The sequence below is a fragment of the Gymnoscopelus microlampas genome, assembly GCF_963454915.1.
Source record: "Gymnoscopelus microlampas genome assembly, chromosome: 23".
Lineage (NCBI taxonomy): Eukaryota > Metazoa > Chordata > Actinopteri > Myctophiformes > Myctophidae > Gymnoscopelus > Gymnoscopelus microlampas.
Window position 1 is genome coordinate 20,410,135 of NC_139960.1, and position 140,433 is coordinate 20,550,567.

At 41.8% G+C, this 140,433-nt stretch overlaps 8 protein-coding genes across 13 annotated transcripts in view; 4 read left to right on the forward strand and 4 right to left on the reverse strand.

The window, feature by feature from the left end:
* Positions 1–25,703: 25,703 nt before the first annotated feature.
* On the forward strand, positions 25,704–33,512 carry irf5 (interferon regulatory factor 5). The gene is made up of 9 exons (XM_084049943.1): positions 25,704–26,038; positions 27,076–27,403; positions 28,115–28,301; positions 28,471–28,496; positions 28,587–28,614; positions 29,524–29,946; positions 30,409–30,798; positions 31,661–31,779; positions 32,761–33,512. The coding sequence occupies exons 2-9, from the start codon at positions 27,230–27,232 to the stop codon at positions 32,947–32,949; spliced, it is 1,536 nt and encodes a 511-aa protein (XP_083906069.1). The 5' UTR covers positions 25,704–26,038; positions 27,076–27,229; the 3' UTR covers positions 32,950–33,512.
* Positions 33,513–34,962: 1,450 nt separating this feature from the next.
* On the reverse strand, positions 34,963–50,906 carry tnpo3 (transportin 3). Of its 2 annotated transcripts, none has more exons than XM_084050215.1 (23): positions 50,614–50,906; positions 49,011–49,211; positions 48,350–48,423; positions 47,589–47,745; positions 45,713–45,856; positions 45,132–45,304; positions 44,480–44,618; positions 44,087–44,233; positions 42,704–42,811; positions 42,511–42,602; positions 42,271–42,410; positions 41,946–42,137; positions 41,702–41,793; positions 41,058–41,134; positions 40,850–40,910; positions 40,618–40,758; positions 40,129–40,245; positions 39,919–40,013; positions 37,441–37,597; positions 36,884–37,051; positions 36,644–36,756; positions 35,970–36,065; positions 34,963–35,831 (listed from the first exon to the last, which is right to left on the reverse strand). In XM_084050215.1, the coding sequence occupies exons 1-22, from the start codon at positions 50,731–50,733 to the stop codon at positions 36,005–36,007; spliced, it is 2,769 nt and encodes a 922-aa protein (XP_083906341.1). In that variant the 5' UTR covers positions 50,734–50,906; the 3' UTR covers positions 34,963–35,831; positions 35,970–36,004. The 2 variants fall into 2 exon arrangements, with proteins under 2 accessions (XP_083906341.1, XP_083906340.1); XM_084050214.1 differs by having other exon boundaries at positions 45,132–45,307.
* A 7,703-nt stretch (positions 50,907–58,609) lies between these two features.
* Positions 58,610–61,212, forward strand: opn1sw1 (opsin 1 (cone pigments), short-wave-sensitive 1; the record flags this gene model as incomplete). Its single annotated transcript, XM_084049787.1, has 5 exons — positions 58,610–58,949; positions 59,101–59,269; positions 59,362–59,527; positions 59,626–59,865; positions 61,108–61,212. The coding sequence occupies 5 exons, from the start codon at positions 58,610–58,612 to the stop codon at positions 61,210–61,212; spliced, it is 1,020 nt and encodes a 339-aa protein (XP_083905913.1).
* A 788-nt stretch (positions 61,213–62,000) lies between these two features.
* Positions 62,001–66,997, reverse strand: LOC311040325 (calumenin-A-like). The gene is made up of 7 exons (XM_084050535.1): positions 66,852–66,997; positions 65,092–65,313; positions 64,539–64,732; positions 64,158–64,324; positions 63,988–64,048; positions 63,359–63,561; positions 62,001–63,260 (listed from the first exon to the last, which is right to left on the reverse strand). Exons 2-7 carry the CDS (start codon positions 65,310–65,312, stop codon positions 63,156–63,158), a joined length of 951 nt encoding a protein of 316 aa, XP_083906661.1. The 5' UTR covers position 65,313; positions 66,852–66,997; the 3' UTR covers positions 62,001–63,155.
* Positions 66,998–71,540: 4,543 nt separating this feature from the next.
* Positions 71,541–97,983, forward strand: upf2 (UPF2 regulator of nonsense mediated mRNA decay). Of its 4 annotated transcripts, none has more exons than XM_084050530.1 (22): positions 71,541–71,604; positions 74,657–75,030; positions 76,017–76,796; positions 77,321–77,481; positions 77,604–77,795; positions 77,889–78,047; positions 78,449–78,552; positions 79,043–79,128; positions 79,248–79,356; positions 80,016–80,129; positions 80,246–80,362; positions 80,573–80,758; positions 81,140–81,343; positions 82,559–82,834; positions 83,777–83,960; positions 89,117–89,268; positions 89,902–90,006; positions 90,548–90,646; positions 91,853–92,029; positions 94,022–94,163; positions 94,841–94,961; positions 96,623–97,983. In XM_084050530.1, the coding sequence occupies exons 2-22, from the start codon at positions 74,657–74,659 to the stop codon at positions 96,630–96,632; spliced, it is 3,852 nt and encodes a 1,283-aa protein (XP_083906656.1). In that variant the 5' UTR covers positions 71,541–71,604; the 3' UTR covers positions 96,633–97,983. The 4 variants fall into 4 exon arrangements, with proteins under 4 accessions (XP_083906656.1, XP_083906657.1, XP_083906655.1 ...); XM_084050531.1 differs by having other exon boundaries at positions 96,626–97,983; XM_084050529.1 differs by lacking the exon at positions 96,623–97,983 and adding an exon at positions 95,094–96,573.
* A 1,395-nt stretch (positions 97,984–99,378) lies between these two features.
* On the reverse strand, positions 99,379–109,229 carry proser2 (proline and serine rich 2). The gene is made up of 4 exons (XM_084050316.1): positions 109,054–109,229; positions 107,611–107,818; positions 103,247–103,589; positions 99,379–103,104 (listed from the first exon to the last, which is right to left on the reverse strand). The coding sequence occupies exons 2-4, from the start codon at positions 107,680–107,682 to the stop codon at positions 101,642–101,644; spliced, it is 1,878 nt and encodes a 625-aa protein (XP_083906442.1). The 5' UTR covers positions 107,683–107,818; positions 109,054–109,229; the 3' UTR covers positions 99,379–101,641.
* Positions 109,230–111,546: 2,317 nt separating this feature from the next.
* Positions 111,547–117,178, forward strand: echdc3 (enoyl CoA hydratase domain containing 3). The gene is made up of 6 exons (XM_084050537.1): positions 111,547–111,741; positions 112,260–112,381; positions 114,636–114,733; positions 115,127–115,327; positions 115,783–115,961; positions 116,220–117,178. Exons 1-6 carry the CDS (start codon positions 111,602–111,604, stop codon positions 116,371–116,373), a joined length of 894 nt encoding a protein of 297 aa, XP_083906663.1. The 5' UTR covers positions 111,547–111,601; the 3' UTR covers positions 116,374–117,178.
* Positions 117,179–120,340: 3,162 nt separating this feature from the next.
* The window catches only part of usp6nl (USP6 N-terminal like), a 65,165-nt gene continuing 45,072 nt past the window's right edge, over positions 120,341–140,433 (reverse strand). For both annotated transcript variants that reach the window (XM_084050534.1, XM_084050533.1), the window contains 11 exons: positions 137,008–137,050; positions 136,487–136,567; positions 131,934–132,041; positions 130,837–130,946; positions 129,749–129,797; positions 128,573–128,693; positions 127,774–127,868; positions 126,947–127,012; positions 126,370–126,469; positions 125,669–125,821; positions 120,341–123,275 (listed from right to left, as the gene is read on the reverse strand). In XM_084050534.1, the coding sequence (XP_083906660.1) occupies positions 121,678–123,275; positions 125,669–125,821; positions 126,370–126,469; positions 126,947–127,012; positions 127,774–127,868; positions 128,573–128,693; positions 129,749–129,797; positions 130,837–130,946; positions 131,934–132,041; positions 136,487–136,567; positions 137,008–137,050 (2,524 nt within the window). In that variant the 3' untranslated portion in view covers positions 120,341–121,677. The remainder of the gene's footprint in view (positions 123,276–125,668; positions 125,822–126,369; positions 126,470–126,946; positions 127,013–127,773; positions 127,869–128,572; positions 128,694–129,748; positions 129,798–130,836; positions 130,947–131,933; positions 132,042–136,486; positions 136,568–137,007; positions 137,051–140,433) is intronic.

The window sequence follows — 140,433 nt, forward strand, 5'->3', positions numbered from 1 at the left end:
AGCGAGTGCACTGTATGCGTTTTGCTGAAAGACAGGCAGAAGGGAGTAAGTGAAATCAACTTCGAAGCAATTTTCAAGTGTTCAAGTGTTTAAATTTTCAAAACTTCAGTGTGCGAAAGCACTGCATAATGAATAAACAAATGAATTCACAGTCAGTGACACACACACACACACACACACACACACACACACACACACACACACACACACACACACACACACACACACACACTAGGGCTTTCACGACTAGAGATTTTTACAGGTCGACTAATTTGACCCAGTGGTAGTCGACTAGTCGACTAGTCGAAATTTAAATTACAAAAAAAAAATTACAAAAAAAAAAAAAAAAAAAAAAAAATTTTTTTTTTTTTTTTTTTTTTTTGGGTGGCACTGTTTTAATACCATCCTACTACTATATTACTATTATTATTATCCTCCTGCCCTTATTTTTATGGCGTTTTAAGGCGTTGGTGCAGCACAGCACCACAGCAGCGTCTCCAAGGATCCCCATTGCCCAATAATAGGCTTTTATTGGGCATGCTTTTGACCCCCTTTTGATAAAAAATAAAGTCAGGAGGATAATAATAATAGTAAGATGGGCCATTACTATAGCATTAAAAATTAAATTGAAAAAAAAAAAAAAAAAAAAAAAAAATTTTTTTTTTTTTTTTTTTTCAACTATCAACTAAGTACCAACAAGGTCGACTAGTGGTTATACTAGTCGACTAGTCGACTAGTTGGTGAAAGCCCTAACACACACACACACACACACACACACACACACACACACACACACACACACAACACACACACACACACACACACACACACACACACACACACACACACACACACACACACACACACACACACACACACACACACACACACACACACACGTTCCTAAAAGTTAATCAAAGAAAGAAAAAGAATCAAAGAAACATTTGTAGTGCTTCTCAGTGAGCACACAGGGTTCAGTGTCTGGTTCAGGGACACCTCAACTCAAAGCCTGGAGGAGCTGGGGTGCGCGCCGAACCACTGCTGAGTGCCGACCCTAGGATAGTAATTAAGTAAAACTGTATTTATTTATTTATATAGCACATTTGAACTCCGCCAGAGGCAGGCCTCTAAGTTGGTCGGTCCATCCCCAACAAGACATCTCGAAAACTACTGGATTGCCAAGAATTTGCACAATTAACAGAGACTAGCCAACTCCACCTCTTATGGTAATGTACAGTACAATATTGTGTCCCTCACATACAGTACATATAGCCTGCATGTTGATGAGGTAATTCACACCCTCTGGACAGTGGCTGACAAGGCAGGAATGAGCGCGGGAATGCTGGATGAAACATCGACAGGGGGCAGTGACTCCATCCACACTGTGTAATGGGCTCTGGTGATATATATGTTCAGTGCTGGCGGAGTAAGGGGATTCATTATAAACAAAAAATACCCCAGTCTCCTGCCCCACAAACCCTGTTTAATTGTGCTGCCGTGAGAAAGGCTGTGAAAAAGGTCAGTGGATGAGAACAATGGCAGAATGGTTACCAGCAACAGGTGAAGAGGAGAAATTGCCCTTTAAAGAAAGGTGAGCGCACAGGGAAGAAAAAAAGAAAAGGAAAACAGATAATGTGTGTAAAAGTGGCACGTGGACAACTTGAGAAGCATATCTTGATATGCCAGACACGGAGAATAGTTACAAAGGGCGCTAAGCGAGAGACAGACAAGTGACATCTAGCAACACAATTCCAAGAGAGACAGGAGTGTTAGCTATAGACAGAATCACAGGACAGGACGCAGACAGATGGTAGGAATCGATCGCTAGAGACAGACAGGCGTATATAGAGAGAGTGTGAGAGACACAGAAAGAAAGACAGACAGAGAATAAAATAAAGACAGAATGTGTCATGATGAAGCGGGAACGAGAGAGAGCAGGATTCACACCTGAGTGGTGTCCAGGAGGTCAGGTTACCACCCTGCTGCTGGTTTGTTCCAGCTGAGTGACTCTTTTACAACCAGGAGAATTGCAGGATACACATACTGTGGACAAAAACGGGCACAAGTAAAAAGGCATAAAAAAGCGGCGGTGGTGAAGATTAGAAATGTACCAATAGTCTACATTCATCTGATGTAGCCAGTGTGGCTACCATGCTGTCACCATTAGCTCTCCTGTTGTATCAGTCCCTTTCACTCTCTAGTCTTTTCTGCTCCTTTAATGTACTTAAAATTGACCTATTTTGAGTATTTTCATATCTGCTCTGACACATTTGTACAGAGGATATACAGTATATAATGGGACATTGTGCGGTGTCAGTGGAAGAGCAAACCTGGTCAGATAGAACAGTGGTTCTCAACCTGAGGGCCGGGACCCCCAGGGGGCATAATAAAAAATATGAATAGTGATTCATATTTTTTAGGATAATTGGCTCAATTTACCCCAAAGCATTTGGTTCATCTTGCCCCACGGCAAGATGAACCAAGATTATTTGGGGGGGTCGCAGCCTGAAGAGGTTGAGACAGAATTCCATTTACCCTCACTCTTTGTGTCATATTTGTTAATAAAAAAGAATCCAGCCCCAGGTCAAATTGTTCTAAAAGCCTACAAGTAAAAACTTGGAATATTTTGTATTCAAGCAAAAATGTTCCTCTTGTATTATTATAATACCCAACTCGTGTTATTCTTGGCCTTTTTGAGGCCAGAAAAAAATAAAGACATTTCATGGACTGTGGCAATGAAAATTCAATGCACCCTTATCCTAAATGTCAGTGCAAGACAAAGACAACTCTTCACTTTGAATGGAAGACTTAAGCTCCCACTTAATCCACTTTATCAGCACTACTGGTGTTCGCATATTGCTGAATTGAGCCACTCAATGGAAATGGAATAAGGATGATGGAAAAAGGAGTGTAGCACTGTCTGTTAGCTTTCTGACAGGGTACAGTAGACCAGTGGTTCTCAACCAGTGGTCCGGGGACCACCAGTGGTCCTTGAGGGGGCTCCAGGGGGTCCCCACACAAATTAATAGTTAGGAACCAAATTGAACCTTGTGTGTCTGTAACTCTGAGTGTACAAATGGAACCAAATGGACCCTAACGGGTCCATTTGGTTCCATTTGTACACCCTCAGAGTTAAATGAACACTGATGATGATACTACTGTGTAGATTGGGACCCCCAAGGAATCAAAATGGTTGAGTCCCTGCCTCCTGGCATATCTTTTCAAATGGGGGTCCCTGGGCTAATATGTGTCAATTTAGGGGTCCATGACGCAAAAAAAGGTTGAAAACCACTGCAGTAGATGTTTATTGCAGTGTGACCCGCCTGCGTGCGTGCGTGCGTGCGTGCGTGCGTGCGTGCGATAATAATTAGGTCCCAACTCCTTTGCTTTGGGGAATATTTGTCACATATTTGCACATATTTGAAATGTGTCCTCTGTCTGCGTTTAACCCCATCCTAAGTGACAGGAGCAGTGGGTGCTACGGGGGCAGCGCCCGGGGAGCAGTTAGGTGTCTTGCTCACTGAGCTCAGGGACACTTCGACACAGACCAAGGAAGGGGGAAAACCGGAGACCTTCTGTTTCCCAGGTGGCCTCTCTACCCATTCAGCTATACTATGCGTGCGTGCGTGCATGCCTGCCTGTGTCTGTGTCTCTGTGTGGGTGGGTTAGTTTTATTCTATTACTATGCCTACCTACAATCAGTACTAAGACATGCTGCATATGTTGTTCTAAAAGCAACCACTGCAACAGTTTTTTTTTAGCTCATGGCACTGAATGAATTTGAAACCAAAGACGATAATGAGGTGAGAATAACAGCACAACAGAACAGAGCACAGAGGAGACGTAGCGTTACCACCACCATATCGCTGAGCTGCTTGAAGCTGTTGGCAGTTGGCACAGCTCAACAGTTAAGAGGGAAGGTATAGATTCAGCGCAGTCACAAGGATGACAGCATCATTCAGTTCCCACAGTGGCAGGCTGGGGACAATTACAGCCTCACCCACACTGCCCCCCACTGGTACAACACAGAGAGTAGTTTTATATCAAAGCCCCTTCCCAACACACAGCAAATGTGACAATGTCCCCAACACATTTTCTCATGACTGAAAATATTCAGGGATTGGGGTCCTTGGCCTGCTGGCAACATGCACAAGGAATATAGCGCTGATCAGCCCAGTAGTACCGCATATGAGATTAGCTGCAGACTGACACAGACAAACACATGTAGGCCCATGATGTAGTCATATTGAAAGAATCTCCTGGCAAGATTAAAGTTACAAGCCTAGATTTTGACAACCAACTACAGTAGGCAGTCAAAGTATGACCGTCTGGACAATGGAATCAGGATAATCATACTGTACATGACTTTTAGCAAATTACGGGTTCAAGAGGATATTTTGAACGTCACTCTCATAATTCACATCATTTGTCAAGAATGGCCTCTAAAATAAGTGGTGCCTCTGTAATCCATACCGGTTGAAAAATGGTTTAAGGTTAGCGGGAGTCCAAAAGACAGAAGTTTCAGAAACAAATGTCCATTGACAAAACGTATGTGACTGCAAGGAGTGAACAGTGGATGTATTAACATTTTCTTTCCATTTTTAGGATGTCAAGTCAGGTGTTATGACAAGATGGTATTTTTATTCACATACATTTAGGAGCGTTGAGTACCATTAATACTGCTCAAGTGTCTTGCTCAGGGAGTCAGGGACACTTCGACACATAGTTCAGAACAGTGGGTTGTGCACATCCAGTTCGTGGTGCTGGACACAGAGTGACAGTTCAAAAGAATAAAACTACACACAACACTTCGACACATAGACAGGAACCGGGCCAGGGGCGAACGAGGACCTTCTGATTCCCAAGCTCTACCCATGCCAAACCAATGATGACAGGTAAGGAAAGGTCAAAATGACTGCAAAGGTTGAGCTGTCATGTTTCCACAAAAAAATAACAAGGTGTCCTTTTTTTTTTCTTTCAAAACAGTTGACAGTGGATGCAACTTAAATAGAATAGGGTGTGAGAGGACGTATGGGCAAAGGGTATAGGCATGAATAACTGAGTGTTGTGAATATTATACAATGCTCTTTCCTCTACCTAACTTTTCTTTACCTAACTCCTCGTATGCAGTTTCACATCACTGACATAATGAAAAAGTAATTGGCTTTCTTTATGTTAGGGGTGCAACCTGTCCTGGATGGAAGTGCTGAGGTGCAGTGCTTCTTAAACTTATTTCCTGTCCCCTTTGTCACCGTAACGTTTCTTGGTAAAACGCTAGCCTAGAACTGTTTACATGTTTGCAGAAATGACAGTTATCTACAGAATACATCTACCAGCCTTCCTGTAAATCGGGGAGGCTATAGCGCCCTGTGCGGGAGGCCATTTGCACCCGTGGTGAAAACCTGACGACGTTGCTCAACTCTGGAAAGCCACAGCACATCCGCCCATCAGCACATCTGTCTGACAATCCAGGATATGGCAAAGGGGCCCTGCCGATGTCTTCGCTTATCTCCCCTGATGAACTTTTGCACTTCACTCACTTACACATATAGGCATAATTTATTTGTGTAATAGCTACGCCCATACGAGACCGTCTCGGTGGGCTGTCCAACACTAATTCTGTTAATGTATATATGTGACTGCTTGTCTTTCAATAAATTAGAACATGTTAACTTGGACGCTTGTTTGAGACTTAATGTGTTGATGCATCGCTCTTCTTCTATGCTGCTATAACTGAGACATCACCTCATGAACTTCTCCCTATGAACTTCTCTCATCCACATCATCTGACCAGACTTTGATTGACCTAGAGAATAAAATCATTACACTGAGTTATGCCTAATTTATACTTCACCGTACGACAGTTTTTCTTGCCAAATATATAGGTGATCTACAAGCTAACAATGTGTCGCAAAGCATTAGAGGGGTGTAGTAGACATGGTGGACGATATTTTTTTTGTTTTTGGCAAGGACAGTTTTAAAATGAAAAGCAATCTGTAGTCATTGCAGTCAGTACACAATAGAATACCATGTTCTATCCAACTGTATTAAGTGATTGTACTATTATCACGGATTGTACTATTATTGCGGAGGAGAGCAGAGTAGAATTGACTTGACTTCTTGCAAAGCTTCTACAATCTACATGATGCTCAAATATGGACATGGCGATAATCTCAAGTTTGGGAAAGATGATGTTCATGCAGGACTCTTTCTATTAAATTGGGATCATGGACCTCAATTAATTTAATCTGCACAAAAACAAAGCTGTCTTTCATTCTGAGTAAGGCATCTTTACCACTTGACAAAAGCTAGTAAAAAAGACAAAACTAGAGTGATCACAGCATTCCACAAAGTCAGTTTATGAGTTGCTTGGCAACTGGTGTGAAATACTTAGTTGGCTAGAGTAAAACGAATAATGTTGTAATAATGACTGACAACACCACTGTTTGGATCATGAACTGGAAATATTTCATAAGGTGTGTGTGTGTGCGTGCGTGCGTGCGCGTGCGTGTTTGAAAGAGAGTAAAAGTATTGCTCCTCTGCTGTGGAATGCCCTCCCTGACCATCTGAGAGCACCACAGTCCGTTGACACTTTAAAAGGGGACTAAAACCCTTTCTTTTTAACAAGGCATTTGTCTAGATGGACTTATTGATGCCTTTGTGTGTTTTTAAACTTGAACTTTTTATTAGCTGTGTATAGTTGGGTAGGGTGTATATTACCACTGATCTGAATTCTGTTCATGCCATTGTTTTAATTATCTTATTTATTTTTATTAATTTTTTTTCTTTCTACTTTTATTAGAGTAAGGCTGCTTAATGCAACACACACACTGTGTGGGCATTCTGAGGCCACCTGCTGTGACCTGCACATAGTAACAAGATAATGATCACCATGGGGGATCTAAGAGAAAAGGCGACATGGGCAAAGAAAATATGCAAGGACAGGAGAGAGGATTTTAGATCCATTTTATTACCGGAAGTGCTGATTTAGTGACCGCGAGTGCAAAGCTTCCACAAAGAACCAAGCAAGCAGGCATGCACACACAAAATATGGTAATTTCACAGTCTACTAGTCCTCACAAAAGACAATGCAAATTGCATTGACAGGCCAACTCTGATAAACTTTGATCGACCGTAATTAACCACTTTCAACCTGGCTGCCCTATTTTAGACATGTTATTATAGGCATGCAATCAAGTTAATTGATCATTAAAAACAATCGATTTTAATATAATAATAATTTCTGTTTTAAATACGCCAGCTTTGGCCGTCCAGCCTGGTAGAGACAAAAACAACAGAAAATCTACAAGATCACATCGGAACGCATTGTAGTTCAGCTATTTTGTGAGAAAATAATCATTGCAGCCCTACATGCCACACATGTAGACACGTGCTCACAGGATATTTGAGGTTTTTGCTCTTTGTCGTATGACGAAGGATATAAGGCTGCTCGCCTTGTCATCAAAAAATCATTTAAAATCGGTTTCATCACGTGTACACGCCTCACTTCATTTGACTGATTTCCTGCTAATTCAAATTAAGCCTTTGCAGCATTGTTGAATGTGAGCGGGTGTGCTGACGTCAAAGATCGTGACTCCATACAGCATTGCACCCCAGGGTGCCATGATACAAGTCCAGGGGTGCCGCAGAATACTTTGATAATATTTGGAATTTATCAATATCACTTCAGTTTAAAATAGACCCTCTATACTTATTACTTGCACTGTACTTAGTGTGTTCTTTTTCAATCTACATCCAATAAATCTATAAGCCAAAAATAGCAGCTCTACAAGCTCACAACGTGTCAACGCGACACGTTGTGAGCTTGTTGATCTGCTATTTTTTGGCAAATGTTCCCCCAGAATAGGAATGGGGTTCAAGAGGTTAAACGTCAAGTATAACGTTATTTTCATATTTACGTATTGTAATATGACATAAATGTAAGGTGCTGTAAAGAATGTAATTCAGGGGTGCCATGGATGAAAACGTTATTTACCAAAAATGTGTGCCAAAAATGTTTGAGAACCACTGATGTAGTGCACATGTTACAAGACAAGGGGTGCAATAATGTGCGTTCTTTCCCGTTAGGCTTGTGAAAGGCAAGGTCTCTTATCCATAACACTCTTAATCCCAAGCACCAGACCCTGAGCCAATTACCTGCTGCAACCTGGTAGCGCAGTTGAACTTCAATAAGAAACAGTGGAGGAAATGAGCAGTACATCTAAATCTTGGACTATGAATACTGTCTCCGACTCCGTTATGGACAGAAGGTGACTGTCAAGGCAATCTAAGGGTGAGCGATACGTAGAGTAGTATGCGGTGAAGGATTGTGAGATTGACAGGTAGGTTAATCCCTTGTAATTACGGATCTGTAAGTAACAGAGAGTTAGAGTTAGCCTCTGGGCTAATTTATACTTTGTCACACCATCATATTGCATGCTTAAAGGTAGGGTAAGTGATATTTTTTTGTAATTTTTTTGTTTTGTTAAAAAGGCTAAAGTAGCCTACTATATTCTGATAGTAATCATTGCTACATAGCGTTTGTTCGATCATAGAGGTCTCTCCAGTTTTTTAGTAAACAGAATATAGAACATTTTCAGGTAGGTGACAACATTTGAGCCAATCAGGAGAGAGCACTGAAAATGCATTTTCTGTTTAATAAAGAGATGGAGAGACATGGGAGACTCCTTATATGGACAGGACACTCTATGTAACGAGTACTATCAGAACATAGCCCCATTTTGCAGTTATTTCAATAACTGCAAATCACTTACCCTACCTTTAACATAAAAGTAAATCATTTTCGGTTGCTCTCCTTAACTTTGTTGAGCGAAGGGGTGCCGACAGCTGAATGGTTAAAGCAGGACAGGGGATTTGAGGGGCTTTAAACCCCTGAAATTAAAGAGAGAGGGAGATAAAGAAAGATGAGGACAAAGGGAAAGCCTCAGAGAAGATGTGATGAGGAATCATCAGGGTGGATTTCTTGTAGCCTTTTATGAGGTTTCATTAGTAAGTAAGTAGGTTGAAGTGGCGTATTGTTGGGATCAGCCACACAATGAGGGCATCTATCCATCTTAAAAGGCACTAGACCAGGGAGATGGATTGCTGAGGTGGAGCTCCACACCTACCGTAACCACACGTCTTAGTTACCCCAAGCTGTGCTACTCATACGTTGAGTGGGTGGTGCCCAATATCGAACCCAGAACTTTTTGATTAAATGGCAAGCCCTCTACTAAATGAGCTGAGCTGCCCAGGTTTTGTTACAGTGCTAAATTAAGCCATGGAATTCCGTTTCAGGTAAGGAGTTCTGAGTCATTCTGGCAGCATATCACAAACCAACAGTGATATCTTTTATCAGTTTTCAAATGAGCAGATCTAACAGTGTGCCCTGCAGCCATTAGCCCCCGACAGTGCCTCAGATGCTGGCACGAAACCCAGAGTATTACCCCCTCTGCATGGAAGCTTGACATTCTGGGCTTGAACTAATGATCCATCAAAGAGACCTGCCTGCCTGTTCAAAGAGTCAGCGCTATGGGGGGTCTCGCTGTGGGCTCCATGCGGGTCGAGCACTCGGCTCTAGTCAGCGTTCTAGGTTTAACCTCCCTCTCGGCTGCTGGCCTGGTTATCTTGTTCTTTTAAATGCCCTCTAAGCCCTTCGTGGACAACGTGTGCGAGAGCTCTTAATGCTCTCAGCAACCCAACAACACATGCACATGCGTGCGTGAGCGCACACACACACACACACACACACACACACACACACACACACACACACACACACACACACACACACACACACACACACACACACACACACACACACACACACACACACACACACACACACACACACAGGTCTCTGCCATTCTCCCTTGCTGAGAGGGGAATCAGAGCAATAAATGCCATCTCTGCCAGTGTGACAGGAGCTCCGGGTAGAGAAATGTGTGGTGGAAACTGAAGGGCCTGACGATAGAGGGCATGGGGTGGAGCCCATGAGACAACAATTCAACTGTAGTGCAACGGCCGGCAAGCAAGGGGTGAGTGTCCCGTTGTGTGTCTTCATGAGTTTGTTAGACCAATCACAAACTACACACCCACAAAGCTAATGCTAAAAGAGAATGTTCTCTTTGTGTAATGTATTTTGACAGGTGAGTTGATATGAGTAGCGACCTCCATTATCACCCAGTGTCAACACAGTTGATAGGCCAGACCTCTCTGACAGAACACAGTAAAGTCCTCAAGTGTTAATTTAACTCTGAGAGTGTACAAATGTAAAGAAATGGACTTGTAAGCGTCCATTTGGTTACATGTGTACACCCTCAAATGGATAAATGGATAAATTAACACTAAGGGTTTTACTGTGTAAGATTAGCATACTAAGTGTTTTCATATTGAGTAATTTAAGATGAAAAAGGTCATGCATACTTTCCATTATTCTAAGATAATGTAGGTTTAATTAAAAACACAATTATTATTGCATTATTTGTAATTGCTTTTCCCATGTCCCCATTTATATGATTCTGTAGAATCATTGTTTAAAATGTCTGGGGCCTCATTGCCCCGGTAATTGCTTTGTGTGTTTACCAAATGTACGCTAATGAGTCCATTTAACTGGAAAGAATGTCAGCCTGAAGGTATACAGTGATCATATTTAGTCCTACGCACTGATCGTTAAAAGGCTTTGAGATGCATCTGAGGGAGACTAAAGGTCAGCAAACAATATTCCTCGTGAAAACAGGAGCTGTCCAGAGTATCTGATCAAGTAGTTAACCAAGAAACCAAGATAACAGGTGCAAACTGATAAAGGTTATGTTGGTGGTGCAACATACACACACACACACACACATATTGTGGCCACAAGCCAGTTGAAGCCACAAATGACACAACACAATAGAAAACACACGTGCACGCACACGCACACACACAACCCAGACATCTGTTGGTAGCAGGTGTGTCAGTGTGCTGCCATACTGAACAATATTCATTTATATGCCAAATCCCTTTATAAGCTGCCTGTCTGTGTGACAAAGACCTAGTTCTAATTGAGTATTAGTATTTCATACTAATTAAAAATGTAATCCAGAGACTTCCTGGGAGAGCAAGGAACTGCCAACCAAGCATCACAATGTGATTCACACGGCTTCATGGCAGTGGGCAGTAAAATAAAACCGTGTTAATTTAACTCCTAAGACTGTACCAATGGAACCTTTTGGTTCCATCTGTACACTCTTGGGAGTTAAATTAACGGCAAGCATTTTACTGTGTAGGCCAATATTCTGGCAAACACTTTCTGGTGGTTATGGACTGTCTTCTGACCCCCCCCCCCCCTTTATAGTTAAAGCGCTCAGTGTGAATGGCCCTTAACTCTGTCCTCTTAAAGTCATTAGTAGATTATAGTGCAGCAATACTGAATGGTCATGCATTTTCTTGAACATGACCATAAATACTTGCATACAGTACATCCCTAATATTACAACAAAACACATAAGAACACTAATTAATGGATTATACTTGCACCACTTGTCAAAGACTAACGGTACCATGGCTTTAATGAATAAGCAAACCTAACTTTTCTTTGCACAGTTTGTACTTCATCTCACACTCTGGCTCTTGGCTGACAGTCATTAATACCAAATGTGTAGTTGCAGCTTCGAGCCTGGGGCAAGGGAACATAGACTGCTTTGAGATGCTTTATACAAGTCAGGATGTATTCTCCCTGTTCTCATTCTTTTTTTTTTCTTTCAATAAATAATTCTTATTTATTTGGACTGGAATGGCAATGAAATTTCAGAAGGTCAGAGAAGCAGACAGTGAGTAGTAAGACCCTACACTTCAAGGTGAACTACAGCATGCAGTGGTTGTCAAAGAGGGACACTTTATTTTATGCGTCATCTATTGAAATAGCCGAGCCACAGGCTCACAACACGTTAAATATGACGTGTTGTGAGCATGTAGATCTGCTGTTGTTGACAGTTTTTGAAAAAGTTTGAAAAATTCTTCTGTTATGGGGGTCCCTGGCACACAATATTTTCAGATGGGGGTACAGTTTGGGTCTGGGCCAAATACATATCAATTTAGGGGTACTTGACAAGAAAACGTTTGAGAACCACTGTGGCCTACAGTACATTAGTGTTCATTCCATTGTGGCCACAGTCATTACTTGAACAGAATGTAAAACAAAACGTATATGGATCAATGTATAACAGGGCAATGGCATAATGATGCACCGAATCATCTTTTTGTTTTGTGGAGAGTTGGGTCGTGGCAGGAGGATATTAAAAAAAAGCTCTTGTGCTCTGACAGGGCGTTCATCCAGGTCAGGGTTAAAGGCTATGTAATCATCACAGATACAGTAAGACTTTTCCAGAAAAAAAGGCATTAGTGAGTGATGAAAGAATCAACATGGATTAGTCAAAGTTTGGTACTATTTTATTCATGTAAATTCTATGAAGTTATTTATTTTGTCTATGTTTGGCTACAACAAACTGACAGCTGTAGTTGCTGAAATGTTGAAATCTGATGGAAAAAAGGACAAAATGCTATGTTGTAGCAACAAAAAAAAGTAGCAATACTTTTCCATAGTAGAAGTATTGAGTTAAACTACAGGCTAACTTTATGGCTTCCAGGTGGGGCTGTGAAACTGGCGGTGGCAGAGGACAGTGGAAGATGCTGAGCCCATCCAGGCTGCTAATCTGGCAGTTGGCAGTCAAACTATGTTATAATGCTGTTACAGGTAGGTCAAAACTGCAACTATATAACTCAATGTACTGTAGGCATCGTTCTGGCTCCCCAGTAGACTAAAGTATATGCACTTGTATAGCAAATTATAGCCATTCATTTGGCTGTCTCCCTCTTTACTGCCACTCATGAATGTATGCTAATGAGGCAGAAATACAGTATATACTTTACTGTATTGTCAAACAAATATAGACCCAGGTGGGGGGAGACAGTTTTGGTATATCCTGATGGTATGCATGGTACTATTGAATGATTGAGAACTGCACATACAGGTATGTGTAATGTCTGTTAATATTCTTGACCAGCCAGCAGGTGCCTGGGTGGGTCAGATATCTTTGCAACAGTCAGAGAGAACAGCCCATTTGGTCAGTTCATTGCAAACCTCAGTGTCAATGGAGACCCAGGGGCTAATGCCATTCGCCTGTGCCTCACCGGAGAGAACGCCAACTGGTTCTACTTAGAGGGCCAAACTATACGGCTAAACACATCTTCAAGACCTTTGGATCGAGAGGTACTGTCCCCTCCAGCGACTCAAAAGCGGTTACCGAAAAATGCTCACTGCCGTTTTTGTTGGTGAAGCTTAACGTTAATTCTCCCAATTGTGTTTTTCCCTGAAAGGTTCAGGGGTCTGTCCTTATGGCAGAGTTGACTTGCTATGAAGATGACATATTACAGGTATGCCACGTAAGCAAACGAGCATGTGTCCAAGCAGTACATTAACCCATTAAGACCGGGAACGCATCTGTGTGTCATTTTTAGATTTCTTTGGGCTTTTTTGGAAAAATCGTGAAAATGTGTGCAAATCTTTGAATATATATTTTTAAAGCGAACATTTGTAACTCAAATCTTTGCTTCTGGGGATTCTACAAAGGTCTTCTAAATCCTAACAGTTTTTTGAAAAAAAAAAAAAAAATCAGTGGTTATAGCTATAGCTATAATCAGTGGTTCTTTTTTTTCCATGTCAAGGACCCCCAAAATTATATGTATTTGGCCGTGGACCCAAATCCAGGAACCCCCCCCCCCCCCCCCCCCCCCAGAAGCAAAGATTTGAGTTGAAAATGTTCGCTTTAAAAAATATATATACACTCAATGATTTGTACACATTTTCACGCTTTGTCAATTTTTTTTGTCAAAAAAATAAATAGCAGATCTACAAGCTCATAGCGCGGCACCAAGTGCCACGCTATGAGCTTGTATATCTGCTATTTTTGAATAGCCAAAGAAATCTAAAAATGACACAGATGCGTTCCCGGCCTTAATGGGTTAATAATAACAGTGCTACTGAGAATAAAGGAGTTACTGTTGACTTTTACACCAAATGAAGGTTGTTTCTGTCCCCCAGAGTCGATACAGGGTCATGGTCGAGATCCTAAATGAAAATGACAACAAACCAAGATTCCTGGAGGAGACAATACAACCATTTCACATCAGTGAGGTATAACACGTGGGCATACTGAAGGACACACTTTTTCAGATGCTCGCCTATATCTGACTGGTGTAGCACAATGCTACAGTATATTGACTCTGTCAGCCGGTAACCTTGTATGTACTAAATTAAAAAGAACCTGTGTTCCAATGGATCCAAAGTAGTTATTGTTTAGTCACAAGCTCTTGTTAAAACTTTGTTAAATATTCATAAAACCCACCAACTTATCCACTTTCAACCTTGCATCCCTATTGCATGTCATTATACAGTAGGCAAAATAGGCAGTAGGCAAATTCTTTCAAAATGGTTCAGAAATAGTGAAAATGGCAGATCTACAAACTCATAGCTCAAGTATAAAATAGGGCATTCATTTATTAAAAGATATTAAAAGATAAAAAGATGAAATATGGTGATACAAGGTTTCTGCCCGACGGCGACAATATACTGTAAGGGCTGCCATGACTATATCCAGAAATAGCAGCACAAATTAATGTTTTATCTCTCTGCAGCTCACAGCAGTGAACTCTGTCGTCTTCAGAGTCAAGGCAATTGATGCGGACGGAGACACTATTACCTACATCATCGACAAGTCGTTGGTATGACGTAACATTTACTGAAAATCAACCACTTGATTCAACAGCTATTAGCACGATTTTATTTTATCTACCACAGGGGTCTTCAACGTTTTTCAGCCCAAGGACCCCCTGGCTGAGAGACAGATGAAGCAGGGACCCCCCCCCCCCCCCCCCACTACATATTGTATACAATTGTGTCGCAGATTAAACTTTTTCATAGATTTCATAAATAGTTGGATTCATGCTAATGCGTATTTTCAGATAATTAACCCTTTAAACCCTCAATATTTAGTGAACTTGACTTGACCATTGGCTCTTTTTTTCCTCTACACCAACTCTCAGAAAATAGCTGATCTACAAGCTCACAGCGCCTCGCAGCGCGAGGCGTTGTGAGCTTGTACATCAGTTATTTTCGTATAGCGTTCCCCATCACACAAATATTTGGCGGAGCCCCTGTACTAACTCTGAGGACCCCCTAGGGGTCCCGGACCCCCTGTTGAAGACCCCTGCTCTACACTGCCAAAAGTCGGACTAATAAGCTTGATGGCTTGATACAAAGCCCCCGCTAGCCTACAATATATTGTGACCAATACTTGGGCAGCCATCTGTATATAAAGTCTTGTGTGCCTTTCTTTATCCTATAAATCATGCTAGTGGTGTACCAACTCTTCCTCTCAATCCTGATGGGCATTACTGACTAAACATGTCATCTCCAATTTAGCCTGATGCCAGCTACTTCAGGATAGATTTGCCCAACAGCGGGAATGTTGTCCTGGACAAGCCTCTGGACTATGAGACCAAAACACAGCTGCAGTTGGTCATCTACGCCATGGTAATATTGTTAATATCTTTTTAATGAATCAATAGGAAAGCTTTGAATCTAGAGCACAACCATTAAGGCCACAGGGTGTTACTGTGCAACTGATAGTAACATCTAATATCATGAAATCCATCAGTGTATTCACAAGATGGGTTCTGAATACACTGATAAGTAAGCCTAAGTAAGTAATAAGTAAGCCTTGCCGAGCCATGTGGCCCATAGGGCAGGAACCCGTTTCTCCTGTTTCTGTTCCGTTGAGGCGGCTTGATGTACACGCACATCCCCCAGCCATGATGTACAAGTACACCCCCTGTATGTCACAGGGACTTACCCCCAATCAACCCTTGATGTTGAGTGCCATTGGGTCCCATAGTGTTTGGTATAAAGCCCGGGAATCAAACCCTTACCTCCCAATCTCTGGGGCGGACCCTCTAATCACAAGGCCACTGAGCTGGTATAGATGGCTAAATAGGCTCAAAACAACAGTATGTATGTATTTTTGCTAGTGACACTGCTGGAGGGAGCTACTGACAGTTATCAAAGCACATTATTTGCTGATCTCCACTGTTTGATATCATATCAACGGCTGTTGCAGGAAACCAACACCAGGGAGAAGTACAATGTGACCGCCACAGTCACTGTGAACATCCTGGATGGTGACGACCAGTACCCACAGTTTGTCCCCTGCACGCCGGCCTCTACAAATGTGAACCTCCCTGTCTGCACCAACCCCGTCTACACAGCCAACATCACAGAGAATCAACAGGTGATATTGTCTTTTCGGACCCATGGTGAACCATGGTGTAATAAATGTTTGGTGTAAATTTAGATGCAGCAAACTCTTCCATTACAGCATACATGGGCAACTGGCGGCCCGGGGGCCACATGCGGCCCCCACCTTCACTTAATGCGGCCCGCAGGTTAATATCGGAATACTGATGATATATTATTGATTTCAGCTGCAAAAAAAATGATTCCAATTAGAAAATAGCAAAAATAGCAGATCTATAAGCTCAAAACGCGTCACGTTTTGAGCTTGTAGATCGGCTATTTTTGCTACTTTTGTATGACATAGAGCGGCGAAGTACGGCATTCATTTCTGAAAAAAGTTAAAATACGGAGATATGAGGTGTCTGCCTGACAGTATATGCAATGTGGCCCCCTGGAGTGAATGTGGAAATATAGTGGCCCTCTCCATCATCAAAGTTGCCCACCTCTGCATTACAGGATGTGGTTCTAGAATTTTCTCCAGGACCGATACATGCAGAGGACGGCGACAGAAGCCTGGACACTCCTCTGACCTACACAATTCTTTCAGGTGAAGGCCCAACTCTTAATTCTTCTGTGCACAGTGGACATCATACAAAATGTACAGACTTATGCCACACTATGCACACATGTTAGAATAGTCCTTGAATGCAAATAAGCTATTTGAGGGTCTCTCTGTGTGCTGGACCCATCAGGTGCTGACAGTGGCAGATTCATGATCAACAATGACACTGGAGAAATCACGTTAACTAAACGGGTGGAAAACAGACAACTGACATCAACATTCAGACTGCGTATCATGGTAGTAATGTCTTACAAATCCGTCTTTTCTGTTTCAAATGTATAAGTGAAAAAACTGGTAATTCTGTGTGTACCACAATGTCCTCCACCTACAGGCTTCTCAGCTGAATGACCCAAAGAAGTACAGCGTGACGACGGCATTGGTAAATGTCGTAGCGGAGAACAGCTTTCCACCGGCCTTCAATCAAACAACTTACAAGGGCTTTGTGATCCAGAACTTCATCCCTGCCACTATCGTGTCCACTTATAGAAACCAAGTGCTCCTCGTCCAAACTGTAGACAAGGACTTCAGAGATGTAAGGGGGAGAGTGAGATGGAGCGCCCGCGTTCTCTCTGTGCTGAATAAAAAATAGATGAAACATAGTGTACACAATCAGTGTAACCATTCAATACTGTATATGGGGTGTCATCCTATGTACATGCCCCACGTTTCGGAAGATTGAAAAAGTGACTGGGGAAATGTTATATTGTTTCTAGGGGGTTAATCCCAAGATGCACTACTCCATCCAGCCCCTGCAGGCCAGCGAGGGATTATATCATATTACCCAGGAGGGTGTTCTGATCGTTAGGACTGACCGGTTGCAAGCTTCTGACAGGCGCCACATTCTTCAGGTATTGATGATACTGCAAACATTTTGCTACTGATCAATCGATCTTAAGGTTAGTGTAATCGATTTGCAATGTTAGAATCATAACAATAATGATTGTAATGAAATATGGCACTTCTTGGAAATTAATGTGGTTATACGTTTGTGAATCGTTTTTATTGTCTATATTCCACTACTAATCACCAATACCGAGTAAATCAGTTCCTCCTGTCAGATTTTTTAAATACTAATTACAATTTTATCAGGACTAGCGGTACGCATCAACAATTAACTGCAATGCTCATCAAAAATGTGACGCTAGTGTCCCTTTAATTCCAATACCGTTATGTGATCATGATTCTACAGGTGGTCGCTAAGGACGAGGACTCAGGGGAAGTGGCGACAGCTTTAGTGGAGATTGAGGTTCTACAGGAAAGCCAAACGGGTGAGCGCAGTACTTTACAGACACAGCATGGTGTCATGTGTTGAACAGTTCAAGTTCAAACCTGCTGCCAAGCCAATCATTTATAATTTGCTAATTTGTCCAACTGAAGGGGCATTACTCCTCCCTTCTCTGCAAGATAAAACTCTATTATCTCCCAGTCCATCCTCTGCCTCAGTGCTGGTCACACCAGCCAATGACATATGTCAATGGTATCACTGAGCCATTTGAACCCGAATGGCCAACACTCCTCTCATCTCATAAGCGCTGATAGGTAACAGTTGGTGATTAGATAAATAACAGTGCAGCTGGAAAGCCACGACGGGTGTCTGAGGTTAAACTAATGGGGGCAATGCTGTTGGAGAAATGTGTAGCATACTTCTGTCTTTGACCCCCTACCCCTCTGGCCCCAACAATCTCCTTGCAGTACCCTGGAGTCCATTCTCGGAGGAGCAGCAGCTGTTTGGTGATATGGATAAGAGGCTGGTCGGGGGGGTCGCAGGTGTGATCTTGTTGCTGCTTGTGTCTGCGTTGCTTCTGCTGCTTCGAGCAGTCAGGAGAAGGAGAGATAGGCAAGACCCAGCAGACAGAGGGGCCGTCGCCCTGGGAAAGCACCCGAACGTGGTAAGGGTTGTCTCGAGCAATGTACCACTTTGGCACATGCAAACCTGACCCTTACTCAGAGCAAGAAGAGACAATATTTCAAACTAATGATTAATTATGTGATTGTTGGGAAGAAGGAAGAATAATGTAGGTATTGTTACGTGGTATTCTAACAAAACACAAAGATGTTGCCAAATGTACACTTTGTAGTAGTAGTAGTATACAGTAAGTGTTAATATACAGTATTATTAGATTTGATATGATTTGATTTGAATACAAACTCTGCACCTAGGAAAGTCAAGTAAATGAGATCTTCGTTAATTTGCCCTTGAAAGTGCGAGACACATGGTTGAACTCATCTCAGTAAAAAGCACTTAGCGGCATCAGGCATACGCACCTAGAATTTACAATTTAGGCAGTTAGCAGGTCGATGCTCTTATCCAGAGCTACCTATAAGTGCGAGAAGCAGGGTAAACATGAACTCTATAGTCAATTAACAAGTTAATACAAAATAGTCATAAATATATAGTGCAGAGAGAACAGTGTAGTGCCTCAAAGAAACTATGATGTCAGGTAAACAATGAAACTAGCATCTGTCTAAATAACATGCCATCTAACATCTGTCAAAATCACATTTTTAACATTTGTGGTCGAGAAAAACAAATCTTCCCTCCCTGCCTCATCTTGACTCTCTCCGTCCTTGCACGTTTCTTTGATTGTCGCTGCTCATGTAGACCTTAAAGAGGTATAAGATGGTGAGTTTCTACTCCATGTGGTAATGTAATTGTAATGGTTACAACAGTGTGTGCTTTGTGCGTACATGTGCAGCATTTCCATTGTCCCTGTGGTGCTTGATGTTATTGTGGATCAGTGGTAGTTTTGTATTGTCAGTTAATGGTGACGGTCATATCTAGTTGTGGAGGTGTGAACATTTATACTTTTAATGGTGAAGGTCATATCTAGTTGTGGATATGTTTATACTTTTAAACATTTATACTTTTAAACGATGTGTGCACAGTGCACACACATACACAGGTAGCTACCTGGTAGATCAAAGCAAAGCCACCCAAAAAAAACATAGTAATTCCACATGGACCCTAAATGCTCCCTCTTTCCATAATCGACAGGTGGATTCAAGTCGACCGGTCTACTTCATGGAGGAGCTGTCCACCAGAAATGAAGCGCTCACCGGTGAATACCAGCCCTCGCGTTATGAAAGTCTGCATGGCAGACAGGGTGTCTACACAAGGAAGCAGTCAATGCCTCTTCCTCCACCAAGCTTTGTGAACAGTGACCAGCAGAGCGACTCAAAGCCCTCGACGCATAGCGTGACCAGTGTCAACGACAGAATGCTGGAGAAAGTAAAAGAGAAAACGGCCATGGAGACTGAACACGTCCCCACTGTCAAGGAACTAACATGTTCAGAAAAGAGACAGACGGGAGGTACATTAACAGGTATTGGTGCAGGAGACCATGGTGATAGCAGTGGGAGAACAAGTATAGAGGAGCTGAATGAAAGCACACCAAAGCAACAACCAGAAGTCAACGTTAAAACGCAGGATGAGGAGAACCCTTACAGGAACATGCACGCTGTAATCTGTGATGAGGACAGCACGAGCAGCGAGGATGAACATGTACTGTAAGTACTCATGGTAACAAGCCAACTGCTGAACAGAAGACATCAGAGAGAGAAGATGCGGTGAATCCATACTGTACATCCTAAACAAACACTCATTGATCTTAACAAACAAATACCTCACAAAGTATTCACTTTGAACAAGACTCCAGTTTCACACCTTGACATACTTAAGCCAACAACATTTTTCTTTTGTTTCTCTTCTACATACATGATTCTTTCTCTCAGCAAATGCAATGGGTCAAAACTTAGTCATCATATTTAGTGCAATTCAACATGATATCTACGTCTTGGAATGGAAGCTTCTATGGCAGCCTAAGTGTTTGGCCTTACCCTACTAATTCATCCAGTGCTATGACGCATAACAGACATACTGAACACAACATGACAAACTGCCAACTCTCCTGTTTTCAAATGCGTTTTGGGGGATTCCACCCTTTTTGTGTGGCAACCCACACCTCTCTTTCTGAGAGAATGGGAATGTTACTCTTTTAATGTCGCTTTATGTATATCATGTCTGGATAAACTCCAGTCCCACATACGGTGTACGAATACACTCCATGTATCTAAGTGACACATTGTAATTGAATGCAATTTTAAAGAGATCACTTTTAAGTAATTACCGTAGTGGTTATTATTAAATATGGCTCTTTTATTGCTACTTTTAACTTTTCAATGGATTATATGTATGTAAAGTCTGATAAAAGCGTCAAACTCCAAAAATCCACCAGACTACTGGAAATTACATCTACTCTGGCAGGTATGCAAATATGGATCATGTGACATCTGCATTGTTGCAGATACATGACATGTCATTGTCTATTCACAGCTCTGGCCATATAATCATAGATAAACAGACAATTATTTTGTTAATGTCTTTACTACGTTAAAGATTTTCTGAATGAATGGAATCCAATGGCTTCCTCAAAATTCGAAGTATGCTTTGGAAAGTGGTTAGCAGAAATGTATAATATGAGTTGAGTCAATGGGCTAAACGTGCCAGACTGCCAGTATGGTCCTGTAAGGAATCCTTGCTTTACAGTTTGCAATCTTAAAGATATCCATTATCGTTACTGTACATATGTAAATAAATAAATGTTGTCAATGAAGAAACATGGTTGTCAATATTGTCTCATCAATTACTCAAAAAGGGTCATTTGTGGGTGATAACATCTTGCTTGTGGCATGGAAGACATAGGTTCCCATTTGTGCTGTTGGTAATTGGGCAACTACAGTTTCTTCTTGTTCCTTGTGTTAAATAAAAGCCTAAATGTATGTGTACACTGTCTTCACTTGACTTAAATAATGCCATTACGGTGTACAAATGTATTTGTACACTGCTTTTTTTAATTATTAACACTCAATAATTTACAGTGAATGTGTCTCTTAACATATATTGTTTTGCTTGATTTGTGTTTTTGCATTTTGTTTGTTTGATCGTTACAGCAAGTGCTTTGCTGCTCTCCCCCTGTCCCCTGAAACAAAAGTACCATGACCCTTAGCCCTGGTCCAGAGCATTAGTGAGTTCTCTCTAACGCCCTGACAGGCGCTCGGATCTGCTTATAGACAAAGAATTCCACTGCCCTGCGAGGGCTCCAACTGTAGAAAAAATAAACAAAACTACTTCGCTCCTCACCGAAACAAAAGGCTGTTTTGTATTGTTGAAAGTCTATTCCCCAGGGTGGGATGCCTCTCAGCACCACCTTCTCTAATAGAAAATAAAATATATCCGCCAGATGGAATTTATTTTATTTACTCCACTCACTGCGCCCTCTGCAGATATGGTCAATGGTCATTTATATTGATCAGATCTGTGGAGGGTGCATTGGAGTAGATAAAATAATTTCCGACTCGCGGACATATTTTATTTTCTGCTGAGAGGCTTCCCCCCCCTGGAGAATAGACCTTCAACAACACAAAACAGCTTTTGTTTTGGTGATGGAAAAGTAGTTTTGTTTATTTTTACTGCAGTGGAATTCTTTGACTATAAGCAGAGCCGAACGTCTGGCAGGGCGTTAGAGAGAACTCACTAACGCTCTGGACCAGGGCTACATGACCCTCAGCACAATGGGAAACTTCATGATGCATCATATCTAATTTGCGTATGAACTAGGACAATATCGTGGGCAAAGGAGATTTATAGCCTACTCTGTATGTGATGAAAATTGCAGATCAACTTATAAATCATAAACTTTCAGCACAAACCATCGTATTGCGATGCGGTAATAAGTCAGGCAACACTAACAACTTTGTATTGTTGCAATAGTGTCTAGCCATAAAGATTTAAAATGACACACAATCTTACTTACACATCAGAAGGACGATATAAGGTCACCAGCAGTGGTTGTAGTAAATCATCACATTTTCATGGAGGTGTCCTTCTTGGCCTGACAGGCCTCTGTTGCACAGACACATCTTCCTCCATATACACCACTGTTTCTCAAACACTGGGTCGGGACACAGATTTTTATGGGTTGTGGGTAAATATCCCTTTTTTGTTTTCTACAAGAATTTCATGAATTCAAAAACTTTTTTTTTTAAATAAATAGTGGAATTTGCAGATGTACAAGTCACAACGGGAGCCAGGTGCATGTGAATTTACTGTGTGTATGAATATATACAGTATATGATCAGTAAGTTCATAGGGGCTGGGCAGCAAAACAATGTATGGAACGTATAATCTAAATAAATAAATACTTCAGTGAATATTGTACACAGGTTTCAATAAAAGAAGATAATAGCTGAGTGACTATGATTATGATAATGATGCTATTAGTGATTATGAAGATGAGATACCTTTGAGTGCCAAGACTCCTGCCATGGCTGGTGTGTATGGCCTGGATTGGAGAGAAACAGACACTCCCCTGTTTGTATGGGAGACAGAGCAATCAAACACGTAGTGAGGAGAGAGGACCAGGTATGCCATCTTATATATATATATAATATGGGTGTATGTAAATTGTCTTGGCTCATATTCCTCTCTCAGAGGCCCCACTGTCAGCTCTGTCTCGCCAAAAGGTACTCTTAGCTTTAAAAAAAAAAAAAAAAGCATACACTGCAACAGAAATTCACATTTGTGCCTCTTAACAAAAGGAAGATATGGCGAGAGGAATTAATTGAAATCCTGGACAGAAAGCATGTTGACACCAATGACCATCTTGTCTTACCAAATGATGAATGATATCTACCATAGTTGTACTCTACTCTAGTTTCTGTAATGTATCTGTACTGTACTACTCTAGTTTGTGTAATGTATCTGTACTGTACTACTCTAGTTACTGTAATGTATCTGTACTGTACTTTACTTTCTGTAATGTTATCTGTAATGTAGGCTACTATACTTTTAAAATGTAGCTGTATTGTAACTCTATTTCTGTGATATCTGTAGGCCTGTAGCTCATAGCGCGGCACAAAGTGACACGCTATGAGCTTGTAGATCTGCTATTTTTGAATAGCCAAAGTATAAAATATGGTTAAAGTGGTTGTGACGACGCTGTATTAACTCATTTTGCTGGGGACCCCTTGGTACCCCCCCCCCCCCCCCAAGGACCCCTGGTGGTCCCCAGAACCCACTTATAGAACCAATGATTTAGAAGACACCTACCACTGGTAGGTGTGGACGGATGCCCTAGCTGCAGCTGCCTGTCCACAATCCATTCAAAAGGATATTGCGCCCTCCAGAGGACAAATTGTCAGATATAACTTGGTGGACCTGCTCTGCTCTGCTCTACTTGTGTTGTGTGAGCTCTCTCCTGTGGTGGAAAAAGTACTAAAATGTTTTACTCAGGATCTAGAAATTGCCATACTTATAGGAAGTGTCAGACACTGTTGCAGAAAATCAATCGATGAAAACAAAGAAATCCTCTAAACACTCACCGCTAACTTATACGCCATCCTCACTGATCACCAGGCAGGTAGCCTCGGAAACCCATGCCTTTTTTTTTACCAGGCAGGTATCCCAGCTGGTCAGGGATTCTCTCCAGCCCCTGTGTCAGTGCAGCTGTCGTCTGGAAAACACATAGAAAACACATTGTAACACTTTAACACATTGTAACACTTTTGCGTGACTCATAGCAAATGTGGTGGGAAAAGTACTACCCCCCCCTTTTTTTTTTTCTTCTAAGTATCAAAACTGCAATGTAGAAATACTCTGTTGTTGTTACATGCAAAAGTCCTGAATTCAAAATTTACTTCAGTAAAAGTACAAAGGTGTTCAAAATGTATATATGTAAAGTATCAAAATGAACTTTAAAGTACCAACATTAGAAAGTACTGGTAGATCTGCTATTTTCAAAAGATTATACAATTTATACATTTGAAAACTTGTGAAATGGGCCATTCTGCATAATGAATACTTTCTACTTTTGGTACTTTAAGTACATTTTGATGCCAATACTTTTGTACTTTTACTAAAGTAAAAAGAATGGAGTACTTTTTCCACCACTGGCTGTCAACACACAGTTGCACTCAGATTGCACTGCTAGGTATTAGTGACTTCTGCTCATGGACTGAACATTCCACTGCCGTGCGAGGTCCAGCTTTAGTTAAAATAAACAAACCTATTTCGCTACTCACCGAAACAAAGGCATTTTGTGTTGTTGAAAGTCTATTCTCCAGGGTGGGAAGCCTCTCAGCACCCCACCTTCTCTGTATAATACACCATTTGGTCATAAAATAAAATATGTCTAGACCCCTGAATAGACGACGTCACACTGGTTGCAAGCGTCATACTGGTTGCAAATGAAACCCATTCTATCAGGTCTCGCTAGGACGCGCCTCACTAGCCAACACACAAGAGGGGATTGGGGTGTGCTGAAACCAGCGAAACCCCAAAACAACAGGTTGAGAATTGATTGCATGAAACAATCACCTGTGCGTCCAGTCCAGTCCAGTCTCAATGTTGGTAAACAAATAATTCGTCTATTCTTTTATTTACTCCACTGCGCCCTCTACAGATCTGGTAGTATAAATTATCATTGACCAGATCTGTAGAAGGCGCAGTGGAGTACATACAATCATTTCCATCTGGCAGACATATTTTATTTTCTACCCAAAAAGTGAATTATAAAGAGAGTGGGGGGTCCTGAGAGGCTTCCCACCCTTGAGAATGGACGTTCAACACCTCAAAACAGCCTTTGTTTCGGTGAATAGCGAAATAGTTTTGTTTATTCTTTACTAAAGTTGGAGACCTCGCACGGTAGTGGAATTGTTGGTCTACGAGAATAGCAGCGCGGCTGGCAGAGCGTTAGAGAGAACTCACTAATGCTCTGAACCAGGGCTATTGCACTGCTTGCTTGCTTCCGTCCTAAGTGCCAACACCCGGAAGGGTGTTACTTATACTAGTTCTGCAAACAAACACATTCGTTGCCGTCCTCTGTAAAGCATACATCTGCTGCTTGTTTGACGATGCTTTGCGTATTGTTGTTTGAGACATTTTTAATGTCTCGATATTGATCTTGAACACGTGCGAATGCAGCTGCTGTGTGCTGTAACGTTTCAGTTGGATACAGTGTAACTTCTTTACCTGTAAGGTTTCAGTTGGATACAGTGTAACTAACTTCTTACCTGCACAGAAACACAGACCAGCTGTCTGTCACCTGCTGCTGCTGCTGCTCAAGTATTTCTTGGATTTACAAGATCAGGCAAGTGGGACCATAATTACATTTATTCAATTTATAAAATAATTTAGATAAGCTGACCTACCTGAAAAACTGTTCATGGTGAAAGTCTCTCTCCGATGAAACCAGCAGTCTGATTGTAAAAAGACAACGGCATTTTCAAAATTAAGGTTTAAAACAACAATAAAATGAGGCTAAAATATAGTGTTTTCTTTTGTACAGTTGCTCTGACAAAACAAACAAACACAAACAAACCTGGCATAGCCTGCCACTAGCCTTATTTTACTTACTGCATTACTGGTAGTGGTTGGTAGGACATGTACGAATGAATGTACCATATTAGTCCTGTGTAGAATTGGCTTCTTAATGAAACAGGAGGTGAAAAACTATGATTGGTTCTAACTAGAAGCATTATGCCTGCTATTGAGTGGATAGTATAAGTTTAACACTTGTAGTTGCTCACTTCAAAATAGAAATGTTAACCTTGGGAGGGTGAGGTGCTCATTGCACCTGGTAAATTTAAAACTGTCAAAATGTGTGTTTTATTTATTCCTGTGTGTACACACAGGTGCCTCAGTGCAGGATCTGACTGACAGTCAGTATCACCACCACCATTTGCCTTTACAAGTCTGTGATTTGTCATTGGGAAAACAGTTTCCCATTGGCTCTGAATGAATTGCATTCCTTCTTGTGTTTACTGAAATATAATATGATGACACACATTGCTTTCACCTGATTCAGTGTTTAGGGCTTTCATTTGGTAATAAAAAAAAGTCAGCTCAACAAAAAATTAAGTTGGCTAAAAAGTATAAACTAGTCCCAACATTTTTCTTTTATTGATCTGTTTAAAATAGATCAAGTTTCTATTTCTGTGGATTGCTGCTGCTTTTGTTCAGTGCAACGATCCTTGCTCTTGTATTACATGGCGCATTGTGCCAATTCCAGCCCCTGCTTCTAAAGGGATCATTTCCTAAACAGAAGGATGTTGCCATCACAAATACTGGCATTCTGTGTTGTTTACCTTTTTATCTCATTGATTCATCCACTTTATTGCCTTCCAGGTGTGACGTCGTTGGAGGTTTCTTGGAAGAACGCTCTCTACGGGACCACAATAACCCACGATAATAAGCCTACAACCCTCAACACTACATTCCCATCTCCCCTCACCCAGTCCTACTGCTTGTGTTCCCTGTGTCCAGCCAGAGCCATTCAGCCATGAGCACTCAACCACGGAGGATCCGCTTAAAGCCCTGGCTTCTAGCCCAGGTGAACAGCGGACAGTACCCAGGCCTACAGTGGCTAACTCCAGATCATAGGCTCTTCCAGATCCCCTGGAGGCATGCCACACGTCACCTGCCCATGTCGGAGGAGGAGAACACAATCTTTAAGGTCTCACCTGAAGGGAATTCTTTAACAGTCTCGTGTGTCTCATTTCATTTCATAGCTTAAGAATGTTCAACTGTTGAACTTAAGCGAAGCAGATAAAGCGATACAAGCACTAGGAAGAAGGGATTAAAAGTGGATCAGTTTTGTCTTATCTCTAATGTGGGCCACTAGTCATTTGTTTGACACATGTTGACAATACGTTATCTTGCCAGTTATATTTCCCCTTACTGTGGTTATTTATAGCTTATTGCTCAGCGGAGTCCATAGCATGCTAGAGAAATTGCGGAACACCAGACAGACATAATGGGGGAGTCAGGGGACACAAGTTCTATAGGAAGTATCACCGGATTGACATTTGCAGAACACAGAGAAAAGTGAGAAGCACATAAGAAAAGACCCTAAGGGAGAACTTCCTTATCCTTAATGGTGATATGACTGCCGTACTTTTTTTTGTTTCAGTTTCTTACCCTTTTTTTAGTTTCATTTCACTTTCTCAGGGAGCTTTTCTGTTTCAGTAATTTTCTGAAAAAAGGTAATTTGCAGGTAATCATTTCCTGTGTAGTTCATCATTTCACTAGATATTAAAATCCTCAGTTTCAATTTATCCACTTGTAATTCTTAGAGTGTACAAATGTAACCAAATGGACCCATGGTGCCTTCGGTTACAATTGTACGCTCATGATTAAACCAGCTTGTCCCCTGTTTACCACTCAGGCCTGGGCCCTGGAGACGGGGAAATACCAAGAGGGAGTTGATGAACCCGACCCAGCAAAGTGGAAGGCCAACTTGCGTTGTGCCTTGAACAAAAGCCGTGAGTTCAGACTCAAATATGATGGTACCAAGGAGACCCCTGTTCAGCCGTACAAAATCTACGAGGTTTGCGACCAGCCTGTTAATGGAGGTAAGCACAACAGATGTTTACTGCTTAATCTCAGCGGCTGATGTTATGATGTGTACTGAGCTGAAAGTGCGGAACTGTACTGTTACATGAAATCATTGGATATACAAAGTTGATTTTGAGAATTTCAAATTCACTGAAATGTGACATTTTTTTTTTTTTTGGTTTTCAGATACTGTTGATGAAGATGAGGAAGAGGTATGGAATTAAAAATGAGAGATACAACAGAAGCTGTACTTCCTATGGATGGTTTACGATTTAATCTTTATCTAACTTTCATGCTTTCAGATGCCGAATCTTGTTGGTCTCACAATTAGTAAGTAAAAGGTCCTTAAATATTATTGTAGGAGTTGCCTATATGGTCACTGACGTAACATAATGGATAGCTATCACATTGATCTGAATTATGAGTATTGACATTAGTCATTGATCATATGACTAAATTTGGAGAACGGAAAAAAATCATCGCTCATCAATACATCCTAGTAGCCCATATATAACTTGTGTGCCAGTCAAAGCCGCGGTCAGTAGTGATAAGACCAGACAGTACCACCAGAGTCAAAGCAGGAGTCAGTAGTAATAAAAAAAGAACAGACAGTACCATCAGAGTCAAAGCAGGAGTCCGTAATCCCAAATAATAGAACAGACATTGCAGGTGACAGTGCAAGCTCTCATGGGGGTCGAGCTTGGTTGTGAATCCTGATGGCTACTGGCACAAAAGAGAGTTGCTTTGTGGGGGAATGAGTCTCTGGCATCCCTGCTAGCTTGGCATAGAGGGGATGGGAAGGGTTCTCCAGGATGGCGTGCCGGTTCCTCCTTATCATCCAGCTCAACTCTTAACTATGGAGCTAGCCTTCCTCACCAGATTGTTCAGTTTGTTGGCATCCCTTGTGTTGATGCCACAGCAAAGTGGGTCTGGAATTCCAATTCAATATTCTACTCAAGTTTTGCTGTGTGTTTAACCACTTTAACGCTAAAATATAGGATATACTCATTTACTGTGTGTGTGTGTTAAGTGTTCTATCTCTGAGAGAGACCCTATATATATACTTTGTTGACCGGAGTCCCTCAGGGGTCTATACCAGGCCCCTCCTTTCTTTTTAGCTGTACACCAAATATCTTTGCATTGTGAGCTTGTAAATCTGCTATTTTGACCGAATGTTCACTAGAATAGGGAAGTTAGGGTTCATGTGGTTAAGATATGTTTCTTGACAATCTCTTCCAGATTCAGGACTTGGTGACCCACCACCATTCCCCACCTTCCCTGCACACAGAGAAGTTGCGCACTACAGCACCCAGATGAACGGCACGTTTCGTCCAGCCCACCTCATCCCGATGTCCCATCTTCCTGACAGCATGCAAACCAATCCCAGCAGAGGCCTTCCTGTGACAGCTGACCTTCCTCGGTCAGACTTCCCAGCCCAGGTTCAGCTGGTGGGTGGCATGGAACAGGGTGACTTTGTGCATCGTGGACGACTCTCAGACGGGCTGGGTATAGCACCCACGGCCCTCTCAGAGATGCCTCCCCCTGTTGCCTCTGCACCCCCTGAGCCAGCCCCTATGGATGATAGCCCCATGCCAGGGGTCCAAACCCAGGGAGAGGCACAGGCTCAGCCCTTCAAGTATGACTTGCTGAGCAGCCTTCCATGTGAGTAGAACATTTGCCCTGGCAGTGGGAACCATAGTCGCATGCGTAAGACACAACCACATGCAGCAGCATATATTAGCGTTTCTTTATCCCTCAGATTATACAGTACATAGCGAGGTTAAACTTGGTGTTATATGAGATGTATATCATCACAATAGCAGTGGCCTGATTTGCCATTATGTGGATTATGTGGGTCTTAGTGAAGCGGTCGGTAACACTGGCGCACATGCATACCAGTCTGTCACACCCAGCAGTTGACACACACTGGCATAAAGACTGAAGGCGTGGCAGGTTCTGTGGTTACCATCAGGCAAACATATTTGTCGTTTCATTTGTTATTCTTTGCATGAGAATAGTTAACAGTGTGCATCTAATTAAATATAATTAGCATTGTGAAAAAAAAAATCTAGTGTTAACACACAGGCTCACTCCATGTCTTTCACCCTTTCTATCTGTGGCCAGTGACTGATCTGGACATGAAATTCCAATATCGCGGTCGCACGGCAGATTCTCTGACTGTCAGCAACCCCCAAGGCTGTCGACTGTACTATGGCCACCTGGAGCCCACTCCGGAACAGGTGGACCTCTTTGGGCCTGTCAGCCTCCAGCAGGTCCGGTTCCCTGACTCAACCGGCATCCAGAACCAGAAACAGAAGTTCTACACTGAGGCTTTGCTGGATGTGATGGATCGCGGTATGATACTGGAGATCTGGGAGCAGGACATCTACGCCATCCGCTTGTGTCAATGCAAAGTGTACTGGTCCGGACCCGGCATGCCCGAGCAGGGCCCGCCAAACCCTATGGAGCGGGAAAAGAAGATCAAGGTGTTCAGCCTTAATGACTTCCTGCAAGGTGAGATGCACAAATTCGACCAAATGGTCGGTCATACTGAACATTCACTAGCGACTCCTACTGCAGCCTGTTTAGTGGGGACAGACCTGGGGGAGATACCATGAACCTCAATGTGTGTTATGGTCTCCCGGTGAAACTTCTCAGATGAAAAGCGGCAGCTGGCAACTCTGTGTACTGGAGAAAGCGCATGGATGTCTATACTCTCCCTAGGCCAATAATGGGGGAATTGGAAGTGACAGGGACCACAGTAGTTGAGAATGCATGGAGAATTGACGATGAAAAAAGTTCGAAGGGGGAAACCTTTTATGTCCAGACAGTTACTTTTCAGGAAATGAAAAAAAAAAACTGGTGTTAGTTCCAATGGATCCAGTGTAGCTATTTAGTCACAAGCTCTTGTTAGTACTTTTCATCGGAGGCACTTGGGCTCTAAAGTAGCCTGACCGTGCATCGCAGGAGTCCCGTTCCCGACGATCTTTACTGCATGTCTCTCCCTCTTTCCTGTCCATCTCCACTGTAAACAATCAATTAAAGGCAGAAAAGCCCCCAAAAATATATTTAAAAAATATATCTTATATATATATTTTCATCGGCTAAGTATTTATAGAACCCACAGACAGACATCACTTTCAACAGGGCATCCCTATTTGGGCATGTCATTATAGGCAAAATCTCACAAATTGTCAAAATGATTCGCTGCTTTTGTGCGACACAATGTGTCATATGGCAAAAGTATACAATAAGGCATTGATTTATGAAAATACGATTTTATGTTTTTTTTACAAGATTTTAGCTCAACAGCGATATCATGTTCATCTTGACTGAAATCTTTATTTTTTCCTCTGTCCCCGCATACGGAAAACAGGACTCATTTTGTTCCAGAGAGGTGAAGCCCACCGCCCTCCTCCCTTTGAGATCTACTTCTGCTTTGGGGAGGACTGGCCAGACAAGAAACCCAAAGAAAAGAAGCTTATTATTGTCCAGGTCAGTGCTCTGATTGTATAGCATGCCTCTACTGACCTTAGAACACTGACGATTCTCAACATTATCTCTATATTAGTTGTAGGGCTAATGTTCCATTACCAGACATGAAACTGAGCACTACAGAACTGTATCTGTGAATACTAAAACCCTTACTTCCAGGTGTTAAGCTGCTACCTCTGACATTGTCCTTCTGAAAATCAAGACCCTGAGAGCGATCTTCAGAAGATGAAGATGATTAAATCAGTCAGTAATAATTTATGTAATGGCGGTCATACAGACCTATGGGTGTGTCAGGCCCTAAACAAACAATAGAAAAGCAACACACGCCATCTCCGCTTTACTTCCCGTATCAGTGTGACGTAGTGTCTGCCTATTTAGGAGACCAGAAGTAGGTGGCGAGTATTCATTCCAAAAGGTAGAAGTGAACATAAACAAAGCTTCTGTTCGGACGGATTGTTTAGCCCCCTTGTCATTGAACTAAATATTGTATCCATTCTTCACAAGCCACACATCTTCCTAACACTCACTTTTTCAGAAAGACAACTTCGTTATCGACCTTTTTCTGTTCCAGCAACGCACTCTCCAGATATCTAGCAACAGTAATCATAGGACGTTTGCGAGATCTGATGTCAGACGGCGCCCACCTAAGAGACCATTTGTGTACCATTTCGCACCTACTGGCAAAGCGTGGGATGGCGTATCTTCCTAAATTAAGAATCTTTGGTCAGGCCCATTTTCACCTGCAAAATGTGTCACAGGAACTGGAAGATCAAGGCCGAAACAGACATGGGAATTTCCTGTCATTATGGATTCTATCATAAATATTGCCATTTGTATAATATTAATCTCAAATGTATGTGCTTTGTTTTGTGTGCTTTTCTAAGTACTCAAAGTCGCTTTACATGGGGGAGAGAGTATGATATAGAGTATGATAAACTTACTAAATTCTTCTCTAGTAGTAATAAACATTGTTCTCCATAGGTGGTCCCAGTCGCGGCAAGGATCCTGACAGAGATGTTCTCTGGAGAGCTCAATTGGTCCTTAGACAGCATCCGACTACAAATCTCGCACCCTGACGTGAAGGACCACACAGTGGAGCAGTTTAAGGAGCTACAGAGACTCCTTCAGAACCAACACATCCAGGGTCCCTGGGCCAGTAATGGACCTTGAACCAGAGGGTCACATATTGGGGATAAAAAATAAGATTCTGGGAAACACCCAAAGCCTGAGGCCATTAAAGTGTGCCCACCCACTGGGGTCCCTAGGCCCTTCAAGAGCTTGTGCTTTTGAGACTCAAGCCAACATGGGAGGTTATAGCAGTAACTTCATGTTGAGTTAACCTGAAGGGATCTAAAGCCATCATTCTAACCACTGTATTTTATTTTTTAAAGATATTTTTTTGGCTTCGGCATTTTCATGCTCTATTTCAGATAGGTCCATGTAGAGACAGGAAGATGAGGGCAGAGAGAGATTTGAACCACGGTCCTCACACTCAAAAGCGTATGGTCTGCACTAAAGTTCTGTCCAAGTCACTACTCATCAGGCATCCCTAACAGCTGTGTTTAATGTTGCTTGGCCAATTTAATTAGAAACGGAGTATCCTTAGAATTTAACAATTTCAATAAACACCACTGCAGTATTCCTCAAGTGTCAAGTTGTGTTGTCAATGTTAAACATATTTGAATGTTTTGAATAAATCCTACATGGTTATGGTCTCCCTTACCAAAACAATAGTTTAATATTCTAATTTGTCAGAGAGCAGAATTTCTAAGCAGCATTTCTGGGAGGCAAAACAGAATTGGTATCCATAAAATAAAAGATTTGCATTATTTCCTTAGAAGGGACGCTATCACAATTTAACATCTTAGTATATACAGTATTTGTTGTAAGGCTAATGTTCTTATTCACAGCTGTAAAAACAGCAGCTTTGTTTCTTTGAAAAGTGTTACCACAATGACATCACTGGGGTAAAAAGTAAAAACCATGAACGTGATGACCCCTAAAGAACCACTTCAACCCGTCTTCATATAAGGTCCTCACTGTCTCAGGAGGGCTGTGGACAGTTTAGAAACCCACCTACCAGTGACATCAGCAGTAGGCAGATTTAAGTTTTATTAATGTGAAAACAATGTTTATATTATAGCATGCTAACTTTCCAGGAATAGAAAGCCTGGAGTTTTAAATAGCTTGAATTTGGCGTCCGAACTGTCCATCCATGGCCCTCTGAGACAGTGAGTAAACAAATGAGCATGGACCATTTTTATGAAGATCGGTTGAAAATAACTGAAGTGGACCTTTTAAGCTGGACTAATATTTGTTATGCAGCTACCCCCAGTGACAGATGTCCTCGTTCACTGTATTTACAGCAAAAATGGCAATCTTAACTTCAGCAAATATGAATCAGGTTGAGTAAATGGCGGATATATACCATATGGGCATGCCAGGCTGATGCTTGCCCACAAAATGCATCATGGAATTTGTAGGAACAGAAGGGCCAAAACAAACAGCGGAATTTTCTCTGCAATTTTATAGTAAATGTTATTTCTATAGATTATGATAATCAACAATGAACTGAAATGCACATACAGTGTGTCCCCTAAAGCACAATGTAATTTAAATTCAAGAAAATGTATGGCCATCTTCAAAACCATCCCACCCCCTGAGAGAGCCCAACTTTGCATATCAGATGACATTGGCAATTCTTTCGGGGATTCCAGAACAGTAAGGAAAACCATTCTTCCCAAGTAGGTGCTAAACAAACATGAACCTGTTTGACTTGAACATGCTGTGAATGGGGTCTGAACATGACAAAATGTAATACAAAAGAGAAGTGTGATTATGACATCAGCTTACCCTGGAGGAGGGCTAGAAAGTGGCTAGATCTAGGCTAGATCCCCATTAAATGGAGGGATTCGGATTACTGAGTGAGGGTACTTGTGCAGTTAGGGATCGGTCAGGATGCATACATACAGCCACCTGCCAGGATGAGTCTTGTGTGAATGTTCACATGCATTTATTGCTACAGAGTGATAAAGTGTTGTTTGACTTGCTACTGTAGCAATCACAACAATGGACACCTAGTCGAACTGGTTTCACTGAATAGATACGAGGAAAAGTGAGTCTGGGTCCCGAACCGACAGATAGATACCGGTGAGACTCAAGGCAAAATATAACAAGAGCATATTTGTTCCTCTCAGTTGTTGTTTTTTATTGTTCAATACAAGGCTACATCGTCAGTGATGTTGTGTCTCTCCCAAATATGGGTGATATTAACTGGAAGAGCAAAAAAAAAAAAAAAAAAAAAATGTTTCTTTTACCAGTTAGTCGAGTGATTCTTGCTTTCTGGCAAAAGATAACTAAAATTCCAGCCAACATGTTAAAAAGGTCAAAGGTGACGCCAAATCTTCAAGCATTACCCTTCCACCAACTACATGCCTCCACAGGCACTGGTGGCCATGCTGTGAAGAGCATCCTGGGTTTGCTATTCATTTTCATATGGCACGGACAGCAAGACCATGATAAAGTCCTAAAGAAACGTCCACGAAAATAAATTGATTTCTCTCCTTTATCTTAAAACGTACAAGTCTTTTTTGATGCATTATGATTTGCAACCAGGCACATCTTTTGTTTGTTGTTGTTTTTTTTCCTTGTTCTTTTTTTAAAGATGGAACTTCAAGACATCCGGCTGACACAGAGCTGAATCCATCGGTGCTCTCCAGGTCGGTGAACATCCCTCCATCCCTGGGGCACGCCCTCGTCCCACCCCATTACCCCGGATGCCACCTGTTGCTGGGGGGACAGTGAGGGAGAGGGGGGCTTAAGAGGGAGCTGAAAGAGGAGTTTTGGGGGGGCTCCTATTATCAGACCTCTCAGAGTCTTTTTATGTCTCTTTACCACCCTGTCACTCCAATTTCAGAGTGGTGCGTCCTTTTGGCTTTCCATGTTGCCAAGTCCCGCCATCTTCCAGTAAAGAGTTCCCTTTAGATTCACATCTGCAGTCCTCAGCGTATTTTTGCCGTCACCTCTGAATGTTAGCCAACAAAAGATTTAACCTGAGGAGGGGGAAATGTGCAAGTCAACAACTTTGCAGTGCCAGTTGTTACCCATCGTTATTTATTTATGGTGATTTTAAGAAAATCTCATCCCACTGTCCCTCTTGTGGGCTGAGTTTTTGTGGAAAAGCTTTTTACCTGGTATTCTGGCAGAGCTCTAAGGAGTGGCGTGGCTATCGGAACAATCTGGTGAACTCTCTGATGGCCCAGCACACCTGTTTGCACTCCTCCGCACTGGGGAAACAGTGGGTGAATAGGAGGACAGAAAAAAGTTAGATTGGAAGCAACGTTGGAAAATGTATTGATGCATGCGAGAAATACCGCTTTTACAAATGACTTCTTAAAAAGAGATTAGAGGTATTTGCTGTCAATGATCTTCTGTGGCTCATAAGTTCTACACTGTCTTGGGAAAAGAGTCAAGTCTGGTTCTTATGAAACGCATAACGCTCAGGTTCATCCCATCATGCTGCTGAGAGGGCGGCTACAACAGAAAAGGTCCCGGGCGAGCCTGAACAAGACACAGGGAATCTGCATGGTTTTCCTGTGCCAGTTTTTCAACGTTCCATTGCGTGAATTTGCGTCTCCACAGCAGCCTGTCTGGGCATGGTCCTGTCAGGTATTAACCCTCCACAGCTACAATCTAACACAGAACTGCATATATATCCAGGGTAGAGGTTGCCCTTGGGAATGCTGTCCTAATCTTAACTAAGCAGGACATGCAGAATCTGCATCATCGGCAAGTGTTACCGTTTCTACGGTACAGCAGAGGAAGAGGGAACAGTTTTGACTGATGTGATAACGTTATTGCTCACCTAGTGACTTGCTTGTGGAAGTCTGTGAGCTGTTTGTGCGTGACGGTCACTGCGCCACCCGAGATCTCCTTAGGAAGCCCCTTCAACGCGTTCTCCAGCCAGCGGCAGAACGTCTAAAACGACACAAAGCACGGTGGATATTCACCACTGTCAACTTTTGCATAGCAGGTCAACAGCCATCCCCACTGAAGCTGAGAAACTGCCATCTAGTGGTAAGACGTTGCACGTGCATTTACTCACCGGCCTGTCAAACACCATGATCTCCCACAGTACCTCAGCCACATCTGGAAGTGTGTATGGTGGCAGGCAGAAACAACATGTGTGCATGAGCTGGGTCACCAGCTGCTGTCCATGTTGCTCCATGGCCTGGCCAATCAACTGCTTCCGCACCTCAAAGTCATCCTCATGCTGCAGCAGAAGAAAAACAATACACACATGTATATACATATTATACTGGATACGTACAGATTATGGTAAATCTGTATGTTAGAGCACAGAAATGCAAATTCACTGGATTGAACCTTGTACGCTGAGTACGATCTACAAGCTCACAACACATCGCAATGCGCCGCTTTGCGAGCAGCTTGTAGATTGGCTTTTTTCAACATTCCTGAAAAGTTTTGCCTATAATATGACATACTAAAAATAAGGAGGCCAGGTTTAAAGTGGTTAAGCAGGTCTGCATTTACTAATCAAATAATAATTGTGACCGATCGCCTCAAACCACTGTTCTTACCGTCAACATTAGACATTGCATGCCTGACAGAGCTTTTGCCACTTGTCACAAGGTCACTCACATCATTGCTGACTCCTGTGTGGATGAGGTCTCGGACGAACTTCATGACACTACAGTTGGCGTCCCGGTGATCCAGTGTGGTGGCGGCGATGGCACACTGGATGATGTGAACAATGATGCTACTACTGAGCAGGGTGACCGGACTACGCTGGACAAACCTGGACAGATAAGAGGGAGACATTAGATGTTGCGGATCCATATAGAACAACTAAATATGCAACACTATAATGATTCTGATAAAAGTTGATTCTGGTTCATTACATTTTATGAGTCATTCTTTCAGTGAGTGTGTCCATTAGTGGCCACACCCATACCCTGGCAGAAATCTACTTTTCAACCACCCACATGATGTGGTCAAGGCATTAAACTTATTATCCCATTAGGGAAATTCAGGTGGTCATGGCACCACAAGTACACAAGACAGAACAAACACAGAGCACTTCCCAACACCCTTACGTCTAGTAAACCCAATGTAAAAACAGGTCAACACTGCAGTGACATAGCCCTTGAGAAACATATTATAAGCATATCTACTAGTGTGTGTGTGTGTGTGTGTGTGTGTGTGTGTGTGTGTGTGTGTGTGTGTGTGTGTGTGTGTGGAGAGAGAGTATAAGACACACATACATGGCCTGATCGCAATACCATCAAATCCTGCGTTTAGTGCTGTCCCTCTCATTTAACAGTCCACTTGCTGAAGGAACAAAAGACTTCATACTTTCTTTTGCAGAATTGTTCCGGTGCCCTGATGGCTATGAGTTGCAGCCCATTGTGTACTAGAGGGCGAGTAGGGTCACATGCACTCAGCCTTAATACAGAATAAGGTCTTTGCACAGCTGTGTGGCTGACATCTGGTCACACTCAATGACCCTACTAGCTATCCTGATAATGCGCTGCAACCTGTCTGCATACCGCATACTGCCAAAACACACAAATCAGGCCAACAGACAGGATGCGTGTAGCATAGCCTTGTTTAACAGTTGCAAGACATATTGATCAACATTTAAAAAAAAGAACATTTGCTGCTTCAGTTTCTTTTTCCCTTCACAGGGACACATTCATTGAACTCCAGCTTGTTCCAACCTCTATCCATAAGTTCCTCTAAGTTTTAAAAATTTCAATGGGTTTGTCATGGGTTTGGAACTTGTTCTCTACCAAGTCTAAAATGACCATTTCCTTTGTTTTGTTTTTTTCACGTTACCCTCAAGATAATTGTCAGAGCACCACTTAAAAACCACCTAAGGATGAGTTGTCAGGCTTAAGAAACCCCACCAAGGCTGTGTCATTCCCAAGGAGGTTCACCACTTCTATACTGGTACAGTATAGGAGACAAAACACTGCCCTGGGGGGCCCCTGAGAAAACTATAAACACATGTATGAAACAGATAAAAGAGATCCACATAATTTACTAGTTTATGGCAGAATCCATTGTTTAGCACATGTGCTAAAAATGTGGTTTTGAGAGTGTTTTTTCTTCATGCAATGAGTGAATGGAATTGCTACTTCTGGTTTCTCGCTCACTGAAGCAACATAAAATCGATGAAGACGATCGACAATGTCTACAGTGCAAAATCTACAAATACAACTCCAGGTTCTACCAACATCTCATTCATTGTCAGTGAGTGTTACCCATTCACAGGGAACAATTGAACCCATCAGTCGTGATGCCACATGCAGTGCCAGTGACCAGGGGTGCACTGGTTACTTCACACAACATCACGCCGTTCAGCCAGTTCTTTTTTGCAGGACCACGCACAATAGCACATGCACCAGTGTGCACTTGCGTGGCTGCGAGCATGCGTACCCATACTGTCACACACCGCTACTACTGTAGTACCCAATACCGCTGTTGTAGCCTAGCACGCAGATTAGTTGTTGGTAGGGTAGGAAAACAGTAGCCCGCAGTAGGCACTTTACACCCCATTAGACGCGCAACCCAACCTCTGGTCACACGTCTGGTCTCTCCATTCAGTTGAGCGTTGGTACCAGTGTGTCTTAGTTGTCTGTGTGTTCATTGGAATAATTACAACTGAACATAGACAGGTAGCTTCAACGACAAAATACTGCTGAAAAGTGAGTTTAAGACTTTTTTGTGAAAGCTCAAACGCGTTTCAGAAGCCATAGTTAGGATAGCCTAATCTGATCAGCGTCGTACTGACACACATTCAAAATAACAATGCAAAACTAAATAGAATTGCATATGAAATCATCTTCGTTTCTCCACCATCACCTCTATTGATAGCCTATGCATTATACTATCCTACCTTTCTTTCTCTATAAATCAAAAAACAAAAGCTAAACAAAAAAAAAGGTTTCTAACTAAAACTACTTATGGACACGTAAACCTCACTAAAATGTATCAAACTGAAAATGAATATGTCATAATGCTGGTCAGAGCGTGTCGCGTGCACATGACGTCATAAAAAAGGTAGCGCCCCAGTTAAATAATTCCCATTACACTACTGGCAGTGACAGGTCATACCGGGTGGCAAGTCTGAACAGATCGTCCACTGTGTCAGGGTGGTTGCGCAGACCATTGGGCTGCTCCAACAGCAGGAAGGTGGGCATACAGAGAGCCTATTGGAGGAGAGAAGGAACACATTCCTTATTAAAAGACGAGCAGGACACACAACCACCAATTAAGCTTTGTAGAAATGACACCGCACTGGTAATATACATGTGCATGTGTTACCTGTAACATGTCGAGTAGTCCTTGTCTGCAGCCATCCTCCATACCATACTCATCTACGAGGATGCTTCCCAAGTACAAGAAGCAGGAGTGGGGATACACTTGGTACACGCTGACCATCTGGGGAAACAAACATGACTTATGATCAGCACAAATATTATTTATGATCAACAGACTAACCATGCAAGGGGCGGCAGTGGCTCAGGGGTAGAGTGGCCGGGTAGAGTGAACTGATAACCGCAAGGTTCCCAGTTCGCTCACTAGAGACACTAACACCTAGAGTTAGTGTCGACTTGTCCTTGAGTAAGACATTGAACCCCTAATTGCTGCCTAATTGTTGGTGCCTTGCATGGTTTCCATCGGTGTGTGAACGTGTGTGAATGGGTGAATGTAATGCACAGTCTATGTAAAGCGCTTTGGATGAGAGCGCTATATAAATGCACCATTTACCATGCAACTTCTCTCAAATACACAAAGAAGTGTTCAACGCACCTGTGTGACGAGTGGCTGTAGTAGTGAAGCAGATCCCTTGCCAACGCAGCGTACAGCGAATCTGAGACAGCGACAACAGCGCTCCACGATGCGGTTGTCAGCCTGGTGTGTGTTCAGGGTCTCCGACAGGACAGGCCAGATCTACAGGACCATGACATTGTTCACAAGAGATTAGGAGATTGACAGCCGTTGGATTCTTTCGCTGTAAAGGTTGAAATCACAGAAAACCAACCTCTTGGATGACTTTCTGACAGGGGTGTGACTGTCCGTTCTCTACAATCGGGTTTGTGTGTCTAGAAGGGAGAAAACGTTGTGTCAGTGAATAAAAACTAAAGCATAACGCGGGTCACGAAATGTTCCATCATCAACTGCTCCATGCAAATACAAAACGACTTATGTTTACATGCGTTCATGCCCGAATCCACCGGTGCAGCCCTTACCGAAAGATGACTGCTAGTCTGTCTAGCCACACTGTGGGGTCACCGGTTTTTCCATTACAAGAGTCCTGAGTGAGAAGCTGTGGGGGTGACACAGTAAATCACAACACATCAGTTTCTCACATCCCATAATTTCATTATTTTTGCTTTAACAATAACAATTATTAAATAAGACAAATAAAATCAACATTACATTTGGATTATAAGTAGTGTTATTAAATAAAAAACATAGTACTTTGCAGATATAATTGAATTCAGTGGGACCAGAAGCTCTAAAGGCTCCAGTTCCATTCAACCAGCCAAATGTTCTAATCTACTTTACCAATAGTATGCTCTCTGGGGTCATCCCTATGTTCCCCGGGTCCTATGTTCCCCATTTACCTTAGGGTTAGGGTTAGGTAAGCAGGGAACATAGAACCCAGGGAACATAGATACACTCCCGACTGGTTTAGGGCCAGACCTCTAAATCTACCTATCATTATTGTAGGCTGCACTACTCCCTCTTTTGTTGAGAAACTGATCCCATGAACATACTGAAACAGTGAGATTTTGAAATCGAGCATATCATCCGCTTCCACTTGACTTTTAGTTGCATGGTAAAGTATAGACTCAAGAACACACCTATGTTCTAGTTAATCTTCACTTACCTTTTTGAGGGCCAAGACCTGCACCGCACACAGGTCACTCAGACACTCCGAAATCTTCTCCAGGGGTAGACGGGCTAGGACAAGTGCTGTACCTGCGGAAGATCGGACAAGAACTCATTACAGTAAAGCAGTGTTACAATAAATGCCTAAAGCTAACCTTAGACTAAAGAGTAACCACTGACTAACAAATAATCAGTCTACAGAAGTACATTAAACACTAGACGGTGATAGAGAGCCTAGTCACCTTTGAGCAGACCAACAGCGGCTTCTGTGGAGAGGGCGAAGGTGTCGAGGGCACGGGCAATGTCCAGCAGGCCTTGGAAATGCTGGGCCATGTGGTCTCTGCACACCGAGCAGATGTTGTGGATGGCCTTGGCTGCCACCGATGCCAGAGGCTTCTCTCTCAGCCCCTTCATCAGGTAGTTCAACACAGGGTCTGCGGTAGGATGGTAGGATGGAGAGGCACGGTGTACAGTCACTTTGTGCGAAAAATGCAGGCGCAACATACAAATCAATTTAAGCATCGCATTGATGATCCATGGCGCAATAGAGGTGAATCTAGACCGTACCTAGGAAGCGGGGGTTTCTATCCACAACCTCACTCATCTCCCCCACAAGTTCGATGCTGGTGTAACGCACGGCGATGTGGACCGTCTCTGGAAGTAGCACAACCTGCTGCAAAACCTCCGTCAGGGTAGGGTTGTTCTCACTGCCAGGAAGGGAATGGGGTTTAGATGTTACATGCAAAGATAAAACAAGGAGGACATTGTTGATATATTTATGTACACCGAAAGGAATGAAGCTCTCACGGGTCAACGCTTTTAGCAATGGCGGCCATGATGAAGAGAACGGCTTCGGTCACTTCCCAAGGCGGATTACCGTCTTTTAAAGTAGAATAAAGCTGAGGAGAGTGAAGATGAGGCACGTGTGAGAATACAGGCTGTAAGACATCATGTATGAAATGCAACAAAATTACAATTACGAAACATTTCAGAACGCTACCTGGGAAAAACATTCCATGGAACCCACGAGGAAAATTACATCCTTGACGAGATCAGACACCCTCATCCGAAACTCCCCAAAGTCATCCGTGTCTTCGGGGATGCCCTCCTGTCGGTAGAACAAGACAACAAATGACAAATGCGCCTTTATAAAGAATACTGGGGAGTATACCTACTATCACTGCAGATAACGTTTTTAAATCTGGGAAAAAACCTCACAGATCGGAGCCAAATCGTTTCTTGAGTCCGACACTGATGCTCATTAAGTCTGAGTGGTTCAGAAAAGCGTTCCGACCCAGTCTGTGAGTAGTCCCAGACACCAACATTTTCAAGCACAATTTTACAAGGATTATCGCAGGGCTTCCCCCTGATGGTTGATGTTTTTGGCAAATGCAATTTTTACAATATAAGAAAACCATGCGGTTGGGATGTACACAATATACATGGTGGAAATGCATTCTCTTTCAACCTCCGTAGCGGTGAGTTATTTGATCTCCTGTCGACTCCAGCTACAGTAGCGTAGCAGGAAATAACTACGTACTCATAAATAAATCTGCACATAGTCAAATGGATTGTCGCCAATTTAATGCATTAGAGCTGGGTGATATGGCAAAATATATGAACACAATATTATTTTCCACATTGATCATATTGATATTTATCACAATATGATAATTGGACAATTCTGCCAGTTTTAAGAAAATGAAGAAACCAGAGGGTTCATTAAACCAGGGAGGTCCACAGCCAAATGATTGATAGTTAGGAACCAAGTGTGTGCTCAACCTTAACGGGTTCATAACCAAACACAGTATACAAATGAAACCAAATGTACCCGTACAACAAATTAACTCTTACGGGTCACATTTGAGTATTTTACAGTGTAGATAAAATAAAAAAAACATATTCAGAGGATAATACAAGTTCACTTCCACACTTGTTTTGAGTCCCTCTGTTACACTTTTCTCAATCACTGTTGCATCCACTTTCCTCTCTGCTGGTAATGTAAACAGTGCATCGCAGACACTGTTCGTTTTATTTCTGCTGTTAGATCTATACATATCAAGTATTAATGTCCACAGTCTTTAATTTTTCACTATCGAGATTGTTTTGTCACCCAGCCCTATGTCACATGCAGAGGTCTAAACAGATTTATTAATTTTAAATACTCAAAAATATTAATATGACTCAGTCTCACTTGACCATGTTACTGTGGTCCACATCAGCACTGAAATAAAACATCAACATACTATTTTGCCAGAAAGTCAGACAGACCTTTTATATATAATAACGAAATTGTGGAACTGAACTGCCAAAGCCGATTCGACCACCAACATTCTGAGTTGGGGACAGGCCTAGATTATAGAGAAGCAGAGGTGGTCCTTACATGGTCGGGGTCCAGTTGACAATGTCGGGCCAAGCCGTGCAACAGTCTCTGTATGTACGGTCTGAAGATACTGTGGAGAGCTGGATCATTGGTTTTGTACAAGTGCTCTCCCAGACGATACCAGAAGTTAAACGAGATCTCGACAACCTGGAACAAGATGAGAACAAAGTTATAGTACTGAACCTGGTGTGTGGAGAACTAAACGCAACACATGCAAAGCCTCTCCAGCAACTGTATGCATGTATGTAGATTAATAGTTTCATGGCAAGCAAAAACTCCTTTCCATCCCCAGTAAAAGTGTGAGTGTGAGTGTGTGTGTGTGTGTGTGTGTGTGTGTGTGTGTGTGTGTGTGTGTGTGTGTGTGTGTGTGTGTGTTGAGTGTGATGCACGTACCTCATACTGGGGGTGACCTGCGCAGATGAGCAACAACTCTAACGTCCGCAGGTCTCCCATGCCCTGGCCTGGACTCCTCACTGTGATCTCTAGAAACGTCTCACACAGCTCTGTGAAAATCCTGCAGTAATTCAGCACTCTGAAAGTCAAGAAGAAAGAGTAAACATTGAGAATCCCCATGAGGATCAGCATCAGGTGACAGTACGCCGTTCAGAGTGTCCTGCATTTGTCCCAACAGACAACTATAGATGAAAAAGTGCACAGAAATGGCTTCATGTGTTCATGTGTTTGGAAGTTGTGTTATAGTGTCTCGGAGGGGTCACTTGAAACCCTATGAGATACTGGCTGCTTTTCTGGTGGAACTGAGTGCTTTTTAAAGTAGAAAATTGTTATTTTCTGAAATGCGCTTATGATGTGGACCGCTTTTTATCATCAATCACAACTATAAACAAATGCAGAGCTGCTCCTCATCCTGGTTGATGGTCTCGCTCACACTGTATAAACATGTATTCAGCTTGAAATGGGACATCTGGGTGGAGCGGGGGCAAAGTTCGTGCCCCTTTAGCTAAAATGGGACATGTGTGGCACCTGGACATGGGTGCTTCTCAGTGAAAATCCAGTGTGTGTTCATGTGTGTAATGTACGTTCTTACTTGTCAAGGTCCTCCCGTGCAACAGCCATGTGGTAGGCCGTCTCCAGTGTGAGGACACCCTGGAAGAGCTGCAGGGCCAGAGCCATGTTAGTATCCACGTTCTCAATGGCATAGAGGGCCGAGCACACGCAGTCTGATGCTGCCTCGTGAAGGTTGGTGGAGGTCTCATCCCTCTGCTGACAAAGAACATGGAAGCAAGGAAGAACGCAACATCAAAACACCGGGGCCTCGCTAATGACTTGGACAGAAGACTCTGAGATATGCAGGATCAACGGGCAAAAACGTACACTGACTTTATGACACTGCACATAATCACTGATCACATAACTTACTATTTCACATTGCAAAACCAAGGACTCTGCTTTTATACACCCAAATCTATTTATATGTACATTTACATATACTGGAACGAATTCTTTCTACTTTTGTTGTATTATATTGTATTGACAATACTAGACCAATTTTACTACAGATGAAAATTTGCGCATCAGCTAACTCCAGCTAAAAAGATTTTCACCTATATGATATGCGCAAAATATAGACGCCATGTTGAAAGCGGTTAAGAAAAGTATGAGACTGACCAGCACTTGGAAGAGGACCATAAGGATCTGATTGCTGGCCATGAAGTTGCTGTCCAGAACCCCCAGGTTGAACCAGCTGCCCAGGCAGCGGAATACCTTGATCAGCATCTTCTCATCGTTTCCTGCCTTCTCTACACACGACGTCTGGAGGAACACATACACAAACACACACAGACATTCAAAGTATCATCAGTACCACGATTAAGCAAGAACACGGGAGTGGGGTTCCTGGTGGCTCAGCCAGTTAGTGCACAGACCAGAAATATAGTGCTCCTTGTGAGTGTAAGGACCCGAGTTCAATTCCGAACCCTGTATCATCTCGTATATTACCTCCTCTGTCTCTGCCTTTGGTTTTCTGTCTCTCTACACTGGACTAGATTTTTGAAATAAGGATTTTTGATCCTTCAATGTCGGCTCTTCCCATCATTGTGAAGCAGAATTCACCAAGCGTTGGATTGTTCACCCACTAATAGTGAACGTGAGCTGGGTTTAGACCGTCGTGAGACAGGTTAGTTTTACCCTACTGATGATGTGTTGTTGCAATAGTAATCCCGCTCAGTACGAGAGGAACCGCAGGTTCAGACATTGGGTTATTTGGTTTTGACTTAAATAAAGCATGATTTTCATACCATAAAAATTAGGTTTATCCAAAATCTTGCATTTTAATCCAGCTCTTCGTGTTTTGTTTATTTCCCACTGAACTTCATGTTCCTCTTTACTGTCATTTAATGAATTCATTGTTAAACAGTCCCAATAGGAAAGCACTATAGTACAAAGCGATACATTTTATCCCTGGCTTGTGATAATGAAGCAGGCCAAAGCCCGAGGGGAATTACAGTGACTAATGAGAGACACAGGGACAGATGTGAAAGCTCTTACTTCAGGACGGAAGTGAAAAAAGGCAAAGGTAGGAAACAAGATGGGGTCTAATAAATGCATCGCGTCTTCCTTGGGGATGGTCTTGATGTCAGTCGTAGACAATGACAATGTGAAAATAACACGTGGAGGTACGTCCTCGGCCTAATGGCAGCATGCACAAGAAATCTGGCACTGATTGGTCCAGCAGTTCGTGAAATTAGCCTCGGACAAACAAACGGAAAGACTAACAGACAGACCAATTACTACGCCACACCATAATTTATGAAGCATGAATTCTCCACTTTAATAGGATCTGGGTATTCTAGTATGGCACCGGTTCTCGGTACCCAATACTAGCCATAGACATTTATTCCATCCTGTTGGGGTTCCCCATCCATCAGTGTTGATTTCGTCGACTAAAACTATGACGAAAAACGTTCGTCGACTACCTTTTTTCACCGACGAAAACTAAATAAAAACAAAATAATAACTAAGCTACGATGACTAAAACTAAGACTAAATAGACAATTTCGTCAACAAATAAAAACTAGACTAAAATGTTAGTGAGGGACTAGAGGAGAAGAGATCCAGTAGAACTAAAAGACAAGTAATTTTATGCTTGGTTGCGCTCTGGTGTTGCACTCTGAAAACAGCCGATCTACAAGCTCACAGCGCGTCACGTTGTGAGCTTGTAGATCGGCTATTTTCAGCATGCAGCCAAGTGTAAAATCAGCCATTTACGACGCCATCAAGGCCCGCCAAAAAACATTTTATGTTTTATAATCTTATGATATTTAGTCGACTAAAACTAGACTAACAGTAAAACATTTCAGGTGACTAGGAATTTGATTCAAAGGACTATGACTAAAACTGAATCAAAACTTTGCTGTCAAAATCGAAACTAGTTCCCCATCCATTTGAGTATGATGATGTAACAACAAAATGGCTGTGTGGACTGTGACTATGGTCAATAGGATGAAACCAATGATAAGAAAAAGGAGGGTTGGTGAGCTCTCACCAGTAGAGTGACTACAGTTGCAGAATAGAAGGCCAGGTCCTCTATGATCTCCGTCCTGCGATTGGCTCCGATGCGTAACGAGCGGCTGTGGACCTCCTCGGGCAGCACTGTCAAAATCTCTATCAGAAACGTCATGGAGCTGATGTCGTTGTTGTACCTGGTGGGGGGGTGACGTGGGCAGAAAAATGATTGTTGTGGTACATGACTAGAAAATGCTGAAAAGTTTGTGAAATAACAACCACAAATAAAAGCGTTCAACTAGAACCCTGTCGTTTTCTTTTTCAATCCTGCACTCCTGGAAAGATCCTGATCACCCCTGCCCACGACAACACTTATTTCTATAGAAATCTGCTCCCATCCTGCAAACATGTTTAACGATCATAGAATATAGATGTATAAAATAGACATTTCAATTCCTAGAAAAACTGCTTCGGAGACATGAACTTCATGAGATGAGAGTCTGTCTGGCTACCCAGCTGTGAGTTAAACGACTAAGGTTAGTTTGTCTTGTGTAACGATCGGAAATTAGACAATAAGTTGATCCTTTGGATTCAGTCGGTTCCAATAAAAATATTTTAAGTTATTGACTGTAGTTTTTGATCCAAACTCATCCTTCGATGATAGTGACCGTCCGCACTAGATTAAAAACATTGTGTGCCAACAATATTTGGGTTGGCACAAACCCATACTTTCAACTACAGTTGTTTATTATTCTGTCTGCTTGAGCTGTGATATGAAGGAACATGTAGAGGAGGTCTTACTTTTCAATGAGGGTGTGAACGCATCCTTTCCACGAAGCCATCTGAAGGGCGAGGTCTGCAATGGCAAGAGCCAGCTGAGAGAGAAACAGAGGGACAGATGGAGACAGACAGGTTACACATGACACATGTGAAACAGGAAATGGAAGAGATGTATGAAAATCTAAACTCAATTAGCGAATAAATGTGAAGCATAACAATTACACATTTCTATTTTATTCAAAACACAGATACAAGCTGTATATAATTTTATGTTCACTTATTTGTAAGTAATTCATTGGGTCTCTTTCTCACATTTGTAAACAAAACAAACTACTGATAGTTTCCGTTCTGTTGTGGTAAATTCTCTGACAAGAAACTAGGCCATTCAGATGGATGGTGCTACATTCCAGGATAAAAGAGACAGGGGCCCGGGGGATTTTCGCATAAGAGACAAAACAATGCTGCTTGACAGTTCTCTGTTTTATAAACGGGTATTAAGTATGACAAAAACACAAATTTATACACAAAACACGATTTGCAAGTGGGAGAGGCAGCGCCTCAGAGAAAAGTGATTGAGGGACAGCGCCTTCACGGAGAAGCGAAGGGACGATGTCTTCACTGCAGGATTGACGGCTACAAAAATAACTACGCAAAGTGAAGGGGAGGTGGCTGGCGGTGTTACCTGTGTGACAATGATGGGTGAGAGGTCTTTGAGGTTCTGTATATGGGATAGAAGGGAATCCCGCAGGGCGATGTGGGTCTCCGGTGGGAGTTCATAGAACGATGTCTGGATCTTGACCTTCATTGTCTGTGCGGCAAAATAGCAGGACTCCACATCCTGCTTCACCTGGAGGAGCTGGTCTGATATCTCCCATGCATACATCTGCAAAACGAACAACACAGCAGGCACACACACACACACAAAACAGGGTTGAGGCGGTGAACACAGACTTGTTACAGTTGTCCAAGTGAACGTAGCATGCAGTTATAAGTCCAAAACCTGTCCCCCGTGGCCACAAATTGTAATTCAAGTGACCAGGTGGTAAAACAAAACCCCTGGTTTTGGACACACCAGATCTTGTCTGTTGTGTGGATAATACCTATATTCCACACTGCATTCCTTTCAGAATATTCATATCATGTCTTGCACCTCAACCTTTTACAGTACATATTGTTACAGGGGTGAATGATGTGTCTGCGAATTCACTTTTTTTTCCTTTATAAGTAATATTCATATTCTGCCAGTATTCACATACCAAATACAATGCTCTCTTAAATTAGCCTGCTAAAGCCCCAAAACAAAAGCGAACACAAGGTATATATGCACTGTCTATGTCACTAAACAACTGAAGAATGTAAACTCACTATCATATTATGTCATGGCCAACTGAATTGAGCTGTGTAATTGTTCTCCACATGCTTTTGAACAGGCATGTTGGCAGTGCAACAGCTGCAGTGCAGCTTATCAATGATCCTACATTTAGAATGTGCTGAGCAAGTTGAACCTATCTGTTGTGGTGAAAAGAGGAAACCAACAACCATGGGGAGGGAGGGAGGGGGGGCCGGTTAGCACTCAAATAAACATGCCTTTCTTCCAAGTTAAATCGGTCAACAAGTCAAGAACCTGAACCTGTAACTTTGAACGGGAGAATCGCAGTTGACAGTAACATCCCCAGGGTTGGATTTAGCCATTTATAACTCTGAGATGGTACAAAAATGTAACCAAATGGACCCACATTTGTACCCCGAGTTAAATCAACCAAGCTAACCGGGCTACTAGCTGTACTTGTGAGGCCCCTGGCTGAAATCCCCCGAGCCCCCTGCCTGCAACACGCCAAATCCCCCTCATGTGTGCAGCAGCAGAGAGCATTTCAACATTGGCCTTGCTTACAAAAAAACCTCTGCATAAATAATGAATTGAACGCTTCCCTTCCGCGTGTATAGCTATCCCTGCTAATATAATAGCAAATGGCTATCATCAGCTGATGTAGCACGAAAAAAATGTAATGCTAACTGTGAAGTAACTGTAATCCTAGCTTCCTCTGTTTTGATTCATTCATTCGTCGCCCTCCTGGGCTACAACACGCACGGTAATATGTATGAACCCCCTTTCCCCCCCCCCCCAGTGTGGACGTCATTCCCGTCGTATTCAATGGTGCTCAAACGACATAATACACCCGGTTCGGCGTTTTTTAAACGTTATGTTTGGGATTCCCAAGGAGTATAAGCACTGACTGAGGGCCCAACATTCAACGCCCTCCCCGTCGTCTTCCCCGTTTTCTTACCGATCTCTGTAGTTCTCCGAGCCACACGGAGGCTCGCTCCTTACCGGCGGGGTCCGGGTCGTGATAAAGAGCCTGCACCGCCTGGTAAACGAGGGCCAGCGTGGGTTTACCTCCCTCCATGGCGCGACGGCTTGTGTTTTCGACGTTATGGGGGTCAATATTGAGGTGGTGGCAGCGAGCTAGAACGGCGGTAACGTTGGCGTGATGTTTGGTTGTTTTTAGCCGGAGATAGATCTATTCGGCCCTTATGTGTCGACCGCCATCTCGCTACAGCGCTTCCTTCCTTTCCTTCCCCACCGTGCAAGCTCCAATTCCGTCCGGGTGGAAACCGTGGCCGGCGTTGCCAGGTTTTTGCGAGAGAAACAGGAACTTAAAGGTAGAGTAAGTGATATTTTTTTGTTTTTTTTGTTAAAAAGGTAAGTACTATATTCTGATAGTATTCATTGCTACAGGGCGTTTGTTCGGTCACAGGGGTCTCTCCAGCTCTTTAGTAAACATAACATAGTACATTTAGGTAGGTAGGTGACAACATTTAAGCCAATCAGGAGAGAGCACTGAAAATGCATTTTCTGTTTAATAAAGAGCTGGAGAGTGATAATTTAGGAAAAACCAGGAAAGTACGCTTTCAAAAGGGATTACCGTAAAAAGAAGTAACACGGAGTCAGTCTTAAATAATAATCAGGTTTACTGGATTATTTGCACAGGAGAGACTAGGTACAGAATCAAAAATATTCTCTACTGGTAATACAAAATGTTAATCAATATAACAAACAGTTTATCTTTCATTAAGCCCACCCCACAATATATCAACATGAACAGGGGCGAAGGCTCATCTTGGTGGCAAGGTTGTCTGTGCTGAGGCGTCATGGATAAACTGTAGTCACAACTTTCATGGGTAAGAAAGAGTAGGTCAGGGAGCAAGGACATCTTATATCGGCAGTTACAGAACTGTCCCTTCTGAGCAAATACATTATACTTTATGCAATTATCCAAAGTGATACAATACAATAATCATAATCTAATACAATAAATTATCCATCAGAGAGACATGGCTCCTTTTACTGAACAAACACTCTATAGCAATGAGTACTATCAGAATATAGAGCTATTTAACACTTTAACCAAAGTAAATCACTTACCCTACCTTTAATTGAAGGATGTTCTGATTGACCAGGTCACGTACGTAATGTCACATCCCGGTTATCACACATTCCTTCATAAGTTTTGTTTGGTTTATTATTATTAAAAAAAACAATATTCTCTATTCCCTGTTTGCTTGGTTGCTCAATGGATTTGACATCCTGTCAAATCTGATATGTCAACTATGCTGGCTGATTATGAGTTTTCATGGATAATCAGTTATTTCAATCATGTTTTTTGTAAATTCTATATATTTATATTTTGTTGTTTACAAATCATGTTCTATTAATATTTGTATTGTGTTAGGTAGAGGCCTCATATAAGCCCTTTGGGCTTCTTGCCTCCTCCTGGCACTTTTCTTTTCATATTTTGTGTACAGTATTTTTAATTTATTGTTTTTACATTGTGCTTAATAAATCAAATGTACAAAACAAGCAACCAGTTATATGAAAACAAGCCCAAAATAAGTAAGCCCTTCGCCCTTTAAACATAATAGATTGGCTATTTGAAAATAGCCGATCTATGAGCTCGAGCTTGTAGATTTTTTTTTTTTTTTTTTAATCTTGAAGATTTTTTTTTTATTGAATATTTAAAAAACATAATAACAATACAAATATATATTATATCCCACTCCCTGGCATTAATTATTTTCAAATGGGGGGGTCGCAACCCGCAACTAGCAATATTTACAAGCAACTGTACAGAAAAACAAGCCTAAAGTCGCTTGTATTAAGCCGACATGGCGACATTGACTATGACGGGAAGAGGAACTGTAAGCATCAATGTCGTGTTTTCACGAGAGGAGGGGGAAGGCAAAATACAAAATATATGAAATCTTAAGATACATCATGATAATATAGTTATTTGTTTATAAAGACAGAGGATGCTGCTATATAACACGGGCAATAAAACAATTACAGTCCCATCAGTTTGCAATTAGTTCATTTTTGCCTATATGTAACTATGATTTTTGCTCTGCAAACTTACCACTAGATGTCAGCAAAGCGCATAGTATTATTATCACGAGCATTAATATGTTTTTCTTGGCTTTTCTTGAATGGACAATTATACTATACCTCTATGCAATTAGTACCTCCAATTATCACAGTACATTGTGCATTGTTGGTTTTATAAGGCTAGGCAGTGGTGGAAAAAGTACTAAAATATTTTTACTTAAGTAAATCAAAATGGACTTGAGTAAAAGTACAAAAGTATTGGTATCAAAATGTACCATTTGAATATAGTTGTGAGCTTGTAGATTGGCTATTTTCAAATAGCCAAAGTTTAGATAGGGCTGAAGCGGGTATGTTTTGTAATAATAATCCAAATCTACAAAGTAACTAGTAACTAAAGTTTTCAAATAATTATAGTGGAGTAAAAGTACAATATTTGTCTCTGAGATGTATGGAGTAGAAGTAAAAGTATAGAAAATTGGAAATACTCAAGTAAAGTACGAATACCTCAAAACTGTAAGTACGTACTTAAGTAAATGTACTTAGCTACTTTCCACCACTGAAAATGAGCGGACAAATTTGTAACTTGAACACTATAGCATTGAAGCTCATAAATGGGTTCTCTCTCCTATTGAATGAAATTGGCAGCCCACCTGAGTATGTATTTTCTGTTTATGAAAGAATTGGAGAGTTGGGGAGACCCCTGATATTTAACAAACACTAGGTTATATAGCAGTGATTACTAGAGCGTTACATTTGTAACATAAACATTTTGCTGTGACCAAGAAAGAACTTTAAAGGAGTAGTTCACCCAAAAAAAAGATTATTTTCTATCAATTACACACCCCATGAAGCATTGTCTAGTCTAAGTTTTTATCGCATTCCTAAGCCAATAATTTGATAACCGGAGGTCTCTCTGGTAGGAGACACAAAGATTTTCCTTTGTGTCTCCTACCGGATTGATTGATTGATTGATTGAATATTTTATTAGGCAAAAGAATGTAAAACAACACATTTACATTTAAAATACTTTGTCTAACAGGTCCGTTCATAAAAGTCCTTGCGGACTTGTTTCCAATGAGGGCCTTGGGATACATTAGCATCTTTATTATTATCATCAAATTATTGTCTCAGGAATGTGACAAGAACAAAAAAATCTCCATGAATTCAATGCTTCATGGGGTGTGTAATTGATAGAAAATAAGTAATTATTTGGGTGAACTACTCCTTTAAGATACAAAATGTATGCATTACCTAAATATACCTAGATGCTATGCAGGTCTATTTACAACTCACAGTAGTAGGCAAACCATGTTCTCACCTGTTGGTAGTCTGTCATAATAACTATTTGTAAAGCTAACATGGCCATGTAAAAAGAGCCATGTATGGCTCTGTCCACTAAACAAGCCACAACATTTAGAGCAAAGCAGTTGTTACGTTCAGAATGTGTACTTTTTACATTTTGGGCCATTATCACATTTTGGGCTCCCAGAAGCTAAGTATACTGGACAATGCTCTATAGTACAGTGAATGACACTTTAATAGAATTCTTTGCCAATGACAACTTCTACTTTGTTACATGCATACAGCAGGTCTACAGCAGGTTTGATCAACTCAAAATGTACACAGGTCATCCCTTTATTATGTCATTTGTCAATCGACCCAATTTCGACCAAACCAGTCTAATCCAGTTCAATAATATTCAGCCAAATTTCAGGATTACATTGTGGGCCTTGGACTGTTTCCTTGTGTTTACAAACAAATGTTCCAAATACCAGAGAAAACATGTGATGCCACACAAATCTAGTTCTCCATTCTCAATAAATTCATCAAAAGCATCCTTTGTGATTTTCTGAAGATAAGGTTTGAAAATAATTAAGCATTGGTTAATTTGGGTTTAGGCTAAAAGCTGAACAAATAAATAATTTGCTACACGTCCATGGCATGAAATAAAATGTCATTGACAGTTTTGAGCAGCTTTAACTCTTCAAAAACATGGTAAGAAGAAATGAAATGACATTTTTGTAAATGAGAACTGGCTACGCCAGCGATCCAGGCCAGCAGCAATGTTTTTTTCCCCCCATCCCCTTTCCTCTGTAACATAAAATGTGATTTTGCATCATTTTGTGACATGGCAGCAAAGTGTTGGCTTTGGAAAGTGTTCCTCTGGCAGGCTGTGAAAGGCCAGTGGTTCTCAACCTTTTCAGACCGTGACGCCGCAAAGTAATCATATTTGAACTGGGGACCCCCGACCCTGACAAGCACTTGGAATTGTAGGAGTTGAAGCATTACTTAGCAATTCGTTTAGTTTGTCTCAGTTCCACAGATAAATATTACAAATTATTACAAAAAATGTGAAATTGTAAAAGTCATAAAATTGTCACTTTACTGTCATCTGGGGACCCCCCCCCCCAAAATCACGTGGGGACCCCCCTGGGGTTTCCGACTCACAGGTTGAGAACCACTGTGATAGACCACCTCCAAACCCAGGTGGTATCATACCCATGCACCTTGCATTCACAGCTTGGTTATGATACCACCCCGGGTCTGGGAATGAATTCTTCCTTCTCTCTTTACCTTCTTCATTCCCCCCTTTTCCTGAATGCCACTCCTCCTCATCACTCGACAGTTCAGGACAAATAGAGCACTGTGCTGTGTAGAACCGGAAAAATGTTTAATGTAAAAGAAAAACAAAGACAGTCATTCCTCTAATACAAGAAAATAATTTTAATACTGAAAATGTCCTTTAGAGACATACAATATTGGGTGTTGAATGTTTTATTTTTTAAGTATTTGAAGTATGAAAAACAAAATAATAATAATTGTATTATCCTTACTATTCATTTTCAAGTCTTCAAGTTCTGCTATTCTTTTCATAAATCAGATCAATATAAATTGAGCAATGGGCACCGAAGGAGGTGTCAGCAGGTTATCTACCTGTATATTAACATGTAGCCTACACCAGTGGTTCTCAAACTTTTTCGTGCCAAGGACCCCCAAATAGACATTTATTAGCCCGCGGACCCCCATTTGAAAAGATAAGCCAGGGACCCCCATAATAGAAGATTTTTACGGCTCTCTAGCAGTGATTTTCAACCATTTTAAATTTCAAAGACCCCCAGTTTGACATGCATTAGGGCTACAGACCCCCATTTAATGGCATGTATGTCTCTGGGACCCCAATTCATATTGTAAAATCAATGTTAATTTAACTCTGAGAGTGTACAAATGGAACCAAATGGACCCGTTAGGGTCCATTTGGTTCCATTTGTACACTCTCAGAGTTACAGACCCATAAGGGTCCATTTGGTCCCTGTCCATCATTTAGCTGGGGACCCCCTGGAACCCCCTCAAGTACCCCTGGGGGTCCCCGGACCCCACTTTGAGAACCAATGGCCTACACTATGAAAAAAAAAGACAAGCCTACCTTTGCATCTTTTTGCAAGTGCTGCATTTCTAGGAGATCTACGTGTTGCTGAAATGCCTCTGATGCTTTACTCTAAACGTGTTCCTTTAAAGTAAAAGAGACAGTATTAAATGATAAGGTGAAGGAAGGAGCATGTAGAGATCATAAACCGGTTCTGATCAGAAGAGGAACTAACTGAGCAGCAGGGAAGGAACCCTTCCTTCCCTGCTGCTCAGTACTTATGTACTTATCCACCTTTATCCTTCCTTCTCCTTTATCCTTCCTCAAATGAGCTGTTATCCAAGTCTAAAGTAAGTTGCTGTGTCTTTATGGTTGTAATCCCATGTCGCAAACGCTGTTTCGGTCTGGATTTGGAGGATTGACCCATGCAGGTCCTTCTCAGGTAAATCGGACTTATCCGGATAAAGGCTCATCCCATGGGGCTTGGGGTAACTTACTTATAACTCCAGTTTACTCCAGAGCCAGGTCAACACAAGTTTGCAGGCTCTGGTTTTTCCACGTGTGTGGAAAGCTCAAAAGCAAGGTCAATGAGAGGGAAATCGCTATGACCTGCCGTCCTTGTCATGACATACAGTGCATGAATGCCACTGCTCCATGTAGCCTAGTTTAATTATAGTTCCATGTTGTGTATCAGACTTGCTGTACATCACACTTTTAGGTACTCAAAGACAAAACAAATAACTTCATTGGAGCAAAGAAAATACATTTAAAAAATAAATAAAAGAAAATAGAGGCTACAAATTATGACTAAAACAAATAAAACGGTAAAAAAAAGAAATCGGTGGTGCAGTGGAAAATAATCATATATTGTCCATGAAGAAGGTGAATGCATATCTTAGAAGTTTATTAAAGAAGAACATCAAGCAAGCAGACAGAATGTCAGTCTAAGCAGGCTTCCGCCTCTACCTGCCCTGTGTCCCTTCATGTCACCCTCTTTTAAGCAGGAAGCAACGATAGCAGGAATTCCCCCAAAGAGGTGTCAGACAATTCAATTCAAAGGAGCTTTATTGGCATGAGAAAACATACGTTTACATTGCCAAAGCAGGTGTCATACCCCCCTGGCCAGGGCAAACCAGGCTTTGTTTATACAGGTGGGGTGTGGCCCTCTACACTGGCGCCCCAGTGACACTGCTCCACAACTGTGGGTGTGGAGGAGCAAATGGAATCTAAATATGCATACGATCATGAAAATGATAAAGCAATATTTGACAGACCAATATCGCCATAACAGTGGCGAAGCAAGTCTGAAGAGGAGAGTGCTCGTTGAGGGCTGTTTTAAAAGAAGAGATAGTGGGGAATCCTCCCTTGGATGAGCGGTAGATGTTAGTATTCCAGTGCAGAAGACTGAGCTTTGAACCCTGGATGATACACAAACATATTTGATTAACTGGCTATGTGCCAGCTTGATCCAATTATTAGCACCAACACATTCTAACAGACTAAATGGATTAAAACTGGGATGCTTACTCTTGGCTTTTTAATTACTTATAAAGTTACATGGTCAGAGTATGTGCCATATACCCAACAGTAAGTGGTCTAGGAATTAGAGTGATAAGAAAACAAGTACATTACATTACATTACATTACAGTCATTTAGCAGACGCTTTTATCCAAAGCGACTTACAATAAGTGCATTCAACATAGGTAGGGAACGAAAACTACTAATCACCAGAAGTCTTAAGTGCATTTTCTGCCAAAACAAGCAACCAAGAGTATACCTAGCGCTAAGGTAAGAGTGCAATATATCAGCTACCTATTTCCTTAAACAGATGAGACAATATAGCAAAATCAAATGAGCAGGAGCTAAAACAAATAAGTGTATCGACTAAACAAGATCCAATAAACAATACAACAATAAAACAAGCGTTCGTACAACTAGTTAACAACAAGTATGTGTTACAAAGTAACTGGGATAACAAGTATGCTATGTCATTCTGAGACCAGTGTGTAAGGTGGTTCAGAAAATAAACCTTATAACAAAAACTTTGTTACCAATCACAATGTGTTCTATAAAACAGTTATGCCATACCGACGACATGCTGCGTACTGAACAACCGTAATAATAATAACAATATGTGCAGCACTTTTGAGTTACTAAATCAACTGTATATTTTGCTACCCTGTGCATCATTTTGTCCTGTATATCTCATCAACATATCATATATGTGTTGTTTGCTATTAATGTGTCCACACATTATTCTGCATCCTACATCTATTTAATTCCATTCACTCAAACTCCCTGATTCTCATTCCGTGCTCCCTAATTGGGATTATGCTACTTGGTGAAAAGCGTCTGTAGACAGGAGGTGAATGTGACAAGGACAACTTAATCCCAAAATGTCTCCCAACAATAAGATCAGGAACTCTTCAGGGGAAGCTTGCTCCTCCCGTAATCTTCCTTAAGTGGTTTATGACAGTATAAAAAGAAGCACTTTAGCAGAAACGCCCAAGTTCTGTGCAAAACTGAGGAGCCACAATGGGGAAGCACTTTCATCTGTACGAGAACGTATCCAAAGTGAGTCCCTTTGAGGGACCACAGTATTACCTGGCTCCACATTGGGCCTTCTACCTGCAGGCTGCCTTCATGGGGTTTGTCTTCTTCGCTGGAACGCCCTTGAATTTCATTGTCCTTTTTGTGACAGCGAAATACAAGAAGCTGAGGGTGCCACTGAACTACATCCTGGTTAACATTTCATTTGCAGGCTTCATCTTTGTGACTTTTTCTGTGAGCCAAGTGTTCCTCGCTTCTACCAGAGGATATTTCTTCATGGGCCACACATTGTGTGCTCTTGAATCTTGCATGGGTTCTATAGCAGGTAAACTGCAATAATGACATGAACTACGAGAACATGTTCACTTTGTTTTGTTTTTTTAATTGAAAATCAGTTATTTTTGCCAAGTGATGCAGTTGTAAGATGAAGTAGCTATAAATTAGGCTTAACACATCATCATTGCTCTCCTCTTCAGGTTTGGTGACAGCATGGTCCCTGGCAGTCCTCTCATTTGAGAGGTACCTTGTCATCTGCAAACCCTTCGGTGCATTCAAATTTACAAGCAATCATGCCCTGGCTGCCGTCGCCTTTACCTGGTTTATGGGGATTGGCTGTGCCACCCCTCCATTCTTTGGCTGGAGCAGGTAACAAACAACCTTTCTCATGTGGGTATGGATAGAAATTGTTATTATATGGGTAACAACATGTTGTATACTTTTTTGCGCTTGCCCTAAAGGTATATACCAGAGGGTCTCGGTTGCTCCTGTGGACCTGACTGGTACACCCACAATGAGGAGTATCATTGTACCAGTTACGTCTACTTCCTCATGATTACCTGTTTCATCGCACCGATCACCATCATCGTCTTCTCCTACGCCCAGTTGTTGGGGGCACTGCGTGCCGTGAGTCTGAACATTCTGCTACCATGACAACAGAAAACGTTAACAATACCGAACATAGCATGGGAATGTGTCCTTAACTTGGTGGTCAAACGTTTTAGGTGGCAGCCCAGCAGGCTGAGTCAGCCTCCACACAAAAGGCAGAAAAAGAGGTGTCAAGGATGATCATCGTGATGGTGGGCTCCTTTATCACATGCTATGGCCCCTACGCCCTTGCAGCCCTGTACTTTGGCTGGTCAACAGATGAGAACAAAGACTTTCGCCTGGTCACCATTCCAGCATTCTTCTCCAAGAGTTCTTGTGTCTACAACCCTCTTATTTATGCATTTTTGAACAAGCAGGTAAGTACTGTAGAGATGAAAGAAATCACATAAATCTATTCCTGTCTGTAAATGTACATTATGACTGTGTCTGTTTCAAGAACATAGGCTATAGCCCGCACACTGTTTAGCTCCCAATAGCAATGTGTTTTAGCTCACCAAAGCGTGTATAACCACCACCAGTGGTGTACATTTACTCAAGTTCTGTACTTTTAAGTACAATTTTGAGGTACCTTTTACCTTACTGGAGTATTTCCTAATTGTCAATACTTTTACTTCTACTCCACTACATCTCAGAGGCAAATATTGTACTTTTTACTCCACTACAATTATTTGAAAACTTTAGTTACCAGTTACTTTACAGATATAAATCATTACATTATAAAACACACATTAACCACTTTAGCCCTATTTTATACCTATTTGAAAATAGCCGATCTACAAGCTCACAACGCGAGCTTGTAGGTCTGCTATTTTCAAACATTTTGGTACTTTTACTTTTGCCACTTTAAGTACCAAGTAAAATTGAATTGAATTCCAGACTTTTACTTGTAACAGGGTACTTCTTACATTGCAGTATTGATACCTTTACTTAAGTAAAACATTTGAGTCCACCACTGATAACCACCTGGCCTCCCACATAGGAAAAAGGATAAATAAGGATAATTATTTTTAACAGGTCGTTCATGAAAGTCCTTGCGGTCTTGTTTCCAATGAGAACCTGTGAGCAATTAGGGGTTAAGAGTCTTGCTCAGGGACAAATTTCATTTCATCGACACATATGCTGGTCTGGCCTGGAATCGAACCTGGACCAACCAGGGCTTCTGGCTCTCTAGGCGGGCTCACTAACCACTCAGCTATGGTCGCCCCAAAAACCAAACATCTATCCAAAGTTGAATCCTCCCAGGCCAAGGGAGATATTTGGTTCCTGGGCACAGCCAGGGCTACTCTGCTGCATTCACACCCCTTTGACCTCCCCCATCTGGGTCACACCACCAATGTAGCAACCTGGATTCAAACCTGGGTCCCAAAGTCCCAAAGTCGCTTATAATAAGCAGACCTGTCAACACTGGCAGGCTCAACGCATGTGCACAACAATGTGCGCATCGGCTCATCGACTTAAGTGGATCCCCTAGCCAAGGGAGATGTAGGCTTCTGCTATGTTCTTGATTTATGTAAAGGATATCATCTGTCCGACACCAGCTTTTTTTAGTTTTGGATGTTTGTACGCGTTGTGACACTCAATATGGTTGTCTTCCCCAGTTCAATGCATGCATCATGGAGACAGTCTTCGGTAAGACGCAGGAGGAAGGTTCTGAGGTTTCCTCTTCCAAGACTGAGGTATCATCAGTCTCTACAGCTTCCTAAAGCCCTGCTTCCTACAGTGAGATTTTCGGAACGCAGGAGTATAAAGAAGAACACCTAATGTATATTTTGTATACAGTGTTGCTTGCTGAAAATCTGTTATTATCTGGTTAACTATAATGAAAGCGGACTTAGCTAAACTCGACCTAGAATGGTTGGTGAATTTGTGCTTTTGAACACAAAATACTTGCTTATAACACTGGAAGCCAAAAAGGAAATATATTATACTGTAGTACATCTTTGTTATATATGTTGTTGCAAATACAATATAAAGAAAATCAAACATAAAATAATTTGTATTAAATAAATCTGTATTATTTTGAATATATTTTTGTCTCTTTTTTGCTCTTGATGTAAATCAGGTTTTGATTTAATCTTGGTATACCAAAGTATTCTTTAAAGTAAGGAGACATACATATTTGATTAACTGGCTATGTGCCAGCTTGATCCAATTATTAGCACCAACACATTCAACAGACTAAATGGATTAAAACTGGGATGCTTACTCTTGGCTTTTTAATTACTTATAAAGATACATGGTCAGAGTATGTGCCATGAACCCAACAGTAAGTGGTCAAGGAATTAGAGTGATAAGAAAACAAGTATGTGTTACAAAGTAACTGGGATAACAAGTATGCTATGTCAATCTGAGACCAGTGTGTAGGTGGTTCAGAAAATAGGCTACACTGCATAATGCATGGGGACTTAATTTGAGGCTAAAATTAAGCAAAAATATCTTGAACTGTGTACACGTTGAATGTCATAATTGATTTAAAATAGACAGTCCTGTATAGATTTATTCCAATTTGTATTTTTATTTAGAAACAGTATGTAGATTTCACATCTCAAGTACAGCATTTAACAGCTAAGTACAGTTGATTAAAATCCCTATACATTCTATCTCTATGCATATTAAAAATCCAAAGATTTTCATAGCTTTTTTTAAATAAAACATCATTCAGAAAATAAAATCTCATAAAAAATATAACCCGACAGTTTTTTGTATATTCAAAGCATCAATCCCTTCATCCTGGTTATCCAGCAGTTTTGAATTCTCAACATGGATTGAGGCATTACCATATTATTAAGTGTTCAATATTAGTTTATTTTCTCAAATGAAAACATTACAGTAGTACAAATTGACCTTATGGCCAGATTAACAGAAATCAAGAATCACTTGGAATAGCCTTCAAACTATTTGAAAGTAAGATTTAAATTATTTTGATGCTTTTAATGTTGTTTCTTTATTGTTTATTGTTTTGTACATTTTTATGCTGTTATTTTGGCTAGGTCTCCCTTGTAAAAGAGATCATTGATCTCAATGGTACTAACCTGGTAAAAGAAGGGTTAGATAAAAAAAACAAGGACATGAGGAGGACAGTGCTGTCAGTGATGCCTCTGGTGGGACATTGACATAGGCTAAGAAAAAGAGGTAGGAAAGTTGCTTAATATGATCCTGACCGTCCTTGTTCCTTCAAAAAGAGGATGGGACGCTGCAACTTGTAAGGATGAGGACAAATGGAGTGCTTAAGGGTAGAAAGGTTAAAAAAAAATCTATGTGAAGCCACCCTAATTACAAAGGCACACGGAAGGATAAAGGAAAAGCAAAATAGACAACAAAGTATTGTCTACCTACAATACCAGGGGCAGTAAATACACTAAATACCTTACCTTATTAGGATGGTGTATAAAAAGTATGACAAATTTGTATGTAATCTTCAGTGCTTGTGAGAGCAACTCAAATATCAAGAAGAGAAAAACCATGACAAATTGGCAACAACGAATGTAACAGAAACCCAAAGGCTTGAATGTAAACACAGAAAACAATCCAATTCAAATGCAAAGATCGACAACCTAATCCCGACACGCTCGTCATGACTGCGTAGTCTTCGTACAAAATAAATTAAATCGTGTATCAAATTGAGTCTAAAATGGTTAAAAGTCCCCTAGAACTCTTCGTGCTTATTTAGCGCTTCCCCGAAGTCAGTTGCTTGGCTTCCGACGAACAGGTCAAACTTGTTCAGGATTTCCTCTTTGGTAAGCTTCCCATCCTAAGAAAACAAGGATATGCAAAGTAGGTGGTTTTACAAAAAAAAGTCACAGTTTGCTCACAAAGTGCCCGCGGTAACATGGAAGTGAGATAACATACCTTGTCTGAGTCAGACTCCTGGACCAGGTGTTTGGCCTCTGACAGCGAGTGGTTATAGTCAGAAGGCAGTATCCAATCCTTTGTCTCAGCCATGTCCATCTTACCATCTTTATTCGTATCCCTGAACTCATTGAACTGCTCACGCTCCGCCTTCACCCATTCTGGCTCCTCTTCTCCCTCCTCATGAGCCTTGTACATGTCGCCTACAGAGGCAGCAAAGAAAAGCGGCAGGAGAATTGGTATTTCAACAGGAGCGAAAGCTTGTAAAACCAGAAAGGTACGGTAAGGTAATGCACACCAATGCTTGTCTCAAAACATGCACATTCTGGAGGGACAACTATTAATTAAAGGATATACAAAAACATGTAAAAGAACGCACATCAAAACAGTAAACACTAGGTGCTGGACCGAAAAACAGTACAAGTTCAACAGCTATGTTGAACATCTAGCTTCTGCAGAATGTGAAGAAATTGCACACTCAAGCTCTACTGTAAGATGGAAGCAGAACTTGAGTGTGCAATTACTTTGACCAATCATTACTCTGATGATTGCTGATGATCATTAGACAAAGGGTGGGAAAACAAAGCCATTATGTGGAATTATGCTGCATGAAATCTTCATTTACTTACCAACGTACTCTTGCAGGTCAATGAAACCGTCCTGATTTTTGTCAATGTCTTCCATTGTTTCCTATTTGAATAAACACAGCAGTATGGGGTATAATAGATGACAATACTTCATGATCCTGGGCAAGTTTCTTTAAATCTTTGTGAAGTGTTCATTGTGATGTATTGCCTACCAGCACCACAGTATCCTTCATGTGGTCAAAGTCTTCAGGGTGGAGGAAGGCGGTGAATTCTTCCCTGTCTGCATTGTTGTCACCGTTCTTGTCTGCTACTTTGAATCGCTTTTCATCCCGTGCCATCATTTGCTTATAGTTGTAGCCTTCTTCTGTTGTTGGGTTCTCTAGTAAAGGGGAAAATATTAGATTTGTTTAGGTCTTTTCTAGGGGTACAACAATAAATCAAACTAATCAACTTAATCATTTACCAAAAGTAATTGATTATAATCAAACAATCAATTTGAGGAGAGGAATCTATGTGTGCGTGCGTGCGTGCGTGCGTGCGTGCGTGCGTGCATGCGTGCGTGCGTGTGTGACGCGTTCTCCCCCCATCCTTACCTAAATAAGTACCATAGGTGACATTCTTGTACTCTTCCCACGAGATGATATTGTCACTGTTCGTATCGAAGTCCGACCACTGGCGGTCTACGTTGTCATAGATGTACTTCATCTGGGCTTTGTGGATCCATTCGTTCAGCTCTGCCTCCGTGATGAAGCCATCCTTGTCTTCATCTATATGATCTACAATAATGCTAAGTGAAGGGCATGATGAAGATATGAGCACGTTTCCAAGGTGTACAATGCAGCATCACTAGTACCAACACAAGTCTATGTACATACAGTAGTAGTAGGAAGTAAAAGTAAATGCCTAGCATAGCCTAACCTAACCTTGCATAGCCTAATCTTGCAAAACCTGTTTTTGATCATTGTGATGATGGAAAAAAGGTTAAAACTTCCTTCTTCCTCCTCTTTCTTATAAAGAACCCAGACAAACTGGAACCAGACAAATCATTACAGAAACTTGATTTATAGGGGCGAAACCTAGTGCTTGCTTCCTCGCTTCCTTCCATCAGCCAATGACAGTACAAAAACAAAAAGGACTTGAACTTACCCCAGTCTGCGCTGGCTCTCATCTGGCGGGAGCTCATCAAAGGTCTTGGCCTCCTCCTCGCCCAGGAAGGCATCGTGGTCGTACTCATGGTCCTCGTCATCATTGTGCTCATGGCTGCTGAGAGGCTTTTCAGTGTGAATGCGATTCTTCTTTGTGGGTTTGCTGGTGGCGTACACCACACAGAGGGCAAAGCACATCAGCAATGGTCTGACCAACTTCATTCTGAGAAGAAGGAAAGGTGAGAGTAAATGATGAATTCACAACAACTTCCTGTCATAGATGTTTACTTAATAGGCTACCTGCATCTTGTATAATGTATTTAGACTGCCCATTCACCCCTTAAGACCTTACGTGCATGGATATGTGAGGTCACATGCACATGCACATGCGCTCACACACACGCATTTATTGAGCTTGTCGATTTACTGTTTAAAATGATTTTTTTTGGCATCATGATGTTGGAGGACTATGTGGAGATTGTCTTATACTATATACTGTGAGGTAGACCTGAGGCCTTACTGTCTTTACAATTATGTGTTCTAATCTAGACTGACAGAGTATGACATCTATTGGCAGGTACAGCTTGGTACACAGATAGTTGGAGTTGTATACACTATGCTATGGTCCGTAACAGGATAGGTGGGCACTTGGGACATCTGGGCACCTCGATGTAAAATTGAATATTCTGTCCAAAATGTTAAAATATTCAACATTTGAAAAACTATCTTAAGTAAAGTAAAGTATACATAACGTGAACATGCTTAAACATTCTGCAATTAAGGTATAGTATTTCTACAATTGCTACAAATTGCTACAAAACCTGTATATCCAGTCATTTTGGGGCATAAACAAGAGGGATAAAATCAAGTCTGATAATGATGTACCGTGCATGTTCACATCACGTACAATACTTTTTCTAACATTTCTAACATTTTGAACAAAATAGCCAATTTTACATCGAGGTGCCCAGATGTCCCTAGTGCCCACCTATCCTGTATTCATATGGTCAAGTCTCTGTTTTCTGCTGGACCACTAATTAATTTGAATTTTGCAATAAACACTCAATACTTAAGTGTATCCTACTCCATTTGCTTCAACATTCTGATTTATTTAGAATTCCTGGACAACTATATGCCAGAAAAAAATGTGAATGTAAACATGGGACTAAAAAGTATGTATTACTATAATCAAAATTAAACTAAAAAACTATAGCCTACTATATTACAGTCTAATTACAGAAATAAGACTGGTCTGATTAATTATAACTATTATAAAACATTGTCCAGTCCACACTTGCAGCAATGCATGTTTGGGTTTTTAGTAATATCATGCTAAATGATCACACGCAATACTGAAATGATAACAACATGGGTGTCTGCAGTGTGATATGTCAACAGTTAAACAGCAGTTAAATTATAACAACCATTTATATATGTAATAATAATAATAATAATAATAATAATAATAACAATAATAATAAATAATAAACTTTAATTGTATAGCACTTTTCATGACATCAAATGCAGCCCAAAGTGCTTTACATTAAAAAAAAAGAAATATCTATTACAAAACATCACTTTAGAAGGATTACAGGTTATTTATGGTAACATTGGTGTATTAGCTGGGGCTATTGTCTATGACTGACCAGTATGCAACATGCAACTTAAGCCAGTGATGGCAGAGAGCAATATCTATTAATAATTCAACTTAATGTCAGAAGCTTACATGCTAGACGTGTTCATTATCATGAGTGAACCTACCTGTTTGATGCCTGTAAAACACACACACGCTCTCACCCAGAGATATACAATCTATGATGATACAAACACACAGATACACAGTCTATGATGATAATACTGATACACACACGCACAGCTTCTTTTATCTCAGATCACATCCCACCCATTTCCTCCCACAGAAAACCAATGAAATTCCACGGAAAAAACGTCTCCACGTTCGATTGGTCCACTTCAGCAGAAGGATCGCTTCGGATGATGACATCGTGCATCCCATGTAGCGCTCACTCAGCGCACTTGCTTCTCATTGGTCCCCGTCATTGGAACACAGTGAATTGGCCAATCAGTAGTCACAACTGAAATAGCCGATCCGCGCTGAGAAAAGTATCACCACGTCCTTTGCCACGTCCACAAATTAGCACTTAAATTAGGTAAACTTGCATCATGTTTGATTTTCCGTGTAAGCAATATGATATAGGCTACCTGACTGACTGACATAGTCTGAATAATTAATCTCTCCTTCCATCCACACACGGAATTCCATGCAGCAATGTAGCCATGGATCACACGACGGTCGTCTGTCACGACCGTCATGGATGAACTTCAACCTGGTGTTTGCACTTTCTCCCTTTTTAGGCCGTACATCTACATAAACGTTCACATTTCAAATATAAAGTGCTTACTTTATGGCCACAGATGTTGCAATTATGTAAGGGTTATCAGAAGTACCTGTATCTTCCGTATTGTTCAATAAAAAGCATTTTAATCCGATTGGTGTTTATTTTCTCATAGACTTATAATGTATCAGAGAGTGCAATACACCTCCCAACCGATAGGGTTGGGGTGAAAGCATATGGAGAAAATGCGGAGAAAATTGCCACCAATCGGATTAAAATGCCTTTTATTGAACAATATGGAAGATACGGGTACTTCTGAGGGCCCATACATAATTCTAACATCTATGGCCATGGGGTAAGCACTTTATATTTGAAATCTGAACGTTTATGTAGTCAGATGTATGGGCTGTACGGGCTGTCGATGTAAATGGAGACAGTGCAAACACCAGGTTGAAGTTCATCCATGACTGTCATGATATGACAGTCATGTATCAGGACTATGCAGAAATGTAGCTTACCTACCTTCCTATCAGGTTAAGAACAATCTTCCTAAAAATCATTGTGTTACTGAAATGGGGAGTCGGTCTTTTATTTTCAGGACTGTGAAATTATGGAATTCATTACAATAATTCACTCAACAGTAGGCCTTGTATTGTATGACTTTTTTGGGTGCACATTATTGTTCACTATTGTGCTGTCAGCTGCTGTCGGTGGTTGTAGGGTACTGGTAGTACTGTATGTATTTGTATTTGAATTCGAATTGTTTCTTGATTTTTATACCTGTGTGTGTGTGTGTGTGTGTGTGTGTGTGTGTGTGTGTGTGTGTGTGTGTGTGTGTGTGTGTGTGTGTGTGTGTGTGTGTGTGTGTGTGTGTTAAAAGTTGTAGGCTATTTTATGATTAGATAGATTATGTACTGCAATATTTGTACGTTGAATTTTTTATGTTATGTTGTGTTTTTATTATATGTGGAGTTGGAAGATTAGCCAATGGGCTTAAGAGAGAGAAATCAAAATCAAATTAAATCGATCAGCAAAGGATTTTCAGATTCATTGCATCTTAACAAATAGGTGAATGAAAAAATGAAAAACAGATGACAGTTTCCGTTCTCGGCTTCCGGGATTTGTAGTTCCAGACTATATATAGCATTCGTAGATTGTGGAATAGTTGTCTGGCTACGTGGTAATAGGGGACCACCAACTTCTTGATGGACAGGAAACAGCATGTTGCTGGGAAAGCCCACCTCAAACCGACTGACCCTCAGCACAGGGCTGCGTGTTGATGACTGTACCTTACATCTCTATCAAGCTTCTCAATTTTGTAGATGACACAACGTGATTGGATTGATCCAGAACAGTGTATCTGTATGTAGACACAGATCACAACAACCTGAAGCTCAATACATTAAAGACAGTATAGATGATGGTATAGGCTTCAGTTAATCACTTCAACCCATATCCATAATAATCCATAATCCATATTCTGGGAATGTCATAATAATAACGAACATTCGGCAAAAATAGGCAAACATTTAGTGAAGCGATTTGGTGTAGAGGAACAAAAGGAGGGGAACCATGTACAGACCCTTGGGGGACCCCAGTCCATAAGTGGTTGACCATCAAACTGCACACAGGTGACTGTGGAGATAATGAAATACTTTGGAACTATCTCCATCTCCAATGACCAGACATTCAACCTGCCACAGGCTATGATGGTCCAGTTACACGCATCATATAGTCTGCATTCCCGTCCCCCAGCATTGTCACCAAGCTGGACACTATAGCAGGTAGCAGTAGGCCTACACATCATCTGGTCAGCTTAAAAGATGGGCTGCAACCTGCTTGAACTACACGCTCCCAGGGTCAGAATGCCCAGAAGGTAATTTTATCTCTGACCCCTCTCATCCTGGCCACAGACTCTTTGAAGCTCTTCCCTATGGGAATAAGAACCAGCTTCATATGTGCGATTACACTACTCAACAACTGAACCATATTATATCCCAACACAGAACTATTGGACTGGACTGTAAGCACTGGTATCCATCATCTAATCTAATTCTTGTTATGTGCACTCATGTAACTACCAATTACAATATCTATACATGTAGACTGGAATATGTATATTGTGTGCAATATCTAATACACAATACACAACATGTGTTGCATATAATATATATAATATTACTACTACACTTGATCCTATATTTCTATTGTTATATACTTTTTAGTTATTATTTTTTGTTGCATCTATTTGTGTCAGAGTAATGCACCAAGTCATATTCCTTCATTCCTTGTACGTATAGGACAGTAAAGAGATGAACTATGTCAGCACAGCACTGAAAGACAAAGACATCATTTTACAGGGTGTACGTATATCAAGACATCCAATTGAATCACTTAACATATTACACGTGTTCCTGGTTCAGTGGCTTTCGAGAGAGACTGTAAATATTTGCTTATGGACTGTTTGTTCTGTTGCGTTATATTAAATATCTTCAAGCAAGTTCAACTGGCTTCAAGCAGTTTTTGTCTTCTTCAAATAGTGTGTGTGTGTGTGTGTGTGTGTGTGTGTGTGTGTGTGTGTGTGTGTGTGTGTGTGTGTGTGTGTGTGCGCGTGAGCGTGCGCGTGCGCGTGCGCGTGCGCGTGCGCGTGCGCGTGCGTGTGTGTGTGTGCCTGTGCCTGTGCGTGTGCGTGTGCGTGTGCGTGTGCGTGTGCGTGTGCGTGTGCGTGTGCGTGTGCGTGTGTGTGTGTGTGTGTGTGTGTGTAAATATATTTGATTAAAAAAACAATCAGGAAATATTTAAAAAACATTCCAAATCCAAATCCAGAACATCCAAATGATTGGATGTCCTCTCTGATGAACTGCTGTTAAAAAAGAAGGTATTGTAGGCCTATTCCAGTGTCCAGTCACACTCTTTGTAGGCCCTATAAATATTATGAACTCATTCAATAGATAAACAACGTACCACTTGTTTTTTAATATCACTGAAATATAACAGTGTATTTCTAAGAATAAAAAAAAGTCTTCTATGTTATACTTTCATTATTGTCTGCTTGAAATTATTGAAATTCTTTATTTACATTTTTTTGGTCACCTGACCGTTATGCCTGCCAAAGTCAATCCGTTTTTTGGTTAACACAATTAATTAGATCATATTATTTCAATTGCATTTTTATATTGGATGACAGAAATTAAACGCATCACTTCTAGGACTATCTGTGGCACTACCTTTGAGTGGATACAATACAGGATAGATGGGCACTAGGGACATCTGGGCACCTCGATGTAAAATTGACTATTTGTCCAAAATGTTGCAAAATAAAATATTAGAAAAATGGTCTTAAGTAAAGTAAAGTATACATGAAGTGAACATGCAGCACATCATTATCAGACTTGATTTGTATCTTCTTTTTGGCCCAAAATTAGGTTTTGTGGCAATTTGTAGCAATTCAAGAAATAATTAGACCTTAATTGTCGAATGTTTAAGCATGTTCTAATCATGTATACTTTACTTTACTTAAAAACCTTTTCCAAATATATTGATTGATTGATTGATGTACTTTATTTAGTAAGACATGAGAACAACAATACATGGGAGTACAAATTCACAATACAAGGTCTACTAAACTGGAAGACTCAGTAAAGCACTGGGCTTGTTACATATACTTTCATGTTTCATATACTTTTTTTAATTTTCAATTTGGACAAAATAGCCAATTTTACATGGAGTTGGCCAGATATCTCTAGCCCACATATCCTGTATCCTTTGAGCTAGTAACGCTTGTTTTTTAGTCAGGCAGGATTATTTTAGCCAAAGCCAAACCAACAGGGTCAGGGTTGCCATGTCCGCTTATTATAAGCCACTTTTGGCTTGTTTTTCTGTAAAGTTGCTTGTACATATTAGCGAGTTGCGTTTTTTTGGGCTTGTTTCTAAAGTGTCATTGCTTATTTTGGCTTGTTTCCTTAATGTTTTTAAACCAGTGGTTCTCAATTATTTTCAGGTCAAGGACCCCCAAATTAATATGTATTTGTCTGTGGACAGTGCATAGCCGCGGTTGCTTATTTCTCTCACAAAACCTGGCAACACAGAACAGGGTCCTAACTGCTCTTCACACGGAAACCAGCGTTCAATGCTGATGTTTATTTTGCTACAAATTGAAGGTAAATTCTTTACATTTTCAACATGTTAAAGCAGATTTATGCTTAATATGGGCAGATTACATTGTCTATATTTACAAGTGCACGATGCACACATAAAAATAGACAATGTGGGGACACTGTGCGCCTGTCAAGGCATTTGTTTACATCGGTGCTTCCATTCAAGCGGCCTAATAATAATGCTTCACTGCTAACGTTAGCTAACGGGACTCCCTCTTTCTTTGGTGTTTCGCTTGGGTGGGCGTGGCTGTACACCCAATCCTAAACCTAATTCTCAAGGACTGCATCAAAACCACGCCCACCTGGTCGTAACGCCAAAGAATGAGGCTCTCCTTTCAGGCTAACGTTAACTTTGTGAATTGCACGTTTTTATTTATTTATTGCTGATTAAAACTGAACTACGTTTCTTAGCACCAGTTTATATCAGCAACACAATATATAAGATGCTAGTTCGTCGGCTAAGTAACATATTTGAGCCAGTATCTGCCTAACTTTGGCATAGCAACAAGGAAGTGCTTGTTAGCTAATGTTAGCTGATGATACGCTGCTGAACGTTGACAGGAGGCCGTGCCGCCCAATCTGTAGGCGTGAGACCTAGTAATAGCCAGTGTTGTAAAGTAACTAAATACATTTACTTAACCCTTCCATTGTGTTAGGGTCTTTTTTTTCTTTCTGATTGTCTCAAAAAAAAAAAGTGACACCTGTGGTGTTAGGGTCCGAAATGACCCGGCAAAGAAGTGTGGCTCAATTCCCCCCCAAATTGTCAATATTCAATGTTTACATGTTTGAGAGTGAGAGAGACTTGTCCTCAATTAGCATTTGCTATCAGGAGTAAAATATAGTTACCCTAACACCACTAGTGTCAGTATTTTTAATAATAATTAAAAAAAAAAGAAGTTAAAAAACGAAAACAAGTTTTTTTTTTTTTTTTTTTTGGAAGTGTGTTCTAATTATTATTCTAAATTATTCTATTCTAGCTAGATAACATCATTATCCATTGCCTTCATTATAGGAAATGTAATGAGTGAATTTTAACATTTTTATAATAGAGAACGAGATAGTTTGAAAGATGAAACCCTAGCCCTAACCCAACATTATATTTTAAAAAGTGTTTACATGGATATGAATGCATTACAAGTCGGCTATGAGGTGGAAGAAAAGAAATAATGAAAATACTTATTTTTTGAGTATTTTGGGCTGATTTAAATCACAGGTCAAATTTGACCCGCTAACACCATAAGTGGATGCAGTTTTCTAACACAATGCAAGGGTACTGTACTTAAGTACAATTTTGAAGTATTTGTACTTTACTTGGGTATTTCCAATTTCCAATACTTTTACTTCTACTCGATCGGCTATTTTATTAATATTAAATGTATATAGGGCTGAAGTGGTTATGTATGTTTTGTAATTATAATCAAAATCTACAAAGTAATTATAAACTAAAGTTGTCAGATAATTGTAGTGGAGTAAAAGATAATATTTGCCTCTGAGATGTAGTGGAGTAGAAGTAAAAGTACTGAAAATTGGAAATACTCCAGTAAAGAAATAGCTCAAAATTGTACATTTACTCAAGTACAGTACTTGAGTAAATGTATTAGTTACTTTTCACCACTGCGTAGTATAGAAGCAGAGCAGCCCTCTGCACCACGAATGTTCTTTCACACATTCACAGAAAAACCAAGCTACATAGATGTAATCACACTTTTGTGACTTTGAACTTACTAATAATTTGCATCAGGTGGCTACCATTTAAATAACCCTTTGGTTGTTATTGGGGTATTTATTTGCTATGTACCTGCAATGTGGCCTCTGCATTTACCAGTCCAAACTTTGGGCAGTGGATGCCATTAATATGGCATGGCATCCACTGGGGAGCAGTTAGGGGTAAAGGTATTTTACTCAGGGACACACACTAATAATAATAGAATAATTAGGTCCCCGCTCATACTCAGGACCACAATGAAAACGAGCCTCGAGGGCTTTGTGTGTCATCCTTTTAGCAATAGAAATCATCGTTAAATCGTACCACTGCACTATTTGCAAACTGTTAATAAAGTATTCAATTCAAATCAAAGCATTTTTGTCATTGTATATTTGCACGTGAAATTTGTACCCATCCTATAACGATATTAGTACAGCGCTCTGGGAGCAGTTGGGGGTTAAGTGGCTTGCTCAGGGACACTACAGTACAGTATGTACATAGACCCCGGGGCAGGATGACAACCGGGGACCTTCTGTCTCCCAGGTGGACTCTCTACTCACTCAGCTACGACCGCCCCTTGTACTGGGGCGGTCGCTAAGCCAGGGGACGAACTGGCAACTTTCTGATTCCCAGGCGGCCTCTCTGCTCTGGCCGGGCCATTTATTCCATGGCAGGACAGGAGATGTGCACAGCCGTGTCCTTAGTTGCACGGCTGTAGTGTTGATTTTGACAGCAAATTTTGATTCAGTTTTAGTCATAGTCTTTTGAATAAAATTCCATTCAGTGTCAGTCATATTTTAGTCATCTGAAATGTTTTAGTTTTTGTCTAGTTTTAGTCGACTAAATATCATAAGATTTTAGTCGACTAAATCTACAGTTGATCAGTCGACTATGATATATTTCGGCGGTGCCTTGATGGCGTCATAATGGCTGATTTTACACTTGGTTGCATGCTGAAAATAGCCGATCTACAAGCTGCGACGCGTTGCAAGCTTGTAGATCTGCTATTTTCAGAGCGCAACACTTGAGCGCAACCAAACATAAAATGACTTGTCTTTTAGTTCTACTGGATCTCTTCTCCACTAGTCACTCACTAACATTTTAGTCTAGTTTTTATTTGTTGACGAAATTGTCAGTATATTTAGTCTTAGTTTTAGTCATCATAGCTTAGCTTTTATGTAGTTTTTATTTAGTTTTCGTCAGTTCAAAAAGGTAGTCGACGTTGACATTTTTCGTCACAGTTTTAGTCTACGAAATCAACACTGCACGGCTGATTATTATCTTTAATATTATGAACCGCATGTATTCAAGATCCAGATGTACACTAACTATTATTTCTCTCGTCTCCAGATGCCTGCTGAACGCAAGCGATCAGTGAACATGGACGAGAAGGAGGCGGGCTCCTTCAGCAATAAAGAAAAGGAGAAAGACCGCGATGGAGAGAGGAGAGCGGGCGTGTCTCGAGACAAGACAAAAGACGAGGCCAAAATAAGCGGCAAAAAAGACGGCGGGAAGGCCTCGGAGGAGAAGAGGAAGCGTCTAGAGGAGGAAAAGAGGAAGAAGGAAGAAAAGGAGCGAAAGAAGAAAGAGGAGGAGAAACAGAAGGCGGAGGAGGAACAGAGGAAGAAGGAGGAAGAGGAGAGGAAGCAGCAGGAGGAGGAGGAGAGGAGGCTTCAGGAGGAAGAGGCCAAGAGGCAGCGTGAGGAAGAGGCGGCTCAGCTGAAGTAAGCGGTGTTCATCTTTGCGTTGTTATGTTAAACCTGACTTATTGTTACTTTACTTTGATTTGTCAATGTAATTATGTTGCTCATCGTTAAAACAACTATGTCACAGTCAGGGGAAGCCTATCAAAATGTAAAGGAAACGTGGTGGTTAGTATGAATAAATTGTGATTGTGGTGGCAGGCTTGGGCTCGGTTGTGAAACAGTCGGTGCCAGCTCTGCAGACAGTAAAAATGCTGACCGGGAGGCTGGCAGGCTGCATAGACACCGGCCACGGGAGACAAGGCTTTTAGAATGATTTAACGGGACATTTTGACTGGCCTGTTTTAGGCACAGGAGATGAGTGTATTTTTCTTAAATGATTTAACCCATTATAAGACCTGGAACGCATCGGTGTCACTTTTTGATTTGAGCTAAAAAAAAGCGTTATTTTACATTTTGGCTATTTTCGAAAAATCTTGAAGATTTGTGCAAATCTTTATATATATATATATATATATATATATATATATATATATTTTTTTTTAAAGCTAACATTTGTAACTCAAATCTTTGCTTCTGGGGGGTCCCTGGAACAAAATGTTTTGAGATGGGGCTCCGTGGCCAAATTCATATTTTGGCGTTTTGGTGGTCCTTGACATGAAAAAGTTTGAGCACCACTGACATAGAAACATACGTTTTTCAGAATACTGTTGGGATTTAGAAGACATTTGTAGAATCGGCTTCAGGTCTTAAAGGGTTAATATTTATAAGACGGCAGAGTAAGCTGAATTGTAAAACCTTTACCGCCCCCTGAAACTCTGATCCCTTCGCTGTGGTAAAATGTCAGAGTCTCATGCAGCGGGACAGCCCATTATTCTAAAAAAAGACTGTATCAGAATCTCTTTGATAGGCAGCCATGACACATGGCTACCGTGGCTCATTCTATGGTCCTCTTTCGCTGCCTGCTGTCCCTCACCCTCCCATCTCATCTGTCTTCGTCTCTGCAGGGAAAAGGAGGAGGGGCATCAGCTGCACCAGGAGGCCTGGGAGCGCCACCATTGCAGAAAGGAACTCCGCGTCAAGAACCAGAACGCCCACGAGGGTCGGCCCGAGGAAGCCTTCTTCAGCCGCCTGGACTCCAGCCTTAAGAAGAACACCGCCTTTGTCAAGAAGCTGCGAACGCTCACCGAGCAGCAACGAGACTCCCTCTCCAACGACTTCGGCTCGCTCAACCTCAGCAAGTACATCGGCGAGGCGGTGAGCTCGGTCGTGGAGGCCAAGCTGAAGATCTCCGACGTGGGCTGCGCCGTGCACCTCTGCTCCCTCTTCCACCAGCGCTACGTCGAGTTCGCCCCATTGCTGCTGCAAGCGTGGAAGAAGCACTTTGAGGCAAGGAAGGAGGAGAAGACGCCCAACGTGAGCAAGCTGCGCACAGACCTGCGCTTCATCGCCGAGCTCACGATCGTTGGCTTGTTCACAGACAAGGAGGGGCTGTCGCTCATCTATGAGCAGCTGAAGAACATCATTGGGACGGACCGGGAGACACACACACATGTGTCAGTGGTCATTAGTTTCTGTAAGCATTGCGGGGACGACATCGCCGGCCTGTTGCCCCGCAAGGTGAAACTGGCCTCGGAGAAGTTTGGCCTGGCCTTCCCACCCAGTGAAATCATAAACACAGAGAAGCAGCAGCCCTTCCAGAACCTCCTGAGGGAATACTTCACCTCACTCACCAAGCATCTGAAGAAGGACCACCGAGAGCTGCAGAACATTGAACGTCAGAACAGGTGACTTATTATTGCATGTTATAGCTTAAGCTTTTATGTAGATTTTATTCAGTCTGTGGTTAGCTGTGACCACACAGATAAATAATGTAAGCCACTCTGTCAGCTGCCGCCGGTTGGTACATTGTTTTCAAACACTGAGCTGAGCTTACCACAGATTTTGTGCTTTGTTCAGTCACCTGCGCACAGTGGAACAGGTGTATTGTAATTGCTGGTGTCTAGGGCCAATCTGTTTGTCACAATTTATGTGAAAATCCATGGCTAAATTGGGAGGACCTTTGGCTAAGGTTTGCTATTGTTTTAGTTATTTATTTTTAAATCGGTAACCGGTCAAGGTCATAATTAAAGGTCAATGTTTAGCCCTATGCTCAGAGTGTGCGAGAGACGAGGGCATGGCTACACGACGATCTACGTTTCACAGAAGAAAAATTGTGAAAGTGTGTGCTGTGGCAATAATATCACAGTGAGTGCATTACTAATATTTTCTCTTTACACTAAGTCATAACTTTGCTCTCTCCCCTCATCAGGCGTATCCTCCACTCTAAAGGGGAGCTAAGTGAGGACAGACACAAACAGTATGAGGAATTCGCCACATCCTACCAGAAGCTGCTGGCCAACACTCAGTCTCTCGCTGACCTGCTTGATGAAAACATGCCAGAGCTGCCTCAGGACAAGACTGTGCAGGAAGGTGGGTTATGAGTGACTCCTACTACGTACAGTATATCTAGTTGATACGGGCTACTGACGGGATTTAAAAATACCGTTCATGTTTGCGTACTCTCTAATATTTTGTCTTTGTGGTGCCCACAGAGCATGGTCCTGGGATTGACATCTTCACTCCAGGCAAGCCTGGAGAGTATGACCTAGATGGAGGCATCTGGGAAGACGAGGATGCTCGGAACTTCTACGAGAACATGGTGGACCTGAAAGCCTTCGTCCCCGCCATCCTCTTCAAGGACAACGACAAGGGCGGCTTGGGCAAAGACAAGGACGATGCCAAAGGTATTAACGTTATTTGTGCCATTGACATGCATGCATTCACATTAAGATTATGCACACAGCTGTAATCCTGTTTCCTGTTAACCTCTGCATCAGACACCAAAGATGGGAAGGACGTGGCGACTTTGGCGACCACCACAGAGGAACTGGAGCTGGAACTGGAGGCTCTGGATATAGCTGACGACCCACTGGAACTGGAGGGACCAGATGAGACGGAGAACGAAGAACTGGCCAAGAAACTGTTGGACGAGCAAGGTAGAGATGAACACACTTCCTCACTCACTGTCTGACAAGCAAACCCACTACTGAGTGAGACGTTCCCTCTTGATAGTTTGATTGCACTCGCCCAACCTCCCACGTTGATTATGTGAAGGCTGGATAATAAACTGCATATAGACTCCTTTCATCCTGAAGTAGAAGTGAGTTTTGTGGACTCATTCACAAAAACGTTATTACATTCTTATCTTTGAGAAAGCAGCCTATGAAAAACCAACATGGCATTCATAAACACACAGTCCCTCAATTATGTGTGTGTCATAGTGACATTCATATACTCCAGCTATGGTGTCCTTTGACATAGTCATACATTAATGACTATGTGCAAGTACAACTTGTACTTGTTTACATCAATCTCATTCATTGTTTTATGTGTGAAGAACAAGAGGATGAGGAGGCCAGCACTGGGTCACACCTGAAGTTAATAGTGGACGCCTTCATTCAGCAGCTTCCCAACTGCGTCAACAGAGACCTCATAGACAAGGTATAGTGATCTTAAACTCGAAATACTTGAATAAGGGTGTCCGCTACTGGGCCAGGCAGGACTTAAAGGATTTAGGGGTTCTCAAACATTCTTAAATAGCAATTAGATGAATTTGTTAGTGGGTTTGTAAGTATTGAAACACACATGTTTTATTAGCAATGATTTAACCCCAAGGCCTGGAACGCATCTGTGTCACTTAAGATTTCTTTGGCTATTCAAAAATAGCAGATATACAAGCTCATAGTGCGGCACCGAGTGCTGCGCTATGAGCTTGTAGATCTGCTATTTTTGAAAAATCTTGAAAACATTCTTTTTCGATTTTTTTTTCAAAAAACTGTTAGGATTTTTAAGAATCGCCTCAGGTCTTAATGGGTTAAGTTCTAAAAAAAAAAGTGTAATTGTAAATAATTGCCATTAAAATAACTGAAAGGGAGATGTTGCAATCCCCTGTAATGTCTAAGACATTGCATGTATTTATATATTCCCGCAGGCTGCCATGGATTTCTGCATGAACATGAACACCAAATCCAACCGGAGGAAGCTCGTCCGTGCCCTCTTCACTGTTCCCAGGCAGAGGTACAACCTTGCACGACCTGTGTGGTTGTGGTTACTAACTCCACCAGGTGGTGCTGTTGTCATGTTTTATTGCGCTGAAGACTTGGAGAAGCCCTCACACTGTTGTTGTCCTTGGACAGGTTGGATCTCCTGCCCTTCTACTCTCGCCTGGTGGCGACCCTTCACCCCTGCATGTCGGATGTAGCAGAAGACCTGTGTTCCATGCTGAAGGGAGACTTCAGGTTTCACGTAGGTCATCTCTGTTGCTACAACCCTTTGTGCTCTGCAGATGAGATAAGATTTGACAACTGTGTGTCAGTCACCTATGTGTCAGTGTTGATTTCGTTGACTAAAACTATGACGAAAAATGTTCGTCGACCACCTTTTTTCACTGACTAAAACTAAATAAAAACTAAGCTATGATGACTAAAAGTAAGACTAAATATTTTGACAATTTTGTCAACAAATAAAAACGAAACTAAAATGTTGGGGAGGGACGAGTGGAGAATAGATCCAGTAGAATTGAAAGACAAGTAATTTTATGTTTGGTTGCGCTGCGTGTTGCACTCTGAAAATAGCTGATCTACAAGCTCACAACGCGTCGTGCTGTGACGCGTTGTGAGCTTGTAGATTGGCTATTTTCAGCATGCAACCAAGTGTAAAATCAGCCATTACGACGCCATCAAGGCACCGCCAAAATACATTTTAGCCGACTAAATCAACTGTAGATTTAGTCGACTATAATCTTATGATATTTAGTCGCCTAAAACTAGACTAACAGTAACACATTTCAGGTGACTAAAATATGACTCAAACTAAATGTAATTTGATTCAAAAGACTATGACTAAAACTGAATCAGAATTTGCTGTCAAAATCAACACTGCTATGTGTTCTGCTGCTGCCACAGATCCGGAAGAAGGACCAGATTAACATCGAAACCAAAAACAAAACGGTGAGATTCATTGGGGAGCTAGCGAAGTTCAAGATGTTCTCCAAAACGGACTCGCTTTATTGTCTGAAGGTAGGTGACAAATCGCTACTCCGTGTCTAAAGCTTTAACCCCATGATCAGATTAATGTTAATCACTTGTAAAAGGATATTATTACAAAGGAGAGGGTGTGTGTGTGTGTTCTCCAGATGCTGCTGTCGGATTTCTCCCATCATCACATAGAGATGGCTTGCACTCTGCTGGAGACCTGCGGACGCTTCCTCTTCAGGTCCCCTGAATCCCACCTAAGAACCAGCGTCCTACTGGTACACACACACACACACACACACACACACACACACACACACACACACACACACACACAGGGTGTGGTACCTTTTGGAGTCATAGCGGAAGCTATTATTGCATTCATCCAGATAACTTTTAATCTGGGCAGAATGAATGATGGCTTTCATATTGGTGTTCATAATGGAAATCGCACCCAAATAATTATCATCTTTTCCTCTGCGTCCCAGGAACAAATGATGCGTAAAAAGCAAGCGCAGCACCTAGATGCACGCTACGTGACCATGGTGGAGAATGCCTACTACTACTGCAACCCCCCGCCCATGGAGAAGACAGTGAGGAAAAAGAGGCCTCCACTGCACGAGTACATACGCAAGCTGCTCTACAAAGACCTGTCTAAGGTCACCACCGAAAAGGTACAGTCACTCTATGAGTGGAGAGAGATATAGCTCATAGCCAAACTTTGTTTTGGTGATTTCATTGTGTATTTTCAGACTGTAGAGTAGTGGACTGTATTCTGCATGTACCTGTTTTCTTAAAGTTCTGTTAATAAGGGAAATAAACGATTACAATTATTCTCTCTCTATTTTATATTTCTAATTTTCCTCAAACTCTGAGTACCAGTTGCATACTACACTTCATTGTCACATGTTATGACAACAAACAAATGTACTTTGTGTCAACACAATATTTCATGCTGTTGATCCTGTGCTTACTTTTTACCGTTTCTTTTTTTCCCTTTACTTTATCCCATCCTCTTCTTTCTTTTCTACCAACCCCACCATTTCCCACCTCAGGTGCTGAGGCAGATGCGCAAGCTACCGTGGCAGGATCCGGAGATCAAGAGCTACCTGATCTGCTGCATGGTCAACATCTGGAACGTCAAGTACAACAGCATCCACTGTGTGGCCAACCTGCTGGCAGGCCTGGTGGCCTACCAGGAGGACGTGGGCATCCACGTGGTGGACGGAGTGCTGGAGGACATCCGCCTGGGCATGGAGGTGAGGAGTGTGTCGAGGAATGAACATAATCAAAAAAAACTCCACAATGAAAATGGAAGCAACTAGATAATGGCTGTCGTAAGCTGATTGATGTAAACACATTTGTCTTTTTAAATTAACTGTTCTGCACCTTTTTTAGAAATGTTTTAGTTATTTTATTCAGATCTATATAAGAATCACTTTTAAATCAGAGTTTAATTAGCATTTTGTTGTGTACCTAAAATGAGCTCAACTGATTAAAAACAAAATAATTTACAGATGCTACTGTGCATTCATGCCACGGCCGTATGTATGTGCTGCTGCAGACTGGCACTGTTGTATTTGAACCTGGTCAGAGGCTTTAACTACTTTCAACCTGGTGTCCCTATTTTGGGCATTTATAGGTGAATAGGTAATATTTTTTTCTTCTTCCCAAAAATAGCTGATCTACAAGCTCACAACATGCTGAAAACCTTTAGATTGGCTATTTTCACTATTCGTTGTAGAACAAAGTAAATAGGGCTTAAGTGGTTAAAAGTTTTTTTTTGTCTTTGTCAGTACAGAAGACATTGACTGTGTGACAATATTTGGAAAATGTCGAAATAGAATACAATTATGAATTTCTTGTTTTGATCCTGACCTTTGAGCAGACATTTAAAAGACCAAGGGTATAAGCTAGGCTTAATGTACCACAAAGACTGAAGTGAAAAGCTGTCAAAGTCGTCATTCCAAGGAGTGTGTTTCTGTGTTGTGGGGACATGTGAGGAGACTGTATGACTTCACCTCCTCAAAATGACAAAACATGTGGCTATGGTGACAAACACAATCCCTCCTTGAGGCTTTTTTCCTTGCAGCTTTGATGACCGCTCTGTGTAATGACACTCTGAAAAAGACTATTTGAGCTGAAATGCATCAGCTGTGCACAGTAAAGTCTTCAGTGTTAATTTAGAGTGTACAAATGTAACTATTTTGGTTACATTTAAATTAACTCTGTGTGTGATGCAATATTCACCACTTGATCATGAACTGTTTTTTTGTGTGAATTCATTGACAATCTCTATGGTAGGGTATGTTAAGAACCTGGGTAGGACATGAAATGTACAGAATGCAGATTTAACCCTTACAATATAGGTGTTACACACATACACGTCATCTCTCTCTAACATAATATGCAACCCCCTCCCTTTCATTTCTTTTCACCAACACAAACGCACTTCCCCCCCCCCCCCCCCCAAGGTCAACCAGCCCAAGTTTAACCAGCGGCGTATCAGCAGCGCCAAGTTCCTGGGCGAGCTCTACAATTACCGTATGGTGGAGTCCGCCGTTATCTTCCGCACCCTATTCTCCTTCATTTCCTTCGGGGTGAACCAAGATGGCAGTCCCAGTCCCCTGGATCCCCCAGAGCACCTGTTCCGAATCAGATTGGTTTGCACTCTGCTGGACACCTGCGGCCAGTACTTTGACAGGGGCTCCAGCAAAAGGAAGTTGGACTGTTTCCTCATTTACTTCCAGGCATGTATGCTCTTACCGTGCCCTTTATTTTGACTGTCTGACATCATACTGTAGTCATATCGCTTTTGTCCACAGTAACTTCATATGAATAAGCAAATTATCAATATCAGTTATTTTAGATTGGATTAAATCAGATATCTCTCATACCGTGGTTTGGAAGAATATTCAATACTGATTGGCAGAGATGCGTGGTGTATTATTTTCAGATAACGGCATGGCTATAGTTGCATCACTGTTCTAAATGAATATGCATGATAACCCTTGTATTGTATTAACAGTTATTTGAGCTAAATGTTAGCTCAAATTATTATTACTGTTTAAATTAGCCTCCGGCGTGCGTTATTTTTAGTAAACCGTATTGCATTTATTGGATTACAGAATTACAAGAGAATGCAAGCACAACTAGTGTGTGCACGGTCTAGAAAAGTTCCTCAAAGGGAATACAAGTACTCACAGAAATGTCCTTCAGGCACTTTTATTTCGTTTGGCAAAGGCAGCATACGTGTTTGGCCACAAAGCCTGGTAATGCCGAGGAAGGCTTTGTGCCGAAACACGTATGCTGTATGCTGCTCGTGCCAACTAAATAAAGGTGCCTGAAGGACATTTCTGTGAGTGCGCGGATTCTCTCTGATGGAGTGGACTATCCCTTGATCCCCAGGGGAAAACTCAAGTTAAAATTGCCAAGAAGTACAGAATAGGATTCGCTTATCAAAAGAATGCTCAAAACAGTATATAGTATGTACATTCTCTACCTCTTAATTTTATTTATGTACACACTCGCGTCAAGTAGTGCTTAAACTGTATGTGTCAACGGTACAGACATCAACACCTCTGTTCTCTGAGGGAACGTTTAGGCAACGTTTAGTCTTGAATCAAGTATTTCAGCCTACAGAGAGTGTGGCGTTTGTCTGACGACATTGTTTTACTGTATGGCCAATGCAGCGGTACGTCTGGTGGAAAAAGGGCGTGGAAGTGTGGAGCAAGGACCACCCGTTCCCCATAGACATCGACTACATGATCAGCGACACCCTGGAGCTGCTCAGGCCTAAGATGAGACTCAGCTGCTCCCTGGAGGAGGCCACCAAACAGGTCACCGATCTGGAGAGGGAGGTTCTGGTCAAACTAGGTATGCTCCTCCTGCCTCCTGGCCTCACAAAACCATCTTTAACCCTTTGAGACCGGGAACGCATCTGTGTCATTTTAAGATTTCCTTGAGCTATTCAAAAATAGCAGATCTACAAGCTCATTGCGCGGCACCGTGTGCCGCGCTATGATCTTGTAGATCTGCTATTTTTGAAAAATTGTGAACAATTTGTGCAAATCTTTGAATATGTATATATTTTAGAGCGAACATTTGTTACAACTTCTGGGGGTCCCTGGAACCCATGTCCTTGACATGAAAAAGTTTGGGAACCACTGATATTATAGCAGCATATGTTTTTTCAAAAAATTGTCACAGATTTAGAAGACATTTGTAGAATCCCCCAGAAGCAAAGATTTGAGTTACAAATGTTCACTTAAAAAATAATAATATATATATATTCAAAGATTTGACAAAAATGTCGAGACTTTTCAAAAATAGCAGATATACAAGCTCATAGCGCGGCACTCATGAGCTTGTATATCTGCTATTTTTGAATAGCCCAACTAAATCTAAAAATGACACCCAGATGCGTTCCCGGTCTTAAAGGGTTAAAAGTCTCTTCCCAGGCTGGTGTTTTACTGCACGTGTGAGAAGGTGTCGGGCAACCTCTCAGGTTCCATGCTTGCTCTCTGTCTTGCCGGTCGGGTAGCATTCCGCACTGTGTAGGCAGGTAGATGATGAATGATCACTCGTTACTCTTTGACAGATTGAACTCATCCAAGCACACATGTCACGCAGACAAAACAGTTGTGAGCTGGGTCCGAAATGAACGGCAAAACAAAACATTTTTACAACAAAATATCAGCATTGATGTTTCAGCAATCGACAAAATATCAGCCTTGACTCACAGCATCTGCACTTTTCTTGCAATAAAATATCAGCCTTGTTGGCTCATCAGCACAGCAGTAATGACTTAGTATTCTGTTCTATGACTTGTTTACTTCCACTATGCTGCACTATGCTGGCATGTGCTACAGTATGTCTTCTATGTGCACATACTAGTTGTAGTTAACACATATCACAAAATCTCTATTGTGAGGATTCACTTACTGGGTTGTCTTTTTTTTCACATACCCAAAGAAGAAACATGGCGCTTTCGTTTTAAAACTAAGATAGCTTTATCACCGTTTAGTGGTTAATTGTTCCCCACCACAAAAGTGGAGAGGGGTTTACTGTATGAAATATGGTCTCTTGTCTGTGCTTGTGTGAGTGTGTTTGTTTGTCCGTCACACTGTATTGCTGACTTAATGCCACTAGAGGATCTAATAAACAAGGGACAGGCGGGTGTAATTGACAAAACAGGGAAACGGATGATAGCAACAACAAAGTTGAGATGTGTGGAAACCCCAGAAGGAAAGATATTAAGGAAGAAAACAACAGATCAGAAGCCTACTATACACGACAAGACTTTGAAAAGAGTTTGAAATCTGAAACCCTCTCACAGCTAAAGACAACGTGTCATAGTTGTCATCACAGACTTAGCATAGAGTTGATAATGTAAAATTAGAGGAAATAACAAATGCAGTAATGTCTGGAATTGGTCCTATGAGAAGTGAGAAATAAGAGATAAGATAAGACCTTTTTTGATCCTGTGAGGGAAATTCAGTTGCCAAAGGCAGCGTAGCAGTTAAGATACAGTTACAGGGCAAGTTCTGTACCTACAGCAGTCTGTATGTACAGTCTGTGACAGTGAAAAGTGTTTTTTTGCCGTAAATGTAGCCCGTTTCATAATGAAAAACACCTCCTGAAAATGGTATGAGTCATTTGTAAAAAGCACACTGCACCTGTTATGGTGTTACACCACATTTGGTTACCTATCAGATTCTGTGCTCTACATCACTGCAGTGAGGGTAGGTCACGCGCACCGTGTCTGTGACGCAAACTAAACCAGTATGTTGGAGTGAATTTCGTTGCTATGCTAGGACCTGTAGATAAATCGGGATGCCAGAAAAGAAAGGTTATGAAAAAGAGGTAGCTGGCTAGGCTTTAGACCCAATTACCTGAATAAAAATGTTTTGACCAACTTTTTTCATTTAACTCCGAGTTACATTTAACAATTCTGAACTCCACAAATGGAGAGTCATAATAACTTGGCAATACTTGCCATTGAGTGACTAAACAAATGGACTTTAAGTACATATAAAGAAGGACTAGGAACATGGCTTCGAGAGGCAATGATCAGGAAGGTGTACAGGGTCTTTGTTCAACTCAGTGTGTCTGTATAGTGTTTCAAAGAGGTGTGTGTGTGTGTGTGTGTGTGTGTGTGTGTGCGTGTGCGTGCACGTGTGCACACATGCTTATGTAACCTCCTATCTGTGTAAGTCTCTCTCAATTTAAATGCGTTCATGGACACGCATGGACCATGCATGGACCTTTTGAGGAGTCAAGCTACAGTATTTCTGTTGGCATCCCTGACTATAGTCTATTGACTGAAGCCACTAGATTTGGGTTTGGCTATTTTGCATCTACTTAATTTGATAGGCAAGCTGAAACGGCAACCATGGACTGAATCAGTGGTGAGAGAGGCTGCAGGCAAAAAATAATGCATTAGTGAGGATTCTGTTAATGAATGATTTGATGCTGAAATGTAATGCATTAATGAAATGTGATGAGCACAAATATGACAAAGTGTGGATGAAAATAACGTTCGATTTTTTCTCTCCCACGTGAGATGTGGTCCGGTCAAGTCATTAAATACCAGGGCCAAATTTTCAGCCTTGGGTGGGGAAATGTGTCAAGGCCCAAGCCAGTAGAAGAGACTATGTCCTTCAGCAGGTAGAGGTCTGCCCACTGCTCCTGCCGACCCCCCGAAAGGACGGCATAAATGAGTTTATCACAGAACAATTTAATCAGCCGACCACTCCAAAATGCATGTGTATTCTGTGTGTTTCACACAAGTCGCCACACACATGACCCAGATGTATGAAGAACATGGAGTCAGGGGGTACCGGGTGCGAGACATATCTGGCATTTGCCCTTGTGTAACATATACGTTTTATTTGTTGCTTAGTGTAGTTCTTACATTTTGGGGCATATTGCACACAAACTGGACTATTAAAATGATTGCATAATGATACGCAACACAAAAAGGCTGTGTATATGCATTGTATTTTTTGTCTGGTAAAAACAATGTTTGGTGGGTGTCATTTTTTATCTACCAGACATTTGGATGGTAAGCTAAAAAGTAAAATTTTGGACTTTGCCCGTTAGTCCTGATCATTTGGAAATGCAGTCCAATGCATCTATTGATAATTTATTTAGCTTTGCAGTCGCTTTCGTTTGCTCGAAATGTAAAATGATGGGGGGGGGGCATTTTTTAAAGGGTGTTTTCACCATTAATGCCAAGAACCAGAGCTGGCTTGTGTCAAGAAGACCAGAGAGAGTCAGAGAGGCAAGCAAGAAGGAGGAAGCTTTCCTGTAGCAAAGCGTAAAGCACCCTTTTTTCGTCACAGTGTAAACAACTCTGCTGATAGCAACATGTTGTATTGTTTCACAGGTTCAAGTTGTTAACCTAGAATATGCTGAGAATGCCTTCAATATAGCTCCACCCGCGTCTGTGTGCGCGTGCATGCTCAAAAATTGAAGGGAGAGCGAGAGTGATTTATGAGGGATATGGAGAGAGACCCCCCCATTTACACAGAAGCACCATTGTTTAAGCTTTCATACCATAACTAGGCTAAGGCATTCCATAGTCCCCCTGCTTACCAAGGACCTGATCTTTAACAGCAGCCTGCCTCCCCTCCCTGTCTTCACATCCCTCTATCACCACTCACACATAATCCTACAGTCTGGACTTTCATGCTCATTACCCTGGTTACTGTCAGAGGCAGAAGCACACCTGTCTGGCGAACACAATGACTTCCTTGCGAGCTTCTTGCATGACTTACCTCGGTTTATAACTGGTGCTTTTGTTTGCGTAAAGCTGCTTGTCCGGTTGGGCGTGCTTCGAGTGTTTTATGATATAATCTGTCCATAACCATCTGTGTGTAATCTGTTTAATGTATCTACTCAATCTTGGTAAGGAAAAGCCTGTTAAGGCCATGAACATTGTTACTACCTGTAACATGATACAAATGGATTCTTTGAAACTACTTGTGTGTGTGTGTGTGTGCCAGTGTTGATTTCGTCGACTAAAACCATGACGACAAAATATTCGTCGACTACCTTTTTTCAGTGACAAACTAAATAAAAACTAAGCTATGATGACTAAAACTAGGACTAAATATACTGACAATTTCGTCAACAAATAAAAACTAGACTAAATTGTTAGTGAGGGACGAGTGGAGAAGCGATCCAGTAGAACTAAGACATGTCATTTTATGTTTGGTTGCGCTCGGGTGTTGCGCTCTGAAAATAGCAAATGTACAAGCTCACAACGCGTCGCGCTGCGACGCGTTGTGAGCTTGTAGATCGGCTATTTTCAGCATGCAACCAAGTGTAAAATCAACCATTACGACGCCATCAAGGCACCGCCAAAATACATTTTAGTCGACTAAATTAACTCATTCACTGCCAGAATTATTTCTGGCCTGTTTGAACACCGCCAAGATTTTTCATTGAAAAAAAAAAGTACTCAGGAGCCGAGATACAGAATTTTTAAGTTTTAAGTTAACAAGGAAGTGGATGGGAGTCTATATCTTCGAAAAATCATATCTCCTTGGTCTTTGGGTCAAAAAAAAAAAAAAAAATCTAAAAAAAAAAAAAAAAAAAAAAAAAATATTTTTAATTTTTTAATTTTTTTTAAAAAGTCGTTTTAGTCGTTCTTGGCAGGCATGGCTTATGGACAGAAGTCGTTTTAGTCGTTCTAGGCAGTATATGAGTTAACTATAGATTTAGTCGACCATAATCTTATGATATTTAGTCGACTAAAACTAGACAAAAACATTTCAGATGACTAAAATATGACTAAAACTAAATGCGCTTTTATTCAAAAGACTATGACTAAAACTGAATCAACATTTGCTGTCAAAATCAACACTGGCTCAGACTACACAATATTTTTGTCTTTCATGCTGGTCACCATGTCAGATTATGACTAAATTATGATTTGTCCAGTTCTCTGTTACACACTTTTGATAAAGTGCTTTATAGATATGTTGTTATTATTACTAATTATTATTATTATCGCTATTATAAAGGCTTGGTCATGGGGAAGGATGGCCGCTGTTCCGGTACGCTGGGCGACGGGGAGGCGATGGACGAGGAAGACGATGACGACGATGAGGAGAGTGGGGCGGAAAAAGAGGAGCAGTCGGGTAACGAGAGCGAGATGAATGAGCAGGAGGAGGAAGTGAGTGTATGCGCAAAACGTCACACTTTTGTTGTTCACTACACCCACCTCACAGTGAATTAAGGAACCTGTTTGCATTGGTAGACGAGACATGGTGACATCACAGTAAAAAAAAAAAAAAAAGAAAATGAAAACGTTTTTAAACTGCGAATCCCTCCGGTTTGTGTATTGACAGTGCATATAAACCATTCAATCCGGGAACGCATCGGTGTCATGTTAGATTTTAGCGTTAACCATTATTTTATACTTTTGGCTATTCAAAAATAGGGGTCCGCGGCCAAATACATATCATTTTGGGGGTCCTTGACATGAAAAAGTTTGAGAACCACTGATATATCAACATAAGTTTTTTCAAAAAACGGTTAGGATTTAGAAGACATTTGTAGAATATATTATTTTCAAAGATTTTCCAAAAATCTAAAATAGCAGATCTACAAGCTCATAGCGTGGCACCGAGTGCCGCGCTATGAGCTTGTATATCTGCTATTTTTGAATAGCCAAAGAAATCTAAAACAAAAAAACATTAAATCCGGGAACGTATCTCTGTCATTTTAAAGTTTTTAAACTGTGAATCCCACCGGTTTGTGTGTTGACACAGTGTGCATATAAACAAACTGTGTCTGTGTGTTCCAGGAGGGTTCTGAGAATGAGGAAGAGGAGAGAGAGGAAGAGGAGGAGGAAAACACAGACTACCTGACTGACTCCAACAAGGAGAATGAGACGGATGAGGAGAACAATGTAAGGATGGATGTCTGTATGACGAGTTTACTTCTAAAAAAACAAACACACAAATCATTTTTGGGCAAAACGCATGATGCCTGCCCTTACAAAGTGAAGCAGTTAAACATTTTCATAGTATTTACTTGTTAAACTCAAATAGATTCAGTAACTTCGATAAGTAATATAATAGAAATGTGGATCATTTATGATATATGTAAAAATATATCATTGCTGTCGGGTGGAAACCTTGTATGTCCAAAACGGTCACCTTTTTAGGATTCAATTTAGAAAATAGGAAAAATAGCAGATCTACAAACTCACAACACGTCGCAAGTTAGTAGATCGGCTATTTTTGCTACTTTTGTGTGACACTGTAGTATGACTAGTATGAAGTAGGGCATTCATTTTAAGAAAAAAATTAGAATGTTAAAAGATGATATAATAATTACATAGTTTTGAAATGTAAATGTCTACTCGTTTTTAGAATCCAATTCTCTGTATGCTTTTGCGATGGCGTGCTTATGTATGGGCTTTGTTACTTCCTCTGTCCTTCCTTTAGGAGGTGACCCTCCGGAGTGGTGGCCTGAAGCACGTGGCCTGTGCCGAGGACGAAGACTTCATCCAGGCTCTGGACAAGATGATGCTGGAGAACCTGCAGGTATTTGTCCAACCACATTACATCACAGTTTATTTATTTATTATAACACATTACTTTTGTGCCAAGGACCCCCAAAAAGATATGTTTATGGCTGCGACATGATGGGGTCGCAAGAAAAAAACTCTCATAATATGGGGTTGTTTGAGAACCCCCGCTGTATACTGTAGTTCAGGGGTTGGGAACTTTGATGATGGAGAGGGCCACTATATTTCCACACTGACTCCAGAGGGCCACAGTGCATACTTTCGGGCAGACACCTCTTATCTCTGTATTTTAACTTTTTTTCGTAAATGAATGGCGTACTTCGCCATTCTATGTCACACAAAAGTAGCAAAAATAGCCGATCTACAAACTCAAAACGTGTCGAACCGCAACACGTTTTGAGCTTGTAGATCTGCTATTTTTGAACTGGAATCCAATTTTTATTTTGCTATTTTTGAATTGGAATCCTGAAAAGTACAAATTTTATTTAATTTCTTATTATACTTATGTTAACTTTTTAACTTAAATACAAATACATTGGACATAAAAAAGACTATATATTAGTAGCTCAATGACTAATATTAAAATTCTAGACTGAAGTAATTAAAGCGGGTCGTGTTTGCATGTTTGGAATTGTAACAGCTGAAATCAATAATATATCACTATTCCGATATTAACCTGTGGGACACATTAAGTGAAGGTGGGGGCCGCATGTGGCCCCCGGGCTGCCAGTTGCCCGTGTATGCTGTAGTTCATTATTTTATAAGCCCTTATAAATACTCCTAAAATGGCTTACAACGGTAATCATAGCGCATTATAATGACTTATAAGGTCAAGCATTCTAATACTTCATATTTGCTGGACACACAGACATTTTGGCAAGGATCATGGTATATTATTATAATCATTTTGTAATGTATGAATTATAGAGTGGAGTCACTATACACTTATAGTGACTTATAATCACTATCCATTATAACTGATTATAAGTATTGTAATGTTTTCAGAAATATGAGAATGCAGATTATAATGCCTTGTAATGTTTATAATGAAATATATGTATATGTGTGTGTGTGTGTGTGTGTGTGTATTATGTATGGGTTTCATAGGAAGTGTTAACCATCTTACCTTACTATGCGTTATTACCTCATACCTTTATTAGATCATTGTACCATATTACCTTACTAGGGCGAGTTTGACTTGCTGTGCGTTTGTTTTCTGTAGCAGCGCAGCGGCGAGGCGGTCAAGGTCCACCAGCTGGACGTGGCCATTCCGCTGCAGCTGAAGAGCCAGCTGAAGAAAGGAGGGGTCCCGGGGCCGGCGTGCACTGCAGAGCCGGACACCGACATCTCTGACACCATGCAGTTTGTCATGCTCACACGCAAAGGCAACAAGCAGCAGGTAAAAGACCTCAGAACGCACACACACACACACACACACACACACACACACACACACACACACACACACACACACACACACACACACACACACACACACACACACACACACACACACACACACACACACACACACACACACACACACACACACTATCTATCTCTCTTGTCCATCTCACTCTCTCACTCACACACACACACACACACACACACTCACTCTTACTTTCAGGCCTCGTTCCTTTTGATTGAACGTCTTACAATCTCAGCACTGTCCGGCTGAGCCCAGGAATAATATTGACTTTTTGAGTTGCAGCTGCATGTGTATTTAGGCAAACTACGCTGGTGGAATGTGTGGTTTGGGGGCAGAGACTGGCTCTTGGGATGTAAGGGTGTGGCCAGCCTTCTTCGAGGCCAGCGAGTGAGCATTAGTGGAATATTCTGAACTCTGCCCACTCCACAGCAATGCGTTCACACATTACTTCACTGTTTAGTAAAGCCTGAGTTATACGTATTTGCGTGCATACGGGTGTCGTGCTCCGAAAGCAGCCGATCTACAAGCTCTACAAGTTATTTTTGGTCAGTGACACGCGCAATTAAGTTTAATAAATCAGCCGTAACAGCTGTTTGAGTCATAGGTAAAACAACAAATACATTTTTTTCTTTACTTTGGAAGTCAGGGCAGACATAGACATAGTCTTTATAGATGCAATGGCAGGGCAAAAAAAAAGGAAATTACATGATTCCTCTCACTACACCCCCCACTGTACACACAGCCCCCTCTACTATACAGGGCTTCAGTGGCAGTGAATAAAAAGCGCCCTGTGTGAGTGTTTCGTATCGTCACTACCTTCTGTGGGACATACCCAGAGGTGTTTCCTGTCAACCACTCACGTATATGCACCAAGCCCCCAGAGCCGCTGAGAAATCTTGAAGCCGCCACCCCAGTGGCCAAAGCTGGAACTGCAGGCGGGGAGAAATACATGCGCGAGCAAAACATACTGATATATATTTATATATATAGATATAAATATGTAAACATATTATACATAAATACATATGCATTTACATATACATAGGCATCTCCAGTGAATTTCATAAATATCTCGCGTTCAATCCTTGACACACGGGCTGCCGTAGAACGCAAAAAGGACACTACTGCGCATGCTCATAAATCTACGGTGTGTCCAAAAACGACTCAATAATTCTACTTCCGGCAGGCTTCCGGGTGCTTCAAAACGCCAGTGAGCACATTCATTGAAATGATAGCTGGGGGCGGGGCAATCCGCCCTCTAGTTATATTATACCTCTATGATATGCACGCACAAATAAACGTGCACAAATTCCCAGCTCTTCAGGGAAGAGCGCTGCACATTCTCCGAAGAGCTTTTATCGTCTATGAAATGCACTGATTAAAGGCTGTCTGCCAATAGAGCTTGTTTTTATTTAACCCTTTAAGACCTGGAATGCATCTGTCTCATTTTTTTATTTGAGCTAAAAAGCATTATTTTACACGGCACACGACTATGAGCTTGTAGATCTGCTATTTTTGAAAAATTGTGAAAATGTGTGCAAATCTTTGAATAGATATTTTAAAGCGAACATTTTGAACTAAAATCTTTGCTTCTGGGGGTCCCTGGAACAAAATGTTTTGAGATGGGGGGTCCGCGGCCAAATACATACAATTTTGGGGGTCCTTGACAATTATGAAAAAGTTTGAGCACCACTGATGTAGAAACCTACGCTTTTTAGAAAACGGTTGGGATTTAGAAGACATTTGTAGAATCGGCTCCAGGTCTTAATGGGTTAAGGTAGAGAATATTACAGTCTGTACAGCAAGGCCTTTATGTGCACGCTTGCTTCATGCCAAGTCTCTAAACTGTGTCCGTTTTATTGATCTCCCGATGCTGCTGTATGGCAAAAATGTTTTCTAAAATGTTTGTGTGTGTGTGTGTGTGTGTGTGTGTGTGTGTGTGTGTGTGTGTGTGGTCCACAGTACAAGATCCTCAATGTGCCCCTGTCATCTCACCTGGCAGCCAACCATTTCAACCAGCAGCAGGCTGAACAGGAGGAACGCATGAAGATGAAGAAGCTCACCCTGGATATTAACGAGAGACAGGAGCAGGAGGACTACCAGGGTACTGGATGGGTGGTGCTTACTTAACACCCTATTCAATTACACAAAAATCTGTAACAGGTTACCAATTTGATGTCGGGTACAGAAGCCGGGGTGATTGTCCGTTGTTCTGCATAGCACTATATGTCCAGTGGTATTAAACCAAATTCTCCCCTTTTTATGGATTTAAAATGGCCACTGCGAAATACCTGCTGATGCTGCATTCACACTAGTGGTGACAAAAGCCCGTCAAGTAGTAGCCTGGCATGGCCAGACTAATATCACTGCGTAGATATTAGTCTGGAATCTCTGTGTGGAACCTGCATTTCCAAGGGGCGTATAAAAAAAATGCCTCTGGTCATAAACCCAGAGGTACATTTGCATACCGGGCCCTGATTGGTGCACCACAACTTTGGGGGGGCAGCGAAATCCAATCACAACCGAGCGGGGCCAGACAAATCTGCCAAGGGCTTTTTCATTTTTGTTGCACTGGCAGATTGGTCTGGTTTCCAGGCTAGTGTCGGCCACCAGATTGTAGCTTCATGGCTTCTATTGAAAATGTCTTGTAGTCTTTTGCTTAGTTGCTGTTTTGACGTCAAGTGAAAACACTGATGGGAGTATTGTCAAGGGAGAAAAGAAGTTAACAAATGGGATGAAAATGTATTTTCTATTGTGGTTTTGTGTGTGTGTGTGTTACAGAGATGATGCAGTCTCTGGCCCAGCGTCCAGCGCAGGCAAACACTAACCGGGAGCGCAGACCTCGCTACCAGCATCCAAAGGGTGCTCCCAATGCTGACCTCATCTTCAAAACGGGAGGAAGGTGAGCCTCCCTCACACCTTCAGCCCGGGCCACACAGGAAGACACATGCATAACACATAATAATGCGTTAATGAGTACAGGCACCAAGTAGAATGCGCATTAACTCTCCAGCATTGGTGTGTCTCTGAACAGAATACTTGAAAAGCAGGCAAGAAGTGAAAGACATAAGAAGCAAGAGAGACAAGACAGACAAGACAAGAAAGAGAGACAATAAAGCGGCAAAGAAGAGCTGGCTAGGGTCAGCAAAATAAAGCGAACCCGTGTTTGACACAAAGAACCTTCATCTGACTAAGTCGTAGTGTGTGTGTGTGTGCGTGTGTGTGTGCATGCACGCACGTGTGCGCATATTCAAAGCCCCACTAAAGACTGTAATGTGAAGGCACCAGGTGGTAGGGAAAGAGTTCAGATAGTGATTGAAATATTTGTTTGTGGAGGACACCCACTTCATTTCTTGTGTGTGTGCTAATTTGTTTTAACTTAAATGTGTTCTGCTTTGCAGGTGCTAAGCATTCATGTGAGATGAATTATCTTTTTCTTGGAAAAAACACTGGGGGAAAAATATATATAAAAAAGTTGGAAATAAAGTTGAAATTTCTATTTTCTTAACATTGAAACCAGCTTGTATGTCTTTCTTGTTTCTATATCGAAGAATCCATACATGGTATCCGTGCATTACATATGCATATATCCAGACGTGTGCCTGAGACACAGTACCATTTTCTCTCAAGCGCTTAAACTAATTTAATGACGGTCAGTACAGTATGTGTTCAGGAAGAGTCCTGGTGCTTTATTTGTTGCCTGTTTCGTCTACTGGCATCGGTGATATTGGTGATGGTGACCCATTCATTTATTTTGTTGCACTAGAGTACCTCCATCAAGGGTAACGAAGACAGGCATTTCACCTTCACAAAATTCAGTACCATGACTTTTTTCAGTCCAATTTGTTTCCATTGTTTATTTGCTCAAGTGTGATTTTGAAACCGGTTTTAACATGTGATGAGATTTAATTAAATAGCTTCTTCTGGTCACTCGTCCATAGCACAGAAGCAATAAAGATCTACGAACGACAATATTTGGACTTGGTATGGTGGTTAGTTAGCTTTACAACCCCAGCTTCAACCAAGAGTTCAACATCACTTTAACCCATTCAATCCGGCAACACACACTGTGTCATTTTAGATGTTTAGCTACAACCATTATTTTATACTTTGGGGCTATTCAAAAATAGCCCCAAAGTATATATATAAATGTGTGTGGCACTGAGTGCCGCACTACGAGCTTGTAGATCTGCCATATTATTATTTTTTTAATGGTGAAAATGTGTGCAAATCTTTTGAATATATGTTCTTTTAAAGGGAATTTTTTAACTCATCTTTGCTTCTGGGGATTCTACTAATGTCTTCTAAGTCCTAGCTTTCTTCATGTCAAGGACCACCCAAAATGATATGTATTTGTCCACGGACCAAGATAGACCAAGCAAAGATTTGAGTTCAAATGTAATCTGTTTAATAGCCAAAGACATTTTAAAATGACACAGATGCATTCCCGGTCTTAATGGGTTAAACACAGTTCAGAGAAGGGGATGTGAATTGATATAGGACATAAGGAGTAGTGCTTAGGAAGGCTTCCTCTCTACAGTAACATCCTGCTCTGTCCTCCAGGAGACGCTGACCGGAGTCTGGCCCAGGGCGCGCGTGAGAAAGAGAGAGAGAACGAGAACGAAAGAGTGGAGGGGGGACCGGTCTCATCTGAATGGGGAACGAGTCCACCAGATGCCCACACCGATGCCAGTGCAGTCCCTCGCACCTATCTGTCCCCCTCCCCGTGGCAGGAGAAAGAGGAGGAGAAGGGAGCGGGGGCATCCCCTCACCCATAGCGAAGAGGCTCAGACAGACAGACGGACAGACAGACAGACCCTTTTCTTTTGTCTGTTGCCTGAGATGATTCCAGCACAGTAGCACACAAGCAAAACACATCACCTGTCTGGACCGTAGAACAAACTACCGTACAAAGATCAGCAAACAGTTGCCCAGCCGGATACTGACGGATAGACAGGCAGGCATGCAGGCAGGCAGTCAGGCAGGGAGAGAGGCATCGGGATTTACCGTCACCAGTCCTCAAGCGTGCATAGCATAAGGATGTGGAATGGTTTCTCATGTTCGATCACAGAGTTGAGTGAAGGAATGAACCGTGTGTGTGTGAGTGTGTGTGTGTGAGTGTGAGAGAAAGGGTAGTAGGGGATAAGGGGGACTTGACATCCCTAGTGATTTTTGACTCTCACACTGCTGGAAACTCATCTGTTGTTGTGCAGACTTCTTTTCTCTATCTAGCTAAATCACACACCGTTGAAAAGGCAGCGCTGAGGCGGTCATTTATACTTTGTCGTATGACCACGGTTGCTTGCTGAAAATATTCATAACATTTTGAAGGTGAAAATCAGTTTTTCAATGAGTGACGTGGCCATACGTTTAAATGTAAAGTTGGCCATAAGGAGGATGAGAAGGTTCTGATAGGGTCGTCCACTGAAGGTCAAGGTCATGGGGCGTTATGGAGGAAGGCGGAATGGGTTACCACTCCTGGCCCCATTGGAACTTCTAACTCTGGTGACAACCCTGTCCTGGGTGAAGCAGTCAGCAGACCCATGTCAACCTACCTGTGTTTCATGAAAATATAATATATAACTGGAGAAACGTATTCATTTATTTTTTCAGCATTTAGCCCTTTAGATTAATTGGTTTCACATTAGGGCGCATCAAATATTTTGGGCAATATACCGTTTTTTTGTTGATTTGGATTTGTGTTATAACGTGGTAAAAGTGCATAAGATCCTTATCTGTGTGTTTGAGAGTCATGTTTAGTTTAGTGAGGGCAGTGACTATATCCTGTTTGATTATTTTCGTCTGTTAAACCTATGGATAGATATACTCTGTGTTCTGTTGCATGGGCCTTTTCTGCACCAGCTCTGTAAGCCAATCTCTGCCTATGTTGTAGTAAAAGTGTCCAATGGTGACTTTAGTCTATACTTTGTGTCTGTGTTTTTAAAAATACAACAGTCCACATGTCATATTTTGCCCCACTGTGCAACCAAACATGCTTTTGGTTTTGTGTTTTCACGCTCACATACAGTAGGATATAGTGTGTTATTAAATATACAACGGAGTTGAGAAAACGTTCATCAATACCTTTTATCAGGTAGCCTGGTAAACCACCCGGTCACGGAAATCACATTTCATATCATGTATGCAACAGCAGAGATCTATGGGGGGGGGGGCTTGTAACTTCTGTGCCCTTGTGAGCAATCAAGAGGGTGTGTCTGTTTCTATGTAATTACTTGGCCCCAAACATCCTAATTTCCTCACTTCCTGTCTGAGTGTCTCAAACAACAAGTATGAAGTGCAGTCAACATGCACTATGGAGTATACTCGACACGCTTGAGAAATCTTGAATAACTTACTATAGCATCCGTTGCCCTCGCTCATTCCCAGAATATGTCACAGATATCCTCAAACTCTCCCCTGTCCCCCACCCCACCCCACCCACCCACCCACCCACAAACAAGTCTTTCTGAAATGGTCTTTAGTCTATTCTGGACTACAGTATGCCAGTGTTGATTTTGTCGACTAAAACTATGATGAAAAATGTTCGTCGACTACCTTTCTTCACTGACGAAAAAAAAATAAAACGAAATAAAAATTAAGCTACGATGACTAAAACTAAGACTAAATATATTGACAATTTCGTCAACAAATAAAAACTAGACTAAAATGTTAGGGGGTGACTAGTGGAGAAGAGATCTAGTAGAACTAAAAGACAAGTCATTTTATGCTTGGTTGCGCTCGGGTGTTGCGCTCTGAAAATAGCCGATCTACAAGCTCAACGCGTCGCAGCGCGAAGCGTTGTGAGCTTGTAGATCGGCTATTTTCAGCACGCAACCAAGTGTAAAATCAGCCATTACGACGCCATCAAAGCACCGACAACATACATTTTAGTCGACTAAATCAACTGTAGATTTAGTCGACTATAATCTTATATTTAGTCGACTAAAACTAGACTAACAGTAAAACATTTCAGATGACTAAAATATCATATGATATGATATAAGTAGCTATGTCGAAATGAAGCCTGCATGTGTAGCCAAGTAGCAAGCTTTAAATAGATGGGGACAGTCATAGCAGACCTGTCATGCCCATACACTGATCTTACAATACAATTGTGTCTTCCTAATTTAAAATTATATTGTGAAAGTAGAAGGCTAGAGGATCTTTAGAACCATTTTTTCACCACAGAGAAAAGCTGGTCAGGTAATAGTTTTTTTTTGTTGCAGCTTCGTGGTAATACTTCCCCGGCTTGGTGAATCATTAAACACAATCTACACATTGTTTGCATTCCATAGTCAAGTGAAAAATAACAAGTCAAATTAGAAAGGAGTCATTTTCTCTTTAATTACTGATCAATATTTAACAGATGGATTTAGGAGAGTACATTTATAATGGGTGTTAAGAATTAAGAAAACAACGGGTTACCAGGCTATTGTATGATGGCAAGTTTTGGAATGTGATTAATTATTATGTCATTCGTGTCAAAGATACATCTTGTCTCATCCTGCATGGGTCTAGTTGTGTGGATACATTTCCCTGTGAGTTTGTATTTATACTGTATGTGTCCATCACTGGATACTTCAAAATTACTGTAGACTAACTACAAAAACCGGAGTTTGTAAACAAAAGACACACGCACGCACACAAAATCATACTGACATGTAACACAGTCATGTGATACAAAAGAAACTTCAAACGTTACTGTAGAATACCTACAGAGGCCGGAGTCTGGCTAAAACCAGAAGACTAATGCACATTGTCTTCTAACACACACACACACACACACACACACAAAATCATACTGACATGTAACACAGTCATGTGATACAAAAGATACTTCAAAAGTTACTGTAGAATACCTACAGAGGCCGGAGTCTGGCTAAAACCAGAAGACTAATGCAAATTGTCTTCTACACACACACACAAATTCATACTGACATGTAACACAGTCATGTGATACAAAAGATACTTCAAATGTTACTGTAGAATACCTACAGAGGCCGGAGTCTGGCTAAAACCAAAAGACAAATGCACATGGTCTAACACACAAGTGCACATGAATGTGTTTAAACAGAAACACACTCACAGGGTTTTATACAAGCAAGTGAACAACAGGCAGAGTTTATGATGACAGTTAAATAGCACGCTTCAATGCATGAACAGCGTAGTCAACAGTGCAAAAAAAAAGAAAAGAGTATCTTCATGTGTATTTCTAAACTCTTGTGGTTTTAGTGTTTGTGTGTTGTACAATGCCTGTGCTCACCCGTCATTACAGAGTTTTTCAGTTTTTCCTCATCTCCCATATTCCATCTGTATAGTAAAAGTAGTAAAAGTAAAAGTCATACCCACAAGTCATTCCGCAGTCTGTGGTTTGGTGTGGGAGGCTTGGGCACGAAGTATAAATATCCTTCAGCCAACTCTGTAGTTATCACAGTTCAGCCTTGCGCTCCTTCCAAGAAACTCCAGACTGAGCTCTTTTAACTAACTTTGCATTATATCTGTGTCATTCTAGGACACTGAATTCTGTTCGGAAACAAAAGTTATATTCCTGTACAATTAATAACTCACTATCATTGTTGTAAACTATCTCATCATTTGATGTGTCCTTCATCGGACGATCACGTAAAGTCACAGTGTGTATAAGAAAGCACATACCTCTTTATGATTACCATATCATGTAAATGTTTCATGCTTTCTAGAAAAGTGCCTTCACAACTGTTCTTTCTCCTTAAGCACTGAACAGCTGTGACACAAAATACACAAAAAATACAACCTTGTAGCTGCTGACAACAATGCCCTTCAAACCAACAATGCCCAAGTCAGTGAACAACTGACGATACAAATAAAGAAGAGGTCATGACCTTTCATGTAACAAATATATATATTAGACTTCACAGCCTGTTTACGTACTTAATTTCACCTCGTCAACAGGTCCTATTAAAGTGATATGATAATGCATACATATATACTGTACATACTCACATATATATATACACTGTACATACATACATATGTACAGTATATAGAATAAATTGGAGAGGAAGTAACTCAGTTTTCCCTCCAGGGGCCCTACCCATTTTTTACTATTTTTTAAAACATTTTCAAATAGTTCAACTAGCCGATCTACATCGACACGTTGTGAGCTTGTAGATTGGCTAGTTGAACTATTTGAAAATGTTTTTTAAAATAGTAAAAAAAAAATGGCAAAGAAGTTTAGGAATAATGGATAAGGCACCGGCGAAAATAGGGCCCCAGTTGTTTTAGCTCCTTTGCCAACAGTGTGTAGCTTTTGTCACCATGCCAAGACAGTTGGTGAGAGCCCAGTGTGTGTGTACAGCAACCAAACCATGTCATACTCGTTTGTCCACGTTCTATGTTGGCCAGGAACTAAGAACTGGCTGTGTTAGTGTCAAATAAGATCCGGCTCCATTCCTCTCTAAATGTAGGTCTCTCCTCCCACCACGCCTCGTGTACACACACACACACACACACACACACACACACACGGAAACCTCCCAGACGCCAGCTACCAGACTCAGGAGATTCAGGCTCTACAGGAGAGGGGAGTCCAGACTTCCACAGTTAGCAAGTATCTTTCAGTAGTCCCAGTTTTCTTAGGGCTTCTCTGCGTGACTCGTCTGTTGCTCCTCGTCCAGAGAATTGCACAGTGATGCCCTGTGAGCGGAACGCCGCTGGTTTGGAGATGGACCTTCGTCTGGGCTCTGGGGAAGGGGGCCGCCCCGCTGCTTTCTGGGGGCTGAGAGGGCCATGGAAGGAGCGGTTAGGTCTTGGGGCAGGGCTGGGGGCAGGAGCTTTGAGGGTCCTTCCTAGGCTGTGTGAAGTGGGATTTGAGCTGCGGGAGGGTGTTATGCTCCGTGTCTTCCCTCCATAACTGTTGAGCTCATAGGGTAGCATTTCTGGTTTGACTGGGGCAGCGATTGGTGATGATGGAACTCTGCTCTTGTCAATGTGAGAGCTGAGGATGTCTGGGAGGTCACTCCTGGTTATGGATACAGGGGCAGTGGTAGGGGTGGTATGGGTCATCACCTTGGACTTTCCTCCATAACTGTTAAAGTCACTGGGACTGGCCATTACCGATGGGTGGGCCTTACTGTCATGGCTGCCTGCAGTGACTGAAGGCTCACTCTTGTTGGATGCAGAGGGATTCACCGCAATGGTTTTCCCGCCGTAGGTGTTGAAGTCCAATGAGGCCACTTCAGGCGGTGGAGGAGGCCAGCTTTCAGCCGGAGGTGGATGGTAGGTGCTTTGGGTGACTGTTATCGGAGGTGAGGGGTTTGCCTTGATGGTTTTATCACCAGGACTGCTGATGGGATCAGGTAGCACCGTTTCTGGTCTCGTCTCAGCAAGGGTCTGGCTTGGAGGTGGGGTGGGGATGGCTGGAATTGGGGGATTCAAGCTGGTTCCTGTATCTGTGGTGAAGATGGGGGTGCTTCCACTGTCTCCAGACATGGCGCGGTTTCTGTTCAGTCCCAGCTTAGATAGTGCCTCCATCCTGGACTTGTCTGGAGTGGGATCCCTGAAAGACACGCTGCGAGTGGGAACGTTCCGACCCTTTTCCGGAGACTCGTGCTCTTCCAGAGGGTGACACGTCCCCGTCAGGTTGGAGAGCATCTGTTCCCGCCTCTCATGGATGTTCACGTTAGCCAGTGATTGATTGTGGGACTCCTTGCTACCAAGCATCACACTGATGTTGCTGGGGAAACGGTTGGGCTTGGTGAAGGTAGGTGGGCCCTGTTTAGAGGGGTGATCGATGCAGCTTGGTGGTTTATCGAAGTCCAGGCTGCGATGGCGGAGAATGGCTGAGGGGTTCAAATTAGTGGGTCCACTTCCCTGGTTCTCGGCTATCTTCTGGGCGATCATGACTGGAGTGGGGACACTGCCCGGCGGGTGGTAAGAAAGGCTATCTGGCGCATAGCTGCTATTGGGTAGGGGAGGGTTGTACTCCGAAGGCAACGTGTCCATTAGATCACGTTTAGACATCACCTCAAAGTGACTGTCGGGATGTCTCACCATACTCTGGAAATCTAGGAGAAAGTCACATTTAAAACATTAACTCCTCGAACATTCAATAATATCTGGGCAAAAACAACATATGTCATGCAGTTTTTTATGCATTGAGAAACCTTAAATAGAGGCTGACTTAGGCTGGGTTCAGCAGTACAGTACCTGGCATTGTGGGAACAAAGGCAGGCCCTTTGGTCTGGACCAGGTCCGGCTCTGGTTGGACCAGGTCTATAATGTCCTGGTCTTTGGGACTAATATGTCTGTCTGCCATAGGTGGTAGAAAGCTGGGACCGGGGATGGAAGCAGAACTAGAACCTGGGATGGGACTAGATTGAGCAGGAAAAGAGGTAGGACCATCCGCCTTGCTACTCGTCTGGGCAAGTACTGTTTCTTGTACTGGTCGCTCCTCCTCGTTCAGACTGTCCTCCAGTGAGTCAATGGTCTCCTCAAAGAACTGGATGCACTCCTGCTCCTCTTGACTCAGGAACTGTAGTGCCTCATCTTCCTATCAGTGGCAGATAAAAAGCATGAGTTTAGAACTACTTCCCACCCAATGGACCTTTGTCACTGGGGTAAACTTAAACAGGGGTAAACTAACCCGTCCAATGCGGGAACGCTTCTGTGCCATTTTATATTTGAGCTATAAACATTATTTTATGCTTTGGCTATTCAAAAGATTCAGATCTACAAGCTCATAGCTTGGCACTAGGTGCGCTATTTTTGAAAAATCGTGAAAAATGTGTGCAAATCCTCTGAATATCTGAATATATATATATTTAAAGCGAACATTTTTAACTCAAATCTGTGCTTCTGGGGGGTCCCTGGAACAACATATTTTGAGATGGGGGTCCGCGGCCAAATACATATCATTTTTGGGTGCCCTTGACATGAAAAGGTTTGAGAACCACTGATTATTAGCCTGGATCCAGACCATAGACCCCGCCCACTCTCTGAGTGCAGCTTCAGTGTGATAATCAGGCTAACTGATTATAGCAACATGTTTTTTTTTTTTTTACTTTTAGGATTTAGAAGACATTTGTAGAATCCCCAGAAGCAAAGATTTGAGTTACAAATGTTCGCTTTAAGAAATACAAATATTCAAAGATTTGCACAAATGTTCATGATTTTTCAAAAAATAGCAGATCTACAAGCTCATATAGCTTTATGAGCTTGTATATCTGCCATTTTTGAATAGCCAAAGTATAAGCTTTACCGGTCTCAATGGGTTAACTGACTGATCTTTATTGACAAAATGCATAAGCATAAACATACAGTATTTGTACATATCTGTCAAAAGTATAAAACACAGCTCGAAAGCTTATTTCCGTTGTGGTCCTTTGAGTGTATGGCTGAGTGTGAACTGAGGGTAACTCTTAACTCAAGAGAGTCAAGAGGGATTCATATTTGTCACTTACTCATACAGGTAATTCTGGGTGTGTTTCGTTTAGGTGTTTCTGTGTACCAGCATGAAGTTATCTATACAGGAGGTGTCCATGCTGGTACGCAGTAACACCTAAATGAAACACACCCACAGTGTTATTATTACTTTCATTTACCTATCTGCAAAAGCTCAATTGTTTAATTTCAGAATCTGTTTGACATTTTTAGTGAAAAAACATATGCAGGGAGATTTAAAAAAAAAGTATAAAATATAAGAGGATGCAACAAGTAAATACAAGTATAAAAATAGGAATATATGGTGAGACCACCAAGTGTGAACATGGCAGTAGATTATCCTCATCCTCATCAGTATTGATTAACATAATTAGTTGTGTTGAGCTGCAGGAATAGATCTTGTTCATTTTCTTCCCCTCATTAGATAATGAAAGGCACAGGGTGCGTTTCCATTACCTTTTCTATTCACAGGCTTGCTGAAAAACCTGTTTCAAACCATTGAGCTGACTTTCTCAGTACTGTAGGTGTGTGTGTGTGTGTGTGTGTGTGTGTGTGTGTGTGTGTGTGTGTGTGTGTGTGTGTGTGTGTGTGTGTGTGTGTGTGTGTGTGTGTGTGTGTGTGTGTGTGTGTGTGTGTGTGTGTGTGTGTGTGTGTGCAGACAGAACACAGGGCTGTTTGTTTCTGCATCCCAGCCCAAACGTCTCTCTCTACCCACCCTGTCTTTGGCTCAAATGCCCCCTCTCTCTCCTGAGAGAGAGGGGGCTAAACCTCGAATGCCCCTCCCTCCTCAACCCCTCTCTCCATCTCTCCTTCTTAATGCCTAACCCACATTGCTACCTGTCCTTCACACAGCACAGCCTCAGAACACAACACAATGGGGTATCCAGTAACAGCAGTGCCGTGATGCCGGCCGTCAAGGCTGCTGGGTGACTATTGATTTTTACACAGTAACCTGAGGTATTTCTCAATACAGGTCGAGCTTAGTCCACCTATCTAAATAGAACCCACTGAAGGAAATATGTACCCCCCCACCCCACCCTCCAGTGATGTCATTATCACTGTTGCAAAGGCCCTCAAGGCCAATTGATACCAGTGTTGATTTTGACAGCAAATTTTGATTTAGTTTTAGTCATAGTCTTTTGAATAAAATTCCATTTAGTTTTGGTCATATTTTAGTCATCTGAAACGTTTGGGGTTTTAGTCGACTAAATATCATAAGGTTATAGTCGACTAAATCTACAGTTGATTTAGTCGACTAAAATGTATTTTGGCTGTGCCTGTAATGGCTGATTTTACACTTGGTTGCATGCTGAAAATAGCCGATCAACAAGCTCACAACGCGTCGCGCTTGTAGATGTGCTTTTTTCAGAGCACAACACCCGAGCGCAACCAAGCATAAAATAACTTGTCTTTTAGTTCTACTGGATCTCTTCTCCACTAGTCCCTCACTAACATTTTAGTCTAGTTTTTATTGTTGACGAAATTGTCAATATATTTAGTCTTAGTTTTAGTCATCGTAGCTTAGTTTTTATTTCGTTTTTGTTTAGTTTTCGTCAGTGAAAAAAGGAAGTCGACGAACATTTTTCGTCATAGTTTTAGTCGACGAAATCAACACTGATTGATACCACACTCAACTAGTTATGTACCAGTGAGGTTTATGATAATCAACTGATTAGAACAGGTGTGCTGCCTCAGAGGCTAAGAACTCTCAGTCTGACTTACCACACAGAGAAGGAGGAAGCCTAAACTGACTGTCACCTAATCCAGACCCAAACCTGTTCCTTTTTGTGTGCGTCAATGACGATAAGTGAGTGTTCAGTGCTATATTTGTCTGGTTTAATGCTGGTCAGCAGAGATGTGCTTTATGTTAAAGTCAAGTCATAAGTCATGTTTGTGTTGAGCCTAATTGTTTGGTTAATGAGAAACAGACCCTGTGCTACTGCATTTATTTCCTTGTGTGATGATGAATGTATTATTTTCCTCTATAATTATGGTATTTTGTTATGATCCCTAAAATCTATACTGTATGCATTAATTTCCTTTCTTTAGACCACACACACCCCTACTATTGCCATGTGCCTGTCCTACTGTGCTGCTGCATATACTAAGTCAAGTTTAAACTGAAGACTGCATCTGAGTGTTTTGTGTGGACACACCAAAGTGAACACTGCCAACCATGAACCATCACATACAGTCATTTCCTTCCCTTCATCATCCCTATTTTACAATCACATTAGTTTATATAAGCCCTATTTTGACGAAATATGGCAATTACATGCTTATGAGCAAAGGTGCTTACAAACGTACAGGCACTCATGACATGACATGTCATGCACAAAGTGACAGAACAAGGTACAACAATGTGCTGGCTTGGTGACATACTGGTGTTATTACAATTACACAGCAGCCAGCAAACAAATGGAGCATGCTTATTTGTGCTATTTTAAGGTAATGACCTTCATTTTGTGGTCGACTTGGCAAACAGGTGGCAGGAAAGCTTGCAGGTGACAAGGCACGGCTACACATGGGTTTGTTGTTGTTTAAGGATAATTTGTGCATTGTTGTGTCACTCGTCAAAAATAACGGATTTTCAACCAGAAATTGTTGTTTTCGGCAAGACACACAGCTGTACAACAAAGTAGGCTTTACATTAGCCATAACTCAGAGCTACAATGACACCTATGACAACACCCTGCCGAAACCAATAGGAGATATGACTGTTTCAGTAACAATGAATGATGTATTGTAGAGTGCACTGAGAGACCCAGAAAACTGCAGCTTAACCGGTCCGACTCATGTTGTGCATTTGTGAATGAATGTCATCCTCTAGGCATGCAAAAGGATTAAGTTGTTAAGCCTGTGTAAATTTTCTGTGTCAGTAAGGACTGCTGGTGTTGTATAAACAATACACTGCTCAGTCATGGGTGATGTACTCTATAGTCAGTGCTGAACAATAAGCATTACATTATTGTTACAAACATAATGAGAAATCATTATAGGAACTAATCAACCAAAACCATTGATTGCAAATCAAATCTCCTTTTAATGAAATGGAGATGAAAGAGGCTTAAATATTGACTCTAGATGCAAAGTCAATAAATCATTAACCTCAGCGGTTTTCTCATACTCACACTCGACCTAGAGTTTGCACCTCCGTTGACTCTGAAGTGGAGTTGAGGGTTGGTCTGCAGATGGATGTCCATGGTTCACGGGTCAGAGGTCAGCTGGCCTGTGGATATCTCATGGACAGTCCAGTGCTCCTGAGTGGTCTTTGGAGAAACCCAGCAGTGAATCTGGCCTCACTCTGAAGAACCATCTAATCTCTTATCAACCTGGAGTCTGGAAAACCAAGGAAGAATGGCATTTAATAGTTTTAATTTTAAAAAGTTAAATAAAAAAAACGTTATATTGTAGACTGGCTCTAATTTAAGTTTTGTGGAGAGAAGGCACAATGAGCAGCACAATATCCATACACATATTGCATGGGCCTAATCAGCAAATGTGAGGCCAGATAACTGTCATCTGTATGTTATGCAAACACAAACTGTAAATTCCAACTGACACTCAACTAACTCCCTCAGATGCTTCAAGGTCATGAACCCAGGGGAAGATGTTTCCCTCAAAATAAGATGTAATTTAGCAGTTCATTCACAATATGAAGTGCATGATCCATTTCTGACAGATTGTAGGCGATATTTTGCTAGTTAGTTAGGTTATACTTGTATTTCCTGCCACCCCTGCATATCATAAGTCATAACACAGGCCTGTTAGACGAGTTATACTGGAGTGTGTAAAGGACGAAACGGCTCGAGCCATGGATCACACGACGGTCGTCTGTCACGACCGTCATGGCGAAACTTCAACCTGGTGTTTGCACGTTCTCCCTTTTTGGCCCGTACATCTACATTAACGTCCAGATTTCAAATATGAAGTGCTTGCCCCATGGCCATGGATGTTACAATTAGTTACGGGTCCACAGACGTACACGTATCTTCCGTACTGTTCAATAAAAGGCATTTTAATCCAATCGGTGGCCATTGTTTTTTCGCCATAATGCTTTCAACTACGCGACCCTATTGGTTGGGAGGTGTATTGCACCCAGATACACCATGATACATTATAACAGAAAATAGCCACCGATCGGATTAAATTGTTTTTTTTATTGAACAATACGGAAGATACGGGTACTTCTGAGGGCCCGTACATAATTGTAACATCCATGCACGGCCATAGGGTAAGCACTTTATGAAATCTGAACGTCTATGTAGATGTACGGGCCAAAAACGGAGAACGTGCAAAAACCAGGTTGAAGTTTCGTCATGACTGTCATGATATATGACAGTCATGTTTCAGAGTTAGAAACGGCTCCAACAGGTGGTGATACTGATTGGAACCAACTAATCTCAATCGAGCGTTGTCAGATGATCTGTAGATAAGAATGACACGTCTAAAGAAAATATGCAATTTTACAGTTACAGTTGACCTCATTTTGTTAAAATGTCTAAACATTTGAAAGGTAAGTCAGTGCGTTCAGTTATCCGTTTTTTTTTTTTTACTAATGACAAATGCCTTACCCAACAGTTCTTCAATAACGGCATCCCTGTCCGAACGATGGATCATCAACTATGTGTAGCCTACAAGAACCATGCGTTATTCACCCTTTATTCTAAGAAGAAAAAAAACGGATCTAAAAACAGTCCTGCTGCTGCGATCCAGTAGATCTGTGCATGGCGAGCTCCTTGTGCGTAATGTGAACAGTGTCTGACTCTGGTCCAGTTCAACTGGAGTGGGTTGAACTCCACCCAACCCTAGTGGAAAGGGGCTGGCTTCATTCAGGTGTGAGAATATTGCAGTTGAGCAGTGGTGTAAAGTAACTAAGTAAATGTACTTAAGTACAATTTTGAAGTATGTTTTACTTTAATGGAGTATTTCCAATTTTCAGTACTTTTACTTCTACTCCACTACATCTCAGAGGAAAATATTGTACTTTTTACTCCACTACAATTATTTGAAAACTTTAGTTACTTGTTACTTTGTAGATGTAGCCTATAGATTATTATAACAAAACACACTGACTAGCCTACTTTTTCCACCACTGCAGTTGAGCCAACAGCATTTGCAGTGGTCACACAGGCTACACAAATCTAACACAAATCTTACATAACACAGGCCTACATAACATAAATATGTTGTACTTGATGACTTCGTTGTTGAACAAAAGGTAGGCCATAGGCCACCATTTGCACTTATCCTATTATGGTAGAACATGTTTTCTCTATGAGAAACTGATGGCATGAAATTAGGCTACTGAATACTTATAGCCTACTGAAACACACACACACACACACACACACACACACACACACACACACACACACACACACACACACACACACACACACACACACACACACACACACACACACACACACACACACACACACACACACACACACACACACACACACACACACACACACACACACACACACAGGCGTCTGTGGCAATGACAATTCTATTGGGAGGGGCAGCCCATCTGGTCTATTGATTAATAGATTTTGATTTTTAATTGAATTGAATATTTTCCTATTGATAAATGTATTAATCTAAGTAGACATATTATTTAATTAATAATTATCATATGGATATGTTAGCATAGAAGTGACATTAAATAGATTTGAATAGATGGTGTCTATTTAAAAGCATGCCAGGTAATAAGCTGTTAATATGGTGACACGCACAGAGTCCACTCTCTTTGATCTCCAGACACAGCACTGACCAATAGGAGTTAACGAGCATATAAATTCCTCCCACGAAATCTTATCAAAGTACAATGATAAGGACTAGCTCTAGCTGTCAATCACCCCTGATGTGTGAAGGACAAAGGGTAGACACAAGCTGTGACACAGACAGTCACTTACATAAAAATAATGTTACATTTAGCCTACTCATTGCGACTAGCTGATAGTTAATTGTTGTATTGGCTTAAGTACTTTGCAGACGGAGTTACCTTTTTATGCCATAGATTATAGATATTACATTTTTTGCATGAAATGTCTGACATTGAAGACTTTAGGCCACAGAAACGCACGCACGCGTACACTGTTGTTGTGGGTACATCATGCACGCTCACACACGTGCATTCTGATTCAGCATAACCAGACCATACAACCAGACAGACCCGCATAACTTGTAGATCCAGCTGAGCATGTTGAAGCTGTTGCGCCATCTAGTGTATAATGAGTAGCCTACTGTACAAAGCCAGGGTCCAGTGAGTTGTAGTGATAGGTTGTATTTACAATTAGGTGCTCGTTACCCCCTTTGTCCCGTTCAATGTTATTAAATCCTAAGTTATTTGTAAGTATTCATTGAGTTTTTGTGCAATAGAAATGTAGACAATTGAGAAAACATGTTAGGCAGGCAGACAGTAGCCATGGATACACGACGTCGTCTGTCACGAGTCACGACCGTCATGGATGAACAACCTGGTGTTTGCACTTTCTCCCTTTTTTGCTCGTGCATCTACATAAACGTTCAAATATAAAGTGCTCCTGCCATGGCCACGGATGTTACAATTCTGTATGGGCCCTCAAAATTACCTGTACCTTCCGTATTGTTCAATAAAAAACATTTTAATCCGATCAGTCGCCATTTTCTCATAGAGCTATAATGTATCAGAGTGCGGTACACCTCCGAACCGATAGGGTCACGTGGTTGAAAGCAGAATGGGAAATGCTGAGAAAATGGCCAACGATCGGATGAAAAAGCTTTTTTTATTGAACAATACGGAAGATACAGGTACTTCTGAGGGCCCGTAAATAATTGTAACATCCGTGGCCATGGGGCAAGCCCTTTATATTTGAAATCTGAACGTTCATGTAGATGTACGGGGCCGTAAATGGAGAAAGTGCAAACACCAAGTCGAAGTTCATCCATGACTGCCATAATATGACAGTCACGTTTCAGGGCTAGTGATACTGCTAGCTTCTCAGGTAGGCGTTGTTAACAACCCGGAAGTGTTCTGTACATGTTATGATTGTCATCTGACTTGTGGGTCCACGGTTCACACCAGGGCAGGCAGACAGAAGCAGTTTACAGGCTTGACAAGACAGGACAAACAATATGGCACGAAACTTGCTGTGCAGAGCGGCCGGTGTCGTTCAACTAAGCAAGCTGACACCTTTGACTGGGGCACGTTCATTATGCACACAACAAGTTCAGACGGAGCCGCTCACTGTCAGGCAGCAACACAATGGAATAAGGTTGAATGTGTTTTAGTAGTAATCTAGTGCCTAGGCTTTGTCATAGTGCTCAGCACGTGACGTGTCTGTAGGCCTGTCACGATTATTACATAATCGTCTAATCGCAATTATTTGAAATAATCGTCGTCATCGTTTGAAAAATGTTCATACATAAAAAAAGCAGAAATAGCTGATCTACAAGCTTGCAACTCGTTTGCTTGTAGATCAGCTATTTCTGCTATTTATTTTGTGTATAAAATTAATGTCTGTAATTTCTTTGTATATTTCAGTTCTTCCCTGTGCAATTTTGGATTACGAAGCCTAAAAGGCAAACAGATTTTTTCCCCATAAAAACTTAAATTTGTAATCGTGACAGTCCTACTTGTCTGCACAGTAACCTGTACAGACTGTGTTATTGCATGGTGACTTTGCCTTCATTTTTTTGTCTTAAGCTGTAAGTGACAATATATTCTACAATTCTCAGGTTTTACACAATGTTGTAATACTAAACATAAACATTTAAAAGATTTCTCTTGCAGGAGAATCATACTCAACAATCCACGAAAGAGGAATGCTCTGTCCTTATCCATGTTACATTCCCTAACAGAGAACATTCTAACCGATGTTGACAGCAGTGACCTAAGGCTTATTATCATATCAGGTAGGCCATTTTGTCCATACTTGACACTCTGAGTGGGGTTTGTGTGGAGTAAGGGTGGAATGACTGCTAGTAAATTGCGTGTGTGTGATCTCTCTCTCTCACACACACACACACACACACACACACACACACACACACACACACACACACACACACACACACACACACACACACACACACACACACACACACACACACACACACTGTGTGAGAGAGAGTGTGGTGGGGTCAAGAACAACAGGTAAACACTCTTAGGTCCAACATGCATGTCAATGCCTCAAATGAACTACTGGTGGGGAATATAGACAGACAGATAATGAATGGGAAAGAATGTAGTTTTGTTTTACCAGATATATCTTTAGAGGAAATCATGCACATATTGTCATCGCTTCCTGAGAATAAATCTCCAGGGTGTGACTTAATTGATAACAAACTGATCAAATACGCTGCTCAACATATTGCCAGACCTGTGAAGTATATATTTGATCTCTCATTGCAACATGGCAAGTTCCCGACTGAATGGAAACATGCAAAGATTTGCCCTATTCCTAAAGATGCTAAATTACCTTTCACTGCTTCAAATAGTCGACCAATCAGCTTACTTTCCTCTCTAAGTAAGATCTTAGAGAAGATATAGTGATCAAATATGGAAACAAACAATTTGTTAACCCATACCCAGCATGCGTACCGAAAGTATCATTCCACTGAAACTGTCTTAATAGACATGACTGATGCCTGGCTTAATGCTCTTGATCATGGTAAACTTGTATCCATCTTACTTCTAGATTTTACTGCAGCGTTTGACCTGATCGATTACACAATTTTAATAAAAAAATTAAGTCATTATGGTTTCAGTCAAACTTCTATCAACTGGATGAAATCCTATCTGTATGGCAGGAAGCAGTCCGTCTATGTCAACGGCTCATACTCCTCCACGCTTTACCAACTGCGGCATCCCGCAAGGGAGTTGTCTTGGGCCTCTGTTATATATCATATTCACAAACGATCTTCCATTAGTATTAGTCGACTCAAGTGCACATATGTTTGCTGACGACACTACCATCACTGCAGTGGCTCAGTCACAAACCCAATTACATGAATATTTGACAAATGATTTTAAACGTGTTGCAGAATGGATAGATAACAATAAACTGGTATTAAATACTAATAAAACTAAAAACATGGTTATATGTACAAATAGAAAGAGAAAGAGATTGGGGCCATGGAGCCTATCACATGGTGGGGTTCAAATTGGCGAGGTATCGGAGGTTAAGTTATTTGGAATTAAAATACAAAACAACCTCTCGTGGACAGCCCATATTACAGATATATCGAAAAAGGTGTTGAAATTATCGGGAATGGTGGGACGTATTGCAGGGCTTCTCCCTAGGGATACTTTAAAAATAATATCTCATAGCTTAATTTATAGTCACATTAATTACTGCTGTGCAGTCTGGGGCAATGCAGCTCTTGGAGACATTAAGAGACTGCAGATCACATTGAACAGGGCAGCAAGAATGGTCTTAAGATGTGGATATGAAATTGGTACGGTTGAACTGCAAAGCATAATGGGATGGCCCACAGTATCTGAATGTGTGAGACAGCAATCTTTTGCACTGATTACAAAGATTAATGTGTCTAACAAGCCAGTTAGTGTAAGGAATCGGTTGACATTAGTTCGTGACAGTCATCTGGTCAACACAAGATCAAGATGCAAAAACCACTATGTTATACCTAAAATAAAAACTATCATGGGAAGCAGATCTTTTATTTTTAGGGTGGTCAAAATATGGAACTCATTGCAATAATTTGGATGTTTGTTTAATGATTTGTGCTTTTTTCTTCTGTGTCCTATTTTTATAGTAATAAATAGTTTTTACAATGGTATGCGGTCAGGTCTAGGCCTGGCTCAGGGAGGAGGACGCCCCTGCCATGCATAGTCCACCATGGGTATCCATGGTCATCCCTTAGGTGCAACAGGCCTAAGGCCTAGTAGTAGGTGTGTATGTGAGATGAGTTACATCTTTTTATTGTGTAACTCTGTATATTGGTACTGTTTTTACATTATGGTATGTTGCAATATGTTTATTGTAATTTTTATCAGTATTGTACACTGTACAGTACGTATGTAATGTATTGTATTTCTGCTTGCTGGACTCTTGGAAGATTAGCCTTGGCTAAAAGAGATCCAAATAAAATAAAATTAAAAAAGAATAGATGGATGCTAATTAACATTTGAATCCATGTGCCATAGCGAAGGGATCAGTGTTTTCCTCTGGACATGACCTGAAGGAGCTGACCTCAGCCCAGGGTAGAGACTATCACACACAGGTGTTTCAGGCCTGTTCAGAGGTTAGTTTCAGAGCAATCAATCTTGCCCTCTCTCTTTGTGTCTCTTTCTGTCAGTTTAATGTCAATGAGTCCCCACAAATTGAAAATTGTATTTGGCCGGAAAACCCGATATGAAAATATTTATAACAGAGGTATAAATTACAGAAGTATATATTATAACAGAGGTTTATGTTTACAAATGTCTACATTTTTCAAATGTGTTCAAACATTTTTAGAAAATAGCTACAAGCGTGGCTATTTTTGTTTAGCCAAATTATAGAATATGCGTAAAGTGGCTAAACGTATTTTGATGCTATCTTAACTGGAACTCCCTCAAAGAGCCCCGGGGGTCCTCGGACCGCACTTTGAGAGCCACTGCTCTGTGTTAACCACTGCAGTTTCCTTTTTTTTCAGGTCATGACCCTCATACAAGACATACCGGTACCTGTAATTGCCATGGTGAATGGTGTTGCTACGGCGGCAGGTTGCCAGCTAGTAGCCAGCTGTGATATCGCTGTGGTGACGGAGAAGTCCACCTTTGCCACCCCAGGCGTGAACGTGGGTCTGTTCTGCTCAACACCAGCGGTAGCTATAGGAAGAGCTGTGCCTCGAAAGGTATACGGTCATTCAACTTCACATACCTGGACTGAACGAACATACATTATTTGCAGCTCAACTAGCCAACTTCAGGCGTGCTTGTTTTGGAAAGAGCTATCATTGCTGGCATCGCTCTTAGAAGAGCTCTGATAAACTCCATCTTGTAACCACCGGTCCATTGCTGTTTCAGTCTCTCATACGCACAGAATGTATGGTTAAAGTACTTTTTTAGCTGCTTACACTATTTTGATTAACGCTTCACATAAACGTAGCACAAACACTGCGTCTGTCAGCTCGGCTGTTCTGGTGACTCACTCAAATAGGTGTGTGGAAACGCATAACAATCATATTGTCACAATTGCATCATCTCCAGCTTTTAAAATGGTACAGGACATTTGACCAGATTTAGTAACATACTGTACTGTTAAGTTAGACATTTGTCACATAACTCATAAATGTCACAATTGTTCTAGGTTGCCATGGAAATGCTGTTAACTGGAACGCCAATTTCAGCCCACGATGCTTTGCTGCATGGCCTGGTCAGCAAGGTTGTGCCAGAGGAACGTCTGGAGGAGGAGACGTTAGCCATCGCCCAGCGTGTGTGTCAGGCAAGCCGACCTGTCGTTGCGCTCGGGAAAGCTACTTTCCAAAGGTAAGAATTCTGGTTTGGAATAAGGAGCTGGTTAACTGTGTTTGTCTATGATCAGTGATACTTAACCCATTAAGACCTGAGGCGATTCTCAAAAAAAATGTAAATCCTAACAGTTTTTTGAAAAAAATATAAAAAATATTTTTTTCACGAGTGCCGCGCTACGAGCTTGTAGATCTGCTATTTTTGAATAGCCAAAGAAATCTAAAGTGCGTCAAGCATGTGGTGTTGTTTTAATTTTGATGTGGTCTTGCCCATCAGACAAATGGCACAAGGGCGAGATGCAGCCTACGCCACAGCCTCTAAGGTCATGGTGGACAACCTAGCTCTCAGAGACGGTCAGGAAGGTATCCGGGCTTTCATAGAGAAACGCAAACCTGTGTGGAGTCACAGACCAGAGAAGGCTCACGACTGATCGATGGCTACTGGCCTGGATGGATGGAGCAACTGTGGTCCCCACCTGGAACTAGTTATTTGGAGCTTATCCTGACTGTTGCACTTTAAAGCTGGTGTCCAATTGCTGAAGTAATATTTTGTTAAGTTTTTGACAATTTAATAAGCCTCTGATAAGACAAAACTCCAGAACTGTTGACCGGGTCTCCCTAGTCACTCTGTTTGTTTGCACCTGAATTAAAGATCTCAGGCCGAATAAAAATGCCTTCTAAATCATAGGAGTTGTCTTAACAGAAACGTTTACTAAAAGAGTATTTCTCAGCCTCTGTAGCAGATGGAAACCTAGCTTAGACCTAAAAGCTTAACCTAGCCTTGGAGCTAGAGTCTGACATTTGCTAGCGTATCTATGATAGATACCTAAGCAAATGTCAGGCTTGATCAAATCAATCTATGATAGTCTTGATCCAAGGCTAAGCTTAACCATAATTGAACATGTTTTGTCCATATTCTCATCGTGAGGTATCAGAGCCAGTGCAAACTTAGACAAAACTTGTGAGGCTGAGGTTTTGAACCCTCAACCTCTGCTTTAATTTACCAGTGCACCTGGCAACTGTGACATCATCGTACAGACTCAGTTCTTCCTGTACTATAATGGATAGCCATTCCTGTAATAGTTCAAGTCTGACTCAGACCCATAGAGAGAGAGAGTTATGACGTGCTTTGATCTCGCCGCAAAGTGGGCCGCTATGGGTTGAGATAGAACGAGCATTTCCGCATTCCATTCTTACATGGGAGTCAACGCTAGTGTCGTCACTCTCATATTAGATCACACTGGCCCCTCCAGCTGATGTCAATCACCTTGTGAAGACTGTCAAATACCTAGTCAGACTGTACCAAGTGGTCAGGGAACAGAGAGTGACAGGAGTTTTGTTTTTGTTGTTAGTTTTGTAAATATTGATGTTGTTAGATGGTGTTTACATATCTTCTAGTTATTGTGGCAGTGTCACTCATGGTGCCCTTCACAGAGGAGGTAAAAAGGTTCTTGAAATCTCTTTGGGTGGAGGTGCTGCTAGACAAGGTAACTCTCATACCTGACACCTTAGAGCAGTCAACAAGGTGATTGACATCAGCTGGAGGGGCCAGTGAGCCAGTCTGACTTGAACTACAGGAAACATGGGCTGTAGTCCATTGTAGTACAGGAAGTAGATCATGCCGAAATCATGTTCAAAACAGAAAAATACACAAAATGCACGTTTATTATGTCCTCAACTTCATTAAAATAAGATTTGGGTACAAAATCTGCAAAGTTGCTGCTGGATGGAAAGATGTAACCACTGTGGTGCATCGGTAAGATGCAGTGAAAGGCTTCGGTCTTCTCTTCAAGGGTGTTTATTTACAGAAACTGGTTCTTAACCTACAATTAATACTTATAAAACCAAAAAAATATAATGTGGCTTCAATTATAAAACACAGAAAATAGCACATCAAACTAAGAATAGCTCTATTCTAACTTCCCTTATTGAATGCTGCCAGCATACTGAACTGAAAAGCTGAACTAAATCACATGGAGTTTATCAGCGTGCAGCCATAGTTTGGTGTGGCCATGCCCTTACAAGATAAAGTCCGGAATTCAAAATGTACTGGAGTAAAAGTACAAAAGTATTGGCATCAAAATGTACTTAAAATACCAAAATAATTGTAGTGGAGTAAAAAGTTAAATATCTGCCTTTGAGATCTAGTGGAGTAGAAGTAAAAGTACTGAACATTGGAAATACACCAGTAAAGTAAAAAATACCACAAAATTGTACTGAAGTACAGTACTTGGGTAAATGTACTTAGTTACTTTACTAATCACATAGAATGTGAGGTTTAGTGAGGTGACAGAATCCATCCCTGAAAAATAAAATCAACACCAACCGTTATGCAGTAGTGTGCTTGGGTAGCTCAGTTGGCAAAGCATTCACCTTTGAATCATACTGTTCTCTGTTAATACTGGGCACACTGCCAGCTCAGTCAGTGTATGACTATACAATGTCAACATGTAAGATAAATAATCAACTAAGTGTTCTTTATAATTTGTTGGTTACTGGGTTAGTAAGCTACATGGATTTAGTGAGAAATGTTATTCTGCGGTATAGGCCAGTGGTTCTCAAAGTGGGGTCCATGGACCCTAGGGGTCCTTTAGGGGGTTCCAGGGGATCCCCAGCAAAATGTGTTAGAACAGCACCACAATAAATTTAACCCTTTATCCATATTTTATACGTTGGCTATTCAAAAATAGCAGATGCCCGCCTCCGGTCCTCCCTTAAGCCGATTTTAATATAGGATAGCTTCAAAACGTACCAACAGAATGTCTGGGACTCAAACAAGAGACATCAGTATCTTGACACTGACATGATACTGACATGATATTGACCATGATACTGACATGACACTGACATGATATTGACCATGATACTGACATGATACTGATGTCAGTATCATGTTACAGGGCTGTGACAGGGATGTCAGGCTGCCTCTGTAGCAGAGCATTTGGAACCTCTGTGCTGAGCATTCAATCATTAGTCCAACGTTTCTTAGTACTGATGAAGCGTTCTTTTGTATTTTAGCCATGAAAATTCCAAAGCACTTCAACATCGAACAGGATTTGAACATGGAATCTCTGCTCTGAGAGATCACTACACTATCACTCAGTCTCTCATGGCTTAATTTTGTCTCTTAGTTCTGTTGAAGCATTCTTTTGTATGCTAACCTTCAGTTAGTAAATTTAAGTTGAAATACTCCAGCACTGAACTATAGGAGGACTGGGATTTGAACATGGAATCTCGGTGCTGAGTCTGATCATTAGACTACTATACACCGTCATTCAGTCACTCAGCATTATGTCTCTTAGTACTGTTGAAGCATTCTTTTGTATGTTAGCTTTGAACTATAGGAGGACTGGGACTTCAACATAGACTCTCCGTGCTGAAAGTCAGACCATTAGACCACTACAGAAACACTCTTAAGACAAATATAACGGATCCATTTTGATCACATGACTATAGAGATACTGTGTACCGATTTGGGTAATGTTTGGACAAAATCTGTAGGAGTAATATAAACATAAAAAGTGTTTAACAAAAATCGACCTCCTGTTGGCGCAACAACAGGCCCATCTGACATAATTGTGGCAGAGGTTCTGCTCTGGCATCCAGGGAGTGTGCAGTTTCACGTCGATCGGGCCAACGGTGCCAGAGATTAGCCATTCACGGACGGACGGACGGACGGACGGACGGACGGACGTTATAGATATTACTGAATGATGGCCAAACCCAATTGTGTTGTTTATGCAGTTCCAGTGTTAATTTTATGGTTAATAATATAATATACACAGCTTATTCATGATAAAATTAACAGGCAAGCCTGGATTGAACCAACGATTGTACTATGAATATGATATATATTCAACAGTTTAACTTACTTCAGAATGAACACAAGGTGTGATTGCAATTTGCTGGATATTGCTCTGTGCCAAAGTCAAGTCAGTCTATAACTATTTATCTTATTCATATGAACAATTGTGAATCAGGCCGGCATAATCACATACGGTAGTATGAATCTGTCCTTGAACCACAGAATTTAGATGTGATCCTTTTTTGAGCTGTTAACTTGACATATACTGTAGGTACAAAATATTCATTTATCTTTACTCAGCATTTGGAGGTGAAATTGCATTTCCCCCTGTCAGTTTCTGTAGGTAAAAATCAATCCTACATTCCCTCTCTTGTCCATTAGGTGGCAGAGTATGCAAAAAAATGTACCAAGCGTATACAAGTAAAAATAAGGGACCAAAAGCCCTATGGCCCTGGCCCCTTAAATATAAAACAATCAGGGTGAGAATAATCCTACAGGAATGTACAATCTGGAGCATGTTCACAGCTACACGTTACATATGCATGACATGACATTACATCACATGCACACGCAGTCAATGATAGATGCACGGATTCATTTACACCCCAAGTCGTTTTATTAGGCAAAAGTATCAGAATGGATTGAAATTAGTCATTCAACATAACAAAATCATAACTTAGGGATGTATGGAACAGCATAGCAATACTGTTTGAGAATGATAGAAACTGTATCAAAACAAGCAGAACATTATGGAATGTGGCTAACGTGTGATTGCTGTGTATTTAATTAAGACTTCAGTGGAAGTGGCAATACTGAACAGTCAGTATAACTGTGGTGAGAGAAGTTAACTCAATATTGATGCATTGTATTGAAACACCAGTTTAAACCCTTCTCTGACTGTGGACTAACTACTGTATGTGCTGAAAACTCACTGGTGTACTACAAGTATAAAATGTACAGTACTGTATGTCTTGGTTATCAGAGGAAACTGGATTTAAAACCATCAAATTAAACCAAAAAACCCAGTATTTCACAAGTCCTCACTAAGTGGCACACTGGTCCTCGAGTCTACAGTCAGGAATGGAATTTCAGTGAAATAATTTCACTGGCCTCAGGTACACACATGTACAGTAAATACACTATGTACTGTACTTCATGTGGTAAAGAGAAATGCATTGCACATCAGAAAACCAAACAAAAAACAATTATCACTGAAACTGAGCAAAGAGTAATCTCAATGGAAAAACAATCCCCAATTTCCAAAAACGACTCTCTCTACAGTGGAGGTGCTTAAAATGTAAATGGGAGTTATAACTTACAGTGCTTCAGTTGTCACCGTTTTCTAATTATATTATTTGACATACCATTATTTCCTCTCTTTGAAAAATAAGATATTCATGAGCAAAAGGAAAAAATGACCTCTAATGTAGATATTTGGAATTAACATAACATACAAAAATAAAGATGGAATGAAGAAAATGGAAAATAAATCACTGAGTTTGTCTGCAGGAGAATCACCCGCCTGCTATTGATGAAGTCGAATAACTCAGTATATTAACAAAAAAATATTTACTGTACATTTCAGACTCTAAATTGTATATATATATACAGTATTATATATGTATATATATATATATATACTGTATAATGATTTCACATCCAAAAATAAAATAAAATCTTCAGTCAGTATTTTTCTTTTAAAGTGATCAGTAAAAACGTCAGAAGCTGGTGTGTCCTGCAACGTTACGATGCATTGAGACAGTCAGAAGGTCAGTAATTCACACATAAAGCACAAGGAAACAAAAGAACAGAACCAAAACAAGGCTCCTAACAACGCTAGGACTACTGCTTGCCTTTGCCACAGTGTCAGTGACTACATGTCAGTATTTTCAGTGTCTCTTCACCCCTCCTGTTGCCGTCTCTCTTCTTGTCACAGCAACATAGACTCCTGCATGGCAAAAGCCTCCTGTGCGTGTCTGTAGTGTGGTCCTCCAAACAGCTGGGCCGTTTGGAGCTGCTGCTGCCTTATGACGGGCGGCTGCTCCTGGAACTGTGTCCTGTAGTGAAGCAGGCCGTCGGGATCCGAGGGGAAAGTGAACTCTTGGACGGGAGTCATCTGGGCCTTCTGGAAGCTGGGCGAGCGGGGCATCCCTCCTGGGGAGCGAGGTGGCAACTCGCCCTCCAGACCCCAAGGCTGTCCATCGGGGGCCGGCGCCGGCCCCTCCGGCACGTAATTATGCCTGTGCCCCTCGTACCTGTAGTCTGCCTGAGAGTAGACCTGTGCAGTAGAGGTGAGTCGAGTGGGCTGTCGCAAGTACACGGGGGTTGTGCTGCTGGGGCTTTCCAGCTGTAGGACGCGTTCCGGGCCGGGCCCTGGGGGGTTCCGGGGTTCATGGGCGGAGATTAGCGGCTGCCTGCGGTAGCTGGCGTACGAGTTGTTCATGAGGGCCTTTTCTGGGGAGAGACTGTTGGGATGCCGCTCAGTGGTAGCGTACGCCCTGTCCCCGTACGCCACACCCGAAGGCGTCGGAGCTCGGGAGGGTGGGGCGTAGTGTCTCTCCTCTCCTCTGTGCTCCAGACTTACGCCGTAGGGGGGATGGTAGAGGGGCATCATGGTGGGCCTGCTGGGAGAGTACTGCTGGGGAGGGGTGTGGTACTGGCCATGGACGCCGGGGTAGGCGGGCTGGAGCCCTGCTGGACTGTTTAAGGACAGCGGAGGAGGGATAGAGTGCCTGGGCCCCGTCGCCACGGAGACCATGCTCCCTGCCAGGCTGGGCGTGTGGCTCGGGCTGAGCTGCCGTAGGGACGGCGTGCTGAACGAGGTCTCGCTGCGTGGGGTCTTCATCCTGGAAGGGGGTCTCTCCAGCTCCAAGACCTCAAAGTCCTGTTGTTCGGGCAGGCCCGGCACGTTGTCATACTGGGACGCGTTAGAGCCACGGTCAGAGCCAGGCACGAAGCCTCTGGACCGGGGCCGCCGATGGGGCAGCATGGATTCGTCCGGGCTGGAGCCGGCCGGCGAGGCGCCTCGGCTCAGCTGGGTCTCACGCGCCGCCGCCTTCTTGGCCGCCTCCAGCTTAGAATCAGAGGGCTTGACCCAGCGTGGCGTGATGTCCCTTCGGGAGCTAGAGGCCGCGTTGGAGTTGTGGTTAGCGGCGGCGTGGCTCTGAGACCTCCCTCCGTCTACCGATACGGGAGCGGCGGGCACTGGGGACGGAGTCACCGCCTTCTCCGGGGTGGTGATGGCGGAGGTCGAGGCGGAAGGCTGCTTCCGGTGGTCGGCTCCGGCGCCGATCTCCCCCGACCCTCTGGAGCGAGCGTCCTTCTTCTTCAGCTTGTCCAGGGAGTCCCGGCGTGCCCGGCTCGGGGGCCGGCTATCGTGCTGCTGACGTTCCGGTAGGGGGCTTGGGTCTCTCGGAGGCTCGGCCGGCTGAGCGTGGCTCTGACCGTTGGCCATGTGGTTCACCACGACCGCTGCCGGCTCAGGAGGAAGCTGGCCAAGAGGCTTCTTGGGAAGCTCTTCCTCTTTACCTGTCCAGTGAAACAGAGGACAGAGGTTAGTGGGACAAAGAAATTGAAACTGAACAGCAATGGATTAATATACTGTCGAGTTTTTTTTTAGGTCACATCAGATGATAATTCACAACAGGTACATGGAGTCATGCAACACCACTGCCATAGGGAGGTAAAACATAAGGGAGAATTACATTCATGACAACAGAATCACATTTCCACAGGCGAGGAAATAAGGACAGAAACAAAAAAAATCTCGGAAATTGTGTTTAATATTAGTTCCCAGCTCGCTGGCGGTGCTCAATTAAGTGCCACTCAAATGAGTAGCCTCTGAAATTATGAGTCTCACTCTATTCCATCAAACTGTCTGTCATAAAGAAATACCTCTTGATTAATAAAATGTAGTTATATTGCTTAAATATAACCATTCCAACACTGAAAGACAAATAATGCATAAATGAATACAAAATATATACATATGTATTTATAATTACTAATTACTGAATTTACTACATTACAAAATTATATACAGTACAGTTGACAAAAACATGTACAATACGCAGACAGGAGGTGACACTGGATGTGTTGAGGAGACTGTAAGGGAAAGAGTGTTCTATGATCACCATGGTGACGCCAGAAGACAGCAGCTGGAGGAAAAGAAAGTGTTGTGGGTGTGTAACCCAGGAAGTGACCTTATTGGTACTAAATCCACAAACCAGTGTTGATTTCGTCGACTAAAACTATGACAAAAAATGTTCATCGACTACCTTTTTTCACTGACGAAAACGAAATAAAAACTAAGCTATGATAACCAAAACTAAATATATTGAACTAAAAGACAAGTCATCTTATGTTTGGCTCCGCTCAGGTGTGAAAATAGCAGATCTACAAGCTCACAACGCGCCGCGACGCGTTGTGAGCTTGTAGATCGGCTATTTTCAGCATGCAACCAAGTGTAAAATCAGCCATTACGACGCCATCAAGGCACCGCCAAAATACATTTTAGTCGACTAAATCAACTGTAGATTTAGCAGACTAAAATCTTATGATATTTAGTCGACTAAAACTAGACTAACAGTAAAACATTTCAGATGACTAAAATATGACCAAAACTAAATGGAATTTGATTCAGAAGACTATGACTAAAAGTGAATCAAAATCTGCTGTCAAAATCAACACTACCACAAACTAAAATGTCTGCCCATTTGGTTTGTAGTAGGGGTCGGGTGCAGGATGCCATGTCACCAGTCGAAAACCAAAACTCCCAACTACGAGACCCGAAGACAGGAACTTAATTGTCAGCTAAATAATTCTGATTAACAAACGTGACGACCTAGTAAAAAAAAATCCCCTTTTCATGCCAGCAGATTCAGTGGCGTCTGGCTTTTGTGGCAGCAGATGGTTAAAAGATAGGCCTCTAGGAGCCACTTTAACAGAAGCCTCCAGTGTTGTAAAAAGTGGCTCATTATCTTGTCAGTGAACAGGCCGACAATATAGATCTCTACTGTCATGGCTGTGTGCAGGCTCTGAACGACAGGAATGCTCCAACAGTGTGCTTCAATTCTAGAATATGTGTCAGATCTATTGTGTAGACTTAAATAACATGTGTAGTAATAAAGGTGACAATGGCGATTTTCGGACTGCTATTAACCGTTTTTGCTTCCGAGTATGTGAGCGAAAAGAAAACAGTCCAGACCAGAAAAAACAAAGAAATAAAAAAAGTAAAGAGGGAACCCAGCCATTGCAAGACTTCATATAAAAAACGAAAGCAGCGCAACTGAACTTAGTTCAAACATTAGCAGGAAGAAACAACTACTAATAGAGAACTATTTCGATGATTAAACCCCAGTGCTGTTGGACAGACAGGCGGACAGACAGACGGACGGACTGAGGGACAGATGGACAACAAGATGAAGAGGGAAAGACCAGTCAGGATTTGCCCACCGGTTACTGTTGTAGGAGGGGATGTGGGCATCGCTCACAGACACACTTTTGAAGGCTGACATCATTTGAAAAAAGAGGGAGAGATAGGAAATTAAGCAAAAGACAGAGATAGCAAGTCATCAGACACTAACGTTATATCTACGAATACCACAAAACAAAAGCAAGAAAGACCCTGGGCAGCTCGTGTGACCTACTGTATGTGGCAGTGCATGTGAATACAGGTGTGTTCTGTGTGACAAATTAGACTATTGGATGGTTGTGACAACATACTATGTCATGTGAGACCTGTGTGTGTGTGTGTGTGTGTGTGTGTGTGTGTGTGTGTGTGTGTGTGTGTGTGTGTGTGTGTGTGTGTGTGTGTGTGTGTGTGTGTGTGTGTGTGTGTGTGTGTGTGTGTGTGTGTGTGTGTGCGTGCGTGCGTGCGTGCGTGCGTGAGTGAGTGTGTGTGAGAGACAAAATGGCTGTACCTGGAGCAGGTAGCTCTAGTTTGGCCCTCCTGAGCTCCACCATTGACTGCTGTAACTGCTCGACCACAAAATCATCCTCGAGGAAGAAGTTTTTAGACAAAGACACCTGCAGAAACTCTACCAGCTCCTCCATGGACAACTTTAGCAGGTGCTCTGTAAAACCACACACACACACACACCAGATTTATTACTTTTAATAATATGTGCGACCAAGAATTGTGCATAGTTAACGCTGTGTACTAGTGTTAATAGTTTGACGGTCAAATATTATGGAAACGCCAAACTTCTACATTGATTTACCCAATGTTCTTGCATCATAGAAACGTAATGCAGGTAAATGGCTTGAGACAAGCTTTCAAATGCAATGAGTCGCACCCTAGAACGAATAGTTCAGAGTTTATGTATGACGGTGTGTAAAATAATAATTCACCTTATTGACCGTGAACCGTCAAATTACACCATTTGCCAGATATGGAGCTAGAGATTTTATCTAGGACATTTCATGGCCTTGAATTGTGATGTTATGGTGACATAGCGTATTGACAGCGTATGCAGACAGAGGGACACACTGTGCATATAACAGTACAAAGACATACAGCTTCATTACAATAGCTTCACAATCGCTTTGCAGATCAACTAATACAAGAGCCACAGTGCTTGAGTGGCAATCAAAGACATTCTTGGTGAGTGAGATGTCTTACTCTTGTGCAGTTTGAGGACTGTGTAGGACATGGCAGTAAGCACTCTCTCTCCCTCTAAGATGTAAATATCCCAGATCCTAAGGGTCAGCGTGAAGGGCGTCTGACAGAGAAAGAAAAAAGAGAAGCAAGAGAGATAAGTCATCAAATCTTGTGTCTCACATCTTATGTCTTTAACCCATTGAAACCGGGAGAGCATCTGCGTCATTTTAGATTTTATACGTTGGCTATTCAAAAATAGCAGATCTACAAGCTCACAGCGCGTCACTTCGTGCCGCACTGCGAGCTTTTATATTTGCAATCTTGAAAGTGTGAGAACTACTGATTTAGAAGGCATTTGTAGAATCGGCCTCAGGTCTTAATGGGTTAAATAAGATTACAAGACATTAAATCACATCAAGGTTTTATCACCAAGGATGCAACCAAACAAAAAACAAGATAATCCGTTCAGAAGCCGATTCAATGGTCATTTACATAACATGCAAGGATTGTTTTTCATAGGTTTGGGCATCTGAACATAAAAAAATAAAACTTTAAAAAACACTGAACATGGATCACAGCCATTAGAAATATTACTCACTCTGTCCAGGAAGCACTGGAAGAACCACTTCATTGTGTACAGACTGGTGAACACCTCCTGGTTGTCCTGCAGCAACACACAGTCAAATCCTCAGTATTAGTTGGACTCTGAGACGGTGTTGATTTAGTTTTAGTCATATTTTAGTCCTCTGAAATATTTTAGTTTTTGTCCAGTTTTAGTTGGCTAAATATCATAAGATTATTGTCAACTAAATCTACAGTTGATTTAGTCGACTAAAATGTATTTTGGCGGTGCCTTGATGGCGTCGTAATGGCAGATTTTACACTTGGTTGCATTCTGAAAATATCCGATCTACAAGCTCACAACGCGTCATGCTGCGACGCGTTGTGAGCTTGTAGATCTGCTATTTTCAGAGCGCAACCAAACATAAAATGTATTGTCTTTTAGTTCTACTGGATCTCTTCTCCACTAGTCACTCCTTAACATTTTAGTCAAGTTTTTATTTGTTGATGAAATTGTCAACATATTTAGTCTTAGTTTTAGTCATCGTAGCTTAGTTTTTATTTCGCTTTTATTTAGTGAAAAAAGGTAGTCAATGACATTTTACGTCATAGTTTTAGTCGACAAAATCAACACTGCTCTGAGAGTATACACATGGAACCAAATGGACCTTACCTAAGCCTGCTTTAATCTGTACATCAAAGGCTGCTGCCAGCACACCATTCAGAGCTCCCATACTAGTGGGCTTAGGGGCTGTCATGCGCCTTGGTTGTGTATGCACTGCAGGTTTAGTGTGTGTGTGTGTGTGTGTGTGTGTGTGTGTGTGTACGTGTGCGTGTGGTACACATGCAAGGCGATCATCTCACCAGGTGTTGCTTCAGTTTAGGCATCATCTTCTTAAGGATACGGTCGTGGTGCTCCTGGAATCGCATCAGCTTCGGAAAGCCAGGGATGAAAAACCCTGCCGGATGGGAGGAGCAGAGAGAGAGAGAGAGAGAGGATGAAGAGGAGCAAGTGTAGGTGTGAGGGGTTAAGGAAGAGAGGTAAACGCTGGGAGACCTTTTATACAGTCCATGCCTGCCAGCTGAGATCACACAGCATTATCAATGGGAAAGTCTGCATCAGCTCACCCGCAATCAATTTAATGATCCGTGTCTACAACCCTCCGAGTTTATGTTTAATCTCTTCCCCACTCTTAGGGCCCAGAGGCAATAACCTGTGTAAGATGTGTAAATGTATATCTGAGAGTGTGTACAGTATGTGTGTAGTCTATACACCGTTGTAGGCGCCAGCTATAGATAATATAATGGTTTGTTATTGTATTCTTAATTGAATCATTGGTCACAACGGGGATTCGAGTCACGTGGTGGTGTTGGTGGTACAGTATATCAGTCAGTAGTAGTAGTGAAGTCAGCTGTTCACCTGGGGGAATTTATGAATGGAGAAGGGGGTGAGCGGGGACGTCATACTTTTGCTGACCGCTTTGACAATGCTTTTGATATCACTGTATGATCGCTGTTTTTAACCTTTTAGATGCCGTTTCATGGATTGTTTTAACCATTAATGAAGCTACCAAAAGCAGAATCTTGGAACAAGCCAGCGCGTCAGGCGGGTTAAGTTTCCCCGACTAAGCCTTTCGGTGACGTAAGTTTGTTTTCTATGTACCATGCATGGCGTGCCTCTGCCCAGACAGTAGTTTGACCAGTGCCCAGAATGCATCCTCCTCATTCATGTAGATCAGTAACAGAGCTGTTATCTGACTCATGCCCTGGCAGTATCCCACCTCCTGAAGAGAGAGAGACACACACACACACACACACACACAAACTCAGTGAGGCAGCATGATGGCCTAAACGTTTAGAGATATTATGTTGCCGAATGGCCAAACAGTAATTCCTGTGACCAAGCATCCGTCAAGTGTGAACCTCCAAGCCCTCTGGTGACAGACATACAGTATTATCCAAATGAGAGTTATGTGCATAATGTCTGTTCCACCTTTGTACAGTATGTGATATGGCACTCTAGTGCTTTAAAGCTGCGATCCAGATTGATGTCCTTCCTGGGATTTCAACCCAGGTCTCGTGTGCGGGAGATTAAATTGCTACCACTGAGCTAAGACAGAATGGCCGCTTGGGCAGGCAGAGATAATGCGCTTTGAGCTTCGGGCGATACCTTGCGTCCCCAATACCAGGGTCTACATTTCTCAGTGGAAGATTTGGGAAACCACCTCAAACCACTGTAGATGTGCTACTTATATTGTATTACATGCTCTACCCTACAGATTGGTCAAAATGTAATTCCTTTTGTCTGGAACTGAAAGAATTTCCGGAATAAAGTCTGGAACAAAACTAAATGCACATGTAGGCCTGTCACAATTATTACATAATCGCCTAATTCACAATGATTTGACATAATCGTTTCTATGTTGAAAAATGTTAATATATTTTCAAACATTTATTTTTTGGAGGGGAAATAGCAGATCTACAAGCTCACAACGCCTCGCGATGCGACACGTTGTCTATTTCCACTAATAATGTTTTTCTTTTTTGTATATTTAGGTTATTTTAGGTTGTATATTTAGGTTATTTGTCATTTCTGCCCCGTGCAAAATCGTTCAAATCCTAAAAGCCAAACAGAAATGTAATCTTTATTCATATACTCCAATGTTCAATAGCAGAAACACAATTAAATTGTTAATCGCAATTAATTCAGTGACAATTAATCGTCAGTTACATTTCAGAATGGTGACAGCACATGCACTACAGACTACCGTGGTGTACAAGTTTCTTGTTGTCAAAGGTTGTCTGTTTTCTAGACCTAGTGTGAGTGTGTGTGACGCACCGTGTTGTACATGGAGTAGGCTGTGAGGACGTGAAACAGGGCCTGCTGCCTGTAAACACAAACACACATCAGTCTCATCACATCATATTCACTGTAAAGGTCATGTTTTCCCATCCAACTGTTGTGGAGTTGTTTGAGTAATGTTTATCACAACATTTTATCAAGGCAGAGTTACACTTGGATGCGCACCGGTGTCGCATTCTCAAAAATAGCAGACCTACAAGCTCTCAACATGTGGCAATGCGATGCGTTGTGAGCTTGTAAATCTGCTACTTTTTGGCAGCTTCTGAGACACAACTCGTGTACAGTAATCAAACTATGAATGTGTGTAGCCTTGTCACAGCCCTAATAAAATAAAATCCAAGCAAAGTAGATGAGCTGCAGTAACAATTGGGTTCCATTGGTCCCAAGCCAAGTTCAGGCTGGTCCGGTGAGTCTCAGGAGTAGTAGATATGAAGGCACTGGGGCAAAGTACGTGACAAGGTTTCGATGTCAATACATCTTTCATCAGGTCACCTGGTGAAGATGTATCGACATCGAAACGTCACATACTTTTTGCCTGCACCCTGTGATAAAAAAAAAGTCTCTAAATGTCCGAGTTTGCTCCAGTGCCTTCTTCCTTTATAGATGAGCTGCAGTGTTGGAAATGGCCCACTGGGTCATTTCAGTGGTGTAAAACAGGATATTAGAGCAGCAAATAAAACAGCTTTAGTTCCCGTTTATCATGGATGTCAGAAGTCAAACCACAGAAAAGTGGAAATGTGCTCTCTCAGTTCCATACCGTGAAATGTCAGAGGGGATGTAGCACTGGACAACCAATTACGCATAATGGGATTTTGAACTTGATGCTTTTCCTGCTTTTGTGTGTGCTATGTTAATAGTGCTGCTTTCAGTTGTGAACGGATTGTGATGTTTTGTAGTTGTGTTTTTATGTTCAGTGTCTTAAAATCATGTAAAAGATTAGAAAAGAATCACACATTCATTGTATATTGGTGCAGTGAATGTATACTGGTGCAGTGAATGTACATTGTATAGTGCTGCAGTGAATGTATAAGGTATATTGGTGCAGTGTAGGGATGAATACCCACTTGACATCGTAGCGATGCATGAACATAATATGGTCACGGTAGGTGCGATTAACATCCAGGTCAATCTGACGGATGTCGGGGGACACCCCTCTCGCTCTGGCCTTTAGCTTCTGAAGATGGAGGGAATAAACAAACAAGCGTGAGAGAGAGAGAGAGAGACTTCAAAGAGGAATGATCCTGCGTATACTGTACTCATTGACCTAGCCTGTCTGCAACAACCCACTAATAAGGCCAACCCAACTCTGGCTCAGAGGAAACACAAACTTTACTTTAGTGCTTGCGCACAAGCACACACACATCCTCCAAAACCCCCTGCTGCCCATAATAATGACATCTCTGTGAAATCAAATAAAGCCACTGCTTGTTTACTTGCCTATGAATCTTTATGAGGCCTGTGCTGTAATGAGGGATCCTGTGGCGCACGCATTTCTTAAATTGGCAAAGGTATCCAAAAGGTGTAAACAAGAGGCAGGGAGGATTCTTCTTTTAGCTTCTCTGTGACTGCACTGCATACTGCAATTTCTGAGATTGTACAAATGTAACCAAATGGACCCCATAAGGGTCCATTTTGTTACAGCTGTACACTCTCTGAGTTACAAATGGTCTGGATAAATGAACTCATTGAGTGCCATTGACGTGTTTTACCGCAACGGCGCAACGTGCCAATAGCGTGTTTGACGTGTTTATAAAAAATAAAAAAACGTTCAGAACCCAAGATATCATCATTTGAAGATTTGCTGCTCCATTCACTTCTTGTTTAACTTATTACTGAAAAAGGCTGTATCAATAAACAATTAATGTCAACAAGGTCCAATGACCTCGTTGACATTTGTGAAACCACACAGTGCAACCCTCAGTGATTAGCACCCATCAGGGGATCGATTATACTGGAGATAAATATTCTGTGACTACGTGAAAAAGGTATAAGAAAATTGAAAAATTGCTGGTTCGCATTTTTTTATTTCATTGGCACTGAATGAGTTAACACTGAAGATTTTACTGTGACCGGCGCTGCAGCCTGGGTGAATACGGACGTAATGTTTTAGGGCCAGAGAAGAAAAAACACGCAGCATGATTTCAGGTCCCGTCTTCCCTACCTCATAGAAGTCTTTCTTCTCCTCCTTTATTTTGGGAATGTCAAGGAGCAGACACCACACCTCTCCTCTGAGCTGCAGGGGAACTCCCTTGTAGATGCGCCGCACCAGCTGGAAGGAAGGGAACCCAGGGTGAGTAGACATTGTTATTGTCTTTAACCCATTAAAACCTGAAGCCGATTCAACAAATGAATCCTAACAGTTTTCTGGAAAACTTATGTTTCTATATCAGTGGTTCTCAAACTTTTTCATGTCAAGGACCCCCAAAATGATATGTATTTGGCCACGTACCCCCATCTCAAAATGTTTTATTCCAGGGACCCCCAGAAGCAAAGATATGAGTTAAAAATGTTCGCTTTAGAAAATATAATACAAATTTTCACAATCTTTCAAAAATAGCAATGAGCTTGTATATGTGCTATTTTTGAAAAGCCAACCAATGTCCTATATATATAGCTAAAATGTAAAATGACACAGATGCCCACTTGACCCAACGCATGAAGGCTCACGGTGCTGTTGAGCATGTCGTTTCTCGATCGGAGCTCTCCGGCTACTTCGTCAAATTTCAATGTGCCCGAGAATGGCCGCTAGCAAAGCTACACCCACTGCTTTGAAAAAACAATCCCGATGCCGTCCCAATATGAAGAAGATCATCCTATAAAGTCTTTGCATTGGTTCTGCAATGCAGTTTCTTTTGACATTTCCGAATCACACAGTTCTAGCCCCTTAAATTGAACGTTCCCCGGATGTTTCGGTAGGCAGAGATCTCTGATCATCTGGCTGTGTGAGAATACAGAGCATGTTGCAGAGTGAAAATAGGTGAGATGCACTCCTTGATGAGGTGTTGGCTGATGAAAATAATTGGTCAATAACCTGGCAATAATTTATTGAGATAAAATATAAATATATATATATAATAAATATTTAAAAAAACGTTTCTTTTTTTTGTGGTGTTTTTTTTTTTTTTACTCAAATTGTTGAGTGTGCAGCAACTTTTTGTTTTAGCATGGTTTATGCCATTAACCATATAGTTTCCCACAAGTGCGGGTAAGAGGGAGTTAAGAATAAAACAAGAGAGAGAGAGAGAGAGAGCGAGCATAGTGTTCATTTAAAAGTTTCTGAAAGGACAACGTGAGTGCATGTGCGTGTTCTGCCTCAGCCACACACTCCCCTGAGGAGAAGGAAAAGGGCTTTGGAAGGTGAGCTTTGACCATCTGGCTGGACATGCTCCAAGAAAGACAGTGTGTGCGTGTATGTGTCTGCGCACGATAGAAGAAATGTTGTGGTGGGGGGGGGGGGGGGGGCTGGGGGGGGGGGGGGGGGGGGGGGCTGGGGGGGGGGGGGGGGGGGGGTTAGGGTGAGGGTTGGATGTGCTATGCATGCAGAAGAGACTCAAGTAATTCAGTGTCCACAAAGAGAGAAAAGTGTGTTTGACTCGGGTTGTGAAAGATTACTTCTTAAAACCTAAGGCTAATCGGAGCAGTGAATTCACCGGCTATTAAAAGCCAACCAAGTGGAGAGGTAGGAAGCAGATAGGGAAGTGTTATGAATGACGTGTGTGTGTGTGTGTGTGTGTGTGTGTGTGTGTGTGTGTGTGTGTGTGTGTGTGTGTGTGTGTGTGTGTGTGTGTGTGTGTGTGTGTGAGTGTGTGGGGGGTGGGGCAGTAGAAGGACCTTGTCTTTACAACTTGCTCCGTGTTGTACACAGCTTTAACAACGATAATTCAAGTGTGCCATTCAGAGTGCGCGGTCGCGCAAGGTTAATCGCATTTCATCCACAATCCTGAAATGTCTCTGAATTATTTATCAAATGGAAAAGAGAGAAAGGGAGGCAGTGAGGGAGGGAGGAAGCAAGACACAGAGGGAGAGACAGTCATTAAGAGTGAGACAATGATCTACAGTATATTCACAGGTGTCAGGATGCATGTGATGTACATTGTGTCTGGGAAACACAAACAGCGTTGGCCACGCCTCCAGGTCTTAAGATCTGGTACTTAAGACACACAAAATAGGGCCCAAAGTGTGCAGGTGTTCCATACCATAACCTAAACAACACTCATAGTTCCTACACTTAACACAAAAGTGTTAAGTTAAAGGATTAGTTGACCCAAAAAAAACCTTTTCAATCAATTACACACCCCATGCATTGAGATTCTTTAGTTTTTGTCGCATTCCTAAGCCAATAATTCGATAACCGAGTGGCTGCTCAGTACCGGAGACTTCGCCGGTCATCAAATTATTGGCTTAGGAAAGCGACAAAAACAAAAAAATCTCCATGAATGGCTTCATGGGGTGACTAATTGATAGAAAATAAGAAAATAATCTTGTATTGGGGTGAACTACTCCTTTAACTCCTTTAAAGTGTACAAATTGAACCAAATGGATCCATAAGGGTGTGAAGGCTGTGTAATTAGTCTCTGATGAGCTAGTCAATGAGAGCATGTTTGACTAATCATGCATTCGTGTGTTTGTGCATTCACTTGAAAGTATTCAAGAAAGCGCCATCTGCACAGATCTACTGTTGATGAATGTGTTCATGTGCACGCGCCTGTATGAATGTGTGTACATAATACTCGCACGCATGTTTTGTATCATGGGTCCCGAGGGAAATGGAGGGTGGATTTGTTTGTTTTAATCTAATCTCTCTCCAATCAAGAGGTCTCAGCGCCATGCACTTAACAGGACCCCAACTGCGGCATTGATTGACTGTCACTTCACCAACCAACCCCACCAGAAGGACCCTGAATCAGCATTGTCCAATCACCCCACCCTCACCCCACACTCAATTATGCATTCTGCATCGCATCGATTTAGTCTGGCTTACAGGGGCTACAATCTTCCCATTAAAGAGGCCACCACAATGCTGGGATAATGCTATAGTTAGCATTGTAATCAAGCATGCAATCCATTTGATCTGAACAACAGCGAGGAGGACTTGCGGTAACATAAAGATGCCACAACCGTGCCAAGTCATGTCATATTATTATGCTTTAATGCTCAAATCTAAAGGAATGCCGCAGCGTGCACCATGCTAACCAGCCAATGTCTGCATCAGCACTGCATGGTTGCTTGGTCCCCTAAATATCCTCAACAGCCAGGAGGAGGTGAGAATACAAGACATTATTGTATCAACCATGGCCTGTTCACCCGTGTGAACAGCCATGGCAGTGACTGATAAAAGAGAATACCCTTGGCCTTGAAGCAAAGTAGAGGAACGGAAACAGACAGAAGATCAGGGTCAAGGTGAGAGAGAAACTGAAGTGTGTGTGTGTGTAGGGGGGGGGGGGGAGAGCACTTCCTGTTCTTCAGTCGTGTCCTTGACTATTACTTGCTACACAGTTCCTCAACAAAAAAAAACCCAGCAGGGAGCAGCTGCTTACTGCCATGGACGAGCATAATTCAAATGCCCCATCTAACCCCCCCCCCCCGCAAACCCACCACATGTGGTGAAAGCATCCCCCTAGGCTCTGCCACACTCCTATCACAGCCTAGATGTAAAACCATCAGGCACTAATGATGAACAGCTATAACAGACAACCAGCTCCTTCTAACCGGCCTAGTGGGAGGCAAAGCGAAGCCCGACACTTCTGTAAGACGTCACTAACAAGGGGCGGAGGTGGTGGAGGAGGGCACGATGAGAGGAACGGCCTGCTAATGTTTGATAACAGGAACGAGGAGCGTTCCGTGACATGCACATGTAGGTAGGGCTGTCACGATTAGGACATTTTACCTGACGATTAATTGTCACTGAATTAATTGCGATTAACGATTTAATTGTGTTTCTGTCAACATTACAATCCTTTTTTAGGATTTGAAGTTGAACAGGGCACATGACAAATAACCTAAATATACAAAGAAAAAAAAAATAGTGGAAATAGACAATTTAAAAGCTCGCCGCGATGCGACGTGTTGTGAGGATGTAGATCTGCTATTTCCACTGTTTTTCAATGTTTGAAAACATATTAACATTTTTCAATGCAGCAGTGGATCAGGAGGTAAAGCGACCGCTTGGGAATCGTAGCGCGTGGAAGGAACACGTTATTCCAACCAGTTCCCTTCCCCTCCATCAGGCGCCCCGGCTGACCAGGGGGAGGCAGTATAGTGACCAGGATTACTACATGTTTTTGTGAGGGTATTATAACTACCCTTGGAGACACGGGGAGAACATGCAAACTCCACACAGAGTGGGCCCTTTCGCCAACCCCACCTAGGGTATGGGCGCTGGTGACGCGGAGGAGAAGACACACCCCCAGCGCCCACAGCGTCCCCGACGGGAATGGAACCCAGGACCTTCTAGCTGTGAGGCGACAGCGCTACCGACTGCGCCACCGTGCCCCCTCCCCCAGAGTTACTGTCGAAATGTCCTCGAACAAGACACTGAACCCCTAACTGCTCCCGATGAGCCGGTCGGTGCCTTGCATGGTTTCCTTTGCCATCGGTGTGTGAATATGTGTGTGAATGGGTGAATTTGATGCACTTTGTAAAGCGCTTTGGATAAAGGCCCTGTACACAGTATAAATTCACCATTTATGTGGACAGACTACGAAGAAAGCTCACCTTTTCACTGTTCTTATATTTGTCCCAGCTCTTCATCATCTTCAGCCATTTTGTTGTCCTCTCCACCTCCAGGTGTTTTTGCTGAGCGGACACAGGAAGTGACAAGTTTAATACTTCTTTCTCAGAAGGCCAGGACATTGACGTCAACAATCAAACAACTTAAAAATAATAATAACCATGAGCAGTCGTCATATGAAGTTGTGTCTTGATGACGGCAATGGAGCACAATAACACTGGATGTTATTTTAAACTCTTACAATGAACCCATGGAATATTATCTTGAACTTATAATGAACCCTCGAAATGGAAGTTATTGAGCAGGAGGAGGACATGTGGTCAAATACAAGAGCTTTCTACTTGCTCAGCAACCTCAGATCTATTTATAGCATGTCGGTGTAATAATTATTTGTGCAAATCAGCCCATTTTCTTTTTCACTCTTAGCCGTGAAGGACAAGGGGGGTGAAGGTAGGTTAACTTGTGAGTGAAAAGGAATTATTTAAAGAGAATCAACATCACTCACCCTCTCTTCCAATATTGAGTCAGAGTCCGGTAGTTCTTTCTCACTAGAGTGGGGGCAGAGAAGAATAGAGGAGAGGAAAGGAGGGATGGAAGGAGAGGAGCAGAGTCAAGGGAAACAAAGAGGAGGGGAAGGGATATGGAAGAAGAAGTGGGAGAAGGAGTGATGAGATATGATGCAGTATTTATATATATAGTAGTATCTCAGTTAATTTTAACCCATTCAATCCGGTAACGCATCTCTGTCATTTTTGAATTCTTCGGCTATTCAAAAATAGCAGATATACAAGCTCATATGCGCTATCAGCTTGTAGATCTGCTATTTATGAGCTTGTATATCTGCTATTTTTGAATAGCCAAAGTATAAAATAATGGCTCAAATATGCTCAAATCTAAAATGACACAGATGTGTTCCCAGATTGAATGGGTTAAAAAGGAACAATATTACATTACTTATTACTTTGTACCAAGAGTCATACATTATAGTTCTACAGGTATATAACTTTAGTAATACACCAAATTAGATGTTGAATTCTTTGCGGTTAAAAGCGATTTTCTGCCCAGAAAGTTTACAATGGACAACAATATGTGTATACTGAGGGACCCAAACTCAATATAATGACAATACTGTACTTCCAAGTGTTGAAAGATTGCCCGTCTTCCCCCTTATAATCTGCTATCCTCCTTAATGTTTTTGAGCCATGGAGCACGGCCCTGCCCCCGACCTGCAGGTATGTCATCATTTTGCGCGATGGGCGGCACAAGCTCAAATAGAGTGTTGATAGCTTGTAGGTCTGTTCCTTTTGAGCATGTGACAACTAGCCTGGCATTGGCCAGACTGATAACGTGGATTCACTCTCACGTTCCTCCCCGTATCAGTCTGGACTTCAGCCCATAGGGAGCGAGTATCAGAAAATGATTTTGATGCTTTTCACTGTTGAACGGACAGCAGTTGAAAGGCAGTCACTGATTGGCCCGATCATTTTCTGATTTCTCATACTCGCTCCCTATGGGCCGAAGTCCAGACTGATACGAGGATCGTGAGAGTGAATTCATGTTATCAGTCTGGTCAATGCCAGGCTGTGTGACAACCTCCTACTATGGCGCTTGACTGGGCTCCTTCTCTACGCAGCTGGATGGACACACACCGCGGCTCATTGACAAACAATGCAGATCCGCTTATCACGGTCAAAAACTCAGCAGGTAGGGCCTGGCCCGCTGGCGTAGCGGTCCAGGCACCTAGGGCTCAGTGCTCAGAGTCCCGATCCCAACGGCCTTTGCTATGTCACTGCCCATCTCTCTCCCCATTTCCTGTCAACCTACTGTCCTATCAATAAAGGTATAAAAGCCTGAAAACATAAATGAATAAAAACTTAGCAGGTAGAGCACTGAACCCCAAACTTCAACATTTTTCAAACACTTTCAAGATGTTTCTTGAAATGTTCTGAAAAGGCAGATGTACAAGCTCACAGTGCGGCACGAAGTGGCGCTCTGTGAGCTTGTATATCTGCTATTTTTGAATAGCCAACACAAAAAACACAAATGCTTTCCCCCTTTTTTAATGGGTTAATAATTTGAGGGCAAAAAACTGCCGCTGCTACAATTTCATCCTAGGGGAAACACTGGCAAATATTTTTTTTAGAAATCATCACTATTTGCATCTTAAAGCTGTGATAATGTCCAAGAGAGAGGAAGGAAACGCAAGTCTGGGAGTTGACCTCACTTCCTGTGCAGTTGCTCTGGGACTTCCATGACCTCTGACCTCCAAACCAGGAAACACTGCTCAGGGAGACTGAGCAGGCAGAAAAGGGGTACATACACACAGTACACTCCTTAAGGGTTAATTTGATTCCAATTGACGCTCAGGATTGTACAGTTTATGCTAGGACAACATCACTGAAAATGCTCCTGGGGTAAATGTTGCATCACCCGTCTCCGGGCCCTTTGTGGTCACACGCTCCTCTCTCTGTCTAGACTGTCCTGTGAGCCAGTCCTTGATTTTGCCCTTGTCTTTTGCACTCTGGAGCCATGTCAGTACACATCCATCTAAAAAAAAAAAGCTTTAAACCAAAAAAGAAAAGTATGAAGAGGCACGTTTCTCCCCACGGTCTTTCCAGCCTTTTCCGGTTAAAGCTGCAATCTGTGACTTTTATGTCCTAGCCAGGATTTGACACGGGGGTCTCTCCCGCACTAATGACCACATTTTTTTTTATCGCCCAGCCAAAATGCAGACCGTTTGGCTACGGAAGATATTGCACGTATGAGCTTCAAGCAGTACTACTTATTACTTATTAGTACTACCTGACAGACACTCTGACAGCAGAGTAGGAACATCACCTCCAACCACTGCAGATGTGCTAGTTATAACATACTGTACAACATACAGATTGTTTCATTCATTCAAATAAATTCCAGATCACAGCTTAACCCATTAAGACCTGAGGCCGATTCTGCAAATGTCTTCTGAATCCCAACAGTCTTCTAAAAAAATGATGTTCCTATATCAGTGGTTCTCACACCTTTTCATATTTGTCAAGGACACCCGAAATTATACTGTATGTATTCGGCCGTGGATCCCCATCTCAAAATATTTTGTTCCAGGGACCCCCAGAATGAAAGATTGGAGTAAAAATGTTCACTTTAAAATATATGGTAAATGGTAAATGGTGCATTTATATAGCGCTTTTATCCAAAACGCTTTACATTGATTGTGCCATTAACCCACTCACACACACATTCATACACGGATGGCGGAGGAAACCATGCAAGGCACCAACCTGCTCATCGGGAGCAATTAGGGGTTCAGTGTCTTGCTCAAGGACACTTCAACACTAACTCTAGGGGAGTTAGTGTCGGGGGAGCCCCCCAGCCCGGGATCGAATTGGGAACCTTGAGGTTCTCCAGTTCACTCTAACCGGCCACTCTACCCCTGAGCCACCGCCGCCAACCATATTCAAAGATTTGCTCAGATTGTCAAGATTTTTCAAAAATAGCATATCTACAAGCTCGTAGTGCGGCACTCGGGCACTATGAGCTTGTATATCTGCTATTTTTGAAGTGTAAAATAATGCTTTTTTTGCTCAAATCTAAAAATGACACAGATGCTTCTCCTGGTCTTAATGGGTTAAGGCCTCATTTCGCTCCTCTGCTCAGTAAATAACCTGAGGATGTCTGTCTTTACCAATCAAATAACACTTGGACTTCATCACTGTTTTCCCCCCCTCTCTGTGTCTTTCTCTCTTCACTCTATCCCTCCATCACCCCATCTCAGAAACGTTCTCTCTCTCTCTAACCCGCCTCCTCTTAGAGCATGGTTTATGTCCCGTGTTTCGGGGCTGTAGCTCCAACACTGATGCCCTGTGATTGTGGCTAACCCAGCAGCTTCCTGCCTACATGTGCCAGCCTATATATATAACACTTTAGCACACTG

Bases quoted from the DNA above. Each gene is read 5' to 3' on its own strand.
- proser2 (XM_084050316.1), bottom strand. From the start codon at position 107,682: ATGGACATCCATCTGCAGACCAACCCTCAACTCCACTTCAGAGTCAAC. The intron at 103,590-107,610 runs GTGAGTATGAGA...TGCCACTGATAG, and splicing joins GTGCAAACTCTAGGTCGAGT to GAAGATGAGGCACTACAGTT. The intron at 103,105-103,246 runs GTACTGTACTGC...ACTTTCTCCTAG, and splicing joins CTTTGTTCCCACAATGCCAG to ATTTCCAGAGTATGGTGAGA.
- echdc3 (XM_084050537.1), top strand. From the start codon at position 111,602: ATGGCACGAAACTTGCTGTGCAGAGCGGCCGGTGTCGTTCAACTAAGC. The intron at 114,734-115,126 runs GTTAGTTTCAGA...CTTTTTTTTCAG, and splicing joins TGTTTCAGGCCTGTTCAGAG to GTCATGACCCTCATACAAGA. The intron at 115,328-115,782 runs GTATACGGTCAT...CAATTGTTCTAG, and splicing joins GAAGAGCTGTGCCTCGAAAG to GTTGCCATGGAAATGCTGTT.
- LOC311040325 (XM_084050535.1), bottom strand. From the start codon at position 65,312: ATGAAGTTGGTCAGACCATTGCTGATGTGCTTTGCCCTCTGTGTGGTG. The intron at 64,049-64,157 runs GTAGGCAATACA...TTATTCAAATAG, and splicing joins TGAAGGATACTGTGGTGCTG to GAAACAATGGAAGACATTGA. The intron at 63,261-63,358 runs GTATGTTATCTC...TTGTTTTCTTAG, and splicing joins AGGAGTCTGACTCAGACAAG to GATGGGAAGCTTACCAAAGA.
- irf5 (XM_084049943.1), top strand. From the start codon at position 27,230: ATGAGCACTCAACCACGGAGGATCCGCTTAAAGCCCTGGCTTCTAGCC. The intron at 28,497-28,586 runs GTATGGAATTAA...TCATGCTTTCAG, and splicing joins TTGATGAAGATGAGGAAGAG to ATGCCGAATCTTGTTGGTCT. The intron at 30,799-31,660 runs GTGAGATGCACA...TACGGAAAACAG, and splicing joins CCTTAATGACTTCCTGCAAG to GACTCATTTTGTTCCAGAGA.
- upf2 (XM_084050529.1), top strand. From the start codon at position 74,657: ATGCCTGCTGAACGCAAGCGATCAGTGAACATGGACGAGAAGGAGGCG. The intron at 80,130-80,245 runs GTAGGTGACAAA...TGTGTTCTCCAG, and splicing joins ACTCGCTTTATTGTCTGAAG to ATGCTGCTGTCGGATTTCTC. The intron at 80,363-80,572 runs GTACACACACAC...TCTGCGTCCCAG, and splicing joins TAAGAACCAGCGTCCTACTG to GAACAAATGATGCGTAAAAA.
- tnpo3 (XM_084050214.1), bottom strand. From the start codon at position 50,733: ATGGAGGGAGGTAAACCCACGCTGGCCCTCGTTTACCAGGCGGTGCAG. The intron at 41,794-41,945 runs GTGACTAGGCTC...GATCTTCCGCAG, and splicing joins CGCTGTTGGTCTGCTCAAAG to GTACAGCACTTGTCCTAGCC. The intron at 37,052-37,440 runs GTGAGTGACCTT...CTTCTGCTGCAG, and splicing joins ACACAGGAGTCAGCAATGAT to CATGAGGATGACTTTGAGGT.